This window comes from Phoxinus phoxinus, assembly GCF_949152265.1.
Source record: "Phoxinus phoxinus genome assembly, chromosome: 12".
NCBI lineage: Eukaryota > Metazoa > Chordata > Actinopteri > Cypriniformes > Leuciscidae > Phoxinus > Phoxinus phoxinus.
In genome coordinates this window covers 15,574,891-15,700,356 of record NC_136887.1, presented here as the reverse complement: position 1 = coordinate 15,700,356, position 125,466 = coordinate 15,574,891, and the positions used below count along the sequence as shown (strand labels likewise).

Genomic DNA, 125,466 nt, shown 5'->3' with positions numbered 1-125,466 from the left:
CAAAACATGAGCACCTTAAATTTTCTCTCTAGTCACACAAAACTATCGTATATATGGTACTTTCCAGATGCCTTTGCAACCTTCTTGAAGCTTAATTTATTGTGTTTGCATTAGGGATGTGCGCAACGACTAATTTCATGATCGTTTAAATGGAAATTCTGTATACGCCAGTGATCAATTTGAACATGAACTAATATGGACTTGGACAACCTTAAAAATTTCAGATTCCATTAGTAATCCATTAGTAATCGATTGAATTGTTGCTTCTTAATTATACACTTCATCTTACTTTAAAGCTACACTGTGTAAGAATGACTCCCATCTAGCGGTGAAATTGTATGTTACTTTCTAGCCCCTCCCATTCCGAGGGCGTTTTAACTCCCGCTCGCATTCGTCACGGTGTCACTGAGTGTAAAAACGCGAAAGGCGAAGCTTGAATTTCCAGGTATGTCCCTCTTTGGCTAATGTATTTTCAAGATGGAGGCGCAACATGGCTTCCGCCATTCAAACAGCTCACCCGTATGTATTATAAATGGCAGATTCTACGCTTACGAGAATACTTGATTAGTTGGTAGAAGTAATTCCACATTAATGAGCACATATCATTTTGAAAAAGTGTTTTTTGCTAAGAATCAACTTAAAAAATTACACAGTATAGTGTTAAACAATATTTATGAGCCCCGGCTTCTGCAAACTCCACAGCACGGAAACATCATTAGTTAAGGTCACCAATGACGTGTTAATAGCTTCGGACTCCGGCTCTTTCAATTCTGATCCTTCTTGATCTTAGTACAGCTTTTGACACTGTGGTTCCAGTCTCTCAGACCGTCTCCTTGGGTGAATGCAAGTCCAAAGTTCAGGTCAATTAGGTGTTCCCCAGGGATCAAAAGGTGAAAGGTGGTGATTCTGGGGCCCCCCGTGATTTCATTAACAACCCGCTCTGAGGCCCCGGATCCCCTAGCTTACGGCCCTGGCAGAAGTATCATATAATCGATTAGTCTCACACATCCCTAACGGCTAAAAGAGTGGCTTGCACATTTTTCAAAACGTGTCCATTTGTGTTCCATGGACGAACCTCACCGTTATAAAAAATTCAACTCCCAAGTTTTTTATTGCCAAGTTGTTAATAAAACAAAATGAACACCTCTTTTTCTCAGCTAAGACTGAAAATATTTCTCAAATATTGAAGGAAAAAACATTCTGTCAAAGCCTTCATGTTTCACTGGCTCCGGGCCCCGCGGCGGTTTTCAGTGTCAGCCGTAATGTAATTCCAGTCCCACTGTAAAGCGCAGGGCAGTCAGAGGGGCGGGTGGTCTGGAGATGGGGGGGGGGGGGGGGACTACTCAAGCGAGGGGACAAATTGACTGAGCCTTTGTGCTTCATAATCCACTTGCATAATTTAAAAGCCTGAGCAAGGATGGCCATAAGGCCGAGTATGGATGTATTCAAATGCAGCCATAAAGGGCCTCTGGGAAATTCTTGCAAAGTGTATACTTCCCAGTGCCTGAATCTGCTTAATTGACTTTCCTCTAAAAATTGGTTGGGGTATATAAAGCTCCAAAAAAAAAAAAAAAAAAAAAACACACACCAAATGCTTCAAAATAATATTAAAACAATGTAAATTTTCAATGTGACTTTGACTTTTAAATTTGAAATTTAAAAGTCAAAGTCTTTTAAGGGGGGGGGGGGGGGGGGGGGGGTTTCGTTACGGCTATGAAATGGCTTCCTGCATTTAAGATATGTATCATACTTTGACTTGACAGATTTTTGTCATAGCAGAAACATAACTACTTTACTTACTGCTTATTAGAAATTATAACTAAATAATGTTAATAAAATATAAAAACTTGTAAGGATGTCAGCCCTTTAATAATATTTTTTCTTTTTCTTTATTATGGGCATTCTGTATATATATATATATATATATATATATATATATATATATATATATATATATATATATATATATATACATATATATAAAAAAAGGTAAAATGTAAAAAATAATTGAGGTTCAAAAATGGAATATATGCTCAACTTACAGGTGGAACTCGAAAAATGAAAACCTTTTCACAATATTCTAATTTTGAATTTGGGGTTTTCATAAGCTGTAAGCCATAATCATCAAAATTATAACAAATAAAGGCTTGAAATATCTCACTTTGCATGTAATGAGTCTATAATATATTAGTTTCACCTTTTAAGGTGAATTACTGAAATAAATGAACTTTTATACTATATTCAAATTTTTCGAGTTTCACCTGTAGATGTCAAGACATACAAATGTATATTCTCTCCCCTAACACTAAACCTACCCATCACAGAAAACATTTTTACATTTTCACATCACAGCATTTAAAAAAACAGAATCTAGCATGATTTATAAGCTTTCCCTCATAGCGAAGGATTTCAGATATTGCTGTATTTGCATGGACGAAGAACAAAATGTGTTTAAAATGCACATACACAGTTAATTTGAAAGATAACATCTTCCCTTTTTAATGCTGTTAAACTGAATGTACGAAGCAAACTGTTTGCTTAAAAAACACACAACAACAATGAAATAGGAGTGCACAGTTTATTTGTCAATAATTTGTGCCTGAAAGTTGTGTACCACACACACACACACACACACACACACACACACACACACACACACACACACACACACACACACACACACACACACACACACACACACACACACACACACACACACACACACACACACACACACACCACACACACACACACACACACACACACACACACAAACACACACACACCTCAGCGTAAATGAGTACACCAGCTTTGAAAAGTAACATTTTAAACAAAATCTCAATGAACACAAAAACAATTTTCAAAATGTTGACAAGACTAAGTTTAATATAACATAGTTTTTACTTATAACATGAAAGTACGGTTAATAATATAACTTAGAGAACAAAATGTTCAGTTTTACTCAAATTAGGGTGATGCAAAAATGAGCACATTTGTCTGGAGCAAAGCTAAATTGTATACTACAAATGTCTAATTTAACGACAGAAATTCGACCACATGTGAGTAATTATTCATTACACAGGTGTCCAGCAGACAGTTGACTATAAAAGGGTGTTACTTCCTATGTCATGCTGTCAGCAATGGCACCACATGGAAGAGAAATGGCATGCATGGGTGCCGTCCACGAAGAAGCCTCTCCTAAAGGCCCGGCACAAACAAGCCCGCCTAGAGTTTCCAGGGCCCATGCTGACAAAGATGAAGACTGCTGGGACTCTATACTCTGGAGTGATGAGACCAAGATAAATGTTTTTGGGACTAATGGCGTCGCAAAGGTGAGGCATACAAAGAAAAAAGCATGGTGGTGGCAGTGTCCTTATGAGGGGCTGCTGGGGTCGGGAGCTGCATTTCATTGATGGCATCATGACTTCACAGATGTACTGCTCTATGAAAGAGAAGATGCTACCATCACTCCGTGCCCTTGGTCGCCGTGCACTTTTCCAACAAGACAATGATCCTAAACACACATCTAAGGCCACTGTTGGATTTCTGAAGAAAAACGGGGTGAAAGTGATTCAGTGGCCGAGTATGTCTCCTGATCTGAACCCAATCGAACACCTATGGGGAATTCTGGAGACTCAGTTAAGAATCAGGCTACGTTTACACGTGGACGGCTATTTTCATTAACGGGCATTTCACCCCTCTCCGTTTTCAAAAAAAAAATAACATTGTGCACACCTGTCAGTTTTCAGAAAAGTGTTTGTTTATACAAACCCGTGTATATGCCGTCAAGAGCATGCCAAACCTGTAGGTGGCAGTGTAACGAGAAACTCAAGCCCACGTTAGCCAATCAGAATCCAGAAAATAGTCACACACTGTGACATCGGCTGCCTAAAACTCAGCTTTTCTCAGTTTACATGCAAACGTGCAAACAAAGTTTTCCAAAATCTCCACTCTAGCCGGAGTTTTTAGAAAGAATCGTTATCAGAGGCGAATTCTCTGTTTGCGAGTAAAGGAAAGGCACAAACGAAGGGAAATGTCTCAGTTTTTTTTCCAAAATAACCATGTACGTGTAAACGGGGCCTCACTCTCCATCCAGCATCCAGTCTCTAAAAGAGGTCATTCTTGAAGAATGGAAAAGATAGATGTTGCAAAATGTCACCAACTTGTTCATTCCATGCCTAGAAGAAGAAGTATTTGAAGTCATATTATTAACCTTACATTCATGTTATAAGTAAAAACGATGTTATATTAAACTTAGTCTTGTCAACATTTTGGACATTGAGATATTGTTTAAAATGTTACTTTGCAAAGGGGGTGTAGGCTACTCATTTACGCTGAGCTATATATATATATAAATAATATATAATAATAATAATATAGTATAATATATATATATATATAAAGTGTGTGTATATGCTCATATACACACCCCAGGGTATACCTCACACAAACACAAAGCACACGATTGACCCACAGATCATGGTGATTCTTAGTTTAGCCCACACAAATTTCACAATTGTCACAAACTGTTCAGATGTTTTAGTTCAGAAAACCTTTAATAGAATTAGATTTAGCATTATGACATATTTCAATAAATATTGTGTTATATACAGATATAGCAGAAATGGTACATTCCGTTTTTCTTCAAATTGCTCACATTTCTGTACAAGCCAAAAATATCTGCCATTTAATTCTATTCATGCAAAAAATTCCATGTTTTAGTATTGGAACATAAAAAATAAGAATTTGCTGTTCTTTTCACTGCTTGGAAGTGCACTCGGAGTATGACAAGAAGCAAATGAAGAGATGCACTTTGTGCCAATCCACAATAGAAGCAAATAAACCCCCCAAATTAAGGCCATACCAACTTGTGCAAAAATAAAATTTCACCCACAGTTTTTGCGTACATAAGTTACATATGATGGCCATGCCAATCATCACTCAGAGATCACCACTTCCTGGGCAGTTGCGATCGAATCCAAGGTGGCATTAAATCAAAACAGGACAAATCGATAAATAAATGATAAACACACACAAAAGAAACATGCCTCGAAATAAGATTCAGAAATCATCAGGACATTAAATGGATATTTTCATGATTATTAAGCCAAATAACAAATCGTATTTGCATATAGCACATATTTCACATCACATTGTCCTTGTGTTCCCGAGCCAGTATTATTTGTTATAACTCGTCGTGTATATTGCGTGTGTGAGGGCCCGGGGGGGGGGGGGGGGGGGGGGGGGGGGGGGGTCACTGCTGTCATTTACACACGGGACAGTCCAGCAACATCGTCAATAGCCTTAAGCAGGGTTCATCAAGAAACAAATCGGTCATTAACAGCAACATGAAGCTGAACGTATTTCTACAAATGTTCTCTAAATGTGTTTTTGACTACATATTTGCGTTTCCCATTTCAAGAATGAGCACATCGAGTGTATAAAGCAACTTTATGACTCTCCACGCTGTACACTGTGATGTATATCATACATCGTGTGCCTCCATCGGTTCTCGCACAGGACCCGGCCGGAAGAATGACTCTTTGAAACAACAATGATTTATATCGTTTGTAATGTTACAGATCCAGTCGTGTGAACACTCCTTTCAGCACAATTCATCATGTGTGAACATTCAAATGATGTGTGAAATGTGTTCTTGCTACATTGTGCTGCATGTGGATAGCGTTTCACATTACAATGTTCTCGAGTAGAACTCAGCTTCTGCTTAACGTATCATACAGCGAGGTCTAATATATAGTGTGTTAACCCAGTGTCTTCACCGGTGAGGTATAAACCAGTTTTCAGATCACACATTTGAGCACTTTATCACAAGCCGATTCATTTGAGGGAGAAGATTTGATGTTGAGAATCAAAAATAGCCCTTCAAATTTACCACGATGCCTGGTCATTTAAAGAAATGAAACCAATAAGCTACTCATTAAATAAATGGAATAAAAAAAATAAGAAATTAAAATGTGCCATCAATTACCTATGAACTTATTTAGCTTCACTCTCAACCAAAAATATATACGTACATCAAAACATCATGATACCATTTGGACCTAGATGCAAGTTCGGATTTCTTGGTAATATTTTTCTGTCACAAAATGTCTGACTAGTCGCAGTGTATAAAGATATATGCTTGTAGGTTTTCTTGAAGAAATGTTTGAAAAACTGAATAAATTACAAATGTTACAGATCTTACAAAATTGGTCAATGTCAAACAGGACGAAATGGAGACGACAAAAATTGGTCAAACTTCAGTTTGGAAAACCGGAAAGGCAAATTGACTACAGAGTAACAAAACTGCTCTTTGGTTTTAAACAAACAAACAAACAAAACAATAATAAATATGTCACGCATGGCAAAATCTTGCATATCCTACACAGAGAGCATCTATCACACAGTCTCTATAGACACATGCTCACTTTGTATAATGGTGTTTCTCTTCAGTTCGGCAGTCAAACAAAACATTACAAAAGTGAAAAATGACATCTATATCATCTGCACCACACATAAAAAAAGCCTCGCCATGCATAGACAGCAAATGAGCATGACTGGAAGAGAGAATTGAACACGTACGAAATAGCATCTTTTGGGGCCTTCGGAATAAAACGGCCATATTCAACATGATGAACACTGAAAATAATTGCATATAGGATTATTGCATAGAGAAGCCAGATGAAGATGCATCCTAAATTTCACAAACTTAACCTTTGTGCACTTTTTTTTATTCTGTTGCACAATGCAGTGTTTATACATATAGTTGAAAAAAAGAAAAGAAAAAGAAAATGTGATATACATTTGGTTGGAAATATAGATCTAGTATCATGGCACTGGCTGTACTGCTAAACCAAGCTTATAAAAAATAACACTGTTGAAGTATGAGATATGAAAGATCCCTTTGCTTTTCTTTCTGTCCGTTTCTGACATACTCTGAGATGATGAAAACGATGGCAAAACAAAAGAATGCAAAGAGAGAAAAAAAAATGCTTAAAGGTATATTTTATTTGTCTTACATGTATCTAGATATGTCTAATAAATAATTTGTATTTCCCCCCTCTCAACCCGTAGCAGGGTTGTTTTGGCTTTTAATATATCAAACGGTGAACACATAAATAAATAAATAAATAAATAGTCATTTTTTTGGTCAACCTAAAAGATGACGTTTGGCACATGAACAGAACATAACCTGATGTTTAAAATAAATAAATAATTTAAATGAGCACAGATAGAGGAACACATTGACCACAGCTCGAATAAATATATATATATATTTTTTCACTGGCACTCATCAAGATCCATTAATAATCGACATCAGAATGAAACATCCAGGACACATGTACTGTACCAAAACAAATCTCGGTCTCTGCAACGTTTTCATCGTATAATCATGGAAGCCCCAAACTGCCTCGAGACACCAAAAAAAGTTGAATTTTCAATCGCTTTCTTATGGAAGTATTATCATTTAAATATATGATATATTACAGCAGTAATGTTTCTCCATATTCTCGCAACGCAGTGCGTCTTCAAGTTGCAAAAAAAGTTGTACAAGTTTTCCTCTTGGATTCCCAGTCATCAGTTCAGAAGTTCTTAAGTTGGATATTTACTTTTAGTCATTTTCATTTTTTTTAGTAAATATATTGCCACATTCATATATCATGCATTTTACTGCATTGCTATTGCACAGGTCCGGATTATTCAGGAGGACAGGAGAGAAAGAGACGAAAAAAAAGAGGAATAAATACCTCTGCCGGGGACTCGTCATCACCGAAAGCGAGTGAGAGCACTGCAGTGAGAGAAAGGCGGGCACGGTGGGACGTGGGGAGGGGTGTATTCGGATCTCTTTACTGCATTATTTACTTCATATTGTGAACATCCTCGCTGCGGATGATCTTGTAAATGATCCAGTAGAAAATGTTAAAAATGAGGAAGACCAGCGGAAAGGCCACGCGCGACACTGTGTCGATCCGTTTGGCACGGCTGATGAAGAGCTTGCGCATCTCCTCGACGGTCTTCTCAGGGGGGTTGGTGGAGGTGGGTGCGTTGTTGTTGTTGCCCTTGATGGCCATGCCGTCTTTGCCCTGGAGACACGCCGGACCCATGCCGTAGGCGGAGAAGCTGAACCTCCCGTCTCCCGCCTCGTCCTCCTGCAATACAGCACAGGTGTTGATCGGTCAAGAAACACTATTTACACGCTTCACCTTAAACAATGCACTTTTATTAAACACGTGACATCAGGATGTCGAACACAAACTTTCTTCTTTGTTACAGCGCAATGTGAAAATTTATCTGCATTCATTTAAAGGTAAAATATGTAAGAATGTTGTAATAAAGTATCCAAAAATCACTTGCGCAGTGTGATATATTTTCTGCAGTTGTGTACTTACAATATCCCAAAAGTTCCCAAAGATTTTTAATTTTAGAGATATTCCAATTTTAAATAATGGGCCGTCCCGGAATCCCTGTTCACTTGTCGCCTGTCAATGATGTAATATCCGCGTTATCCCTGGTTTCCGCTCGTAGTAACCATCGCGACAGACGTGAACAACAGCTTTACGTCTAGCGGCACTAATCTAATAAACTGACCAGTGTGAGTATTAATACAGCACTTGCAGGTTGTTCGATAGATTAATGTCCTTATTCCTTTATACCCGTGGGACTCGCGTGTGGCGCTGGTATCTGTCTCTCATTAGCAATCACGCCCTACTTTATCCCACAGTCATGTTAAAAACATCAATGTATTCACTCATCCATAAACATTATTAGATCCTTCGGCATGACGACAAGTTCCATAATTCCGCTGGAATTTTGCGTCATCAACGTACGCCTTTGTTATTGTAAGATGTTAGCGACCCCTAGTGGCGAAAAACATTACATATTGTAGCTTTAAAACCCCTGGTCAAAGAGTCACATGATAACTACGCCATTGCAAAGACACGTCCGTCATCAATATGACACAACCCTTACGGCCTTGGTCCTGCCTTTTGTTCACTTTTGTTGGGACTGATCCCAGCAATAGGGGCTTTTGCACCAGGTAGAACTAGCCACCAGGGTGGTTCCCAGAGAACTAACGGTTCCCTTAGGAACATTTTCCTGGTTGCCTTCGCACCGCCAGTTGGAACTCTGAAGTGACGCAGTCCGTGCTTGTTGTGACTTTTATTTTGACGGTGCGGCAGACATTTATTTTGATGGTGCTGAGAACGCCAGAGCCTGAGCACACAGCGCTCCCATTCTCCATGTTCATTAGTTTACGACCTATTTAACAGTCCTGTCTAATACGTTATTAGATAGAACTGTTGTACAGAGAAAGTAGACAGTATATGAAAAGGTATTAGCATATGCCGTGTGGTTGATGCCCAATGTCGCCAGCTGAACAGAAATACATCATGCTTGGTCCCCTCAAAGACGAATGAAGATTTTTAGTAAAATAATCCATCTCTGAGAGTCCGTAGTGCTTTTAACCCTTGGAGAGGAACGTTTCACACTTGTAATTCATAAGCAGTTTTGTAATTCAAAAGCACTGCATTTGCGGTGTTAATCTCACATTGCAAACTTTTGCAGTGTGAAATGATTTGGTGTTACAATGCTATGCCTAGATGCTAAGAAACAGCCAATCGTGTGCTTCTCAGGCATTTTCAGTCAAATGGTGAGGAAAATCTTGATTGCACAGTCAGCACTGTATAATATGAGTATGCTCAATGCTAGAGAATTGTAAACAGGTCACATTATGCGTGCGTCCAATCAATAACACTGACACCGCAAACCCAGGGTTCAGGAATGTACAGTATGAAATTTATGAATACCCAGGATTAATTGTTAACCGTAAAGCATGAGCAGAGTGAAATGTGAGGGAAGATGGATTCTGTTTAACAAGGTTTACAATGACCCAGCATTAACTAGTTCAAGTGTGAAAAGCCCTCATATAATGCCAGTGGACAGCAACCCAAGAGTTAACGTTTAAAACAAACAAACAAACATGACGGTAATCCATACGACCCTAGTTGATAAATCAATATTTAGTGAAGCAAAACGATAGGTGTAAGAAAAATACTAATATTCAAACATGTTTAAACTATAAACCATCGCTTTCGGACAACTGTCATACGTGGGTTCATGAGAACATTGTGAAGCGCTACATTGTGAAGCGTGACATTCCTTACATCATGCTTCTTAACATGCTCATGTTTACATTGAGCGTGAAGGCATAAACGCACGTATGACAGTAGGAACCGATGGTTTATATTAGAAGTTGCTATAGTTGCTTCGTTCCGCTTCATCCACTGGGGTCGCATGTATTGGTTACCTTCATATTTGTTTTGTCTGGTTTGTGAGGCGTCAACTTTTGGGTTAATGTCCACTTTCATTATGTGGACTCGCATAGATGATTATTATTTTTAAAATATTTGTAGTCATCTGCAGAAAGAAAATATAAATGAGATGTATACATAAATGAGAGAATACATTTTTTTTGGTGGAGTATCCCTTTAAGTCCTGTGAGGTGGATTACACGTTTTTATGAGTATTAACTATTGACGTGTCAGCTAGATTCCACAGGGCGCTGTCAGAGGTCACAATATTTCACGTTTCAGTTAATGGACTGACCTTGCCTTGCTCCCCACCTCCACGCGCTCTTATTTGAGATTCAGCAGATGGACTTGATCTTACACGTTAATGAAAACAGTCCCCAAAATAACCACCCCGGTTAATTACATTTCAGCGCGGGTAGATATTTCACCATGATTGTGCCTGCTTAAAACACAAACCGCAGAAGCGAAATGGGATCATTATGTTCGTAATGCATGTTTTCAATTTGCAGGTGCAAACATCTAGCGGCCGTGAAATATCCCGCTCGCTTTTAGTGAAAGATCAGCCATTTTCTACACAGGACTCCATTTTTAGACACTTTGTCCTCCTTCTGTCCTTGTCGTTCAGCCATCCCATTTATAACTGTTAATGTGTGCAGGGGTAAATGGAAGATCGCACTAGGACGTGAGTGTGTGTGAGGGGGTGATGTTATTCCACTGCCCCTTTGTTTTTGTATACGACGCTGTCTTTGATGCCAGGGTGCTACGACCTTTCCTTGTCCTTCAGTTGCACTGGCTCGCCATTTGTAAGTATTACGGATGCTCGGCTTTATTTCTGCTGCCATATGATTAATGTGGTGGCTCCGAGACGTGACGTGGAGCTGTAAAGAGGAGCCGGGCTGCAGCACCGCTGCGTCCTGCGTCACTTTCCCTCCCGGCCCGGCCCCTGCCAGATTCATTACCCTCCCTTCCTAATTAAACCTCCGCCATTACTGCATTAGGCGTGCCAGCTGCGTTCCCAGTCCAACTGTTAGAGGGGAGGGAAAAAAAACAATAAGCAGAACCCTAGCCTCCGCTTTAAACCTCCAAGTGCAATATTACCACCGAACGTCAGAATGCTGCTCACGGCAGCGTTTGCAAATCAGGGGTGTGGTGTCCGCCACTATATACAGGACCTCTCAGCTCCTTCATCAATCAAAGCCCGTAGATGTGACTGATGATTTGGATGTCTTTTGTTGGGACGTTGTGATAAACGACAGAAACCGAAACGGCTGTAAAGTAGCAGCCTCGTGCTTTTATCGTATACATCTATATACATTTAAAATGTTTTGCATCAGATGTCCGGGATGGGGATGATTTTATATAAAAGCATATATTAAAGTGAAAGTCACCTCTATCACGCACGTCGAGGCCGGGATGACGTCTTACATTTATCTGTGTAGGCCATTACAATGCATTGCATTTACATGCGTCTGTTGTTTTATCACCTATGGGTGACTTGGAATGAATATTTTACGAGCTGCATATGAAACAGATTCAGGCATTATGCTGATGTGCCCAATGCTTATGAGTCTTGAATGAATACATGTTTACAAAAATTTCATTTTTCTCCAATAAACATCTGCGCCCATGTAAATGCTGGGAATTCAAATGAGAAGCCGACAAACAGCATTTGTTTGGTGTATTTCATGCAAGCATATTATGCCTTTCAGGTTTCCCTAATGGCCAAAATAATTTCCAACCCTGTTTTGGGACAGCCACTGACATCAGCTGCATCGGTCCAACCACATCTAAACACCTCTCTATTCCTGTCGTGTGCAGTGACCTCCAGAGTATAATGAGAATGGATGGCTCAACAGCGACATTTCAGGCCAAGCATTGATTCTAAATATGCTTGCTAATTAAACGAAACGCTTGCCTTTTGTACTAAGTCTCTAGCCTTGCGTATTTTATCACAAAGCATTTGGCAAAAAACACTTTTTTTCTGGCAAAAATGCAAACGCTTGCCCTAGTTGCGGCCACAAAAAAAAGGTTTCTGTTGATGCACTATGTACCATAATCATATATATTTGAAAAATTGTAGCTGAGAGTTGAAAACTGTTCAACTTTGGGTAAAACGTCAGTTAACATTGCTCGTTACTGCATTTTTATATTCTGTAATATTCTTCAAAATGAGATCGTAGCGCATTACTGCTGTGGATATTCCAAATCATAGCAACCAAAGCAACTCATCTGGAAAAATGCTGCGCCTCCAAAGCGCTCTTCAGCACCACCAGCTGGTCGTTTTTAGAAGAGCAACATACATTTTTTTCAGCTGGCTTTGGTGGACACGTTAATTGATTATTTATTGTTAGGAATATGGCCGTCTCTTTTGCATTTACGCAATATACTGGAGCCAATCCTGATTCCACAGCATTCCTGGACACGTAATTTACATAGTTGTAATTCACATAGTTGTAATTCACAGGTAGGGATTATGCAAATTGTGAATGAGCGTGTATGAATGATTGGAATTTAAATCTGATATTTGCGAAGCATTTGTGAATCCGGAGGAGTTTTCAGAAAGGTCCGTTATATGTGCAAATTACTCAGAATTTACTCACATATTTATGAAAGTTTCATGATTGAGGCCTAACGTTTTTTTTAAAGTGTTTACGTGTTTTGTAAAAGTAATTAGCTAATTGGCTAAATGGGCCTACAGATGCTGTCAGGGACATGAAGCATTATGTCAAGCAGGGAAACTCATCAACTCACTAGTCTCACCATTCCATCTCAAATGTTCTTACTTGTATATTTTAAATGAAGATTGATTGTCGGAAGCTTAAAGGGTAAGTTCGGTATTTTACACTTAAAGCCCTGTTTACAGATCGTATCTGATTAAACAGAACGGTTAAGATAAAAATTTGGACACATACTCCTGTCCCGAGAATTTTAGGTTTATTTTGCTTTCCCCCCTCACCCCACAATGGTTGTCTATGTGCACTGGAAGATTCCTTCCTAAAACACATTAAACTTTCGTTTACAAAGACGTGAAACTCACCGAGTGGTCAGGGGTGTTCACTGGTATGTGCACTCAAAAATCGCTGAAAAAGATGCATTCCAACAGGTTTTATCTTAGTTTTTGTCCAACTCCATTAAGTTGTATTGGATTCGCTGTGTGCTGTACGGTATTACTCCGCCGCGGGAAACGGAAATGGGGTTGTTTGTATGCTTTTTGTAGTCTTATGCAGTCGCGGACGCGGTATCGCAGGCTAACCTATCTAAACATTTTTACAAGATCGAAGCTATCTGTGTCGACTTAAAAATGGATTCCGAGACATTTATATGGGAGGATGAGTCGGTTTTGAGATCGGCAGTTGACAACGGAGTCCAGTGTTACGCCTGTTGCCGAAGCTGCTGCTGTCTCAAGGCTTACAGGCACTTGGTGGTGTTCCTGTCGAAAGTGTAGACAGATGTCTACAGAAGAGGAGAGTTTGTGCTGCACCGAATGGGACCTACTGGTTACAGAGTGGATGGAGAATCTAAACGTCTCCGTTGACGAAACCGAGGTCTCGCCGACTTGTCACATATCGTGATGTTCGGGATTTGCTCAGGACACCTGTTATCGAGACATTCTTCTACGTCCCGAAAAATAATTGGAAAAAGCGTCCTAGGCCAGAGGGGTTGAATGGCCAGTTATCAGATCGGTAAGTAATCTTAGAGTAATTGGCTACTTCATGATCGGTAAATCTGTTATCGAGAGTAACTTAGCCTAGCCCACTTTTGATGGTAACCTCGTCATACACATTAGAGTGTCTATTATTCAAGCTCTCAACGGAAGAATCACGGGTGTGACGCGTTTGGCAAAATAGGTCCACAAAAGCTAAATAAACCTAAAATTCTCGGGACAGGAGAATGTGTCCAAATTTTTTTCTTAACCGTTCTATTTCATCAGATACGATCTGTAAACAGGGCTTTAAGTGTAAAATACCGAACTTGTCCTTTAATGGTGGTGACGTTTAAGTTGTGCAACCATGGCGTACTTCATTTATAGTCTACCTTCAGTTTTTTGTCTTCAAAATTTTATTAAGATTATCTTGATGAACAAAACGTGTAAACATTTTTGGCTGGTCCTAGAGCTTATTTTCTGCAATAATCCAAATGCCAATGTAAATATCTTATTGGGTTTTTGTTGAGGGAACCAGAGTGATACCAACTTCCAGATTGGCCTACACAAGTATGTCATCATCACTGCAGTTCTCAGCCCAGAAATCTCAGCACGGTTGGCTAACTGTGCTGGTGGAATGTGTGTAGTGACATCGCCACTCAGGATTGGTCACTTGTCTGTTGCCTGGCTACTAGTTTCTCTGTAGCTGATCAGGCACATTATTTCAACAAAGTAAACAAGTTAATAATAAAAATATCTGATCATCTTTCATACCATGGCCGCTATTTATATCTCATATCGTCTGTAAACTCTTGCATTACCAAGGCAACAACTAACGCATTTGTATTACATTCCAAAGAGCAGTGTTATCAACCCCACAGTGGAAAATGAACCCGTATCCATACCGGCTGGGACGGATCGGCATGGAATGGAACAGTTAAGCAATGAGAACTGTTGGGAAAATGGCTTATGTAAATGTCTTCTGAGTGGTTTTTAGCATGTTGCTATAAGGTTCCCAGGGTCTTATGGGTGGTTGCGTACTGACTCAAGTCAAAGGAAATAATCCAAATGTCATATTTTGGTCCTTACATGTGTCTCAGGTCTCTCCTTCAATGTAACTATGGGATTTTTCAGCCCATTTTAGAAATGCAATCCTCTCCTGAACAACTCACATGATTTGAGTTGTCATTCATGTCTGCAGAACAAGCGATACAAGACATGCTACATGCTGAAGTTCAATACTTGTGGTTAGAGGTTTGTTACACCAAGAATCCCTATTATTATATGAACACCACTAATAAACCCTGACAAAGTGATCAGGACCCTGACGCCAGCTTATGTCCTGCTATAGGGGTTTATTTGGTAATATTGACCATTTGGCATTATTCCACTTTTACATGACTTCCTAAAATAAGTCAATCAATATTTAATGTTTATTCATTCATTATTGTATTCGCAGGAGGCTGGATGTGCAGTCAGTTATACAAAGTTGCCCTGGTCAGCGGACATTATTCAAAAATATTTGACTGCTGATTGAAATTGACTGACAAATCAGAATCAAGTATTCAAGAGAGTTGCGTAATAAGCAACAACAAAAGACTGCAGTACTTTGCAGCACACTAACAGTCCAGTGCCAAGTCCACTCAACACCTCTGGCTCTATTAAACACTGCACTATAATTCAGGCTGCACCAAACCAAATAAAATGACACGAATCAGCCTCACTCTGCACCTTTGCCACCCTAACTCTAGATGGCCAGGAAGAGTGTGACAGTGACTTGCTTATCTCCACATGCTTATTTGCATAGACAATCCCCACTCGTATGAACGACATCTGCAGCGTTCAGAGTTCCCTATGAGCGATCCGCCTTGCATCACAATCAGCCCTAACAAGGTGATTACTCTCCATCAATAGGCTACTTACTAATATACACTTGTCATTGTTAGGCAAAGCAAAGACATCTGCAGTCCAGAGGTCGCACTGCTTCACCCGGTTATTAATACAGCACTGTCAGGCCATGCGGTCTGTTGTACTCTGTTATACCGTCGTGTAGCAATAGACTGGACTGGGTCCAGTAAATAATCTAGCTATTAGTCAAAATGCTATAAAAGTACATTGTATTAAAGGAGGATGAGAAACTAAATTGCAGTTTATTTATGCAAATGAACTTGCATCTTCATTTTAATCTAAATAACCTGTATGCAATAATCAATTATATTAACATTTTTAATTTAGTTGTGTCTTTGTTTATTGACTGTCTGATGAATAATGCACACAAAACTGGAACATTGGCGTAATTCTTAGAACAATTCTAGCAATACTACTATTTCTGTCATATCTTTAGTATTTCTATTACGTCACACAAAGTGCTTCTTTTTTATTGAGACGCAATTTACTGGTTGCAATTCTCTGATTGGTGGAAATTTCACTGTGGTATCATTGTGTAATGTACTTTTTCACCAGCAATTCCTCTGTTGAAAACGAGTATTAAAAAAATGTGTTGAAATAATTTGAACATATACCATCAATAACCTTTTAACTCACAGTGTCTTTAATGGTTTATTGTTAAGTGATCGTTAAAATCAATTCCCCAATAGAGAAAATGAATGGGATTTTTACTTCCGGAACCTGACTGGTGCACTCTATAGACACTTTACTATCCCATGAGTCCAAGGAAGAGGATTTGTGAAGGGCAGTGTAGCAAAACAACTGAATGTAGTACTACACCTATTCATATTACACTGCCCGGCCGGCCAAATAAAAGTCGTTGTTTGGATTTAAAAAGGCAAATTCTTAAGAGTCTATGATTGGATCTATGATTGGCGCATACATTTTTGGTCAAAATCTTGTATTAACAATGCAAGAGTCAATCACTCTGTAAAGTCTCCTCCAGCACACCCCAAAGACTTTCACTGAATTTAAGGTCTGGCATCTGAGGTGCCAGTTCATGTGTGAAAATGATTCGTCATGCTCCCTCACAAGCATTCTCTCACAGTTTGATCCTGATGAATCTTGACATTGTCATCCTGGAATATGGCCATGATGTGTCTTCCTACATAGTTGTTTAAGAAATGAAAACAACACACTCCATCAATTAGAGTTAAAAGAACTGTTGCCAAACATATAACATGCTAGCATTTGCCTATTTAAATCCGAAGAGTTTTTTGTTCAAAAGAAGTACCTACTAATGTGATTTTGGATGCAGCCTAAGTTTTATTTTTATTTTTGAGCCACTCAGTAGTTACCTTATGTTAGCTAAGTGAGACTTAAGTCAGATTGTGAGTGATAAGTCAGATTCAGGTTGCCCACTGTGCACTACCCAAAACGTGTCATGATTTATATATCAATAAATATTCAAGCGTTTACAGGACAACAGTCTCTGAAACAAGTTTGCTCTGGTGTCATTTCCACCACTGCTGAGCACATATCTCAGCGCTGTCCAGCAGGGGGAATCCTCTTTCTACACCCGACGCCTCTCAGAGACATATGCAGGAGGAGGAGGAGGTCGATAAGCTCCCATGGTAATGCCGGGGAGTTGTTTTATTGTGTAGTGCAGGGAGGTGACAGCTCCGGGCTGCAGTGCAGAGAGCAGGCACTGACTGATAGCCCCAGTGAGGCAGAATGAAGGGCTGAACCCCAGCCGTGGATCACTGTGGCTGGGGAGTTTCATTAACCAGGGGGTGATAATGATAATGCAGCAAACCTACTGCTGTGCTGCACCTCCTGAAATGAAAAACACTCCATATACACACAAACATTTAATCATACAACCATGGTCACGTGCCATTACATGGAGTCTCATGCTTGGAGAGCTATCGGAGAGCGTTCATGTTAATGGATATTCAAAGCCGTGACGGCCAAAACAGACTGAAAAATATTTTCCATTTCATGCTTTTGAGAACAAAAATGATGACTGGCAAACATACTATACCAATGAAATATTTCGATATACACTGCAGTTCAAATGTTTTTTTGTTTTTTTTGTAAAAAGAAAAGAAAAGAAAAATTAATACTTTTATTCGGCATGCATTAAATTGATCAAAAAAGACAGTTAAGACTTTTACATTGTTGTGTTTTTCAAATAAATGCTCTTCTTTCGAACTTTCTATTCATCAAAAGAAAAGAAAAAGACACTGGAAAAAAATGTATCACGGTTTTCACAAAAAATATTAAGAGGCACAACTGTTTTTAACATTGATAATAATTAAAAAAAATGTTTAAGCAGCAAATCAGCATATTAGAATGATTTCTGAAGGATCATGCGACACTGAAGACTACTGAACGTACACTGGAACGAACACGTCACTATATTTCTCATTTAAATAATTCCTGCCCAAGGCATACCCCCAAAAAATAAGAGAAAAAAGGGGTTTGGCCTGGTTGAGTTGCGTTAGTATTGTGTTTAAAATAGCAGTTATGTTAAAAAGAGTGACATTTCCCAAACACACTTGAAGAGGTTGACCAATCGCAACCCACTGTTCCAGGCGACCAATCAGAGCACATTCTGCTTTTCGGAAGGAGGGGCTTAATAGAGACCAGAACTAAACAAAGCGTTACTGACAGATAAGGAAGAGAAGTGCTGCAACTGTACAATATGTGAATTTTTGGTCCCCTTTAAAATATATTCATACTGAAAAGTTATTCACAATATTACTGTTTTCACTGTAAAATTAATCAAGTATATGCAACATTGCTGAGCATAAGAGACTTCTTTCAAAAACATTAAAAAGTCTAACCAACTTTTGTATGACAGTTTAGTAAAAATGTATTTGTCCAAATAAAGAGCCATTTTTCAATTAAGTTTCCTCCCAGATTGGTGCATTTATCTACCAGCGTTGGCTAACTGGTCCATGCTAACCAGCCAAACCCTTACTGCTTGGGTTGTGAACTTATTAGATGGAAATCTGTAGCATTTATACCAAACAGTTGGATTTGCAGTTTGCATCATTTGCCCTTGGCGCCTGAATGGTGGAAGGACTGCTATCAGCGAGAGCTGTGTAGTCTGTCTCTGTGGATTTACCTGTATAGGGCTAAGGGAACCAGAGACTAATCTCACTGCACCCATTACATGCAGCCCAGAGGCAAACTGAGGATTACAACGGAGGGATTCAGGATTTATTCGGAGCTTTCTGAGCTACTTGAAAGATTTCACCATGCCAACTCACATTACTCTATGAATGGAAGGAGCATTAATGTTTCAACTTCAACTCACATTATGTTGGTTTCAGTCTCAGCATGCTAAAGTCAGGAGAAAATATCAATCCGGCTCCCCCAAATATGACGACCCACTTATTAAAAAGGTGATAATGTTACAAAAGATTTCTATTTCAAATAAATGCTGTTCTTTTGAACTTTCAATTAAAAGGATCTTGAAAAGAATGTATCACGGTTTCCACAAAAATATTAAGCAGGACAACTGCTTTCAGCATTGATAATAATAAGAAATGTTTCTTGAGCAAATCAGCATATTATAATGATTTCTGAAAGATCATGTGACACTGAAGACTGGAGTAATGATGCTGAAAATTCAGCTTGGCATCACAGTAATAAATTAACATTATAAAATGTATTCAAATAGAACAATTACGTTACTGTTTTTTTTACTGTATTTTTGATCAAATAAATGTGCAATATTGCATTGTAGATCGAGTGTGCTTGTACTGTAGGGTTTACCTTAAGATGCCTTCTCCTCCTGTGAAAGCGCAGCAGCTCCTTGTGTTGGCGTGCAATGAAGTTGACGGCCGCATACTCCAGCAGAGCAGAGAACACAAAGAGAAGGCACACTGCCATCCAAATGTCAATGGCTTTCACATACGAGACCTGCAGCAAGACAGAAATCAACAGGATTTGCGACGAGCAACGAAGACCAACTCTGAGTCACCAACGCCTGGCTAAAAGTTCACTCACTGAGTCACTCTTGGCTCAAGTGCTCAGAACTTTCTAGTTGAGAAAGTCGTAAAATATGCCCATTATAGGTAAGAATACCTTTCATCTGAAATCTGGAGAGCTAAAAGGACTGTTCTACCAAGCCTGAGATAGGGGATCAAAGTGTTAATGAATAAAATATGTCAATTTTAAGAATTTAGGCTTAGCAGTGAGTCTTTATGCATTTTTTTCCTTCTTCTCAGAGCATGATGACTGTTAGACAGTGGCCCGGTCTCTATGCATAGAGACGACTGAAGTGCGCTCTGGGAGACGCGCTGAGAGCTGCTTCTTCTTTGGCCTGGAAAAGAGCTGGGCTGCCGGCCCGACCGCTTGGCTGAGACTCACTTTATTTGACAAGCCAGTGACCAAAGTGGTTGTGGAGTTTAGGTGGCATTACAGAGTGCACGGTTCACAAAGCATTGTTGAAATGACGGGAGCGCGCTGGGGTGAGACAGCGCTGATGAAATACTCCGCTCTGATCTTCACCGCTAATCTCATATGGCTTTATTGGAACGGTTCTCTTTCGTTAATTGAAACCTTTACAATTACTTCCATCAGTAACACCTACTACTATCAAAACCGAATAGTATTTGAGCTTAAGCCAAGAGACAAAGCTGTGTTTTTTAGATAAATGCAGCTGGACACAGGGGAGGTACAGCCATCCAAGGACATGGCTTGAGCACTGACATTTAAAAAACATGGCGTCTTTCAACACCTGCATGATCAGTACTGCGGTGAGAAGACTCAAAATCATCTGCCAAAATGTCAAATCTCCCAAAACATTCATATAAAAAAAAAAATTTCATTTCATAAATCCAGCTAGAGGTTTTCATGTCAAGCATGGCAACCTATTTAAACCTGAACGGTATGTGTGCCAAGTCATGGTGCATGTAAATGATGATCAGCATCTCAAACTACAGCAATATCCTGTCTCGTCTTGACGCTACATGTAGGATCTGAAAATCTGTGAAGTACTACAGCAGGCTGAGGAAGTAAAACAGGTGCAGAGAAATGACGGGTACAGTTTCTGTCCTGTTATAAAGTAATTATGTCAACAATCCCCAAAAACCACACACACAGAATAAAGGACAGCAGAATTACACCTGAAATAAGATAGTATTAATAGCAGGCCATTGATGCTATTAATGCAAAGCATTAATGAATAATGAATCACATGTAAAGCTGGCCGTACCAATGCAATAAGCTAAATAGGTATGAGGAACCATCTGAGGACTCTTTATGAATAGCCTGGATGTGTTATTTTGGTATGACTCGGTATGTCTATTTGGGATGTCTCTGACAAACAGCACTTTGGCAATAAACATCTTGTACTAAACATTAATTACAAGAAATTCACTCCTGCAGTTGAAATTTTGCCTTGTAAAAATATTACAAACATATATGTTTATAAATTGTAAAATGAACTTATAAAAAGTGTAGACAAGACATACATGGTTGGGTCTCAAAACCAAGTCAGCCTAGATATAATATTTGGGAATCAAAGAAATGCTCCTGATGTCAAGCTCGTCTCAGACTTTCGTATAGGGCAGCAAGATTTGGGGGAAAAAATCGAATTGTTTTTCTGATAAAAATTGTGATTACACATCTTGATTTTGAGATGATAAACCAATAAGACTACAAAATAAAAATAAAAATAATAATAGGTATTATTATTACAAAAATAAAATTACTATTGTAATATTTCACTGTATTTAACAATAATAATGAAAATACTAATAATAAATGTACTTTGCAAAAGTAAAAATACTAATACTAATAACAATACTAATATTTATGGCTGTTTTTACTAAAAGTAGCCTAACTTAACATATCTTAAAAATGTATCAGAGACATAGTCTCAAGATGCACACCAGTAATGTTTTATTCCAAGGCATGTTTATAAAAGCTACTTAAATATCCTAATTGAACTAAAGCCTAATCCTGGCTCAATCTAAGCCCTGTCTGTGGAACCAGGCCTTTAAATCTTAAAGTGATTTAACATGTTTGTGAACAGAGTATACTCTACACCCTCAGGGCATTATATTGTTGAGATGATTATGCTGGACACCCAACTGACCTTGGGAAGAGAAGCTCTAGATCCTGAGCTCTGGGTGGTCATGGTCAGCACAGTTGTGATGCCCAAGCCTACACGGGCAGGAGCAGCGTCCATGTTGATCCAGAAGGACACCCAAGACAAAATGACAATCAGGAGACTGGGAATGTACATCTGGATCAGATAATAGCCCATCTGTCTCTCCAGGTGGAAACGAGCCTCTATGCAGGTAAACTTCCCTGAAACACAAATAGTATGTGGCTTTCATTGTCTTCTATGTGATTCTCCAGTGTTTTCAGGTTTACGACAGCCCTTTTAAATAGGGTTGCGAAGGAATAACTGGTTCTTATTTAGAAAAATACCAGAACCAAATGATTCAATTAACAGTTTACCAAACTAAAATACAGATACTGAATCAGAACGAAACAGAGAGCATGACCAGTGTAGTTCAATTACAGAATGAATGACTCTTATGAACCTGTTCTTTTTAGCGAATCTGATTCCTGAACAAATGACTCTGACAAGTTGGAATAAAACATATGCAGCTTACAGACTTCAATCCGTGATACTGACTGCTTTTTCCCATGTGAGAAATACACAATATGCGTTTTATCAATAGTATTTTCAAAAAATAAATATATGTTATAACATTTTGGTTTGATTAGTAGTTTGTATAGCCCTAAAATCCAAAATAAAAGATCACATTTTAATTGTAATAGTTATAAATTATTATTATTAAAATGATTAATCATTGAACTTGCATTGCATTTGCATTTCCCCCCAAATATCCTTAAGTATCCGTAACTGCTAAAAGGAATCTGGGAACCAGAATAGTCAAATCCCATTCCTAGTTTATAGCCCCATGACAATTCCACGTGTGTTCCCACACTATAACTAAACAGCAGAGCTGAAAATGTCAGGGTCAAGGTTCATTTAACTTCCACCATTTACTCAGCTGAACTGGAATAGACAAGCTTTTGCAGTTGTTACGGAGTTGATGCAGCACAAACCTCTAGATTATTCCCTTACTCCTGGGAATATTATGTATTGACTACACGGTTGCATTTATGAATATAGATAAAGACATAAAGGGAAAGGCTAGTACTAAAAGCAAACAGAGGTATTGACTCAAACAGAAGCGCAAACAGAGAGAGCAAACACTTTCTTTGTTGATCGTAAACAGCCAAGCGAAAAACAGTAGGGATGCAACTGACCAGCACTAAAATTAAAACTACACAAGTACCCAAGGGACTCGGAGGATGCATTCGGATGAGGAAGACAGGCTGGACTGCAGAGCTTAGGCCTTTTCTGCAAATCAAAATAGATTGGCACTAATAAATCTGAGAAAAACGACACTTTAATTTCCGGTTAATGCTTGACTGAGGAGCAGCAGAGCTCATGTACTGAATGTCCAGGGCTCGCGCTGGAGGAACACGACTATGCAGAGAGAGAGAGAGAGCTTTTTTCCCTGTTTTTCCACACTTGTTCAATATACAATTTGTTCTAATTTGTTCATTTTTTTTTTATTTGTCATGCTCATAGAAATGCTTTGGCAATACAATGTACAATTCGTCGTGCTAATAAAGCTCATTTGAATTTGAGAGAGAGAGAGAGTGAGAGAGATCGAGAACTGAGACGGTGAGTGATGATTAGAGCGTTAGGGCATCTTCAGGGTATTTGATCCGCACAAACACAGAGGTGATAGGTGAAGTGCAAAGTAAGCACACTGAAGAATTATGAGAGAGAGAGAGAGAGAGAGAGAGAGAGAGAGAGAGAGAGAGAGAGAGAGAGAGAGAGAGAAAATATTGAGCAAATATTTAACTTTTTTTAAGTATTTAAATCTAATTGATATTAGTTAGTTCTGGATTACCTCAAATATGCAAACACAGACAAGAGAATTATCTACCGTATATGAATTATACTTAAAGGTGACCTATGCAGGTTTTTTACCTTAACTGAACAGCTTCGGAGTCATTGGAATGGTTATTTAACTTTTTAGGGTTGAATGGTGGTCGTCTCTCACCCCCCTATCGCCTGTGAGCGGAAAAAACACACTTGCAACTTTGAGCCGGCCGGACGCGGCGTCAGGAAGTATCGGTGATATCAGGTCTCGCGATGTAACGAATTGCTTTACGGCAAAAAGAAATCTGATAAAATTCTATAATTATTGCGCTCCCTCACGCTGTTCGAACCCGAATGAAGAAGACGTTGTAAAGAATGTCCCGTCTGCTTTGATGTCGTTGATCTACTAGCCTCTGGTATCTGAGAGTCGCCAACCAGTTTTTCGACAGTGTTTTTAAATATCTATTCCAAAGCTGTAGGGGGAGCTCTATAGAGATATTCCATAGAGAAACCTGCCAGCAAAAAGCGAGAATACAGCGAAGAAATTCCCAAACCTGCATAGCCCAGCTTTAATACAAAATCAATATGATGGGCCTGCATGAGCACAAATGTCTGTGTAACACCGTGTCCTAACTACACGCGCCGCGACACGCGATAAAAGGTATCTTTTCCATGTTAATCAGAGTTTTTGTCCTAACCAGACGCGACGGCGACACGCGAAGTTTCTAATTTACACCGTGTCCTAACTACACGCGACGCGACGCCGCGACACGCGATAAAAGGTATCTTTTCCATGTTAATCAGAGTTTTTGTCCTAACCAGACGCGACGGCGACACGCGAAGTTTCTAATTTAGAAACGGTTCCTATTTCTGCGACGTCGCGGCTGACAGATCCGCCCACACAGAGATCTCATTGAATAAACTGATTGTCATATAAAGAGATCACACTTGTTATGAGTACACATTATTTATTTTTAGTTAAAAATAGGTCACTGTGCCACAAGCGATAATGGATAATTTACCTCAGATTTTGAAAGCATATAATATAGCGTTCAAACTGAATTCTATGCAAACATACAACTGTACTTCATAACAAAATTAGTCAATAAGTATATTTTGTTAATTTTTTGATTTTTAATAATGTTATTTCTTGATTTGATTATGTCCTTACCCATTTCCAATGCGAGTGCGGGCCAGCAGTGCGCTTTCACAGAGAGACTCCGCCCACAAGCTGTTCTGAATGGCTGTGATTTTTTGATTGACGTGTGCCGTCTCACAGTCGCGTCGCGTCTAGTGTGGACAGACACACTTGCTGTCGCTGGAATTTTATCGCGTCGCGTGTAGTTAGGACACGGTGTTAGAAACGGTTCCTATTTCTGCGACGTCGCGGCTGACAGATCCGCCCACACAGAGATCTCATTGAATAAACTGATTGTCATATGAAGAAATTACACTGGTTATGAGTACACATTATTTATTTTTAGTTAAAAATAGGTCACTGTGCCACAAGCGATAATGGATAATTTACCTCAGATTTTGAAAGCATATAATATAGCGTTCAAACTGAATTCTATGCAAACATACAACTGTACTTCATAACAAAATTAGTCAATAAGTATATTTTGTTAATGTTTTGATTTTTAATAATGTTATTTCTTGATTTGATTATGTCCTTACCCAAGGGCGTAGATTTGGTTTGAACATTGGGGGGGTTTTCATGTGATCATGGTATAAATATTGGGGGGGTTGTGGGGGGGTTATAATGCATAGATTTAAATATTGGGGGGGTTATCTCCCCCCTAACCCCCCCACAAATTACGCCCCTGTCCTTACCCATTTCCAATGCGAGTGCGGGCCAGCAGTGCGCTTTTACAGAGAGACTCTGCCCACACGCTGTTCTGAATGGCTGTGATTTTTTGATTGACGTGTGCCGTCTCACAGTCGCGTCGCGTCTAGTGTGGACAGACACACTTGCTGTCGCTGGAATTTTATCGCGTCGTGTGTAGTTAGGACACGGTGTAAACCTTTGTACATAAATTGTTTTTAAATTTCATTTTTAAACTCAATTTTATAGACCCCATTTGAATATTTTCACATAAATGTATACAATACATATACACAACAATGATTTCTTCAATACATAGTTTCAAAGAAACAAAAATCTAAGAGAATATATAGATTAAAAGATCTTTGTATATTTACATATATACTTTTCCCCACCATTTTGAAATCTCTTTCATGACATGAATTTTTTTGCAGAATTGATATCTCTGGCTGTGTAGAGTCTAGAATGGCTTTTTATACACAATGTAAATAAAGTAATTGTCTTGTTCTTTAATAAATAAAATTTAAAGCAATAAATTGTGTTTGAATAGTTTTATAAAATGTTACACTTTACGCTTGTTTTTCATGAATGAGGCTCAATGCTATGAGTATTTGGCCAGTGTTTTATAACAGAACGAGATAATAATGGAAATGTGCTCTGGTTGAAACCAGCATGAGGTGCTCGGAAGCCTCGGAAAACCGTGTAACATTTTTTTTTTTTACATTTCTTTTGAAATAAAATGTAATGTTAATCTAATAACATTTAAAGGGGTCATGAATTGAGAAAACTAAATGTTCCTTGATCTTTTGACATAAGAGGTCATTGTACTATAAAAATATCCTGAAAGTTTCAGAATGCAAGATTTCCGTGTTAATCCAATTTATTGAAGCCAAGCGGCCCAAACGTCCGCTTCTCAGAAGATCAACGCCTACTTCTACATCATTGCCTACTTAACCCCGCCCACCAATCCACACGTTTCAAGTAATAGTGAATGCGAGAGATGCAAACACAGGATTACTGTAGTATTACTGTGCTGTATAAAACCATAGATATGCTCTGAGGATTACAAGTTGTTTTACAGTGCCAAGTTGTGGAAAAACAGTCTTTGCATTGCCATCATTGTGAGCCTAAGATTAAAAAAGCATGGATGAACTTTATTTTTAAGAAGTTCCAGTCAGATCGTGTCAGTAAGACGTTTGTTCGCTTCATTTTACTGTGGATTCGTTTTTACACAAGACACCGTTTGCCGCAAGCTTTTCAGATAAGAAAAAAATAAATAAAAAGGTGATGCAGAGATGACCATATTGATTCCGACCAAGCGTGCCGCATAAGCCCTGAAAAGTGAAGTCAAAGCATCTCGATCGCCCCCTGGTGACTGGTCCTAGTATAGGTCATAAACCCCGCCTCCCCGTGTTATTCAACGGGACGTGAGACCAACTAAACAATTAAATTACACTTCAAATATCTTTGTTACGAATAATCCACTGGAGGCAAGCTGGTTGAGAACCCAAATGCAACTTTACTTCAAAACATAATCAAACATAAAACAAAGGCATGAAACAAGAACATCGAAACATTCAATACTCGACAAAGACACAGGGCAAACATGAGGGCTTAAATACACAAGACTAACGACAAGACAAGGAACACCTGTGAACAATGATCAGACAATTAACAAATGACAAGACACATGGCAGAATCACATGACAAACAGGGAATCACATGACAAGACACAGAAACATGACAAGAACAAGAAACAAAACCCAAACCGTGACAATATTTCTTCCAAAGGTGGTTTCTGTCATTTGCTGTCGTTTTTATCAAGCTGATGTAAGTTCAAGAGTTTTTTTTTTAAATAAGTTTGTTTTAAGTTTTAGTTAGTATAAAAACTGTGGTGTAACGTCATGATTGACAGCTGTGATTGACAGGTTCTCTGAGTGAAGTAGTCACTGAAGCACCAACTGACTTTTTTTCGGGATCTTCATAGGACTGACGAGATAGTATTTACTTTATTTTAACAAGCCTCTTGTCGTACTGCAATCAACAGACATCAAAATTGGAGCAGAACGGAGGAACGGAGCAGACATAGGCCACCTAAAAAAAGTGCAGGGAGAGCTTTACTTCCTGCTCACTACTGCGCAGGTCTGGTCCCGAGATCGCTACTGCGCAGACTCTAGTCTCAAGATCTCAGCGCCATATCGGGACACTGGCGGCTTCAGTTCTCACCAATGGAAGAGAGCGAAGGGGCGTCGTCCATCTTTTTTTACAGTCTATGGTTCCGACAGTAATATTGCAACACAAGTGTGAGTAACAGTGTTTTTACCATTTGTCACTATTGTTGTTCTTTCCTTTGCTTCGGCATTTATGGGGTTAAAGCGCTGGATTATCGGATATAGACGAAAGCACACAGAGAACGCTGCTTTTGTTATTGTTTTGATCATGAACAATGCTAAGTAAAAGCTTCAGTGAGCGACATCTGTTTTGTCATTAGTAAGACATTACAACACGTTTAATTTTGTTTAAAACGCGACAGCAAATGACAATGCATAGCCTACATTTTTCACTTTAGCGAAAATGACGTTTAAGAACGACAGTGTGACAAACGATGATACATTCATTCATAATTATATTACATGAAACACCGTTATCCTGGATGCATTCGGATGATTCATCCACTGTTTCGGTTGTCCAATGTTATCGTTATCCTGTCAACCATAACTGGTAACTTCAAGAACTTAAACTTTATTTTGTATAAACATGATAAAAATGGTTTAGTTCATGACCCCTTTAACGTCACTGTAACAATATATAATAACCTTTTTAATGTTCTCTTAGTCCTCAAACCTATTGTGATACCAGATAAATGTGACCTTTAATAAAACCTAATGCTAAAGAAAAAATAAAGAAATGATATCCAATAAGACTGTTTCGAACAAAACAAAAACACAAACTCTCATTAGCTCAATGATAATAACTCAAGAAAAAGGCAGAAAATCTGCTCTGACTGTCCCTGCTGTTTTGGCTTGCTTCTATTTTCGATCTGAACTAGTCTGGCCTTCAGCAATTTTCCAGTTTATCTGGAGTGTAACAAATCCTGACCGTCAACGTTGACTGAACAGATGGTTTTTAACCCAATCAAAAGTTCATGAAGAAGATTCAAAGCATATATGTGGTCCACAACCTTTCACTGAACCCATTTTGGTGCCAAATGCTTCATAACAACAGATCCAACAATAGTAAGCGATTGTGTCCGGTCACATCTAGACCAGTGCCAGCTCTGAACAAACACTACAGCTTCACATGCAGATGAATATCACACGATGACACTTACCTGTATTATAGTGCTTGGTGCAGTAGCGCAGATCCTTCTCTTCTTTCAGTATAAACTGAGGTAACGTCAGTCCGTCCGCTACCTGCACGGCTCCTTTCTCGTCCCACTCAAATATAAGATCATTCATCGTGTAGCCAACTAGTGGAGGAAAAATGAAACAATAGTGTTGTCCATGACAGCAAAAAAAAAAAAAAAAGAGCTTAATTTGGTCTGAAATTGGATTCGGTACCTATCATCACTATCCACGATACATATTGTTGCATTTTTTAATTGCGGTATATTGTGTGACACGATATATTGTTACACCCCTAGTATATAGCGTCAAAATGTGAAACAAAAAGCACCCACTATAATCAAAAATAGTGCAAATGTCAGCATAGATTTTAACGGGAGAGATTTGTTCAAATGTTACATAACCACCAAACCTGCGTCACCATCCGTCACCCACAAATAATTTGCTCATAATTTTCAAAATGCTTCATTCAAACAAAGTTTCCCCTGTAGAAATGCGCTATAATTTGGCAAATTTGAGAATCAATAGTAAATAACAGAAATCTGTAATGGCAGGAAGGGCCGGAGTTGGCCTGTGCTTGAAGCGTCTCTCTGCTGACTGCTGAATCTACTTGAAGGCGGCCTTAAATCACTACGCTCTTCATCTGCTGGTGCCAGCCAGTACAACATCCATCTCTGCACCACTGAATAAATCCTCTCCATCTGGCTGAAAGGATCAGGGCATACTTACAGCTCTCCAGCTGCATTATACAGGTCTGCACATCCATAGGGAAATTCTTCAGGTCCATGGGGCAGGCCAGAATCAGTGTTATTCTGAGAACAACAACACCCGCGATCAGCAACAAACTCCACAACAGATACAATTAGACAGCTCTTATTTTCTTCCTTTTCCACTGGTCAAATTTAAAGGAACAGTTCACCCACATCAGCATTATTATTTTAATATTATTATATACCTTTATTGCATTTATTAAAGAGGTGGTATAATGCCCTTTTCACAAGATGTAAAATAAGTCTTTGATGTCCCCAGAGTGTGTATGTGAAGTTTTAGCTCAAAATACCCCACAGATGTTTTTATATAGCATGTTAAAATGTTAAAACGCACCGTTTTTGTCTGTCCCTTTAAATGCAAATGAGCTGCTGCTCCCGGGACAGGGGGCGGAGCTTCAACAGTTTGTGTCTTTGTACCTCACACAGACATGCACTGAAAATGTCAACGTTTATGTTCAAACCGGAGTCAGACAATAATGGAGAGACTCAAGAAGAAGTGACAACATGTAGAATGCAACAGGACATTTCTGAATGGTTAGTTGATGAATTTATGTAGTTTATGTGTAGTATCTTCTACACATTGATTAGCATATTCTGTCATGATAATCTATAAATCGCGTTCCCGAGGACGTCGCGTTTTTTATTTTCCGGTTTCATTTGACTTGTTTTAGTATTTTTTTTATTTTTTTTTTTTACTTAATATTTATTTCAGTTTTAGTCATTTTAGTATTTAAACTTAATTCAGTTAGGTCGGTGTCAAGGCAACATTTTTAATTTTCATTTAAAAGGAAAGGCTCCATTGACTTCCATAGTATTTTTATTCTCTCCATACTATGGAAGTCATTGGGGTCTATCAACTGTTTAGTTGCCGGCATTCTTCAAAATATCTTCTTTTGTGTCCAGCAAAAGAAAGAAATGCATACAGGTTTGGAACAACTTTGTGAAGGCGAGCAACATTTTTGGGAGCACTATCCCTTTAAGTTTTTGATTTGTCATCTAACATTTATATTTTATTAGATTTCAGCTTTATTTTAAATGCAAACTAATTTTAAGGGTTTATTTTTAGTTAACAATAACACAGCACCCAATGATTACAATTCTGCCATTATTCGCTCACTGTCATCAGTTGTTTTTCACCAATAATTTCCTACGCCACTGCAGCTCTCAGATGAAATATGTCGCAGTTCGTTTTGGTTTTACGAGACACCTGGTTATGAGACACTGGAGAACCAATAACGCTTGATGTTATTGATGTCCAACCTGAAGCACAGGTGCCAAATTTGATTTGAGAGCTGCATCAGGGGTGACGATTATCAGTGAATAACTTAAATTTCATTCTGTTCCTCACTTCAGAAGACTTAAAATATAGTGCAGGGGTTGTATTACAGACCATTCCGATTGTGCCTTTTAAAGCGTGTGGTCACTTCATAGTGTTATTGTATGGAAATAACAGCATACAGAATAGGAATGACATAAGGATGAGAAACAGAGAGATTTTTCATTTTTAGGTGGCTATCCCTTTAAGAAATGCAACCAAACTCTATTAAATCTATGATTATTAACTCTGCACTGGGCTGCTTCTTTATCTAGCTTTAGGATCATATGAGGCAGAGCTCTGATATGAGGCTGTATTTACGTTATTTACCTGAAATGTTCAATTTAACTGTGCACTGTGGCTGGTGCAATTTAGAGAGAGTTCACAGCTAAGACTGAACTGATCTGAAAGGTTCATTTGATGGTGTCAAGTTAAGAGACGATGCTTCCCAATCCACACAGCTATTCACCACAACCCCAGTCCTCTTTAATGCTACAATGATAAGACATAAAGTGAATTTGGAAATTGGAAATGTGCCAAGAAGGAAATATTTACTTTTTTTGCTTTAAGCTATTTCATTTTTAATAATAAAGTACCACACACAATTAAGCAAACATGCTGTGCAGTATAAACAGTGTATAATTTCATCAAGATACACTACCGTTTCAAAAGTTTGGGGTCGGTGAGTTAAAAAAAGAGAAGGTTTTAAAAAAGTCTCTTTATGCACATCAAATCTGCATTTATTTGATCAAAAACTCAGTAGAAACAGTTAAATTTTGCTATTTTCTATTTTAATATATCTTAAAATGTAATGTATTCCTGTAATGCAAAGCTTAGTTTTCAGCATCATTACTCCAAGTCTTCAGTGTCACATGATCCTTCAGAAATCATTCTAATATGATTATTTGATGCTCAAAAAACATTTCTTATTATTATCAATGTTATAAACAGTTGTGCAGCTTAATGTTTTTTTTTGTGGAAACCATGATACTGATGATTTATTTTAGGATTCTTTGATGAACAGAAAGCATTATTTAAAAAATAGAAATCTTTTGTAGCATAATACTTGTCAATTTGTTGCATTCCTATGTAGTATATGTTTTATAAAACTTACTAACTACAATATGTGTCGGCCAAAAGATATTTGCTGATAATTTTTTGTTACCCGTTACATTTTTCTATATAATGATTTTTTTTCTTACATTTTGCTGAAAATTCTATAAAATGCTGTTTAATCTGGCAGGTCCCATTGCAACAACTTACCCCATATAGTGTGACAACATGGCCCACTACTGAGCCATGTTATCACAAAAGGTCAAAGTGTGTTTAATGAACTGTATGTCTTTTTTTTAAAGGGCGCAAAGAAATCAATCCACCCTGAGAAACACAGTCGGCAATAAACCTGCTTTGACAACTAGCCCCGGTTTAAGGTGAGACACTATAGGTGAATAGGGTAATATTTTTAACTAGCAGATATCACCATTAAAATTTCCCTGTTGATTACCTACATTAAGATTAGAAAAAAATGTATTACAAGTTTTCTGTAATTTAATGTTTAAATATGCAAATTAGGCATTATCTAATTAAATATGTGCTAATTTGCCTATATTTTAAAAAACGAAATCTCAGAATTGGATAAAGCCAGGTTCAAAATTCTTTTTTCATTGTGTTCACATATTAGATGGGAAAAAAATTACAGAGGGATTTATGGATATCTACTTTTGTTATCCTGTAAATCAGAATATACTGTCAATAGCCTTAAAAAATGTATTTTCGCCGTGTTTTTTGGATTAAAATGTTATATATATCAGGCTAGGAATAATATATTTACAAATCCCTCTGTAATTGTCTTCATAATATAACTAGGTACAAGACTGGAAAGTTTGGTGTGTATAGGTACTACTGAAGAGGAGATTTCGGACTTGGATAATGAGAGAACTCATTTTGAGAAAAAGGCATTTAAAGATTTGTAATGTAAAAAATCATACTTTTTTAGTGGAAACAACTATTTACTGACACAATATCTTATCAAATCATTAGCAACAACAATACAAACCACCTAAACCACATAAAAACTTATAAACACAGCATTTATGGCCATCAACTGGATGAACAGAAAAACAGTCAAAAACACACATCTGAATGTCAGAGCGTGTCACGTGATGCATCGGAACGAATCACGTTGTCAGAAATTGACATCAGCCAATGAGATTTCGCTTTTAGGGTTAAATGCCCATTTTACTTTCACGATTGGTTACTGATTAAAAGGAAATGACCATATTTGGATCCGACAGCATTGTACAGAAGAGAGAGAGCTTCACAGACGTGTGCGTGATTAAAGGAAGAACACAGAGATCGCGGAGCAGCGCGTTGATTAAGAACGCCAACTTTTGTTGAATTTCAGAGAAATCTACAGACGCAAATAGACAGTGTAGTAAAATAAAGTCCTAAATGTGTATTTTGGACTTTTTTTCACCACAAGTCTGAAAGAAGACATGTTATTGAAGACAAATAGCCCCAAATCTAAAAATTGACCAGTGAAAAAAAACGATGTTTTTGCCTGCCGTGTCTCGCCTTAAGTGTACAAAGAACACACCGTATAATGCATTATTGACGGCATTAGATTATATATTGCACTCTCACCTTATACTGTACAAAACATTCCCATTTTTGGAGATCCTCAAAAGCTTGTTGTCCGTTGTAACCTCGTGGAAATTAGCTCCCTTTTCATTGGCAAAGAACAGATCAGGTTTCCAAATGGAGTCCAACATGGAGGGATCAAGGTCAAGGGAGTCATCGGGATATTCGCTGTAGGCCAGCCGAGGGTCATTCCACTGCTGTCTCAGGAAAATGTTCACTCTGTAATCCTGTGGCACACAAAGACAGCCATGCCAACAGATCAGAGGTGAGGAATAGACACCAGCACATTTTATAAGCTAACATCAGGCTCAGGAACCAGTGAAGTTTCACAAGGACATGCTGCTTTTTTTTTTTTTTGCTAGTATGTCTAAACTTAGTCCAGGTAAATTTGGCATCGTCTCGCAATAGATTTAGCTCGAGATAATTGTTATTCGTGAAGGCAGACCGCCCGGTGACATGGCCGACGCGTAAAAGCAGACACCGTAAAGCAGTGGCATTTCGCCCCAACACACAGCCATAATTGTCAATTCTTCTCCAAAACGGGCATGCAGTTATATCATTTCAGGGAGACCATTAAACTGTCTGGGCAGTAATGTACCTTGGGATGACTTGGGATGATCCGCATGGCACGAAATAAAGTGGATGACCTTTGCAATGGCAATCAGCTACAACATGCAAGGACATTTCAGGGCAATTATCCTAATGTATGGTGACCGGTTCATCCCAAGGATTTCGAAATATTTTGATGGAGGAGAATCATCTGTCCCAGGTTATTAGATTTGCCTCTCGGAGAGCACAGGAAAAGAACAAGTCCCATCGATTTTACTTTGTCAATATTTCTCCTTTATGATAAACAGCCCGCGGTCATTGTAGACGCAAAATGAACCCAGCGAAAACAACTGAGCGATGCATGGCGGCTTCATTACAAGTAGCATTATCTCCCAATTACTCAGGCGTTATGTAAACACATCTGTTCTCTTCGGCAAACGCCTATTACACACATTTAACGTCACAGAAACCACGCATATATATGGCAAAATTAGTAAAACCTTTTGCTCTTGTCTACTGTGATTTTCAGGCATCCGTTGCTACAACCAAACAGGACGCCTGCAGTCAAACGCTCCCCTTCAAACGTACAGCTAGTTTCCGACAGAATGATTTTGCAAACAAGCGAGCAGTGGGCGCACATTCATCAGCACACACACACCTTTTTTTTCCCCTTTCTGATTTGATTTCTCTAGGCTAAGGAGAGTGATTTATGGCAACAACCCACTCATAATGCGATTCAAGCCCAAGGCCAGATCCTATCCTGACGGTGACATATTAGAAAAAGTTTGCATGACTCTCCCGCGCCCCAACTCTGCTAACAAATGACGGACGTTGAAATTTACACGTTCGCTCTCTCTTGCTTCCTCAAGAAAATGAAAGAGCCGCCGAGATAATTAAATAGCCACTCGCCTCTCCCGTGGGCCCCTTGCCTTATAAAAAGGGTAAACAATTAGGACAGCGGAAGGCCGGGGGGAACGACGGTCTCAGTAGTGGCCGGAGTCGCTCAGATCATTACTGGCTGAAACATTGTTCTTGACTGCCCTATAAGCAATAAAGATTTATCGATATCGCTCGCGTTACCTGCTCCTGCCCCTCCACCTCGCCGCCGCTTGCTCAGTGTGAACACGAGCATGAGCAACTCGGATCAATTCCGCTGGTTATGGAAGAAAGAAAGAGTGGAAAGCACTGCATTTGTTCAGCTTGAGGGGGTTTTGCAAGCTGCTGAAGTTTTTGGACCTGCTCAGCTGGTGCCAAACAGGAAATCTTGGCATTACAAGATATTATTTCAAAAAAAAAAAAAAAAAAGAGTGTAACCTTCACCTGGTCAACAGTTGACAAGGTCTTTCGATTGCATTTGCCTCCATGTATCAATACATTGAAAACACATTAAAAACTATATTGCCCAAGAGGTACTTATTGGCATCTGATCAATAAAACTATATAAATGTGAAAGTCTGGCTTTGGGTGCACATGTTAAATTCACTGTTTTTCATTATCATAAAAAGAGTGACCATTAAGGCCCACTGACCCCAAGAACGATAACTATAGCAATAACTATTTTAGCATTCACACCGATAGCAGTAAAATTCTAAGCTCTTTCAAGCCAGATGGATGCTGATTGACTGTCAGTGTTTTTATCTGAAAAAATTATTCTAAAAAGTGTTTTCTGAAACGTTTTTGTTATAGTTGTGGTGTGGACTTTACTATTTGGTAACACTTTATTTTAATGGTCCACTTAAGATATTCTAAGTAATGACTATAAGTAACTTTGCAATTACATGTACACTACTAGTTATTGGATTATTGGTAGACTTTCTGCTTAATATCTACTAACACTTTATTTTGATGGACCACAACAGACACTCTACTGCCTATAAGTAACAGCCTACTAACAGTCTGTCTACTTAAACCCTAATGACTGGCAGTTGCAAAGTTACTTATGGTTAGTAGAATGTCTAAAGTGGACCATTGAAATAAAAGTGTGACCCACTATTCTTACAGAATTAGAAAGATTATTATTATATACTTTATAGTTATCCTTATCCTCCTTGGTGTGAATGGGCCTTTACAGCGGGGTCCAAAAGTCTTAGACCACATCCAAAACCTTGAAATAAACAGAAAAAAACTAAGCTAAAGAAGCATATTTAAATTTATGTAAAATTTTCAGTTCAGCTTCTCTTTCAATTTTTTTCTATGTTAATCATAAGCACTAACAAAATGTATTAAATTAGAAAAATGCAAAGTTTTGGAGCCCGTTCATCTGAATTTTTTTCTTCTCCAAACCGTTATAGGGTTACATATCATGTGCATCACTTTTATCAATATACTCACCATTGTTGTTTCAGCAATAGATCCAAAACTGTTAATAAAAATGTTGCATGTTACGTTCACAGGTGGACCTGTGGAAAAAAAGAAAAGAGAAAAACAACAAAACAACAACAACAAATAAGTCAAATGATACTGATAAAAAAAACAGGTTATCCTCCACATTTTAATCTTACCAAAATTTAAACCTATTCCTTAAGAATCAACAACAAATACTAAGCAAAACTTACCTGCTAACTGCTAAAATTAGCACATTATAATTGACTTCAATCATGTCATTCTTTTTAAGATACATACATTGCCTTAGCTTACAAAACAAAGATGCTGTTAAAATAAGGAGTGGTATGGTTTATTAGACTAATCGTCCCAAAGTGAAAGGATGTTGAGGTGAGTCTTCTGTGAAGACAAGGGCCAACAGTATTATTATTATTAGGACAGAACAAACCCTCAAAGGGAAGCCATTGTTCCTCTCATTTCTGTTTTAGAAATATTGGAAGTAAATCTCTTATGCGGGTGCATAACTGAAAACCTGCAGTCAAAGAGACAGATGTATACGACTGAACAGAAACCATACTTCTGCTGTTAAAAAAAAACAAGCGATCCATCACATATGGCTCTGTAAACACAGAGAGGGGGATATTTGGAGTGACACGGCGCTCATGGCCTCGTAAAGACCCTGTCAGGCGGCTCCAGACTTCTGATTCGGTTAGATACAGAGCTGCTGAACAGAATGGAGAAACCCTGAACCCAATTTCTCTGCCTGCTGACGAGCCAACACACAGCATCCTAAGGTGCTGAATGAGTAGATTACTGGAAAGAAACATATTGCAATCTGCAAAGTCTTGCACAATTTATTAGGCATTCTAGAAAGCTGCGAAGTGCAAGAAAATGATTACCTGGAAATAAATTGACCTCATGTATGATTTGACAAAATTGTACACACACGATTGTATAGCGTTGCGCCATCAGAAATGTTTTAATTGACGAACAGATCTCAGATAGTCAGGGTAGTGCCATATTTAATTATAGACATGAATGAATGCGGAGCTGTGAGGAATAGAAATACAGTGCGTTTATTGTACTGTTTAACAACAAAAAACTTTCTGTAGACAAAAACTACATAAAACGGTTTTGAAAATGACTGGATCTAGTATCTTTATACAATATGTGCCATTGTAAAGAAGACTAAGTCGCAGCCTCATTTTCCTCCGTTTTAAAAGCAATATGGTGTCAAACCTGACTACGGTCTATTTTAGGGCAGGAACGACACGTCAAGGTAATCGATTATGTTGATTACGCACTGTTTATGCTCATCCCTAATCCCCTGTCACGCTTCACACAAAACTCATTCTAACTAGCCATTAGCATCTGCTCTAGAGTTTTATTTTGTGTGAAACATGACAGGGGATTAGGGATGAACAAACAGTGCGTAATCGACGTAATCGTTACGTCTACACGTTGTTCCAGCCCTAGTCTATCTTAAATGTGCACAACACCTGTGATTCAAAACCTAGTGAGCAGCCTCACTGCCTGCCTACAAAGGCAGAATCCTAACCATAATCAAATGAATTGGTAACATTCCAAACGCAATCCAATAAGCATTCTGCATGAAAGATCAATTGACCCTTTGCAGGGAGCTTGATTGACAGGTGATCTGACCAATCATATTTCGCCATCCGCCATTTTGTCCGACAAAGCAGTCAGGAGAGTTAGTAGATTAACATGGGAGGATTTGAACTTGAAAAACGGAGTGTACTGATGCCTTTCCGCGGTTAAAACAACATTCCTTCTTATGTTCATTCATGTTTATTTGATGCTATAAATGAACTGGAAGGAAGAGATGATCGGTTAACGAGCAGCTTTAACTGAGGCTCTACAGTGATCTGTCAGACACATTAGAGCCACAAAACTGTATTTATTGTTTACATTTCTTTTAAAAAATGACCAAATTTGAAAGGTGAGACTTTGTTTAATATCAAAAGTAACCCAAAAGTAACCTGTTCTGTCCTGTCCGTCGGGGTGTTGTCAGTGTGCTCTCTGCTCCGCGATGTATTTTCACTGCGTGAGAACATGGTGTGGCGTGAGAGCGGCATAGCTTGTCAGACATAGCAACATAAAGTCTTTGCGAATGGTCCAATTCACAATTGATTTCAAAAGAGTTTGACATTAGCATGTTGCTAAGCTAACAGCACAATTCTCTAACAAGCATAAAAATAAGTAGTTGAGCGGAATTAATGATTGTGTGTAACGTAATATTTCATTTGAATCAAAATATAGCATTATGTATTAGTCAACCTAGCTTTGTCCGCCATCTTGGTTTTCACTCGTTGTAGTACATTATCGTTCTCTGTGAAGGCCACGCCATGTTGCCTCGGAATTTGGCTTAAACAAGGTATCTTGGCAGAATTCAGTTGCCTACCTTTTGAACCAAACTTTGCCTTCGTAGGCGGCTCGCTAATTTTGGAACTGGCTCAAATTGTATCATATTATCAGGCAGTTCCTGTTTGAGCCTCTATACAGTGTCAAGCCCCATCGTTGCTCTTGGCGTATTCCTTCCACTGGGTATTATACTGGCTGTAATCATTTGTCTGTTCTTGGCTTTCCTTGCCGTATGTGACGCAGCGCAGAGGAAATCTAATGTCCTCACCCCCACTGCAGTTCATTTGTGAGCCCAGCCTCCAATAAGGAGAGGAGAAAGAGAAAGACAGAGCTCATTAACTGTCAGGAAAGGGTGAGTCATCGCCAAGAATGATTTGCTTTGCCATGTTTTTGCCAAACAATCTGCGCCCTGCTCTCCTTAGAGAAGCTCACTGCAGAGGGAAGCAACCACCAGCGAAGGGACGTTCAGGTTATTTATACATTTTTCACTCAGCTGTCCTTCCCAGCAAATCAGACCTTAATTTCTGAGCCTTGCCTCCACTCTCATCTCGTAGAGGTGACGGTAGTTTAGAAGCCTCACACGTTTCACTGCGCTTCTCTTTATTACACAGACACAAACAGGACGCGCGAGTCGCAAAGATCAGCCTCGTCTTTCCTAGAGATGAGCTCATCAGAGACAGAGAAGGAGAAAGTGAGGCAAGAGCGTTTTCCCGCACTGTATTGACGTTGCACAGTTAAGTATTTACGAAGAAAAATCAAGACATTCAGAGCGTCATTACTGTGATTAATTTCATGCATAAACAGAACAATCATTAATCAAATGTCCCTTGGGTAAGTATAACCTCCTTAGAAAGCCCATAAATTACGTGCTTGCCACCGAACAGAAAAAAAAAAAATCAGTTATCCGAGAGACCAATTACTTCTTCATAAACCAACAACCACTACTCATCTTTACAGTTAGCAGTTTATAGTCATTCATTAACAAGGTTCATGTCTAAACTGATCAATACCAGAGTGAGTCCATCTCTTTACCTAGCAGGAACCGGAGAATGATACAGCCTCAAAAGCCATTAGTCTGTTTTACACCGGTCAGCTGGAGGGAAAATGGCGCACAAGATGTTGTCCCCCAGAGGACACTCTCAATAAGGGAGCAAAACAGATTTATTACAAACAACGGGCACTTAAGATGCCTCCCAGGTAAGTGGACCACCACAAATGAAAGTGTCTGATATAAATAAAGAAAGCTTAATGATATTGCTCATGTTAAAAATCGAGCTGCTCTCAGCAGAAATACAATGGCACAGAGACATTAAATATTTATATGGCTACGGCTATACCGATAAAGTTTTGGCAAGGCAGTTTTCAACTGAAGCGAGATCCACCGGCAACAAAGGGACAGCAAAGTGCCCTACCAGCCTTTCCATGTTAGCACACCTCACTGAATCAACACCGGGGCAAATGTCAAGGGCTTCCTCTTACTCCTCGTACACTGACATATGGGCTGATGCTGAGTAAATCTATTGGCATGGGGCAATTTTCAATTTGCGCTGCTCTAGTTACAGTGATAGGGTAAAAAAAAAAAAAGGTGTTAAGCGCCAGTGAAGGAGCTGAGCTTCTTTATGAAGAGTGAAATGGGAAAAACAAATAAATCATGTAGCTACATAATCCAAAATCCATTTCTGTTGAGATTTTGTTGTTTAATGTGATTTCTTCTGGTGTGAAGAGATTTAGAGTACAACACAATCAAAATAATACAAAACAATATAGTATAGAAAAATAAAGTATAGAATACTATAAAAAATAATATAGTACATATGACAACAAAAATGACAGAATATAATATAGAATACCTCAAAAAGAAGTTTTTTTATATCAAAAATAGAATGCCAAATTACCATATTACAGAATATAGTAGAATTTTTTTTACAAAAAACATACTATACTATGGACCACTACTAATAGAATACTACAAAAAGAACAGTAAAGAACAGTACGAAAAAAAATAATACTATCAATCAATCAATCAATCAATCAATCAATCAATCAATCAATCAATCAATCAATCAAATCACATTTATGTATATTTAAAAAACACATTTAAAAAACAACACACGTTGGCCAAAGTGCTTTACATAAAGCCCAACACATTCAATCTAAGATTATAAAACAAAATATAAAACAATTACTAAAATTATTTTACACTAAAATTATTATATACACTAGAATATTATACAGTGCCTAGAATAAGTGAACACACCGATGCTGAAGTTGACTAAAAAAAGGAATTAAAAAAAATCATCTTTTGGAAATTGATCTTAATGCCTTAAAGGGTTCACTTTAAAATGAAAATTCTGTCATCATATACTCACCCTCAAGTTGTTTCAAACCTGTATGAATTTCGTTCTTCTGCTGAACACAAAGGAAGATATTAAAGAAAAAGTCAGTAACCAAACAGTTAACTGGTCCCATTGACTTCCATAGTATTTGTTTTTCCTACTATGGAAGTCAATAGGACCAGTTAACTGTTTGGTTACTGACATTCTTCAAAATATCTTCCTTTGTGTTCAGCAGAAGAACGAAATTCATACAGGTTTGAAACAACTTGAGGGTGAGTATATGATGACAGAATTCTCATTTTAAAGTGAACTATCCCTTTAATAAAATAAAAAAAGACAAAAACTCCAACCTTTAAGGACACCAATTTTCTTTGTGAATGAATAATATATCATAAATAAATAAATGTTCTTCCTTAAAATACAGGGTGCATAAGTTTGGACACCCCTATGTTAAATTCCCATTGAGGCAGGCACATTTTTATTGTGGGACAGTTATTTCATGGCTCCAGGATACTATGCATCCTGATAAAGTTCCCTTGGCCTTTGGAATTAAAATAGCCCCACATCATCACACACCCTTCACCATACCTGGAGATTGGCATGGTTTTATTTCAGTTAGCCTAATAGCTGGTTTGATTTGCATTGAGAGATGATCTTATGGAAAGTACACCATGCCATGCCACCATGATACATTATTCATTCACAAAGAAAATTGGTGTCCTTAAAGGTTGGATTTTTCCTCATTTTTTTAATTAAGATCAATTGGCAAAAATATTTTTTATTCCTATTTTTAGTCAACTTTAGCATGGGTGTGTTCACTTATTCTAGGCACTGTATAAAAACACAATGCAGAATAGTACAAAAATAGACTACAAAAAGAATATGGTACAGAATAATACACAAACAGAAAACTATATTAGGCTACATAAAAATCGATTTTTTTGTGTACAGTTTTTTAATTCTGTCATCCGGTATCGCAGACTCGCTCTCTCGTTTCATGCAAACGCAACTGCTGCCATTTTGCGGCAAATGTTTTGTATACTGTAATGGATTATTAGATTACAAACAGATACGATTTTAAAACGGTTTCATCTCAGATCAATATCACTTATACCCATAATTATTAATGTGGCGAAATGCTGTGTAATAAGTGGTATGACTGTACCGTATCCCTTAAATGTCCATCTAATTGGAACTTGTCGCTTGCTAGCAACTGCTCTCTCCGTGGAAGCTTTGCATTTAAAGAGCTAATTGAATATTTCGTCTCAGATCAATATTTCATGTCTAATTATTTACTTACGTGGCAAGCCGTGTAATAAGCGGGATAATGTACATCCAGCCGGTTGTTATCGCAGAATAAACCCCTTCAGTGTGATCCTGTCTGGGTTTATTCTGCAATAACCGGCTGGACGTACATGGTCCATAACTTAACGCACAGGTAGTTCCAAGTCAGTTTAATCAGCATTATATATTATTGTGCTGTTTTCATTGAAGCACGCACACGTCACTCGGAGATCACACTGCACACACACAGGAACATTCAGGAGTACGGAAACTTGTTATTAACGCTTTGCCGCGACTTTTATTAATAAAAAAGCTTCGCTTCTGAATCGCTACATTATACATCTCAGCAACGAGGGAGTAACATCGCTGGTTTTGAAGTAATTAAACACAGCTTTGTTGTTAATAAAGAGACGCAGGTCATTCACACACACGTCTCTCTCTCTCTCTCTCTCTCTCTCTCTCTCTCTCTCTCTCTCTCTCTCTCTCTCTCTCTAATGAATAAAAATAAATTCTATAATTCATTCATTCAAATAAATGTAATCGTACGCACTACTTTATCTCAGTGTCTGATTGCTAGATATATCGAGCCGTAAATGACGATAACTTGTTGAAGATAGCTTGAAGTTGTGAATGCTGGCAATGGCAAATGACCATGGTATAACCGTGATAATCCACGGCTAGCTGTGCATTAAACTATTTTAATGCACCTCTGCTTCGCGCCGGGTGGTTATTTGCCTCCACGTCGCGCATTAAAAATCGCTTAATGGACAGCTAGCCGTGGATACAAAAAGACTCTTTTAGAGTATTACAAACACAGAGCATAGTATAGAATAAAAAGAATACATCAACATAATATAGTATAGTACAAAATATAGTATAGTACACAAAAAACAACTAAATATTATACCAGAATAGCATAACAGTACAAAAAATATTTTAGAGTTCCACTAAAAACTGAATATAGAGTGTAAAAAACAATATACTGTACTAGAATACTACTAAAACACAATAGCAAAAAATTGTACAAAAATAAAATATTTGGTCTTTGAATTCTACAAAGAAAAAGAAACAAAGAATTTAGAGTGGTTAAAAAAGAGGACATTATATACTAGATTAGCACAAACAAAAAAAAAATACAATTTAGCACAACATGCCCTGAAATGTCTTGGCAAATGACTACGACAAACCGTTTGACAATTAACAACCTGCTTTATGCACATAAAAAGCAGCTATGTGGATCCCCGACTCAAACATCATTTTGCATTCTATGCATTTTCTACTTGAAACAACCCACTCCAACAAAACCAAATCCAGACTGGGCAGAAGTCACAGCCATCCATCACTCCAGGTTCGGTTCAGCTAGAGGCGACCCTAACCATTAAGGGGATTGTATTAAAATTCATAAGAGACGGACAGCGACGGCTCAGACGGGGAAAGATGCCTGTGCAGTGACAGCTAGTTTCAGAGAGAGTGTCTGAGTTAGCATTGTCACATGCCTATAAGTAATGACACACTGCTAAATTACCAGGATCTCTTCCTGCCCCTGAGGCTAGCATCACTGATAGGGGAAACATGACAGCCTTGGAGGAGGGAGGCTGGAGAGAGACATAAATCAATAGGAGGGCTGTGGCACCGAGTCCGGAATGGAGAATGAGTCGACTACAGTTTGATTACACTGGATTACATGGGTAGCTTCAGCTGCAGAAGTCATGAGATAAAATGGTCAATATTACGGCGGAATTGATTCACACCGAGGTTAACTGATGGTTTTAATGATATGAGAGACTGTGTTTCCGTATACTCTGTGGCTATGCGTATGAAATAATTCGATTAGAGATAAGAAGAAAATTTGATTAATATGATGAATCTCTATTAAACTGGCCGACATCTCGAGACACCCCTCGCTGCAGCCTGTAGCACGATGACGTAGTTGGATGGTCCAATACGTAGTGGATGGAGGTGTGTTTTGGTGACGCATGCGCAGTAACGATCTCTGGGTTATAATCGTACTATCTATGGTTATAATTCGCCTGCGCTGGTAAAGGTGACATGTTTGCTCAATATTGTATTGAGATGATGTTCTAATCTAACCTGTGTAGTAGTAGTAGTACAGTTTAATAGTAAGTAATTTTTGATGAATAAGTAATTACATAAATGGGATGCTAAGTTATCCGAGTTTCTCTCTACAAAATAGTTAATTTTACAACATTTCAATCACATGATTTTAAACATACATTTGATAGATTAATAGCATGTCCTCACTGCAAGTTTTTTTTTTTTTTAATGCGTGTATATAGAACATTTTAAAATAAAGCCTTTTTAATTTTCATTATCAACCCATATAAACCTGTCATAATTAAATGTTGCGGGGATATTGCGGGGTTGTTATTATTAGCCATTTTATTTTATTCAGGTCATATTTGCTGTTGAGTGGAAGGAAAAATTAGTCAATAATCTAATTGTCTCTGTAATTTTAAAGGTACAATACAATAAGGTCTGTAAACATCTTACAATACCAGTACACATCCAAGGGAAAATGCAAAAATAATAACAGCATCAAGAAAATAAATCTTGTCAGATGTCAAAAAAAAAAAGTGCTTAATGATATTTTGCCTGGTAAGAGTTTTTAATGGCTATTCGTTTTTCCAGTGATCTGTACATAAGGTTCTTGCTGTTCAGTGTCTGCAAGACATGTACGGAAGCTTGTTTTCGCCACGGAGTGAGAAATAAAAAAGGTAATTGCGATTTTTATCTCACTATTCTGACTTTTTATCTAAGAATTGCGTGATATAAAGTCGCAATTGTGTGTTATTAAGTCAGAATTGCGTAATATAAAGTCGCAATTGCGTGTTATTAAGTCATAATTATGAGATATAAACTCGCAATTGCGAGCTTGAAATTCAGACTTTTTTTCTCAGAATTGCATGTTTATATCTCGCTATTCTGACTTTATAATAGCCTACGCAATTGGGAGATAGTCAGAATGGCATGATATAAAGTCGCAATTGCGTGTAAGTCAGAATTGTGAGATGTGAGATAGTAAACTAGCCTACTGAGGTAAAAAATAATAATATTTTTGAATAATATTTATTTGACTTTATAACTCGCAATTGCGAGTTTATATACACAATTCTGAGAAAATATGTCAGAATTTGGAGATATAAACTCGCAATTATGTGTTATAAATTCAGAATTGCGAGAAAAAAAGTCAGAATTCTGACTTTATAACACCCAATTCTGACTTTATATCTCGCAATTCTGACTTTATAACACGCAATTGAGACTTTATTTCACGCAATTCTGACTTTATATCTCACAATTCTGAGAAATAAAGTCAGTAGGCCTATGCTAAATGTAAACTCGCAATTGTGAGATAAAAAAGTCTCAATTATTTTTTTTAATGTTTTATTCTGTGGCGGAAAAGAGCTTGCATACTCAAGTGACCATTTATATATTCACTTTTATTCTTCTTTGAAGATCAAAGCACGCGTGATTGTTTCCGTCACCAAAACACACCACCGCGCATGCGCGTAACAGAGTCCACTACGTATTGGACCATCCAGCTACGTCATCGTGCTACAGGCTGCAGCGAGGACCTCTTGGACATCTCGGCTGGAGTAGCGCCGGCACTGAGCTTCTTTACGGTCCAATCCAGATTTCACTCATTATATCGAAATGCTTTCAGTAACATACACAGTGTTGGGTAGTAACTAGGTAAAAGTATTAAGTTAACGCTACTAACTTAAGCATTTTTTTTTTTTTTTAAGTGTGAAAGTAATTCCGTTGCTTTTCCACTTTCCAAGCATTTTTTGATTACATATCACTCCGGTTCGCAGACACAAAATGAACCCCAATTTATCCAGCTAATAAATGCAAGATTGCTGAGGGAACCCGTATGCACTGTTTCTGGGGGTGTTTTAAGATCCAGCAATTCTGGGCAGGCGTTTGTCTAGAAGTGGGTAAAATTATTTCCTGTTCTTTACAATTAGGGCCTAAGATCTGTTTATTGGGACTTATTGAGGAACTCCCTCATGGTTTTAAGGGTGATCATCTCTTGCAAATATTATTACATTGTGCCCGCAAAAGTATTTTGTTACAATGGATAACTGACATAACCCCATCGGTGGCTCAGTGGATAAATGTTGTTAAGGGCTTTGTTCCTAATGAAGCATTTTCCACTGCACTAAGAGATAAACCTTTACATTCTACAGGACCTGGGACCCCTTTCTAAAATACCCAGGGGTAGATGGGGAACATATGCTATCCTTGGGAATTCTAAATTTAGCTTGGAAGGGGTAGAGGTAAAGTTGGGTTGGTTGTAATTTTTTTTATTTGTATCTGTGTTTGTATACTGTACAGGTATATACGACTTCTTTGTCGATTGTTAAGTATTCTGTAATGTACCCTTTTTTTTCCATTTTTTTATTCAGAGTTTGATACGTATATGAACAGACTTCCAAGTCACGGATAACAAATAAGGGATTCAGATGGATGTTTCATTTTTCACTTGTGTGTTTGACTTGTGATATGCTTCCTCTCTTTGTTCTTTTCTATTAATTTGTTTTGAATAATCCCTGTAATGCATAAAATCTAAATAAATTGAACAAAAAGAGCACTTTTTAAACTGTAGTTGACAAAATTCGACATATCTCTTTGTTGAGCAAAACAAATGTAATACCGGTAATCAAACATGCTCTACTAGGATGTATTTTAAATAGAGTTAAAACATTTTAGCGAATCTGTCTGTTTGGACAATTAATTTTAAATTCTGAATAAATTAACTCTTTTCAGATATATGTTACTTATATAATTATATGTAATAAGTTTATTACATATAAGTTAGAGTTGAACTACTTTTGATTAGGTTTAAAATAGCTTTTCCAACACAGAGTTATTAATATTGTAAGGAAACTAAATGTTGGAAAGTCATATTTCCTCGTGTTCCTAATGAACTCGTCCGTCACATTGAGCTGTTTATTGGATGCGTAAAGGACTCTTAGAAATAAAATGTGCAATATAAAAACAAACACACTGAATATTCATCATCTGATCAGAAACACTGCATCCCTGACAAATTAAATATCGTTTTCAAACGCATCTATACCTGCTACTTCAAGTAGAAACCTTACATGGTCATGATTCATTTCGTTTAAGGTACCAAGGCATGAAAAACTCACAAACAACATGACTAATAACTAACTATAACTATAAATAACATACAAAACGAACATTATGGTTCTTAACACACTGCTAATATATGCATATGATGCACATTAAACATACCGCAGACATATTTTAGCGCACACACCAATAGCTAGCCGTAATCTCAGCTGGGATAAATTATGATTAAACGTTGTGTGATAAATGCAGAATAATACTCTAATGTGATTTGTGGATACTCCTCCTATGATCATTCATTTGAAAACACTGGAGCCGTGACAAACATCCAGAAGGCTTCACATTAGTCTACATAAAGGGAGTGAGCTGTGTATATAATGCCCGTAATAAAGCTAAATAACAGGGCTCTAATAAGAATCTACCGGCAGCGTTCGGCCCAAAGGACTAGAGATGCATCTCTGCAGTCACAAAAACAATATTACATGCACCACCGGGACAACCGAACATCAGAATCAAATATATTATTTGAATACAATATCTGAGACCGTGGCTTGTTACCTAAAGCAACAAAATTTGATTAGACGAATAACTGAGCATCAACAGTTTTTTGTTTTTTTTTTGTTCAGTCATATGTAGAAATTCATTTGTTCTCCCAATTTAATTATAATTTAAGCCAAGATCAGAGGGAAAATCAGTGGGGCATGGATTAAAACCGTGCCCGGCTACACAAAGCTTATCTTAGGGATGAACTGGTACTAAATACTGGCAGTCACAAAGTTCCAATGCTAAACCAACTGGAGGCTACACACAGAATTAAATAAATAGTCATTTCCACAGCATGAGTAAAAGGAAGCTAATTAATAAATAAACGTGCGCTATTTTCAAATGTCTTGCCTGAAGCCCGATTACTCTGATCCTCCTACCAGTAAATAAAGGTCAAGAAAAGATATCCAATTATACCAGAAAAGATAAACTAATATCTCCATGTGTCTTTTGGTGTTATCAGTTAGCAAGCCATTTATAAAAAGATCAGACGCCCGTATGATGTCGGCATTGCTGGCCAATGCTTTAGTTGTGTTCCTCTCAGCCATTAACAAAACACACAGATATCTTGAACTCATTATATCATTTAGCTGTTTCTCAGATGAGATATCGCCCGCTCATTGCATGAATCAATAAGCTTGTATAATCCTGGATAAATAAAAAGGAAGTACCTTTTTTGTGAGTACCATCCGCTTTGGAGCCTTGTGGGTCTAATGAAAAAAAGATCAGGATTAATAACATGATATTCTAACAGCAAGATTTTGAGCTTTCTTTTTTTTCTTTGCGGAACCAACAATAGAAAAAAAACAAAAAACATAAGCAGCATGGCTCACGTATTCTACTTTACACTCGCCAACACTTTGAGCGTTGAAGTGTGTGGCAGGGAATATTGGGTGCTAAGGGCACACTAAAGGCAAGAGCGGGTAAGGAGGGATGCACTTATTCGTCCAAAGTTTCAGAGCGGGCAGGACAAGAGGCAAAGCACTGAAATGAAAGAAAGGATGGGGGGGTTGCGATGCATATCTGGTCACGGGAGGCAGAGGTTAGCAAAATGCACGAATAGATGCAATACACTAGGAGGGAAAATGCAAAGACTACATGTCAAACTGGCTTCACTTTGAGTTTTACAACAAACTGTAAAAAAGGATTGTTTTCAAGATTTTGTCTTGACCGGAAGATCGAATTGATTTGCCTGGCATTGGGTTGCAGGGCTGTGCAATACAAAAGGAATGGGAACTTACTTTGGGACCACAAAACAGCTCTCCCCCCCTTTTTTTGTTGTTGTTTTGAACCAATTTGGGGCATTTTCCCTAAATGTTTAACCTAGAAAACATACGTCAGGTCACAGTGCACTATATTCCAGTCAGTTTCCTCAAAACCATACAGAAACTACTACAATAGTGTTTTTCTTGTACAGTTCTGCATGGTAATCACAAGGATAAAGATGCTCCTTATAGAACACTACCATGCACATTTGCGCCACAGCGAATGCGGTTCAATCTATTCCGTTGAGGCAACAGCACCGTGGGTGGTCGTCATTTGTGCGTTACCCTAAACACAAATCACTCGTCCACTGGATCCTAATTAACATACACAAACATGAAATGTAGACGGGTGATTTAAGGACTTCAAAGTCCTTCCTTACTTCTTCAGCCCAACTGCATGTTCACCAATAACGCCGACATAATCCAGGACTTCCCAAGAGGCTTATCCTTTGTGAAAGAGCTACGTTAACCATTCAATTCCCACTCCCCATGACCTATCATTGATTATCCCATCTAAAGCTCTTAGATAAATGATATTAGCGACAAATATTTTAGAGACGCCCACTTCTTTATCGGGTAGAGAACAGCTGATCCCTGTGCATTTCCATCACCTCAGAGAAGACAAAAATATATTAAAAGAAGAAATGTTCTATTCATACTTTTAATTGAAAACAGTTCTGAAACTGAAACCAGCTACAATTATTATTATATATTATCCTACATGAATTTGATGCAAAACAATAGATCTACATAATAACCGCATATGCAGTTGTTAGGGGACATGACATATTAGCCCTAAAGTTAAAACGTGATAATATTTAAACTATGCTGTCAACGTTGAAGCGTTAAAGGATTAGTTCACTTTTAAAATGAAAATTCTGTCATCATATACTCACCCTTAAATTGTTTCAAACCTGTATGAATTTCTTTCCTCTGCTGAACACAAAGGAAGATATTTAGAAGAATGTCAGTAACCAAACAGTTTTTGGTTCCCATTGACTTCCATAGTATATTTTTTTCCTAGTATGGAAGTCAATGGGAACCAAAAACTGTTTGGTTACTGACATTCTTCTAAATATCTTCCTTTGTGTTCAGCAGAAGAAATAAATTCATACAGGTTTGAAACAATTTAAGGGTGAGTATATGATGACAGAATTTTCATTTTAAAAGTGAACTAATCCTTTAACCCATGCGATGAATTTTTTACAGTTTAACGTTGTTGTTTTTAACGCAACAATTCAAGCGCAACAAGAACGCGAAAGACGCGTGTCAGTATCGTGCGCACAGAGAGCGTGCCATAATCGAGATCTCTTTTGCTTTGAATGAACAATACATTTCGTTTTGACTAGTGTTCTCATAAGAGCAGTCTTAAATAAGTTGAGTAAAGCCTTAAATTAACGTAAAGACTTGAGACGCGTGTGAGATCCGCATCATGTGCAGCTAAAGCTGTCTGTCATTAATGTTAATCAAAGAACAAAGGTAACAGTTACTCATTACCAATTGAACAATTATTCAATTAAAATGATGTAAGGATTATGAAATTCAATTTGATGGAATTTTTCTATTAATTAAATTGCATAAATCTTCAAAAATCTTTTTTGGTGTAGGCTCCGCCCACAAGACATGTCATCGCTGTTTGCAAACACCCAAACGGTCTCTTGCAAAGGCCAATCTCAATCTAACCACCTTGCAATGTAAAAAATTGTTTTATTGATATTGAGTATGTTCTACAAGCAAAAGTCTACTTAAAAATTTCAGAATGTCAATGTCACTTGCCGTATCTTTGCAATTATATGTGAAAAGTACTCGCAATTTCTGAGTGAAAAATTGTTTCAAAGTAAACCCTACACCAATTTTTTTCCCTCAGTCTGCAGACAGTGATAAATCGCTCTGGAGTTGCACCCTCAAGTTCAAATGCGAGTAACAGAAGTTTTAAAATTACATTTCCATGGATGATTGTCTCTGCAGCCCTGTGAGAACTGGAACAATTTGTAGGCGATGAGCTAAAACGTGTATGAAAAATTAAAATCACATCTAACCTTGCTCTGTCTCGGTGTCATTTGATTGTTCTGTTGTGATGTTTCTTGAGGCCCGCAGCCCCCCCTCACAGACGCATTGCCTTCTCTCTCTACCCGCGAGATAAAAACGCAATTATCTAGCGCGATCCTGAGACGCTTCGTTACCCCCATGGTGGAAATACAGTTCATAGCATCTCTGAAAGCTTGCTTGATGTTACAAAATCATTTATAGCCCCCTCTTAAAGCAGATACACACATTCTGCTGGGGATGCTGCTGCTCTCAGCAGATAACTTATCCGGTAGCTTCAAACATCACATAAGAAACCGTCTTGATCAGGATTTCAGTCATTTGTCATCATTTAAACCGAGTGAAAAGCATCAGTAGGTTCACCATTGCCGTTTGTATGTGAACGCTGCACCCCGACTCATTAGAGAATTCCCATTAATCCTATTAAAGACCCATTAAGCATGTGCTGATAGCACCAAATTAACATCAAGCTCCACCAGCTATACTAAAGCTTCAGTTCTGCACTTTACATGAATGAGGAGGAGATGCAAAGAGGTAACAGACACATACAGGACATCCAAACAGAAAAAGAAAAAAGCAATCAGTAAATATACCGCAGCAGACTGTATATTTACAAAATGTACACTCGTCTCGTCGAACCCATTCAGAAGCAAAGCGACATAGTAATCAGAAAGTATTGCACTGATCATGACTATAATGCATCGTGGCAGCTGGTTTGAAACGGGACGGGAGGGAGACTGTTGGTGTGCGGCATGGCGCAAGCAGCCGATGATTGTGCTATTTGGGCGGAATCTGTAGCACCTCGTGGCTGCCGGCCTCGTAGCTCCTCGCTGTGACTGATGAGAAGGGACAAGGTTAACGTGGGTACGGGAGGCGCAGCTGCATTCCAAAGCATTCATCACTAGCGGCCGCAGATTACAGCTCAAGCTAGCGGACCAACTGTCCCCGCTCCTCTCAGGTTCACACGTCCCCAATTTGTTTAACGCAGCACTTTGATCTGTCAGCGAGCGCTAAGATATGGTCTATTCCACAAAAACTGAGGCTTAAGGCTAAAGTGTGTAATATCTGTGGTACCAAACGGAATTAATGTTTTTTTTTTTTTATCGTTTTCAAACGGGTTTCTCCCCTGTCCACTGTTGGTCAGCTAGACAGATAGTACCGCCTCAAGGTTGAGTCAATGTTGAGCCGCTGAGCTGAGCTGGTCAGGACGCTCTTTTTGATACACATTTTGGGGAAATGCATAAGAAAATGGCATAGGCAATGGCAAAGAAACACTTACCAATAAGGTAAACTAGTTAACATCAGTTAATACATGATTAGGTATCATGAACTAATTTTTATATATATATAAAAATAGGCCAAACTAATAATTATTCTACAATAACCAACCGTTCAAAAGTTTGGGTTCAGTAAGATGTTTTTCAAAGTAAGTAATGCATAAAAGATTTAGTGACAGTAAAAACATGTATAATGTTACAAGCTTTTGAATGTTCTATTAATCAAAGAATCCTGAAATTGTTTTCATGGTTTCCACCTATTTTTTTTCAATAATAATAATAAGCAGCACAACTGTTTTCAAGATAATAAGAAACGGTTTCTGAAGGATCATGTGACAGTGAAGACTGGAATAATGATGCTGAAAATTCAACTTTTGCCATCGCAGGAATAAATTACATTTTAAAATACATTAACATACTGTAGTAGACAGTTACTTTGAATTGTAGCAAAATACATAAAACATATAAAAACAGTAATATTGTGAAATATGGATAATGCACCCTTGGTGAGCATAAGAGACGTCTTTCAAAAACATAAAAAAAAATGAAACTTTTTGAACAGTAGTGTAAATAGACTCATTCACTGTAAATTCGTATTCAGTCGTAATATGTTAATTTTATGTTAAAAATGCACATGTAAAAATTAACATGACCCTGAATTAATAAATGCATTGATAGTTCATGACATTTAATGCATTAACAATGAACTGAACCTTGTTGGAAAGGGTTACCAAAAAATGAAACACTTCAGCCTTAATAAAATAAAATCTTGCATTATTCATTGACCGAAAAGGAAAATGTGAAAGATTATGATCTGAAAATATATCTATCCTGGTCCTAGCTGCATGGGGTGCCCCAAATGTGCCAGACTATGATCTTTCCATTTCAAATGGTCCCGGCTAAATCAGTTGGAAGGATTTCCCACTGTGAGTCCCAGTCATGATCAGTGTAATTTCTTCTCATGCCAGCACATTCGTTGCTTCAGGCAATTCTTATCTTTTTCACTCCCCTTTTCACTATTGCTGTACGACCAAATTTGCAGGAGAGGCAGTAATAAGAGGAGGTGAACTCCTCCTCCTCCTCACCATGAACTGGAAAAAATGTCTTCTCACATCAGATGCTGTTTACGTAGGAGCCTATGACCCTTGAAACGTTCTCTCTCGGCTTTTCCCTCAGAAATGTATCAAGATATGCCGTCAGGCTGCCTGCTTTGTGAATTTTAGGGATGCGTTCTACAGTGGAGCACAGAAAACTGTCCGAGGACGCGCGAGCTTCCGGCTCAGAGTGCAGTTACACGCTTGACCTGACAGCTGTGACGAACCTTTGTATTTCATAATGTCTGGTCTGGTCATGTGACCAAGGGACCCATGTGCCCTCATAAAATGAAGTGAATGAATTACATAATGAAATCACGAATGAGGGCCAGTGTTTATTCAGACAGCGGATATCAACTGCCATTGTAACTTTTCTTATATGTATAGTTCTATTATTAACATAGATAGATCTATATATCCATGTTAACGTAATAATTAATTAATTGGATTTCTGACAATTAGGGTTTAAGCTTTAAATTACACACTGAAACCATAAAGGCAATGCAGAGTTTGTGATGTTGAGAATATTTGCTTCTTCTGGGTAAATTTAAGTGAGAAAACAATCAACCGATGCCATTCAGGTTGCAGCAAAACTCAGCAAACAGCAAAATTGAAGACGTCAGACTTCATTCACCATATCACAGCACTGACTGTCAACAAACAAAAATAAATAAATAAAAGAGAAATTCGTTGCCACAAGCAAGGTTAAGATGCAAGGCCACTCAAAATCAGACGGCGACCCTCTGCCATTTAAGCGTTCAAGCAGGTTTAACAGTCTGGACAAAGTCCCAGCATACATTACTGTTTTACCTACCTATATTTGCAAAGGAAGAGTGAGATTGCACATATACAGAATGCACACTTTTTGTCCTGATCTTTTACTCTTTAAAATATAATTTAGCATAGAATCTGCATTACATGAAACATATCTTGGTCAAAAGAGAACACTTAATAATATCTTTCATTAATCAATCATTAAACTTAACATAAAGCTTAACGGATAATATTTCAATGTACAATAATGATTTGTTAAGCATTATATCATTTAATAGTTTGCTAAATTTATTATAAAAGTGTTACTGGTCAACACACATGCAAGATATCAAACTGATACATTTGGCTCTATAAATAAAACGGGTCAATATTCAAATTGAATTGAATACAAAATATATATATACACACAAACACAATACATAAGAAGTGAATATATACACTTTTATATACACTACATAATAGTGCAGTAGTCAATATAAATGCAGAAAAAAAATTGTAAGCGAAAGAAATACATAGCTTTTAATCTAGCATTGGTCACAAATATTTCAAATATATTATTTAGTTTGTATTTTGTAATTGATATATGTATTAAAAGACAAGGTATTGCTTTTTTATATATATACATTTCCAAGAATAGCTAAGAAACAGGCAGACTGTAATTTGCAGGGATTGACATTGATATATTGTTGAATATAAGGAAACCTCTGACATGTATCTTGCAGTGGCTATTACTAACATTGCCAGCACACGTCACAGTGTAATATACAGGATACCGAGTCCCACCACAGACATACACTCAAGGATAATGATTCGAGATCATGGAACAGGAACAGCAATGTAGCCAAAAGCTTTCTTAATATAACTACTGTTCAGAAAGTATCCATCCTATATAATCTACCCTAAACAGTATCTGTCATGCACTGAGGTATATAATAGGCTGCTATTCCATTATTATTAAAAAAATCTCAAGAGAATAATTTAAATGTTGGGTATCAGGTTTGGATGCAATATGCTTTGAAATCAGAATTCTTTTGTACAGAAAAACTATGCGTTTTTGTGGAAACATGTTGGATTATTATAACAATACATCCCTTGTTTCCATTTACTGACTAATAATCAATATGCATTTATCGTATATATATATTCTTGCATTAAATTGCCAACCCTTTAAACATTTTAAGGCTACATTCCTGTGATATCCAGCAGTGTCTTGATGGATACACCTACCTTTGAAATTAGGTCTGATTCTTGCATCATAACCGGACACTTTTCCCATAAGCTTGTCCAGGAATTCTGACGGGGGCATGGGGGAGGCAGCTTTCCGAGCCGCTGCTTGTTGGGACGCTGCCAAGCTGTGGAAGGGGAGAAAGACATGTGCGTTAAAGGACAGAGGAGGACAGGCACTGCATTATGATATATATATCTATCTATATATATATATACATTTTTTATCCTTTGGCAAACCAATAGACCTTATCCGGAGCAGCGCCATGACATGAAAGCGAGGCTGTGAGGGATAGACTTGCATAAAACTTGTTTTTTGTCTACTGAAATCTCTTGGAAAGATACGTTTGCAGTGTTTCGTCAGCAGAACAATCCAAAAACACATTGAATATATCAGTACAACCCACTGAGGAGATGCACGTCTATCCCTCACGGCCTCGCTTTCATTCATTCTCGTTACAAAGATGGCACTGCTGTGAGTAAGGTCTATATCTCTGACAGCATATGCTGTCATTTTCAAAAAGTGATATTAAACAATTGACAAGCTTTGGGTTTAAATCTCCAGGGCTGAAGCTAATTTACTTCAGACCAAAAGAGAGCCCATGAAACCGCTAAATGAACATGGAAATGAATCGAGACCTCGTCATACGGGAGTATCTGTGTCTTCATTAGCATTGAAAGCCATTAGAGCTTAATACGTGATAACAGGGTGCATGTCTGTCCCTTTGAAAACTCAGTGTAACCCGCCCACTGAATTCACACTAAAAGTCAGGTCACTAACTGGCCTGCGAGTCACATGATAACTTAGTGCTGATTAGTCACATTTTAACTGCTTCCATAGGGCGCTTTATCTGCCCTACATTTAATTGCCAAGTCTCTATGCTACATGATGGACTTTAATATCTATTGACTTATTCAAGTCCTCCCACATACCTGATTACTGAAAACTCACAGGAACGATGGACTTTTTTCCCCATATGCAGCATCAGTGTGTCTGACAAAAATGGAGGATAATAATCATAAAAGAGCCTGTGGTATATTGATTTCACCTAAGTCCTTGAGACATGGTCCTGTTCTTGCCAATTTCATGGGTCTTTCTTTGAAGGGAATTGCTCTATTTTCTTAACCAGCCACCGAATCCTGTCTAACTGTTTCGGCAGCATATCCATTATTCTTTCATGTCCATTGACTTTCTGCGTCACCACTTATCCTTTTTATTTTCGAAATAAGCAACAGTCAGGCTTTTTCCATTCTGCACATCATTATTCTCTCTGCTCATTAGCATTTACTGGTGTTGGGCAACTATTACATTGGAGAAGTGTATGGCATTTAAATGTGAATACGTCATAGAGAATATTCTGGGAAATGCAGCTCAACATATCTCTTTTATATCTAAACATGTGTGATCAGTCTTAAGAACATCTTAACAAAAGACTGTTAAACACTTTTAATTAAACTCTTTCATTTTAACACACGCTGAATGGTTAAAAATAAACAGCATAAGAAAAAAAGTGTCAGTAAAGATCCAAAAGCTCAACTCTGTAGATACAGGTGTAGAAAATTAATGAATTAATTCAAATAAAAAAATAAAGACTTTTACATTGTTACAAAAGATTTCTATTTTAAATAAGTGCTGTTCTTTTGAACATTCTTTTCTTCAAAAAAAGGTTTAATGGTTTCCAGAAAAACTGTTTTCAACATTGATGAAAATAATAAATGTTTCTGTGAATGAATGAACGTCAAATAATCATATTAGAATGATTTCTGAAGGATCATGTGACACTGAAGAGACTGGTGTAATGATGCTGAAAATTCAACTTTACCATCACAGGAATAAATGATAAAACCAGAAAACAAAATTGTAAGTTGTAACATTTCACAATATTACTGCATTTATGATCAAATAAATAAGTGTGTGTGTGTGTGTGTCCTGGTAAACCCTATGGGACAAAAAATATCCCCACAAAAAAAGGCAATATACAAAATCCTTGTCCTTGTGGAGACATTTTTTGGTCCCCATGGGAAAACAGCTTATCAATCATCTGATTTTTTTTTTTCTCAGTTTTTTGAAAATGTACAAACGCAGAAAGTTTTCTGTGATGGGTAGGTAACGGTTTAGGGTGTAGGGTTAGTGTAAGATACAATTAGTTTGTACAGTATAGAAATCATTATGTCTATGGAAAGTCCCCATAAAACATGAAAACTCAACATGTGTGCGTGTATCAAGGGCACAGAATTTAGTAGGGACGCTAGGGACATGTCCCCATCAATATTCAGCGACACTGAATTGTCCCTAACAATAATGTTGATCCAAAAATTAAAGTAGACCACACATGGCAGCAATGAAATAAGTACATTGTATTTACTTATGTCATTAAATCAAATTGAGAAATAATCATTTTCGGTTACACTTTATTTTAAGGTGTCATTGTTACAGTCACCATATGCAGTGCATATGATTCACATTGCACACATAATTTGGGTGATATGAATGTAAGATGATTGCAGAAGTGACACTGATCTGTGTTTTTGTTTATTCTTTTTAAAGAAATGGCAAATCCAGTGTGGCAGCACTACCTCACCTGTTTTTACTATTTGTTAAAACATGTTTTTTTCATCTTCAATAAATGTTCCTTTTTTAAATTGAGACATGTAACATTTGTTATCATCATTGTGTCCTTTTTATGAAGTAAATTGAGGGAGTAAAAGCAGTATCGGCTCCAAATATCGGCACAAAAAAAATCCACATCGGTCGATCCCTATTACAGTGTAATTATATATATAAGTACTGAGTAATATTAATTAACTACATGTACTTCCTATAGGGTTAGGGCAGGATTAGTTGCATGTAATTATGCATAATTTACTGTTAGTGCTGTGGTAAATACATGTAACATATGTAACAAGGACACTGAAAAATAAAGTGTTACCTAATTTTACATCTTCATTTTATGTGATGGGGTTGAGTTGTTAAGCTTGACAGTACCTCCCTGACTATAATACGCCTCAAAAATATGAATAAAAATGATGAAACTAGCTTACTATCTTCTGCACCACTGTTAACGAGACCTGAATGATGTCATTTCAATGATGAGTCTAAATGACTATGGGTGGAGAATGGTGGGCATGACAGGGTTGAGTTCAGACTGAGGGACATGACTTTATTTATAAAATAGCTTTCTTTTTTCCCCACAAGAAAATAACATAAATACTTACAATATTGCCAAAAAATTATAAACACTATGCACATTTTGTTAAATATGTAGGGAAATATTAGTTAAATAAGTACAAATTCAGTGAAGTCGCTTAGGGACATGACAAACTGCTTAGTGTAAGATAGAAACATTAGACATTATGATAAAAATTATTTAAATGCAATAATTATTTGTAATCATTATAATGGACATTTTTATGGACATTATTGTGAAAAGCTTTTTTTATTTTGGTGAACCACCACATTAAAAAGTCTAAGGGACTGAAATCTGAAATATTAACAGAATCCTAGGAATTAATTATATAAATATATATATAATATATATATATAGTTTGTGTGTGTGTGTGTGTGTGTGTGTGTGTGTGTGTGTGTGTGTGTGTGTGTGTGTGAATCATCCCATTGTGAGAAACACATTCATTTGTGTTTAATGTAAAATTTTGCAATGCAAGCATAATGAGATTAGTCATGGCATGCCAGATTATTGAGTCTCTTCCAGAGCTATTCTCTGTGACTATAGGCTCTTTACATGAACACACCATCGAAACAATCTTGGTGACAGTGTGAAATCTGAGGATACAGTCTCTATTAGTTTTGGTTCCCTGCATATCCATCTCATTGTAACCAGTAGCTGACAAAAGATAGAGAGAAGCTGGACACGTAATGTGGGTAGTCAAAACATTTTTATAAACACTTTTTGTGTTTATAGCAATCAATAATAGAAGTGGTCTAAATATTTTAAAACATGTACCTACATATATCTTCTGTGGACGTCTCAGGACAGAAAAATATTTGTCCAACCATTGCACTCGGTCCGAATGCAATAATCCTACCAGCATATCAGTGTGTTTATTTCCATACCTCCGCACACCCTGCTCACACAAACATCACACGTCACGAGTGTTTCATGAGGCTATGCAGTGTCACCGAGCGCCAAAAACAAACAGCTGTCGCCTTTTACAGTTCCTCCTGAACCAAAACAAAGAGCTTATGCTGCGTTCACGCCATGTCATAACTGTAATTACAAGATGGCAACCCGTGACGTTCTACTCAGAGCGGTTCACGGCCTCAGACTCAAATTTATGCATTTCTCTGTCATCACTATCAACGCTGAAATAAATCTGCAGCAGTGAGGTGGTACAAATAAGAGCTCTGTAAGTTGTTCTCATTGATTATTATTGTAATTTTATGTGCTTTGAGACATGAGGTAATTAAACGCCGTCTCTCATCACGCTTTGCGTACTTTGCTGTTCGTTCGTGCTTTGAAGGAGGCGTGGCTTTGGAGATTTCATGATTTTAAAGCTAGCTTGCTATTGCTAGCCTCTCCGAAAATCCCTACCCTACCTTTAAACTGCATCTTTAGTAATGAATGGTTTCACTGATCAAGGCAGCACTGAACAAATGAACCTTGATCGATGCTGGTCATGGCAGTGGAGAGGGCCTGATCCTTCTGCTGATGCAGCAGGAACCAAACCAGAGCCTCCTGCCAGAAAATATATGCAAACAACCCAGAGACCTGCATACTTTAATGTGAGGATCCAATCATTAGCCCTAAGTGTAGCTCATTATGTTCTTAGGACCACTGATGAACACAATCCTTATTGATCTTGTAACACTCAAGAAATCAAAGGCCTCTCTGGCACCAAGATGGCATTTCTTCAAGCTGCTCTCAATTTGTCAATGCGGTTACTGAAGGACAGAAGAGAACATGTCAGAATAAACCCCAAATTACTTGATCTTCAAATCTTCACTTTAGCACAGACCTCAATAACCTCTCAGATAGAAAGAAAGGTGGTGGATCCAACATCAAAATGAGTATTGCTAGTGATGGGTCAGTGCTATTTGTGGTACAATCCTGTCTTTGATTATTAATGATGCTTTAGGAGTTAGGAATGATCCTTCCTAAAAATAAAGGTTACAATGAATACTATTTATAGCTTTTTTTTTCTTTAGATATTGAACAAGCCGTCCTTCCCCTCATTTCCCTCCACTTTGAGTGGAAAAATTAGAGAAAAGCTCTACAGTAGAGCACAAAATTGAGAGCATATATGTATCCGCTGCAGTCACTACCTGTGCATACAATTACAACAACTAAACTCTGATTCTAATATTTGTTAGTAGATATTAACCATTGAGGCAAGTGCATTTTTTTCATAGTTTTCATAATTGAGCCAAGCAGCAATTAACAGACATAGGGATATGCATTAATATCAAACAGCAATGCAACTACACTTTCAAAGAGGATCTTCATGCAAACCAGCACAGAGATTACATTGTAAAAAAAAGAAAAGAAGATATATATATATATATATATTGGGCTAATGGAACAGAGGGTGATATTGACACAGCACTGCAAAAATAAGTCCTTGCTTTGTTTCATTTTATTTTTATGACTCTTCTTGAACAAATCCTACAAACAAATCGTTTATTTTTAATGTTAATGGGTTTTGATGAGTAACACAAAAAAGTCATGCAAAATTTAACCCAAAACAAAATAGTTTGTCAATTGTTTCATGTTATTTTAGAATATTTTTTATATTTTAATGTCATATTATTAGAATGTTTGTTTCCTCAAATGTCAGATAGTTATGTCACACCGTCCAATATCTTTAATTTTGTAAGATGTTGCTTTTGTTGGGCTAAATTACGGTAATGTTTATTCAGTCGTAATAAATATTGTTTCTGTTCATTTAGATGTTACCATATCTTTTACATTGTAGATACACTACAAGCACACTGGATTGGATTGGCTTAACACAGCATTACCTGCATATTTCATTGTGATGGTGTGATGACATAACATTATAAATGCTTTACACATGTATTTTAATAGCTATGCCTCTGCTTCTCCAGTGACATGCACACAGCAGCCTCTCACGTGACATTCCTTGCTTGGAAAATGTGCAAGCTAATATGGAAATCAATTAGAGAGATGGAATTCATAGAGCAAATTATGTTTGTGTACAATTTGTATTCGTCAGTGGCATTAGCATTGATGGAGTGATCAATGTTTGGTAATAAGTCTGCATGTGAAATGAGGTTGGAGTGTAGGCTGAAACTAGGAGAAAGATATCAATTAACAGCCTCTGCAAAAGTTCAGCAGCAAGAGCTGAGCCTGCAATATCCTGATTCCAGTTCATTAACTAAACACTGCCCATAGAATGCAAAATAATTACTGCAAACCACCAGCCAGATAAGGTGAATACGTTCATGATATTGTAATAGAGGATTCTTACGTTTGAGATAATCAGTGTTATAATAGAATAATGTGGAGCTTTAAAATTGAGATTCAAATAGATTGCATCTGTAAAATTAAATATTCATTTTTTAATTAACAGTAAACTGAATAATTGTACATAAAAATGGAGGCATAAGGGTGGTGTAAGTTTTTTATAGGCCTATACTTTGAGCATAGAACTGCACCGTGGATGGATGGATGGATGGATGGATGGGATTACATTGTCAATCACAACACATTTGCCATGATATATCCCTAATTTGGGACTTGTTAGCTTTAGGGATTATGACCACGCTAATCTATAGCCTATATGCGTGTGTAATACATTAAATATATATATATATATATATATATATATATATATATATATATATATATATATATATATATATATATATATAGGCTACACACAGAAAGTTGTTAAATAAATCTCACACTCACACACTGATTTATTTTAGGTAGTTTGTTGCCTTCATGTGCCTGTTGATAACTTTATATTCATCGAATGGCCACTAGTGTTCGCTATTTAGCCTGGTTTAAAATGAATCCTTGCCATTTCTGACTTGGATGACTGAATGACACGGAATTATGACTTAGTTTATTTTTTTAATTAGCAGACATGATATTACATCATATGAACTAACAGGCCAACGACTCAATCATACGACGATTTTGTATTTTTGTTGTATTTTTATAAATAGGGTAGCTACACAATTCTCAGCAAAAGTAAAGAAACCACCTCGACAGAAAACAAGAAAATAGCCTGTTTGAGTAAAAAGCACTCTCGCATCAAAACAGCGCGATACGTACCTGAAAAATACAATAGTTTCCCACAAATAAATCCCGAGTGCGAACATTGTGTCAGGTTGGAGATGAGTAGATGTAGTTACAGCTCAGAGCACCATACAATTCCTTCTTCTCTCACTTCCGAGGTGCACAATTCGTCCTTTGCTTGTTTCAGATTCCCAGAAAGGCCAAACAAATCTCAAGAGCATACAGACGAGCTGGTCATTTTCCCGACAGCGGCTGTGTAGGTGAAGCGGAGCTCCTGTTTCATACGGGTTGCGGAATTTCAGGTGGAAGCAGCGCTGTGGAAAAAACTCGATGAGATAAATTCAGATGTTCATTCCGGACGATCCATAGCAGCATTAGATGCGTAGTCGCCGAGGATATCTAAAGACGCTCCATCGCAAACATTTAAAACAAACGAAACTACACACTAAATCTCCTCACAGTGCTGGAATGCCACCAAAGTCATTGGGAAAATATACATACGCGTCTGCTCTTTTCCTCCGCGCTTCTTTTTGCATGCATCCCAGTGAAGAAATGTGTCGCTTTCTCGAGCCACACGTTAGTTTTTGCTACCTCTGGCTGAGGTAGTCTGATTTAGTACGTACTTGTTTCCCAGGGGTGAATTGTTAGTGCTGCATGAAGCTACTTCCATTGTCTGGTCCAGTTAAGAGACGCTGCTCATTTCTTTTGTTTCAATGGTTTTCTTGAATCCTCGTCAGAAAAGCCCAAACGCTGATATTTCAGCACACAGGGTCTGTTCCATCGCTCAGAAGCCCCCCAGCCCCACAGTATTTCTTGCTGCAGTCATTTACTAAACTCAAAAAGCACCTCACACACTCTCAACACACGCCCACATGCTGCTGTCATTGGTCTGAATGGCACTCCAGACAAATGCCTCCTCCACGGATTGGAGATGGGCATTTATTGCCATATGTTGGACTTCGAGGGCTACGCTGTTTTGGGCCAATTGTTTTTTTTCTTATGTGTGGCACAGTTTTCAGAAACATGCTACAAAAAGACATTTTATGGCAGAGAGCTGCAGTGCCTATAACTCTGTTCAAGCCACTGGGGGATTTCTGCCCAACCAGCTTTGGTAACTGTGCTTATTAGATTTTTGAGGAGATACAGTATTTTTTTTTTTTTTACACAATTGCTACTTTGTCCTAAAAGGTAACACTTTGCAATAGGTTTTCATTTGTTACCATTGACTAGTTAAAGGGATATAGCTCATCCATAAATGTAATTCTGTCATCTTACTCACCCTCAAGTTGTTCCAAACCTGTAGGGCCGTTTTCTTCTTCTGTTGAACACACAAAAGAAGATATTTTGAACAATATGTAACCAAACAGTTGTGGGGCACCACTAACTTCCATAGTATAAGGGACAAAAAGAATGGTGCCCCACAACTTTTTGGCTACAAACATTCTTCTAAAAATCTTCTTTTGTGTTCAGCATTCATTCAGATTTGGAACAACTTGAGGGTGAGTAAATGATGACAGAATTGTATGAACAATCCCTTTAACAAGAACAAGCAATACTTTTACAGCATTATTAACAACATTATTAATTCCTTAACCATGGTTGCCCATACAAAATATGTAGTTAATTCACCGTGTATGGCATTTAGTCAGACAATATAAGTTGTCACAATGAAACCATCAATTAAATATAGCATATTATAGGTTTTTCAGAAAAAAAAACAAGTTATTAAAAAAAGTTTAATTTAAAATAAGAAATGTGGTAGCCTATGAATACACAAAAATATGACCAAATTGTATTTTAAACACAACTTGCCCTGAATACACTGAACCTTTTGTTCAAATATACCTTTATCGAACCATGTCAACTAACTTTTCATTAGAGTATTAGTAGGCAGACAACAAATTGTTACCGTACTATTGTCTGAATGTATGCTACTTGTGTTTTTACAGTTCACTTGTTAACTTAACAGCTAAAGCTAAAAATCAGTATGATGTTATTATAAGTTTAGTTTAGAAGTCTAATTTAAAATAGTTTCGAACTTGGCAATTGTAAATAAATCACAAACCCTTTGCTAGAGAAAACACACATTGGTGTAATTTGACATATGAGTCAAAACCATATAGTTACTGAGTAATATCCCATGTGACAACTAGCCCCGGCCGCCGCTTCGTCATTCTTGAAACACACATCAGGAGTGAAGTTTACTGCAGTTGGGTTTCATAGGTCTCTCCTGCTCAATGTCACTTCACTGCAGGCATAATAACAAGCAAAATGTTTGCCAGTGCAAAGCCGCAAGTGTAAAAAAAAACAAAAAAGCATGACGTAATCAAAACAAACATATGTTTCGAATAAACACTGTCATAGTGCAATACAGTCAGCATCAATGTAGTTCAAGTCTTTCAACCATTGGATGAGACACGCACATGAGAACGGAATAGCCTCTTGTTTTTATAAAAAGATGAAATAGTAAAGCCATTGTTATATCTCAAATCTATTATATTATTGTATTTATATATTTAAGCGTTCACTTAATCAGTTTGAATCTGTGATCAATTACAGTTGTACCACTTGTATTTGTTTTTACAGAACTGTGACTCAGATGCTCTGTATATCTCTGTCAAACTCTATTACACCTTGACAGCTCTAATATTTCATGATGAATAAAGAGCCTAGAAATTCAGTTCAATTTTGCTATCCGTGACAACACAAACAGAACAGAACAGAAAGAAGTGATTAAAGATATCAACAACTCAGCAGCTGGGACTGGGGGTAGATTCGCCCGTTCTGCATTGTTCCCCTGCACTGCCGTTGTTGTAAGTGGGCCAAAACACTGACAGAATTGAATAATGTCACTTCTGACTGCTTTGAATATAGTATATTAAAACCTTTGAAAAGGAGTTTAAGATTAAAAAGTTATTTACCATTGAAAAAACTGCTAACACAAGCATTACGCTGAACGACGACAGGACTAATCGAAGGAAACACAACTATAAAACATTTATTTCCATTCGCATGTCTGTGTTGTACGTACCGGAGAGCCAGATCACTTTATATATCATAAAATTATAGATTCTTGCACTTTTTTTCCACTTTGACTTTTAGTGAAAAGTGCTTGACCTTTATCTATCCATACAAGACAAATCATATAACACAATCGGATATCAGTGAAGAAGAAATGCTAATGTATTATCTAAAATCTATCTAAGCAACTAAATTAACATCTGATTCTTCTCTAATAAGAAAATGCTCCTGATTTAATCCAGTTGGTTTCAGTGTGACGGATGTCGATTTTCAATGGTGTATGCAACAAAGCACCGTCACTTATTGTGCAGGCACAGAAACATCTCACATCTCCATCAGTGGGAGATGAATGTATTTCCCAATCCATGGGCCTTGGGGTATTCCATCACCGCACATTTATTGTCAATGTCTCTCTTATGTCATGTAACTGGGCAGGCATACAGTATGAAATTATTTTATGTACATTAGAAATGAAATTTCTGTATGCACAGTATCTTCTGATCATTAACCTCTGTTCTCTTTGAAAGTTACAGCATATAATGGTTTTATTGTTAGAAAAAAAAACAAGTTTGTTAAATGTTCTGTCTGAATACTGATTGGCTGGAAGGTTCGCAATAAAACCGTTAAGTCAGTTAAATAACCGTTCTACTGCACCGGGGAAACAAGCGCGCGGTAGAATTTTGTGTTTGAACTTCTGTTTTTGCGGTAACTATATTTCTATGGCACTATGGGAGTAATTAGCTGGTGAAGTGGGTTTACTTATAGAGTTAACGAAATTTATCATGAGCTCTGTAATGTTTGAAGCGGGTGTTTTCATTGAAACACACGCATACGGCACTCTGAGATCGTGCTGCGCACACAAGTTCATGAGGAGCACAGACACTTATCAACGCTACCCTGCGACTTTCATTAATAAAAAAGCTTTGCTACTGAATCGTTACATTATATTTTTCATCAACGAGGGAGTAACATCGCTGGTTTTGAATTAAACTCACAGCTTCGTTGTTAGTAGACAAAGAGACGCTGAACAAACGCATATAATTCACACACGCATCTCTCTCTCTCTCTCTCTCTCTCTCTCTCTCTCTCTCTCTCTCTCTCTCTCTCTCTCTCTCTCTCTCTCTCTCTCTCTCACTTGATAATGAATTCAAATAAATGTTATAATTCAGTTCATTCAAATAAATGTATTCTTTCTTACACACTATATACTATATATATATCTCAGTGTCTATTAGAGTGGACATTTAGAGTGGACAGAATGATCTAACTGACAAAAATAACTGTCATGTTTACCCGTCAAATATTGCTCTGCAAACATCAATAACAGCTTTAAGTTGTCAATGCTGGCAAATGACCATGTTATAAGCACGATAATCCACTGCTAGCTGTGCATTAAACGACCTGAATACCCCTTCACTTCGGGTGTTTTTTTGCCTCCACGTCGTGCATTAAAATCGTTTTATGCACAGCTAGCCGTGAATTATCCATTTCTTATTATTTAGCAAGGATGCAATAAATTGACCAAAAGTGGTCATCATATTCAGGTCCAAATGCTCACATGGGTCCCAGGTTCGAATGTGACCCGCAGTCGTTTCCCGGTCTCACCCTACTCTCCAGTCACTCTCCACTTTCTGAATAAAGGTAAAAGGCTCAAAAATATAGTAACACAATGATTTCACACAGTATATGACACAAAATGACAGCACACTTTATTAGATAACAACAACAAACAGAAGACAAATAGAAGACTTTATACAATAACTACACCACACTATGCTCAAAATAAATACAATATATAATATTTATATTGTAAATATATTAATCAATATACAATATTAAATATATATTTAAAATATATATACAATTGATGTATAAAAAAAGAATGAATAATAAATAAATAAATAACCATAAAAAGTGTACTGTTGAGTAGTTAGAAGTGCATAAGAAGTGCATTAAGTCAGTAAACATTAAACTGATATTAGTCAAATCTCAACAATTCATTGTCATAAAATGTACAGTTTTAGTAGGCTAATAAACTTGTTCTAACATCTTGTTTAGTTAAAAAATCTATTCAAACGGCTCATATCACACCATTATTCATCTTGAATTCATATTATTTGATTTGCGTCTTCTGATTGGTTCTGTGAAATTAGAGGCTTTTGCTGGCAAAGGAAAGCGGCGTTTAGAAGTTTCTGCCAACGAACCGGTATTTGTGAATAGGCTGAGGCTGGGATTTAGCGGGTTTGAAGTGAAAGTATTTGATGAACGTATATGTGCATTCGCTCAATATCGTAATCTCATTTTTGACGGAGGTGGCGTTTAGCTGCCAAGTCTTTATATATTTAAAGGGTTAAACCTAAACTCCACTATTGTTGAACTAGTCAGGATGCGGTGTTGTGATTATTGTTCAGGCATTTCCATAAGCTCCCAGTCCACCCCTCTAAATGAAAAGTGGGCTTTAGTAGCGGCCGGCGTATCACTAACTTAATCAAAATTACCTATGATGGTCCATAGCCTCCACGGCCCAATTTAGTTTTATGAAGCAGACATGGAGGATATTCTTAGTGTAATCAAGGATGTGTTTCCCCTGGAAAGGCCATGAATTGAAAATGTGTTGTATGCTTCATCATAAACGAGGAGCTTTTTCAGTAGGAAACACAAAGGCAGCACAAACTCATAAGTTCAATGTAGCGTGCTCATATTATCTCTCTCTTGATGAAACAGCTTGCTGGTAATCATCTCTATACATGTGGTTCAGCAGCAATAGAAATGCACAATAAAACATCCTCTGCATGCATTTACAGCCGATAAATTAGCTGGTAAATAATGTGGGGCGAGTTACATGACCTTTGGAGGTGCACTATTCTTTACAGCTGGCATCAGGCTGACCTACCTATTTATATCCGTTCAAAAAAAAAAGATCTGGAAAAAGCTACTCATTGGGGAAACGGAGATGTAATTTTTGCTCAAGCGTGACTGAGGTTCCCTCGCTTTCTATCCTGGTCATATTAAAACACAGACCCATTTTAGCAACTGGGAAACACACTCCATCTCTGTATGCAGCAGGATGGCACATAACGTTGATCGTTCATGCTGAATGGGCACACCTGTGCCCGAGATCGTGCATCCAGGAGCAAGGACACACTGGAGAGCCAATGCTAACAGGTCACACATGCCAATTCAGGGAACCGTCAGCGATTTTTCCCCCTGCCCTCTCTGCAGCGTCGTTGCCGATTTCCCCTTTAAAAGGAACACCCTGCAGCCGAGACCGTTTGCTAGTTATGAATCCTCCCTCCATCTGGCTTCAGTTTTAGGGGAAAGATGTGTCTAGCATTTGTTATGGGGATGATAAATCCACCTGTCTCTGGAGTGAAAGAGCACATCCTCTGGTTCTCATCCAGGCTCAAAATGATCAGAGGGAGCGCGTGTCGCTGATGCCGTGTGACAAATCGGCAGAAGCCGATGCGAGATTATTTGTCTGTTCTGACAAATTCGTTTATGTGTTAACCGAGTGGCTTATGAATGACTCCACCAACTTGCCAGAGTAAATTACCACATCTTGTTTTGGACGCGAGAGCGTGCGTCTTGTAATCCGATGCAGCGGTGCCATCATGTCTTCAGAAGTATCTCATGCATATAAAGGGAGGAGAGCTGGCTCATTAATTTTAACAGGTGCTTTTTCAAAGCATCCACATGTACTGTTGTCGCACACTTAAGATGGCTATGAAACCAGTCCCTGACCGCAACCAGCCTTAACCTTGACTGATGGCACAACCGCCTCCGGCAATCACATTAAAAGCCACATTTGTTCATATTCGCACAGGGAACCACATTTTGCAATCTCCTTAATTTAGCCAGACTGATAAATCGCAGGGTTGGTGCTTTACTGCCACAGCGTGTTATGTCCCCAGCATTGACTGCCCTTGAAATGAGCACTGTCCTATTTCAAAAATAATACAAGAGAGACGCGTGTTTTGAGGTTGCAAAGACCTCTGAATATACGGCTGCTTGGGGTGATCACTGGGAATCTAGAAATCTGAGGCAGGGGCCCGCTATCTGTCTATGGGGGCCCATCTGATGTCATCAGGAGCCACTGATATATTTTCCTATATAGGAATAGAGCTACATTAACTGTTTTCCTAGTTATATCATTGTCAAAAGTTTACTGATTAGTACAACGTTTACATCTCCAAACTTTTCAAGGGATCCCCTTCTTAAAAAATAAATAAATAAATATATAAATATATACACCATACCATACCATTCATAAATACAGTATATATACGTATATATCATTATTATTATTATTATTATTAAATACACTACCGTTCAACTACCATTTGTATTATTATTACACCTACCATTTTTCTTTGAAAAATTAATACATTCTTTCAGAAAGGATGCATTAAAATGAGAGTAAAATGGCAGAAAAGACATGTATAATGTTACAAAATAATAAATGCTGTGTTTTTAAGTGTTAATCAAAGATTCCTAAAATAAAATACATGATGGTTTCCACAAAAATGGAATGAGCATTAAATACTTTTTATTCATATTTCAGGTGCACACATTAACCTAAAAATATCTATGTAAAATATTTTTTCTTCTTTCTCAAATTCATCCGTCACGTGGATCCATCTTGCATCGGGTGTGTGCCGGAAGCTTAAATACCAAGGGAAATTCCTTGTGTGCGCAAGCACACTTGGTAATAAAGCTCTTTCTGATTCTGATCTCCATACAGCCCCAGAGTTTGAAATCCCCTGCTCTAAATGATAGATCAGCAAGCCCAGAAAAGAGACGATTCTGTCTTAGGGTTTATTAGAGCCCAAAGGTTTGTAATACACCACTGTCTGTTTGTACTGATAATATCCGTGCCTCCACTACCCAACGTATGAATGTCAATGATCAATTTCATTCTAGAGAAGAGAAATGAGAGTGTCTCTGTTGTTAATTGCACTCTTAAGGTGTTAGGGTGAGCGTGCTGAGTTGAGTTCTCCTCTGCTTCAGCAGAATCAATGAGAAGTGAGAGTTCCTGCAGTGTGTCAAGGTGGAGAGATTATGACAGGTTAGAGAGAGAGAGAGAGAGAGAGAGAGAGAGAGAGAGAGAGAGAGAGAGAGAGAGAGAGAGAGAGAGAGAGAGAGAGAGAGAGAGAGAGAGAGAGAGAGAAACCCTCGAAACATACCTAAACCACATGGTGGTACTTGTAAATACAATGAAAGTTTCATGGTTCTTCTTCCCACCAAGGTAGGAGTTTATTTCCAGTGGGCAAGTGTAATATCACCTCATCCACTGCTAGACGATGACCTCTAATTTGAACTACAGCAAAGGGAATGCAGATGAATAATGCATAAGTCTTGTCTGCTTGTACTGCTGGTCTGAGACGAATGCAATTACACGTCCCTCAGGAACTAAACTATAGTTACTGTATATGGAGGATTCATGTGTGAGGAGTGAAGGGCTCTTAGAGAAAAATAGACTTACTGTAAACTGTTCAGCTGAGATCAAATCATTGTTTTAGTGCATAAATCCAAAGTGACATATATTTCAATTCATGCATTTCCTTGGCATCAAAGCCATGACCTTGGTATATCTAGCGCCTCAGTCTACTGCGCTGGGGTACAAGAACATCATGACAACACAGGAAAACGCTGACTAGCTGATGGCACCGAAGAACGACTATGGTCCAAAACCCTTTACAAGTCACTATCCTGAGCTATGACATCAAAGGCAACAGACAGGGGGAAAATATCAAGTCCATTTCACACTTGGGATTAATATGAATAATTCATTGGAATACAGGGCTACTTTTAAATGGCTGTCAATGGAGAAAGATATTTTGTGCGCTCAGATGATGTAGTTACAGCATCTACCAGCAGGAGCTAACAGGGCCATGCTAAAGCCCAAAGTACACTTTAGTTTTGATGCAAACGCTTAGCGCATGCTTACAGCGAAACGCGTAGCCATTCAAAGTTCACTCCTTTAGATAGCTTGTGTGACAAGTGCACTCTAGAAAGTTTCATATTTGGTCAGTGGTCAAGTTTTGAACAATAAAAATGTTTTGAACTCACTTAAACTGTGTGTTTCTCTGTGTGATAGACTATTAAATGCTTTACTCAAGTGCCCAACGATGGAATTTGATGTAAAGACAACATTAGGACGTTAGAGCTTGACGCCAGACAAACGTCGGGTTTAGACGTCAACGCGAATGTAATTTTCCAGCAAATTGAGACGTCTGCATGTTGGGAGTTTGTGGACAGACAAACGTCTGGTTTAGACGTCAACCCGATTTTCCTTTTCAATCAAAATTTCACGTCTGCACAACATTGGAGCTTGATGTCAAAAAAACATTGGATGTAGACGTCAACCTGATTTTAATTTTCAACCAAAATTTGACGTCTACACAACGTTGGAGTCCAACGTCTTCCTTTTGTCTAAAGGTTTAATAAACTGTTCTTTTTCTGACTATTATTTCATATCAGACTTTACAGGTTTAAAGCCATGACCCATGTTAAAAAAGCCATGAAACCATGAGCCATGAAAAAAATTTGTGAGATAAAGGTTAAAATGAGAAATTGTGTCACATTACTTGCAACTGCAAAATATAATGCTGCATTTGTCAGATATAATTTTTTATCTATTATCAGATATAATTGTTTACTCTTGAGTCAGAAAGGCTTCCATAGAATGATGTACAGCACCACTATATCAAAATGTATACCACTGGTGAGACTTATAAACCAAACTTTGCAACTCTCATTTCTCTGTTAAATAATCCTTCAGTTTGTGATATGTAATCCTAGCTGTGATGGAAACTCAGAAGGTTGGTATTCATCACTTCTATGAGGTATTGGCTGCAGAATTATTACAAGATTACTAGAATTATTACTAATAGTACTAATATTTACCACTGCAAATTAAAAATAAACATAATCTAAAAAGAGGCTATTAAGTCATTGAAGTTTTCTGTTAGAAACTACATGAACAAAGTGAAGGCATATGAAGTTTGCTTTCTGTCAGCGGCTCAGAGCGCAAACTCTTCCAGGTGCAGCTTGGGTCAAGAATATGATTTACGTCATGTGACATTCACCTGAACTGATTTCCTGAAAGGTGAATGTTGGTACAAGCGCTAAGCCTTTTATCACTTGTGCTTTTAATCAGCCAACTGTCAAAGCAAACGGTTGGCAAAGTCTACTGCATAGCTTTTAAAGTCGTCATTTTATGTACCCTGCTACCATTTATTGTCCTTTACACTGCGGCCAAGCAAAATAAGCTTTTTAAAATGATTATCTCCTGAATAACGTCGAGGGAAAGTGAGAGTTTTATAATTGGACTGTCATGCAAATCACTCTCTATTTTTATTTAAGCAGCTTCAAACAAGTCAAACAGAAATGCTGTACTCTCAAACGAAATTCGCCGCTAATCACCTTTTCATATATGCATTTCATTAACGGCTCAAGTGATGAGTCTCGGACTGTGTTTGCACACAGACTCTACATGTATCCTGCCATATGACTCATCAAGTGTTGTGTGATGATTCCGACTTGATTTTTGCGGCGCACGGCTCGGCTTTTGCTCATTTCGACTTCCTGCTTGCTGCATCTGCTTGCAATGCCCTCTGGGAATACAGCTGGGCTGTGGCCTACATGGAACAATACCACGAAGAGCAGCAAGAAAATATTAGAAACGTCTGGCTAGTTGCATTCTTCTTCGTTTTCGGAGCCAATTTTGTGTTTTTATTTCCGTTCTATTTATGCTAATCGCATAAGCATCAATCATGCGCGACGTGTAATCGGTGCGCTTTCATAAACAGCACTTATAGGTAAATGAGGGGCTCTTCGTCTAAGCAATCAGCACTTTCACATGTATTGTTTCTTATGTATGAGACACCCGGGATGTCGAACACAGTCGTGGCTCGTTGGGGAGCTGCAAATTCTTTCTCCACAGGAAGATGTGGACAAGACAGTCGATGATTCAGTGGAGTTGTCTCAGCTCCCCCGGATCCCTTGGCTGGCTGACTCTCCTCTCTCGGTGCAAGTCAGATCTGTTTGATAGCATTTAGCAGGACAAGCAGATGTCAACTGCTGCTGACCTTGCCAATTATTACCCCAACAGAAAGCTAATGACAGCATATCTATTCACTCCTGCTGCGGGAACCTGAAAGCTGCCATTACGTCCCTTGAATCTGTGCAGAAATGCGCATGTATCCTAATGTCCGAAAACCTGATAAAAGGAGGCCGCATTCGTTACACGTGTGACTCGGTTTCAGCCGGGGTTTTCGGACTGACAGCTGGATTATGCAAACTGTCTTTCTTTGAAGCATCTAGGGAGACTGGTTTCAACAGCCTCTTTGGCATTGGTCAGCACAGGGGCGTTTGCTGATCAATGATGTTAATGCAGAAGATGCACAATGCTCGATCTCAGCGGACGGCCAGGTTCATCGATCGGGAGATCGCTCACATGCTCGGTGTCCTGAATCACTGAATCTCTCAGCGTAGAGAGAGCTATTAAGAGACCATGAAATCAAAACGGGACTTTTCAGGCATTTAGTCCATGTCAGCTTTGAGATTATCTGTATGGTCGCTGTGATTTTGCCAAGTATGACGTGTTTCTGGATCAACATCTGTTGTTTTTCCCTACCCCTAAACCTAACCCCACCCGTAACTTATCCCTAAAATCAGAGGGAAATGAATAAGAATGGCATAGTAGAAGCCCGTAACCCATGTTGTAAGCCTGAACTTGACATTAACTGTCAGTGCTACATTTTTCTAAATGTCATAATCATTTGTTAACAAACAAGGATTCCTTACTTCAATGAGCTCATTGTTTCTGCATTAAATTATTACATTGTTTAAATTAATACATTTTTCACTAACTGTGATTTTGTACATTTCTGAAATACATAACAGTTACCTTTTATAACAGACCACTCTAAATTGTAATGTGGACTCACATATTGTCTGTAAAGTTGCTTTAAAATTATGTGTATTGTGAAAAGCGCTATACAAATAAATGTGAATTGAATTAAATGAACTGTAAACCTATCCCTCAAATCTGATTGGATGATTGGAATGTTGTTCCAGGATCAACACTCTTTCTCCCTGTATGCTAGTGCAGGGCTCTAGGCTGTTCGTTCATGAGCCAAATATTATGATAAAACATTTTTGGGGAAACAACAGGGAGAAACAACTGAGCTGTACACACTTAGGATATAATTAAACAGGCTTATCAACTTTTTAAAGAGAGTAGAAAACACTCTTCATCAAATGCTGGGCTTTCAATCAAACTCTGTTGTGCAAATTTCTCTGTCATTTAGAAACAGACAAATGAGGCATATGAAGGACATTTTGCATGACTGCCTTTATCCTCTAAGATTATGAACAAAGCTAAAAACTCAAAAGAAAATACAGCCCAAACTAGATTAAACAGGTGTTCACTTGCCGTAAAGATAAAGGAAAAACAACAAACAACAAACAGACAGACATGAAATGCTTTTCATCCGGTCACAAAACTGCCATTCACCTCAACAGTTTAGATGAAACTGAAGAGAAAATGGCTGACTTCACGTATTTGTTTACTCTAATCACCTGTAGGTGTCTCCATATCGCCTCTTTTTAGATGCACCTAATACACCATATTCAATGAATATTATTTTACAACAACAAACATTTTGGCGCAATTCATAATTCATTTATTTTTCCCGTTACAGAGACACAACAATAGACGGCCGCGTTGACTATAGGGCTGCGTCCGAAAGAACAATTGATTTCGGACAAACTTCTAAGGCAATGTAACGGTTTAATAATCTACAACATAATAGATAGAATAATATTTAAGGAGTACAATAGTAATTTCTCTCTAGAAATGACATAAAAAATGGAAAATGTTGGTCAAAAACGTACATTTACACACAAACTGACCACCAACCGCAACTTTCAGATGCCATCTTGATTTTTTTAGCTCAGCTGTCACGGAATGGAAAGCACAGGATTTCAGGATATCAAAGGCAGAGAAGGATACTGTACATCTAAGATGCCTTCAAAAATGTATCAGTTTAAGGTATCTCAGGAGACATGAAGTGAAGCTAACATTAGATTTGGACATTGATGGCTTCCTACCTTGCATCCTCTAAAATTTTGTGAGGAGTTTAAGCAAATTTCCCCAAACACAGGCAGTGCACCCACTACTCTGACGGAGCAACCAGCCATTCATTCTGGGAATAAAATTCTTTAAACTAAAATTATTTTAACAAAATGTTCACATATGAAAATGCATCACTGATTAATTAGTAAATTAGTATTTAGCATAAAGCAAAACTAAAAAAAAGGAAGGTTAAATGCTGCCTCTCTGTAAATTACACTGACGCTGAGGCAATGGCATGTTCACTGGGGTTTTTAACTCAATTTTATATTTGTAGACAAAACCCTAAATCATACTTAGCGGTATGTTAGTCTTGCGATGTAGCCAAGTGAAACTTAAAGCACTTTAAGCTAGGTGGAAAATGGTGCCAACTCTACAATCGGTAACACTTTCTATGAAGACCATGCTTATAATGAATTATAGCCCCATTTATACTTATTTAAGTATTATATTCTATAAATATATTTATAAGGACTCATTAAGACATACTGCATTATAAGAATAGTTACAGTTACATTATTTTTATAATTACTCATAAGTCATGCATTTGCTTTTTCAATGCACAAGCTCATAATCAATTATACACTGATTTATAAACGATCAAATATAAAATAGTTCCAGAGACACTTGTTTGCTGTATGAATGATCAATTATGCCTTTAATGGCTAATGTTTGCATTAGAGGTCATGAATGGTAATTTTGATTATTTAAAAATCTATATCTCCTCAGCTATACCACATCCTGAAAGAGGCAATTTAGACTCACTAAAAGGACTTTTACTAAAGTAAAAGCTATCAATCAGGTGACAGAAGGCATGTAGATTGTGTACAATGATTTATCAGCAAAGTTTTGATAATGTTGATAATTCAGAAGCTTTAGACATTTGTATATCAAATATGACACGAGGCTTTATAGGGTTAAATATGCCACAAAATACAACCTGTTGAACATATCGTTCTCTTACGTAGAGTTCTCTCGTACTGCGTCGAAAGAACGCTACGGGAAAGATATTTCTTTGTCGAGATTGAAGCCTAAAATTAATCCTTAATTTTGTAATATTGTAAAACGCTTTTCTGAAGCATACAACCTAGGCGGAGCAATACAGCTCACCCATTGGCTGCTCCGCCAGAAAAGCATAGCCTATGCGAGGCCAGAGACGCTGACCAATGAGGACGCTTCGCGCCCTTCTGCGTCACCTCCCGCCCAAACAGGCGTGGCCTAGGCCTATAAATACGAGCATAGCTGTCTAACACGCCGATTTTCTTAAATTCAACGAAGCTGCACGCATCGCTGGATTGATTCGAGCCGCCACAGCCGTTTGGATACAAGCACCTCAGCAGGACGAGCCCTTACCTGAAGCCGCTGGTCATCGCCGCCTTCAGCCGCCGTTCCCTGCTGCGCTTCTCCGGCGTGGATATATCCTTTCAGTTTTGTGTGTGTTTTGTGTGTGTGTTCGCCTACCGCGTCACACACTTTTTCCTCACAAAAGAGCAACGAGTGTCTTTTTAAAGATGTCTCGCTTTTCCTGCGGCTCCTGCCGAGCCGCGCTCATCGACGGGGACCACCACGAACTATGTGTTTCCTGCTTGGGCGAGGAACATGCAGCTATCGCTCTCGGTGATGGCGGCTGCCATCACTGCGACATGATGCCAATCGCGACTCTGCGGACTCGCCTTGCATCTTTCGCCGAAGCTGCTCAACCGCCCCCTGTAGCGCCGCGCCGTAAAAAGCGCCGTGCTCAGCGGGTCCCGGAACCTCCCTCCACGAGGAGCTCGCCGCCGCCGCCGCTAGCTCCTCTCAACGTTTCGCTTGAGTCGCTCACCGACGGACAACAGCCGCAGCACGCCGCTTTGTCCGTTATGGAAGACGACCAGCAAGCTGTATCAGAGGGAGATGATGATTGCTGTTCGCTTCTCGCTTCGGAGAGCGAGGGTTGGGCGAGCTCCGTGGACCTCCCCTCCCCCGCTGTTCGGGAGCGCAGAGGAGGGAAGATCAGCATCGAGGCAGAACTGATGCGTCTGCTCACACAGGCCGTGTCGAGCCTCGGCCTCGATTGGTCGACGCCCGAGCAACCTGCACTCAACCGGCTGGATGGCCGCTTCCTCTCTGGAGACCGCGCTGCGCCCCCCTCCAGACACGCACCGTTTCTTCCTGAGCTTCATGAAGAGGTAGCGAAATCGTGGAAGGCGCCATTTTCAGCCAGAGTACGTACTTCTGCCTCGCCAGCATTCTCCGTAGTGGACGGTGCTCGAGACAGAGGCTACCACGCTCTCCCTCCGGTCGAGGAGGCTGTAGCGACTCACCTTTGCCCACCCTCTGCTGGACGGCGGGCTAAGGGAGTCCTACCATCCAAAGCTTGCCGCACATCGTCAGCTCTGAACGGTCGCGTGTATTCCGCCGCCGGACAAGCTGCATCGGCGCTGCACACCATGGCGGTGCTTCAAATCCACCAGGCCAACCTCCTCTGCAAGCTAGACGAGGAAGGCCCGGGCGCGATCAGTGTTCCGGACTTACGTAGCGCCACAGACCTAGCTCTTCGCGCTACAAAGTCCGCCGCACACGCCATCGGCAGGATTATGGCCACAGCTACTGTTTCCGAGAGACATTTATGGCTGACTCTCTCTGAAATGGCGGAGTCCGAGCGCTCTGCGTTCCTCGACGCCCCCATTTCACCGGCTGGCCTCTTCGGATCCTCCGTGAAGGACTTCGCGGACCGATTCGCCGAGGTACAGAAAACTTCACAGGCCATGAGACATTTCCTGCCAAAGCGCTCCAGTTCCGCAACAGGCCGCCCTAAACAGCCGCCTGCCCGAACTCAGCAGCGCCCCGCGCCCGCCGCACCGGCCCAGCAGCAACAGGCCCGAGAGAGACCACGGTCTCGCTCCGCCGGACGCCGCCCGCCACCGCGTGGTCCTCGGCCCAAGATTTCAATCAAGCCCGAGGCCTCGGCGCCATCCTAGCCCTGCTAGGAAAAAGACGGTGTTCGGGTCCCGCTGCGGCCGGACTTCCACCAAAGATTCCCGCTTGTACAGCCCTAAGTTCCGCGTTTGTACCAGTGTACTCAGCAGCCAACAAACCGGCCGTAAAGCCCGTTTGCCTGCACACAAACGCCGTTTTCACGGCGACCCAGATAAATCTAAAAAAGAGTTTAATTTCTGGTGTTCCGGCCAAGGCCGATGGTGTAATGTGTGTAACTGCAATGCCCACCCAGTGCCCATTCATTCACACAAGCACAGCCCCGTTCAACACAGGGTTTGCACACATAAAATCGGCTCACACCGATTGTGCTTTACGTGTAGTGAGCGTGCCCACTGTCCAGTGCCCACAACCACTACACACTGCACGTTCCGCGGTTTCTGTAAAAACGAAACTAACGAACGGTCAGTCAGTACACAAACACAGTGTCCCCGGTGTTATAAATGTGCCCGCTACCAAGCGCCCACGTTTATTCACAAACATAACGAGCCCCGTAGGGCTCGCCCCGCGTGCTCTCTCTCAACTCAGAGAGTCGAGCGCGCGCGGGACGCATACTGTGTTAAACATGTCCCCCGCCTCAGACGCCACGGCGTCCATGTTACAGCACACGGTTGCTCTCGTGTCGCCGCCATTTCGCGACCAGAGCCCAGATTACATTCAACCCCTAGTCACACGTGCAGATGCATGGGAAGGACTACCCGGGGTCTCAGAATGGGTGCTAGAGACTATAAAAAGAGGCTATTCGCTACAGTTTTATCGACGCCCTCCCCGTTTCACGGGAAAAGTCGAAACCACGGTAAAAACAGAAGTAGCACATCTACTTCGAGCCGAAATAGCGAAGCTATTGAGCAAAGGGGCCATAGAGCCTTTATCTCAAGCTCAGAGCGAAGGGGGCCTGTACAGCAGATATTTCCTGGTACCGAAGAAAGACGGGGGTCTCAGACCCATTTTAGATCTAAGGCGTCTGAACAAAACGCTAACAAAGCGGAAGTTCAGAATGCTCACGACCAGAAGTATCCTCGCGCAAATTCGCCGAGGAGACTGGTTTATGGCAATAGATCTGAAAGACGCGTATTTTCACATACAAATTGCGTCACGTCACAGGCGATTTTTGAGATTCGCCTTCGAGGGCCGGGCATATCAGTACACAGTCCTGCCATTCGGGCTGTCTCTAGCACCTCGTACATTTACAGTGTGCATGGACGCGGCGCTGGCACCCCTGAGACTCCGGGGCGTTCGAATTCTGAACTATTTGGACGATTGGCTAATTCTGGCTCAATCGCCGTCAGAACTCGCTCACCACAAGACACTAATACTCGATCACCTCGAGTGCTTAGGTCTGAGAGTCAATTGGGAGAAAAGTTCACTGTTTCCCAGTCAAAGGATCTCCTTTTTAGGACTGGATCTGAACTCACTGTCTATGACAGCACAGCTGTCATCACAGCGCAGGCGAAATACCCTGCAAATGGCGAAATCCTTCCTCAGCGGCCACATAGTGCCACTCAGGAGATTTCAGAAAATGCTGGGCCTCATGGCCTCAGCCTCAACAGTGCTGCAGTTGGGCCTGCTGCGCATGCGCCCACTACAGTTCTGGTTGAGAGCGCGCGTACCGCGCCGAGCATGGTTACACGGTCGTTATCGCCTCAAGGTCACTCAGGAATGCATTTCAGCCCTGACACCATGGAGAGCGTCAGACTGGTACCGGTCAGGTGTAAGCCTGGGGACTTCCTCGAGCCTGAAGGTGGTGTCCACGGACGCGTCCACCTCAGGCTGGGGAGCACTGCTCGACGGCAGACCGCTCTTTGGCCAGTGGGCAGAGCGAGCCAAACTACCGCACATAAACTGCCTGGAAATGATGGCAGTGGACTTTGCGCTGAGGCGCTTCTGTCCCCGGATAAAAGGACACCACGTCCTGGTCCGCTCGGACAACATGTCGGTAGTAGCCTACATAAACCGCCAGGGTGGCGTGAGATCCCGGAACCTATTCAGGTTAGCGGAACGCATACTGGTGTGGGCCCAGCACAACCTGCGCTCGTTAAGAGCAATGCACGTGCCAGGCCACTTGAACGTAGGCCCGGACAGACTCTCACGGGACAACGTTCCTACGGGAGAGTGGTCCCTACACACACAGACAGTGCGTCTGCTGTGGAAAACGTTCGGCAGAGCGGAAATAGACCTGTTTGCAAACCAGGAAAACGCTCACTGCCCAGAATTCTTTTCGAAGAGCGCGAACGCGCTGGCCAGAGTCTGGCCCCGCCGCCCGCTCTATGCTTTTCCTCCTGTCTCACTCCTGCCTCAAGTGCTGGAGCGTATCAAGGAGAGCGGATGCTCAGTACTGCTAGTTGCTCCATTCTGGACGAATCAGACCTGGTTCCCAGCTTTGATGCGACTGAAAAGTACTGCCCCGTGGCCGATTCCAGTGAGGAGAGACCTCCTCTCACAGGCCAAGGGCTCGATTCTGCATCCTCACCCCGAGCTTTGGTCCCTACACGTATGGGCCATAAACGGGTACCCGCTAACCTCCCAAGAGGAGTGTTAGACACAATCGAACAAGCTAGGGCTCCGTCTACTAGACGGCTCTACGCTTCCAAATGGTCGGTGTTCTCTGGATGGTGTTCAGATCAAGGTCTGTCACCACTTCAGTGTGGAGAACCGGAGATTCTCTCCTTCTTGCAAGAGCTATTGGATAAGGGAAGAACCCCATCCACGCTCAAAGTCTATGTGGCTGCCATATCAGCGTTCGTTAATCCAACGCTTGGCCGTTCACTAGGCAGGAACGACCTGGTGGTCCGCTTCCTGAGAGGCGCCAGGAGGTTAAACCCTCCAAGGCCTCCTTCAGTCCCCGTTTGGGACCTTTCTACAGTGTTGAACGCTATGAAAGGGGCCCCTTTCGAGCCTATTCACTCAGTTGACATGAAACACCTGTCTCTCAAGACCGTGTTTCTTTTGGCTCTCGCTTCAGTGAAGCGTGTGGGAGACTTGCAAGCGCTCTCAGTGAGAGCTTCTTGTATGGAGTTCGGGCCAAACGACTCTATAGTCGTATTGAAACCGAAGCATGGGTACGTGCCTAAGTCCCTCAACACACCGTTCAGGGCTCAGGTCATCTCCCTGTCGGCCCTGCCGGCCTCAGAGGACGGAAATAGCTCCCTTTGCCCGGTCAGGGCATTAAGAGCTTACGTGTCCCGCTCCGCTGTTTTTCGACAGACGGAGCAGCTCTTTGTTTCGTTCAGCGGGCGCTCCAAGGGACGAGCCGCAACGAAACAGAGTCTGTCTCGATGGGTAGTGGACGCCATTGCGCTAGCCTACGCATCTAGAGGCTTGGAATGCCCTTTGGGCATCAGAGCACATTCCACGAGAGGCATGGCCTCTTCATGGGCTTGGTATAGCGGAATCTCGTTACAAGATATCTGTATGGCGGCAGGCTGGGCCTCCCCGTCTACATTTATTAGGTTCTATAACCTAGAGGTTCCTGCGTTGCAGGCTAAACTGCTCTCGGTCTAGAAGACTATGTGTAAGTGTTCCTGCCCCGCGCTGCGGCCCAGGTCACTTCAATGTTTAAAATGTATAAGTGTTCCTGCCCCGCGCTGCGGCCCAGGTCACTTCAATGTTAATATGTATAAGTGTTCCTGCCCCGCGCTGCGGCCCAGGTCACTTCAATGTTTAAGCATCACTCACTGACAATGTGTCCCATGAGCATGCTATTACCCCTCATATATATCTATATTACATATATATGCTATTATGCCTTAAGAGGCACTACTATAAGGGATGATGCTATTTTAGCCGCTCTCCCTATACTTCTTGGGGTAGGCGCTTGTATACCAGGGCGCGCGCGCCCTTAGGTGTCTGTGTCGATCCAAGAACACGCACGGCGGTTTGCATAGGTTTCCCGTAGCGTTCTTTCGACGCAGTACGAGAGAACTCTACGTAAGAGAACGTACTCGGTTACTAACGTAACCTCGGTTCTCTCTAGGAGAGGGAACGAGTACTGCGTCTCATGGCCGTGCGTGTCCACGCTGCGTCGCTTCATTGACGAAAATCTGCGTGTTAGACAGCTATGCTCGTATTTATAGGCCTAGGCCACGCCTGTTTGGGCGGGAGGTGACGCAGAAGGGCGCGAAGCGTCCTCATTGGTCAGCGTCTCTGGCCTCGCATAGGCTGTGCTTTTCTGGCGGAGCAGCCAATGGGTGAGCTGTATTGCTCCGCCTAGGTTGTATGCTTCAGAAAAGCGTTTTACAATATTACAAAATTAAGGATTAATTTTAGGCTTCAATCTCGACAAAGAAATATCTTTCCCGTAGCGTTCTTTCGACGCAGTACTCGTTCCCTCTCCTAGAGAGAACCGAGGTTACGTTAGTAACCGAGTACGTTTTCATTCATATAAAATTACAAATGGCATTTACTCTGACTTAGATCTATTGCTCTGTGTATAAAGAATAATGAAATGAATGAACTTTAGAGGGGGGGGGGGGGGGGGGGAGGGGGGGGACACAGCCTAAGCGGTCAAACAGTACAGATTTCGAAGAAGTTCCCTTGTTGAGATTGTAACACAGCTTGATCAGTTTTCGGCCTGCATTACAACATTACAATAAAGCGAATTGCAGCTCTGTCGTGCTTCAGATTCACTGCACCGTCACTCCTGGTTTCATCAGTGTGATTTCATAGGATGGAGGCAAGGGCCCCGCCGCTAATTACACTGAGTGCTTTGTTGTGCGATCTGCAGTTCTGCCCTGTGTGATGGTCTCTCACTGGTCTTGACGTTCACATCAATAGCAGTTTGAGAATGATAGATTTTCACTGCCTGCAACACAAGCTGCCTCTTGATTAAAAATTCTGCATGTCTTGTGGTCACGAGGTGCATGTGGAAGGTCAGACGTAGGAAGATTAATGAAGGCGATTCTGGGATTCAAAGTCAGTTTGTGACTCTGTGTTACTCATTCAGATGAAATCAACGGCATCCTTCGACATGTCAGAGCTATAATACTCAAAGGCATTTAGTCATGATGACTAATCCTGCATTAGTAAGATGATGTTCTAGTTAGTGTAGTGGAGGATTCCCTTTGAGACATTTCCCATGACTAACTTAGTGGCAATCAAAAAATTTTACTGAGAATTTCACCAAAAAATATGGGGTGAAAGTTGAACAAATATGGGGGTGTTCCGGCGCAAACGTTCCCTGGTGCTATTTTGCAGTTTCCGAAAACAATTCCGCCACAGACCAGGAAAACCTAAGTCAGTGGCGCGTTATTCAGATGCTATTTTAAGGGCGAATGCATGGCCATAATGTAGCATCTGCACAACGCGCATACTTTGCTTGTCTCATCTACACAGACACAGCAGTTCCCATTTTTGCAAACCAGACAAAATTACAATGAAAAAATATAACCACACGAGGGAGATCATTGTGGTGTCCATGAAGATGTGAAAAAATAGGCATACATCTAGCTTACACATTTACTCAAATTATTCAGGCTAATTGTAGTAATGACGGATCAAACCTGTTGACAAACCTGTGGGTTGTCCGTCAAGAACCAGGAAACAAAATTCTGAAGACTGCGAAATCACCTTTACCATCATGTAACCAAGTTGCATGCGACTGGCAAATCCGCAGTTATAATAGCAATCCGCCATGGAACAAGCGCGCCTGCTCTTAAAGGGAATGTGAGATGACGTTCTGATTGGTTTATTGCACGTTACACCCAAACCACACCTATGAGTAATGAAGCTACTTCAGACCAACCCATTTGATTTGCGTCGGCCGCAAGAGTAATTTATCCCGCCGGTATAATAGCAACAGCGCCCGGGATCCGCCCACAAAGTTACTTGCGTTTCGCGTTTGATACTTGCGTTTCAAATCGTTAAAATAGGGCCCAATGTATGCACTATGTAGGCCTACTCAATCGTGTAGTGTATGATTTTATAAGGTTATTTTGCAGTCCAACATTGGTGTCTGATAGCCCCTCCCCCTCCACTATGCAATTAAAGCTGCAACAGTGAGTGCATGAAGTGTCCATCATCCCACGCTTTGTTTCAGTTAATCAAGTGCATCATCTGGTTATTTAAAGTCCACTTTTTCTTTTTTGTAACTTTTGGTGTGAACACACTACTCACACTATTTATAGGTACTACAAAACAGCATAGTGCATAAGTATGCGAGTTGGGATGCAAATAATCAGTTGTCTCCACCTACTGGCGCAACAATGTAACAGGAACTGTGCAACTGGAAAATCTTAATATCAAAATGATCAGTTCATTTAAAAGAAATTCATCAAATGATAGGGAAAAGCGCAGCAACCGGCATACATAGAGATGCAGTGTGTATTCACATGCACATTTGGCATTTCAAACAGCTGATTCAGGTGTCTGGATTGCACTGGTGGAGTGATGTTGTGCAGTCCTAAAGTAAGGGAGATCATTTTAGTCTTCTGCATTCTTCACCTCCTACAGTAGCACTCAGAACAGACCCAAAAGATGGAGAATCACACTGTTCAAATTACATTCAGGACTAATTTTGCGTGTGTGTTTCGCCTGATTTGCATAATTCCTTTTGCGAATTGGGTGTTAAAACAACACACACATACTCAGAAACGCTAGTCGTTTCTAGCCAATTCTCCCATGTATCTTTTATGAAGTTACATTTCTAGATGTATGACCACATCATGAACTCATAAAAACCACGCTGATTAGTCTCGACGTGCTCTATTAAGAACGGAGGGAGAAAGAATGGGGGAGGAAAGAACTCGTTTCCTCACAAGACAGTGCTTCCAGGAAAAAAAAAGGAGGGCGCTTCCTCAACACCAAGGTGTGTATTTTATGACTTCATTTGGTCTAGGACAGGCTTCAGTTGCAAGCCATATCCTGCCTCACGTACATCATGATGAATTGTGGTATACGGCAGGCCAAGATTAATGCAATTCACAGAACAGCTTTTCCGGTGACCCTGTTATCGATACCAAGGACTCACTCCAAATTATTCAACATCTTCGCTCACATTAGTTTTGTGGCCAAGGCTGTCGTAGTGAGAGACTGCAAATTCTCAGCGCTAACTACAGAGATGTTGTAAATAAAGGTCTGAGGACATATTGAAGTGGGCGCTGCCCCCCCCGATCCCATCCCCCGCCCGCCCGCCCCGATCGCTGCACTGCTGCATTCAATCTATGTAGGTCTGTACTGCAGCTAAATTTACATTCTATGTGCTGTGACTGTCACAGGCTCCTGCCTCCATTCAGGTTTATTGCCATCTGATTCTCTGCTGAACATGCTGCTGCACGAATATACTTCATTTGGAAACTTTTTCACTTGATGTCAATCTGTCAGCGTGTTCCCTATTCCCCAAATGCACATTCAGCCTGAGTCGGCCACATTCAGCTCACCCATTCTTCCTACAAGACTGTGGGGTGAATTTCACTATAGTTGTGCTACGTTTGCCCAGGACTAATAAGACTAAGGGGACATGGCCTAACAATGTTTCTGCAACATTGTGAAAATACATATTTATGATGTTAAAATAAACTATAATGTCTTTTGTATTTGGAAACTGTAGGGCAACAACATTATCGCAATATTTTCACAGCATGCTAATTATTTTACAATGTGAAAAATATTTGTAAATGTCTTTACAGATTTAAAACATATTACACATCCTAAAATATTGCAGGTTAGTCTAGTTGTATTTCTGTAGTAAAACATTATATTTTTATATTAATGTTTTGAGTCTACTAAAAGAGAAGGTAACACTTTATTTTGATGGTTCCCTTTGAACATTCTGTTGACTATAAGTAACTTTTAATAACTCTCATTAGATATTAATAGACTGTCTGCTTAATATCTGCTAACTTTATTGTGATGCTCCTCCAACAAGACACTCTACTGACTATAAGAAACTCTGCAACTACATGTAAACTTATTCTAACCCTAACCGTAACCGTCTTCTAATACTCTAATGAGAGTTAGACATGTAGGTGAATCAAACTTGAAATTCTGAAGTAGAAATAATTTTTCCTTGTAAAACACACTCCAATAATGTATTAAAGTAACAACATTAACAAAATGGTAATATCAACATATGTGTGACTAAAATGCATCAAAGTTGTAGTTTAGAACTGCTAATTTGGCCATACTAATTAGGAAACTGCATATCATCATGGTTTGGTTATATTACTTTTTTAATCACAGGATTGGTCTCTTGCACACTTTTAAAACATTGTAGGCTAACTGCAACCAGAATCCGGTGAACGTGATTTCACCAAGTACATGTTCCTGGATTATCCTGTAAAAACATTCTAATCAACAAATTATATTTGAGGAACAAGTTTACAGCATATGTCAAGTCTAGGCTTACAACCAGGTTTAGGTGCTTCTACGTTATTCACAGGCTCAATAGAAAAAAGTATAGGCTACCTGTGGCAACATTGGCCCTGTCCCAAATGGCACCCTAAGCACTAGCAGTCTTCCTACTTCCGTGACGTAACGCCGCTTTGACTGTCGGGAAGAAGTCTGCTGCAGAGCTCGCATCAGTCCAGGCTCGGCAAAAGTGCGCATCAAGGGCACATATCGACCGCAAAAGGGTGACATATCGACGCTCGCGAGTACCCTTCTGAAACCTAAAATGGGAAACGCTACGATCTCATGGACTTAGCGGACACGCGCACGCGGCAGCCATTGTAAGTCCACAAGACCGAAAGTGCATATGAAGTGTGCCATTTGGGACAGTGAAATGTCCGAGTGGCGCTAAAAGCGTGTTATTTTTTTTTCTGGAACAGATGGACGTGAATATAGAGTTTGGCAATGAATATGGCAACGTTTTATTACGTTGGAGTTTGTACATTTCACCGAAGTTCTGAATTGTAGGCCTACACATCAAACCTTAAAACTACCCGATAATGTTAACAAAAGCAAATGTGACATAAAAACGCAAAATGTGACATAAAAACTTGTCTTTGAGCACTTCCTTCGTGACTCGTCTTTCACGGGATTCATACCCGAGCTCTCCGCATCACAAGTAAAATTCTGTACCAGCTGACCTATCGAGCTAACTTTGAACATTAGTAAAAACGAACATATGGAGCTGGTTAAGAGATGCAAACTACAAAATGTATTAATTTACAAATCATGCATTGGTAAAAAGTGTTTTGAGGTCATAACATTATAGTGCATGGAGCCGAGTGAAAACAAGTCTTCATTAATCCATAATCTTCCCCTGTAGCCTAATCATAATTGTGCGTGAAAACGATTAAAAGTGCTTGCTGTTTTACTGCCTCTAGTGTTCATTTCTGTTGAAAACTGCAGTGATATGTACGTATTGCTACATATTTTGCGTTTTGTCAACAAAGTATGTTGATCCAGAAACATGTCTTACTTGGCAAAATCACAGTGTCCCAAAATCCAATGTTAAAATAAAACAAGATTTGAGCTTGCTGGACTGCCAGTAAACTACATTTTATTTCAAAAAGTATTTTGCAGATGTTTAGCTCTAAGAAACAGTTTGCAATCTGGGCAATTGTGGCATTCAAACTGCATTCAACAGATTTTTCTTTTCTTTTTTTTGTGTGGGGCATATTTGCGCTGTTACATTATTTGCATAATTCCTTTAGTGAATCGGGTGCTTAAACAAATAAGTGACAAATCATTTTTAGTTCATCTTGTAAATTATTAAAGCAAAGCAAGCAAGCATTTAGGGCTGTCCTTCTTTTCTACCTGTTTTTGGGAAGAATAGAACAAGCATACAAAGTTCTTAAAAATTGCTTTCACATTTTCTATTTGGATCTTGTTCGGGAACAAAGAACAGCCCCAGGAAAAAGTGAACCTTTCTAAGAGCTGCTTGTTTCTGCTTTGAAACCTGTAGATACCAATGAATATACCTCTTGAATGCTGATCAAGCAAGCCTCTCAGAAACAGGAGACCATGAGCTACGTTTAAAGTATGAAGATTGTTTGCTCAACTCAGGACTGTTTCAAGAATTTGTTTTACACAACATGAGCGTGTACCAGCTTCAGTAGTCTTTGGTCACGCTTTGAACATTACATTGCCAGTTTAAGGCTGTCTGAACATAATACAGCAGATGTTCACGGACAGTCTGTTTGCTGAAGTGAGGGACTGCATGAAAACATATGAAGCCTCAAGACAAACAGACAAAACAGCATTTAGAATGATTTTACTTCAGAGACGGAGTCCATGGATGTTTGCAGATACTGCTTGGCCTTTACTCTCGGCTCGTTTGTTGTTTTTCAAACTTACGCCGGCATCTTACAGTTCCCACAGCTAAAGCTGGGATTTCCAAAATAATAGAGTAGAGCTTACATGGAGCCCTATGGCACATGTGTTCATGGAGAGAAGCCCAATAAAAAAAATTCAGGTAACACTTTATTTTACAGTGTCCTTGTTGCATATGTTACATGTACTTACCGTAGTAATAACAGTAAATTATGCATAATTACATGCAACTAACCAACAACCAAATCCTAATCCTAACCTAACCCTATATTGCTTAATATTACTCAGTACTTAAATATATAATTACATTGTAACAACGACACCTTAAAAAATTGACCAAAATTCACAAAGCATATACAGTACATGTTTAGATTAAAACAAATAGGTGTCAATCAAGTTGTTAACATGTCACTTTGGTTAATAATTCATGTTAATAATTTAATCTAGATTACCTGGCTGTTGTAAATCTGAATTTCACTGGATATACTGTATATTGACTGTCATGTAATACTTTTTTTTTTTTGCTTCAGAATCAAACAAAGATCGTGATTAATCGGAAAAGGGATTGTTTTTCCCAGCCCTATTATATTATGAAGCTGATATATGGAAACATCATGATTGATCAACCAAACTATTCAAAGCAGCCAATCACAAACATGTATTAACTAACATCATATGTCTGCTGTTTCACAGACGATGCCGAGCTGTTTAATTAATGTTAAAAACATCACTGCATTAATAATTTTTAAATGCATACAATACAGCCGATAATGCCATTGGCAAGCTGTTTAGGTCCAAGAAAGCAACAGACAGTCGTCATTTGGACTAGATGCATCTGTTGGCTCCGAACCAGACCACATGCCCTAAAGGTGCCTGATAACTTAATTAGACTGCCACCTGGGAGTGTGTAACTCACTTTGTTTTTCAGTTAGATGTGGCATAATCAAATTCATCATGTGTATTTGTCATAAGAGTGGACCCCGTTCAAGCTAACAGCTCTCTATGTGTAAATAGTGAGTAAATGCACAGCAATTTATTGGCAGTTAGAAACCTGAGGGTGCAAAAATGATCAGCGTTGAGAATTCTCCATCTTTTCCAAAATGTCTGATTAAGGACTTTAATTAGTATGCAAATTAACCAGCTTTAGTGCTGACTTCAGATGGGTGGCTAAAACCTTTTTAAATCAATGAAGTAAATTGGGATTGGGCTGCCATTAGATCTCGGTAATATCTAAATAGGATCGGCATCTGGGTAATGAAAGGTGGAAAACATTTAAATGGCATGGAAAAGTAATAATCAAAATATTCATAATTCAAGCTTCGTTTTTATTTATTTTTTTTAACAGCGAGAGATAAGACTTTTCGATTAATATTGTTCAGGTGTTTATAGTGACTCTCCATTAAATTCTATGAGAATTTTCAATTGTTATTAGTGAGAATACTATTGAGAGAAAATATTGCATATTTGCCAGTTTCTCTCATTTAGTAAAAACAAACAAATATGTAAATATATAAAGCCTATTCTTCTGTGTTTACGCATATACAAATGCACATGCGCGTTGAGTTTTTAGTGTTATTTTCTTGCCCTAGTTTTGTGCCTCAGTCTTTTACTTCACAGTCGAAAAATAAACTGAAGAGGTGTGGAACAACAACAACAACAACAACAACAACAACAACAACAAACTAATGTAAACAGCAACAGATTATCAATGTTGATGAGTCCTTGTGTGAGGGGGTTAAGAGATACCTGCAACTTTGCATGAGTAAAGAGACATTTTTATCACTCATTACTTCTGGAGAGAAATAAACACTGAACAAGGACAAAACTTTCTAGAGTGCATGTGCATTGTTTGTGTACACAAAGTTTACTGAAACAAAAGGTTTTGTATGACCCACTTTATCAGTTAGTGTTTCCGGTAGCTGGAATTTTGTCAGTCAAAAGTAGTCGATCTCCGAATGCAACATAATGAACTGACTCCATATGAGGAAATGTCATGAACGTGTAAATCCAATGAAAAGCATAAGACACTTAGAATTTATATGGAAACAAGCTTTAGGAGCTTTCCATCTTTACTCTCCTCATGTTACATTGCATTTGGAGATCGACAACTTTTGACTGACAAAATTCCAGCCACCGCAAACACTAACTGATAAAGTGAGTCGTACAAAACCTTTCTTTTTAGTAAACGTTGTGTACACAAACAATGTTAATGCTCAAGTTCATGTGTAGAGCCCCTGGTGATACTTCGAGCACAGTTCATGTTGTTTCGAGCCTTCTTAGTGTTTTAAAAATAGCGATTTTGATGCTATCATAGAAGTGCTCCTAGCACTCCCCTTCAAAAGGCAGTGTGAGCTGAAACGAAAATACGGTCAATCTTAAAAGTGGCGTTTCCATTCTAATTATGCTTTTACACGAATGTTTGACTCGGGTAGATGAACAAAAAGAGCCCAGGTTAAATTTTGCCAACAGTAACCCTTTAAATCCCAGTCCTGGTCCTTTCCCGATCCCATTCCCCTCACTCCTTATCTTTCACTGCTTCTACTTTCCTATCATAACAAAGGCATAAGTGCCAAAAAATATAACGTAAAAAATCTTTATTAGGCCTAAATTACAGACTTCATAAAGCAATTCGGCTAATTTTTGTTCCGGATCAACCCAAAGAGTAGTGTCCCCTTCTGGCAAAGCCCTTCAAGGACGTAGAAATAAAATATGTGTAATTTACCCATAAAAACACACAGGTGAAAAAACAAAAAACAAAAAAAAACATCAATCCTGCATGTTGATCCAGCTTTAAAGTCCGCATGGTGGTGTTCCATGTTAGGAGAGCTTTTACACCAGGTCTTTTTCTGAACTCTCTGTGGTCTCATTTAGCACTCTCTTCCCACCACAATCCTCCACAACACAATCATGCTCTGCTCCCTGTACAAACATGCACCTTTGCTCTCTCTCTCTCTCCGTCCATCACTCACACGCCATCATAAACCCCAAACACAGCTACACTCAAAACAGGAAGATGCAGATTTAGCTTCACGATTGAGCCTCTAAATTCACACATTTCCGCCGGATTCAGAAACGCAACTGCTTATTAATCATTCTATCGATGGCAAGATTTTGCAGCACCTTTGCAGGTAATTAATCATCCTGTCAAAAGCCAGGCTTGTTATTCACTGCATGTGCATTTTAAAGGCATATCTACAGCAGGGATTGCTGGCTCAGACACAGCACAGCACTGGCCACGCACAATAGATACTGGCCAGAGCTCAGCGCTGGGTGTAATTATATACATTCAGAGACGTCTCAAGGGGGAAAAGGCTTTGGATTTCATGTGTCATATATGTGCTCCATACTCTGGCAGTGCATGAGAAATTACCCTCTCCACCCAGCATGGCAGCCACAGATTCTGGTAGCGATGGAGGTCATGTCCTCATGCAGCAGTTTTGACAATGCGCCTGGAGTAAGTTGCTAATTCAGTCGCTGTGCTGCCCCATCTCTCTCCCTCCCTCACTGTCCCATCTCTTTTTCTTCCCCTCTCTATTCGTCATTTTTATATATATATATACACGCACTTTAGGTTATGAAACCTTCAGCTGCACAATGCTTCTGCGTAATGCTTGTGTATAGGCTCCAGGAAAAGAGCTAAGCCGGCACACATTTTTAATTTGTCCTGACATAAGTGTGAGGTTTCAGTGGCAGCTTCATTCGGTAGCTGTCATTCCAGTGTATAGGACATGTAGACCACGGTGTTGTCACTTTGTAGGTCGTATTTGACTTGAAGAATGTCCCTCATTATGACTCTGGGCTACTGAGGCAATTCCTCGGGGTGAATTTAACTGAAAACTTTTGAAATTGAAAGAAATCCAATTTTTTACTCCACGTTTCAAGAGCATTTGCCAGATACACACTTATGCAGCATTCTTAAAATTTTCAACACATTTTTTCTTACATAAACAATTGAGAATTATATATGACTTATTTGATTTGTTCTTAGAATAGAGTGATCTTGTACTGTGTTAATAAGTGCGCATAATTATAAGACAAATGATATGATGTGACGGGACCTAATGGCGCCCCTGAATGTAAAATGTGCCTATTTCTGGTCCCAGAGTGTGTGAGGATTAAACATAGGCCTATATATTTTTATTGATAATAACAGTGAGCAACACAATGTGTGGTAAACGATCAAAGTGAATATATCCACAAAAAATATTAAGCAGCACAAAACATTTTCAATATAATGATAAGAAATGTTATTGAGCAGAAAATCAGCATATTCAAATATTTCTGAAGGATCATGTGGCACTGAAGAGTGGAGTAATAATGCTGGAAATTCAGCTTTGATATTACAGGAATAAAAGTACATTTTAAAATATATTCGAATAGAATTTGATTTAAATTATTATTATTTTTTATACAGTATTCTTGTAATCCTACTGTAAATGCAGCCTCTGTAAGTGGGTTAGCCCAAATAAAAGGGGACTTTTACCTAAAAAGAAAGAATCCCTTATATATCTGTTACTGAAAAATTTGATTTAAATACCTTTAATAATAAAGAAAATCATAAACAAGTTTTAGATGACGCAACATTTTAAGTTTAATTAAATGACCTCAAAATTTGATATTGTATTTTTGAAGGCAATGACCCAAATAGACAAAATAATGCACTGCAGTGACAAACAGGTATTTGGGAAAGTAGAAAAAACGCTTTTGCACAGATAGTGGTCAAATTAAGTGAAGGTTAAGTATACTCCCAGGATACATAGGCTGCGTTTCCCAAAAGCATTGTAAGCCTAATGTAGAAACCATTGCCATCAATGGCCACTACGATCAACTTAGCTCACGAACAATGCTTTTGGGAAACGCATCCCAGAACCATTTGCTCTAGTTTCTGGTTTCCATTGCTTTATTTTTCCATCCACTGTAGTAGCACTGCTCGGCTTATCCTGGACTCACTTTCTTTCCTGCAGTCATCGTCCAATCGGCACGCTTCACTGGAACGCTCACAAGTCAAAAGGTCAGTGCAGATCTGACATAAAGAGAAGATCTCTGCTGTAGACACCTTAGTGCAGCTCCATTTACTGGAGTAAGCAGCCTTGTTTAACCTTGCATACTGGCAATCGGGTGAGAAACAACGGGAACAGAGCACAGCTTTAGTCTCCGAGTGCTACAATCAAACAAGCTCAGTACAAGGGGCTAAATGTAGTACCTCTAATCCAGATGAAATTACCGTTTCTCTCTCAAGCTCAGGCCGGGATAACGCATATCAGAATGTGATAGCGGCACAATCCCTCTATCAGAGTTGTACAAAAGTGCTGATTTTTCTGCTCTGTGCCAGAATGGGAATTGCTTGAGATTTGAAGTTCACAGACCTTTGGATTTGTGGGATTTACACCTTGCTTTACATGTGTAAATATGTGGGAATACAATGCCGAATGGGAGATTTAGGCCTCAAATGGAGATAAATAAAGAAAAGGGAAAGTCTCTACAGGCATTCAGTCCAAAAAGAGGCAGCAAAGCGAACTCAGCACACTAGATAAGGAAGAGAACCATCACAGGTACATTCAGTGCCGTGAGAAGGATTACAGGGTGATCTGTGCTTCCATTCATTTGTATACTCAAATCTGAAATTTGGGATCTATTTGAGACAGTTATGGTCTACTTTAAATCTTTCCGTTCCTCGTCTGACTTTACTAACCAGCCTTGATTTGAGGTTGCAAATTAAATATGAAATAGAATTTTTTACTAACAGGTTACAGCACTCCATTATTTTCATTTTACAGTGAACCGTTCAAGCATGACTAATGGTGCCGCTAATGGCTGTGCAGTGATTTGGTACAAAGTAGGTCTCACTTGATAATAGCTAGTGAAGTCTGGTCAAACGGTTGACATTTAACTGACATTTATTAGGGCGAATTTCCCACCATCTCTAGAGATACACCACACATGTCTTAACCAACGGTTCTGCTTGTCTTCTTGACTTAATGCACGAATGAATGTAGGCCTGAGTTTGCTTTTTAATGTTAACAGGGTTTGATTTTTACACTTTTGTAGCTTTCTTTCTTTCTATTTATTGATGTAATGTTTGCAGAAGGAACATCATGAAAAAAGTATTTTATCCTCTCTCTGATTCTTAAAATTAAAGGGATATGACCAAACCGTATTTCACAATAGAAGTTATTTTATTTCATAATAACGATATATCACGTAGGCTGCTGTAACTTTTTGACATCATGTACGAACCCAATATATTGATACACCTTAAATTTCATTTCTACAGTTTACATTAAACGGCATTTTCGACAATTCTTTTTTTGTCTATCATCCGTTCAAGTGCAATAAGTTGCGAAAAAGACCTGAATTCATGATCACATGTTGTCTGAGAGCTTTCTGTGTGTGGTTTGTGTGTGTCTCAGTCAGTGCAAGTTATTTTTCATGGCTTAATGCACTTAACTCTTTGTTGCATGTATGTTTCTTTATTGCGCTAACATGTCAAAAACTTGTCAAGCACTGCACAGATATATTTGCATACCGTAATATACACAATATAGCAAAATCTCTATCGATGCACACTTTATATCATCGCCATGGTGTATATTATCATACCGCCCAGCTTAATGACAAAATGTTACATTTTGGATGAATTTACCCTTTATCAGGTTAATTAAGTACTGTTCATTTAAGGCTATATGTAAATACCTCTCTTTTGATTGGCTAATCCTCACAGATTTTCCACAGTCTGTGCCAATAGTTGACAGATTTGTCAGTTTTGATGTCACATGTTTTTGGTCACTACATTTCTTCTGATATTGCAATGGTTGTGATATGATGTCACGCTCTGCAGCATCTTTAAAAAAAAACATAAATTCAAACATACAAACATAAAAACAGAAACTTTGGACACAGCGAGGAAACATCATTGCATGAGCTTGCGTTTCCGGACTCTAGCATTTGCATGTGTATGAATAGAAGTAAATGGAACCTAAAGTGGAGTTTATTTTACCAATAAGAAAAATAAAACACTAAATATAAAGAATTCAGTAAAACCATATGGCTATTATGTCTACCTTGTTCATGAAGCTTTTGTATCCCAAAGGACCAATAAAAACCCCGTTTTCTTACACACATCTACAACAATATTAAAATAAGAAAAGTAAAGTTGACAAAAGCCTGTCTGGTGTGTTTGGGAGTGTGTCTGGGTTTCCCATGTGCTGGCCCAGAAGCAGATTGCTGTGCTCTCCCCTATGAATGAGCTAATGAAGAAAATGGAGTAAAGAGGAGCTTCCAGATACACCAGGTTTCCCTGATACATTGTTGCTAATCTCCATAGCATTGCTTCTATAGAAGCAAAACAACAACCTCCAAACCACCACGGCACCGGGGTCTCAACTGCGGCAGGCTTCCCTTTCTGTCCTGCTCAATGACAAACCATCTGGCAGCAGCCAAGCATTTTTAATGGCTTCATTATAGGATGGGAATGTTTCAGCTGCAGAAGCTCTAGCGGCAGAGCTGCTTCACTTGCCATAAAACAAACAGGCCGATGCCAGCGATAACTCACATCGTGTCGTTATGCTAATCGTAAAGGCCAGGTAAAACTGGAAAAGACCAATAGCCTATATATATACGACCGATGGATGTGACTTTGTGCATTATAATTCTGAACGGACTGTCATCCCAGCCTTAAAGAGAGAAAGACTGTGTGCTATTCAGGGCTGCACGATATATTTAAATAAAATTCATATCACAATATGGCTTAGTGCAATTGTGAAATGTGCAGACTGTGATTTAATCAACTTTTTCCCGCCATTGACGGAATGTTCTGCTATTAAGCGATCTCCGGATCACAACACAGGCAAAAAAGGAACAGAAAAAAGCGATAAAAGCATTGCTTATGCACATTTTCGTCTTTGACAAAAACTTGCCCACTTTCAAGTGTTGATAAAAAAAGAAAGCATGAAGCTAGAATAAAACATTAAAGAGTTAAATAAAAATATGCCCGCATTCAAAGTGCAGCAGCGTTTTACTCTTTTTTACCGTTTACCGGCAGTGAATACATTATTTTAGCTGGCAGCAACCCGTCAAAATAAAAGCTTAAATGGTTTAAAGTCAGCATTAAAAAAAAAGGGAGTTACGACAGTTTTTTCCTTTCCTATTGTGATGTTAAACAGCTTCTCAAACAATAAGAAAATGCGACGGGACTTGATTTTGTCCATGGGGAATTGATTGGATGGTTGTGGTTATTGCTGTGATGTCATGTGAGTGACAGGTTGTCCCGTCCTCGCGCCAGTAAACATGTCATCAGAGAAGAGAAGAAGGATGGAAAGGTATTTTGATTAAAGATTAGAGTTTAAAAATGTAAAAATAAATAATAATAATGAGGTGCATGGACAAATAATTTAGAAATCATGAAGAAATGAAGACATAAATATTAGAATTGTAATTTTACAGCTAAAAAATAAAATAAATAACTATTAAATTATTATTAATTATTTAAATACTTTGTTTCTCATTTTACAGTACAATATTTACAGTATTACAATATATTTATTTTTAAATATATTATTTCATAATAATAATTTCAATTATTTTTATTAACTGAATTGGTCAGGAATGTGCCAGCTCAAATGGATATATATATATATATATATATATTTTTTAAACTCTGCTGACTTTATGGTTACTGAAAGAGGTCTGCAGTTCTTGTGAAGACTAAACCCAAGACTGAACAAAAAATGCTAAATCACCCCGCCCATTATAGAATGATTCATTATTTCAAATTATATTCAAGTCATCTGGTAAATGTTCCTGTATTTCTTAATATTGCAATATAAAAAATTGTTTTTCTTCTAATCCCTAGTCATAACCCCATTTAGTGAGGGTCTGACGCTGTCCCGTTTCCAGGCTTTACATATCCAATGGAGATTGTGTGTTATGAAGTGCAGTCTACCAAAAGGCAAATGTTTATCCGCCATGTCATGTGTGCAATCTCTGGTGCCAGGCCATGGAAAAAAGCTTCAAGCAAAGACTGAAAATACAAATACGGACGCAAATACGATGCACCATCTGGCCAGGGCACTGATATCCCTGATTCATTTGTTTCAGAGTGACTGGGTATACATTTAGATGCAACAACCCAGTCGTTAACATTGGTGATTTTTACTCCGAATCTGTCGGCGACAGCACAGGAATACATTACTCTTGCTGAAACTCTCCTGGAGGCGAGCTTGGTACAGTGTGACAGCATGCTCACGCTCCCACTCTTAGACACACGGAGATAGAGAGAGAGAGATATAGAGAGAGAGGAGTGTGCAACATAGAGAGGGGATCGAGCGATACAGCTATTCCCAGCATTAAGCCAAGGGCTTTTAATTGGAATGTGCCCTGGAAAGCCCTGAGGGTGAGTGATGAATGAATGAGATGGCTCAGGTCCCCCCCAATATGGGTTGAGTCAGCACTACTTTAGCTGCATGAAAACACTTAATGGCTCATAAACTTGCAGGCCAGCTGAATTTCCCATTGGCTTTGTTCTACGATGCTGAAGACCGATATCTCGTCCTGCCAGCATTCGGCCAAACCTCTTGTTGTGCCGGAACGCCAGGATTGTTTTATTTTATCACTTTCATTTTCTTGTTTTTATATGCTTCTCTCTCTGAGGACAGTTATTTATCATGGGCCCTGCTGAGAGGGAAAAGCACAACAAAGCACAAACTCAGAGATGGGGAATGATTTATCGCCTCCAGCATTGCTCCACTTTTCCTCGCCGGAGCCGAACACAGAAAAATTCACCCCTCTTTTGCTGTCGTGTAAGATTCAGGCCCCCTGAAGGACCCCAAAACGACCTCATTGGCTGAAATAACTCGTTTTGGGCATTCTAATGGTGCCTGATCAGAAAGCTGCCAACATCACTTGATGATTAATGTCCTAACCATGAAGGTACATCAATTAAGGTGTTTTAAATCATAAACAGTATGAGACATGACATGATTTTGATACTGAAGCAACAAATGGTCAAATACTTTTCTTCTTCTTATGTTTTCAGTTAACATGCTATAGCTAACTACCGGTATACATCCGTTATGCAATTGCTAAGGTTAGCATGCTAATCATTTAGCATGCTAAGCTAAAATCCATGTTACTTCATTTAATCACATCAAAAGCACTACATTTTGTGCTATTGTAAAATGGATATGGTAACACCAAGTATTTTTTTCTTCTTCAAAATTCAGTTAAATTGAATAATACATGTTTACACTTTGACACGGACAACATTAGGGTACAACAGGGCATAAAGTGAAAGGAGCACTTGACCATTCTCTTTTAAAGCACTAAATGGTACAAAATTCAGCACTTTTCTTAACAACCGCTTTTGATCATGCTTGTGGAAATTTGGCTGATACTTGACGCGATCACGGACAGCAACGCAAAGTAGATTCTGAGCTGCGCTAATATAATATTTTGATGTTTTAAAATTGTAGATTTATATAGCAAATGAAAATCGATAAAACTATTGTTTATATTTTGAGACAAAGGCCTTCTTAATGATTTTCATCATGTTGACATGACATGATACGATTAAGAGGGTAAATATCATATATCAAGTCGGGTGTCCACCTTAAAGTTAATCACCATATTTATAATGAAACCATCATATTAATAATTTCATATAATAAAATATAATTATTTCTACAGTAAAGCATTTAAAGCATTTATTTACAGTAAATTATTATGGGATCTCATTCAATGCTTTCAGCGTCTTCCCTTTTTTATATATTTTGTTTCTGCATTTGTAAAATTAACATATTTTTAATGACAGTATTTTGACAAAAATGTACTCTTTTATTTATCAAAATAAACCGAAAATATTACAAACTTTGCTAAAGAGATTATTTTAAACATAATACTTAAACTAAATGATAATACTTTGTGCCTTTTGCCCCATGCTGGTGAGCCTTTTACCCATGGAAACCGGAAGTATGATAAAAGTCCATAGACAAAGATAGAGAACATATGACAATAATATAGTCAATTAATTATCCACACAAAATATGTGGTGCAAAATAAATATACTAATCCTGCTACAATAAAAAGCATAAACTAACCCAGTATGCTGGTCTTACGCTGCTTTCACATGCTATCAGAATGATCATTTCCAGTTAAAAATTGGACATGAATGCCTGGGATAATTTCGATACGGTGAGTTGGGCAGGCCAAACTTTAAACATGGCGGATTTGAGAACGATTACTGTTGTGACTGCTATTTAGTAGTGTTTTCCACAACAGCTACATTCCTTGTCTTGTCGTTACAGCAGTGCATATTTACATATATGAATAATAATTTGAAGCATATCGTGAAGCTTATGTTATACACAGCGAAATACTCTGTATTTGACCAAAATTCCAGAATAGCCAGCAAGCTGACTGCGTAGATAATTGATTGTGATTGTTTATACTGTATGGTTGTCAAATGAATGGGACACTAAATATCATTTTGGAAACCAGGTGTCCTCCATGATTCCTGTTTCCCACAACAACACATTTGAATGCAACAAGCTCGTAATCACGACTTCAAATGTGGGAAGTAGGAAATTTCAGATTCCCTTTCGAGGGAACTCGCGATGCGTCGATGACGCTTTGGGAACGCGTACAGCGTGAACGAATCTGAAGCAGCTGTGTCAACTTAGTCCAAAGTAATGAATGAACGAGCGCCACGTGCGGGTGACGTCATGACCAGGATACAAAAGCGCACTCGGTGAAACCGGCACTTCAGCTTTTTTGCCTCAGCAAAACAATCTGTGTGTCTGACTGTCTGTCTATTTACTGTTGTCCGTGATTTATATATATATATTTTGTGGTTATTATGGCGAAACAATTATACAGGCTGTGTGCTTCTCCCTGCCCGCGTTATTTAACGGGTGGGGACACACACGAGCTGTGTGTAATGTGTTTGGGAGTGGAGCATGCGGTGTCAGCCTTCGAGGGGGCTGACTGCCAGCATTGTGAGATGCTTCCGCTTCGCATGCTCCGCTCCCGTCTGTCACTCTTTGAGGAGAGTGGTCAGGCTCGCGATCCTCAGGGTGCAGGACCCGCTGTTGCCGAGGCAACACGGAGAATGCATTCCTGGGGATCGCAAAAGGATCTCTCAGAAGGGTTGGAGACGGGTCCGAGGACCTTATCTCCTTCCTGTCCTGGGAGATCCAGCGCTCTCTCTCCGGTGTCGGAAGCCCGCTCTGCGGCTTCTTCCGCCCGGGTAGAGAGCCCAATGCTTCAGTGCTCTAGCTCCGAGGAGGTAGTTGTATTAAGCATTGGCAGTGACACAATCACTGGAGAAGGGGACTCGCCATCCTCTTCTCCAGCATATGAGGAGCTGGTGGAAGTGATAACTCGTGCTGTGGATAAATTACATATTGAATGGCCAGCCGAGAAAAGGGGCGCTCGTCCGAAAAGCAAATTAGACGAGCGTTTCTTATCTTCTAATATTTCGCTTCCACCACGAGGTCTTCCATTTTTTCCTGATCTTCACAGTGAGCTGTCTAGATCGTGGGATAAACCGTATTCTTCTCGGCTCTTTAGTCCTCAAGTTCATATTTATTCGGGGATTAGAGGGCTGAGAGAGCATGGTTACGAGTCGATGCCTCGGGCTGAACAGACGCTCGCGAGTTATCTGTCACCCGGTTCAGCATCGTCTCTGGAGACCTCGGCTTTGCCCACTAAGCCATTAAAAACGACATCTACATTAGTGGGCAAAGCATATACGGCAGCAGGTCAGGCTGGAGCGTGTCTGCACACTATGGCACTGCTCCAGGCATATCAGGCTGAGCTGCTGGGGGATTTGGACAAAAGTGAGGGAGTTGGTCCCGAGGAGGTTCGAGAACTTCGTCGGGCCACAGATTTATCTCTCAGGGCTACTAAGGAGACCGCCAGAGCAATCGGGCGGTCTATGGCAGCCCTTGTAGCCACTGAGAGACACCTCTGGCTGAATCTGGCAGATCTTAAGGACAAAGATCGTTCTTTTTTGCTGGATTCTCCTGTCGAGCCTTCTGGTCTCTTCGGCGACTCCGTCAATTCGGTCGTCGATAGATTCCAGGAGGCTAAAAAACAGTCAGAGGCTTTTAAAAAATTTCTCCCTCGCCGAGTCCAACCCCCTGGGGCTGCTGTGCGTGAGCAGCCCCAGCCGTCAGGCTCCTCATATAGAGGTCAGCAAAAGGAGAGTGTTGCGTCTCGTGCACCTCCGCAAAAATACTGGAAGCAGACGCAACACTCTCAACCGAAGTCTTCTAAGCCGAAGCCGGATCTGAGGACCGTTCTTCAGGCTAAGAAGGCGCAAAAGAAAAGGTCCTGACGCCAATGGCGTCAGACCAGTGAGGGCAGCCCCACCCGGGGTGCAGCGGGTCACACCTCAGAATACGGTGTCCGTTCCACCTCGGTGTCCTCAGGGGACCATTCTGCCAACCCCGCCACCCTTGGTGCTTCGGGGCGCAGTGGTTCCCAGCGTATGTCTGGCGCAATGTCGATCCGACATTGCGTCGGACATGAACCTTCTGAGGGGGGTTCAAAAACAGTCAGTTCGGGTAGTTCCTGCCGGTATGTTTCAGGTCCCCGAGCTGAGTGTCTCAGTTACACCAGAGACCAGCCCCGAGGGGCTGGTTCCCTTAGTAGATTTTCTGTCAGAGTGGAAGATTCTGCCAAATATTTCTCGATGGGTCCTGCATATTGTAGAGAGAGGATACAGAATCCAGTTCGGTTCTCGTCCTCCTCGCTACAACGGGGTGTTGCTCACGTTAGTGCATCCCGAGCAGGCTCTGGTGATGGAGCAAGAGGTGAAAGCTCTGTTAGCCAAGAAGGCTATAGAGCAGGTGTATCCACCCGACAGGGAATCGGGTTTTTACAGCCGCTATTTCATAGTTCCAAAAAAGGATGGGGGGTTGCGTCCCATTTTAGATCTTCGTCTGTTGAATCGTACAGTACAGAAACTCAAGTTCAAGATGCTGACACTCAAGCAGATTGTGACTCAAATCAGATCCGAGGACTGGTTTGTTACAATAGATTTGAAAGACGCTTACTTCCATATCTCCATCCTCCCTCAGCACAGGAAGTTCCTGAGGTTTTCTTTCGGGGGCAAAGAATACCAGTATCGGGTACTTCCGTTCGGTCTAGCACTATCACCCCGCACGTTCACGAAATGCGTAGATGCAGCTCTGGCCCCGCTCAGGCTGCAGGGCATACGTATTCTGAACTACATAGACGACTGGCTGATTCTAGCGGAATCAGAGCAGTTAGCGGTTCGGCACCGAGGTGTTGTTCTCGCTCATATGCGGAAATTGGGGTTGAGGCTCAACGCCAAGAAGAGTGTGCTGTCTCCATTACAGAGGACCACTTTTCTTGGTGTGGTATGGGATTCAGTCATGATGCGGGCCACTCTATCGCCCGCTCGTGTAGCTGCTATCCTGACAGCCACGAAAGAGCTAAAGCTAGGCCAGTCACGCACTGTAAAACAGTTCGAGAGACTGTTGGGTCTCATGGCAGCGGCGTCCAATGTGATACCCTTTGGCCTGCTGTACATGAGACCTTTGCAGTGGTGGCTCAGGACCAGAGGGTTCTCCCCGAGGGGAAACCCACTTCGGGTAATCAAGATCACGCGGCGGTGTCTCCGCGCCTTGGTTATGTGGAGGAAACATTGGTTCCTGTCCCAGGGTCCGGTGTTGGGAGCTCTTTGTCATCGAGTTGCTATCTCGACAGATGCTTCCCTCACCGGCTGGGGAGCGGTAATGGAAGGCCGCTCAGCTCAGGGTCTGTGGAGGAGTCATCATCTCTCTTGGCACATAAATTGCCTGGAGATGATGGCTGTTTTCAATGCGTTGAGGCACTTCCTCCCAGACCTGAGGGGCCACCATGTGCTTGTCCGGACAGACAACACATCGGTGGTCTCTTATCTGAATCGCCAAGGAGGTCTACGGTCGCGTCCACTGTACAAGTTGGCGCACCAGATCCTCCTATGGTCCCTAGGGAAATTACGCTCTCTGAGGGCAGTGTATATTCCGGGGGTACAGAATATTGGAGCAGACGTCCTGTCGAGGCAGGAGCTGAGGCCAGGGGATTGGAGACTCCACCCCGAGGCGGTGGAGAAGATATGGGAGTTTTATGGCCAGGCTCAAGTGGACCTGTTTGCATCTCAGCACACGACGCACTGTCCACTTTGGTTCTCCCTTACTCACCCAGCCCCCCTGGGGCTGGATGCTATGGTACAGACGTGGCCGAGGCTACGGCTGTACGCCTTTCCCCCTGTTGCTCTGCTCCCAGGAGTTCTGGAGCGAGTCCGCCAATGCGGAGTAAGCCTTTTACTAGTAGCTCCGCGCTGGCCGAGTCGAATCTGGTTTGCGGACCTGATTCATCTCCTAGACGGTCCTCCCTTGGAGATCCCGATCAGGAGAGACCTTCTGTCTCAGGCCGGGGGCACGATATTTCACCCCCGACCAGAGATTTGGAAACTATGGGTTTGGCCTCTGAGGGGGCCCAATTCGTAGAGAGTGGTCTCTCAGCCGAGGTTGTTGAGACCATTCTAAGCTCCAGAGCGCCCGCTACAAGGAAGTTGTACACTTTAAAGTGGAGAGTTTTCACTTCTTGGTGTCACCAGCGACAGTGGGATCCGGTTTCCTGTTCAGTTAACACAGTACTGGAGTTCCTGCAGGACCGCTTTGCGTCAGGTTTATGTCCGTCCACCTTGAAGGTTTATGTGGCGGCTATTGCGGCTTTCCACACCCCGGTGGGTGGTACATCTTTGGGTCGAGACCCCCTGATTACTCGTTTCCTTCGTGGCACCCTGAGGCTAAGGCCTGCAACTCGTACTAGGATGCCGGCTTGGGATTTGGCATTGGTTCTAGAAGGCCTATCTGGGGCTCCGTTTGAGCCCTTAGAGTCGGTCTCAGAAAAATTTCTTACTTTTAAGACTATTTTCCTCCTAGCCATTTCTTCCCTTAAGAGAGTCGGAGATCTTCAGGCCCTTTCGGTATCTCCTACCTGCCTGGAGTTCGCTCCAGGCATGGTTAAGGCATTTTTATACCCTAAGCAAGGTTATGTCCCTAAGGTACCTACCATCACTCCTAGGCCTATTGTGCTGCAGGCTTTCTGTCCTCCTCCGTTCACTTCATCGGACCAGGAAAGGTTGAACCTCTTGTGTCCAGTGCGAGCATTGGACACTTATGTTCATCGGTCTTCTTCTTGGAGGAAGGCCGACCAGCTGTTTGTTTGTTTCGGATCACCCAAGAAAGGTCTACCTGCTTCTAAGCAAACAGTTAGTAAGTGGATAGTTGAGGCTATTACTCTTGCTTATGAGTCCTCTGGCCAGCCTTGCCCTTTGGTGGTCAGGGCTCATTCCACTAGAAGTATGGCGGCCTCTAAAGCCTTAATTTCTGGAGTTTCTCTCCAAGACGTTTGTGATGCGGCGGGCTGGTCCTCTCCGCTTACATTCGTCAGATTTTATAGCCTGGACCTGGATGCTGCCCCAGGGTCCCATGTTTTAAGTGCTTAGTGTTTCTGGATGACAGTAGACACTCAGGCATTTGTAACTATGGCGGTTTGGGTATTCTCGTTCCCAAAGCGTCATCGACGCATCGCGAGTTCCCTCGAAAGGGAACGTCTCAGGTTACGTATGTAACCATAGTTCCCTGAGAAAGGGAACGAGACGATGCGTCGCCCTGCCATACTTCCTGCATTCCTGGGATTGTCTTGCTTCGGCAAGTTTATGCTGAAGTGCCGGTTTCACCGAGTGCGCTTTTGTATCCTGGTCATGACGTCACCCGCACGTGGCGCTCGTTCATTCATTACTTTGGACTAAGTTGACACAGCTGCTTCAGATTCGTTCACGCTGTACGCGTTCCCAAAGCGTCATCGACGCATCGTCTCGTTCCCTTTCTCAGGGAACTATGGTTACATACGTAACCTGAGACGTTTTTCTTGAAGGTAGCAGTCTCCTAGGCTAGTCTACTTTACTGTGTTTAGAGGGGTTTGGAGGTTTGTTAGTTGAGAGACTAGCTAAAGGACCACCTAAACCAACTACACCCTAGTTTGGCCAGTCTGGGAGACCAGCAAATCAAGACATATATTTTATTTTTTATTACCATTTCATATTGTTCAGCAGTTTAATTAATTAACAGTTTTTACATTTATTTATTTCTGATTAGGCATTACAAATAGCTACCCTTTGGGGTTCAAGCGACTTCACATTCTTCAGGAAGACTAAGGCTGCATTTGAAATCACATACTCTCTTGAGTAGGTACTTATTTTGAATAAAAAAGTATGTTCTATATAGTATGAACGACATTCGCTGTTGCCTACCAGCGTCAGTTGCGTCGCTTCACTGCCATTCACAAATCCTCTTCAATGGCCTCATGGGATAGTAAAATGTATATCGTATGCACACTTCAGAATCTCGCCGGAAGTAGTAGGTCATCCGGGTACATTTTGCCTACTCTCTAAAGAGTACTGTGAATTATGACATACTTATTTTGTGACATACTGTTTTTCACCTACTATATAGTAGTGTTGTCAAAAGTACCGACTTCGGTACCAAGTCGGTACTGACATTTAAAAAAAGTGACGATACCAGAATTTCCCTCTAGCATTGAGGGCTGTTGAACACCTCTGATTGGCCATTGTGTTCACGCACTCAACATATATGTCTCTGGTTGGCCATTGTGTTGTTGACACGCTCAACATGTATGTCTTCAAAAACATGTTGGGCCCTATCTTGCACCCAGCGCAATTGACTTTGTACACCGACGCATCTATCATTCCTATTTTGTACCCGCGCACAGCGGACTTTCCCTCCACAGACGCACGTCGGTAAATTAGTGAATGAACTTACGCTCGCGGGGGCGGTTCAGCGAAAAGAGGAGGCGTGATCCGGCGCAAAAGTTCCCTGGTGCTATTTTGCAGTTTCAAAAAGCATTTCCGCCACTGACCAGAAAAAACTTAGTCTAAAGACAGTGGCGTGTTAGTCATATGCTATTTTAAGGGCGCATGCTTGGCCATTATGTAGCGTGTGAACAACGCGCATACACTTTGATTATCTAATCTAAACAGACGCAGCAGTTTTAATTTTTGCAAATCATACATTATTACAAGGAAAAATATTAACACACAAAGGAAATCATTGTTGTGTTCATGAAGATGTGAAAAAATAGGTATAAATCTAGCTTACACATTTACCCAAATTATTATACGCCTGTTTATCCGAAGCTTATTTGGTTGGGTTTCTCCCATCCCCATACATTGTCACTTCTGTCTGTCTTTTACGGCCCTGATGAGAACTTCGGTCTCCTCGGCTGTGAACCGCTCCTGGCGTGCGCCTGGCAAACCCGCCGTTATAATAGCAATCCGCCATGGAACAAGCGTGCCTGCTCTTAAAGGGAATGTGAGAGGACGCTCTGATTGGTTTATTTCACGTTATGCCCAAACCACACCTATGAATAATGAAGCTACTTCAGACCAACCCATTTTAAATTTGCGTCGGGTGCAAGAGTCATTTATCCCGCCGGTAAACTAGCAACAGCGCCAGGGATCCGGCCACAAAGTTACTTGCGTTTCGCGTTTGATACTTGCGTTTCAGATCATTAAAATAGGGCCCGTTGTCTTCACCAAGCTCTTACACAGATACACACGGGAGCGTTTGAAAGCAGGCGTCTATTAGCGGATCCGTCTGTGGATATATTAGGGATCCGTTGATAGATGTCTGCTTTCAAACGCTCCCGTGTATCTGTGCAAGCGCTCGTTGAAGACAACGTGTTTGAAGCGTTGATCATTGTAGCCAATCACAGACATATATGTTGAGCGCGTCAACACAATGGCCAATCAGAGGTGTTTAAGAATCCGTTTAACACTCTCAAAATGCTAGAGGGAAAAGTTGGTATCGTCACATTTAATTTTTTTTAGTACGACTTACTTTTGACAACACTAGTATGCGATTTCAGATGCAGCCTGAATCTTGGGCCCTGTCTCAAATGGAAACCTAATCCCTCACTATCTTCCTCAGCAAAAGTCCACATCGAAGGTGCATATCGACCGCAAAGCACCCTTCTGAAACCTAAAATGACATATGGGGCACACAACAGTCAACTTAAGGACACAATCGTAAGCCCACACGTGCACATGAAGTGTGCCATTTGGGACAGGGCCTTGCACTACACCGGCATTTGCTCCCTTCCTAGTAGCATTACTTGTCGATTCCAGGATTCATTTAATGATAAACAAATGAGCGTGGAGGGGGGCTGTGCATACAGCTGCTGCTGTGCATGTGCCAGGGAGGAGCCCAGCTAATTACTCCACTAATAAACAGGCCACAGATTGTCTTATATGTCGCCTGCCATGGGAGCAGACTGGGTAATTTGTGCCATCTCTTACAGTAATGCATCTGTCAGTTGGCCACCCATGTGACCAGTTGCAGTCTTGCACAACCAGAACTGCCCCATGGAGAACTAGGACTGTCCTAAGGTAAAAAAGAGTCAATTCAGTGTCATCACGGCAGTGGGAAAGAGGTCTGTACGCAGCGGAGATGACTCCAGTAAATGACTAGCTTTGCACCTCATGGCAAAGCAACTGGAAGCCCTCGGCACACTGTACATTCAAAGGATGACATTCTGCGTGATTCAGCTGTTTGCACAATGTTGCCTGTAGATATTGCCATTGCCATTGTGCTCTTTGGATGCTTCAACAGCCACAGAGTGTTAGGAAGAATAAGAAAGGGAAATGGATTCGAAGGCTTGAAGGCTAGATGTCGCTTTTTATCATTTTAAAAACTGTATTCCGGAACTACAGTATTATTATATTTCTATTTATTATTAGTGTTTGGGTGCAGCCGACGTGATAACTATGCGAAGCTGAAACCTCTAAATGAATCCTTTTGATTTAAAAAAAGAAGAAGTAATCCCTTACACATGTCTAAAGTTGGAGTTTAGTGAGTTCTCGCTGTCTACTGCCTACATAGACAGCCGCCTTCAATGGCAGCATCCGGACAGAAATGGAGCCCCATACAGTAAGTGACTGATTTGATGTTCTGCAAAGGCAAGACGATGTGTCAAACAAACAGCGCTTAGCACATAAAGCACACAGGAGACCTGACTCAGGCTACCAAAGAGGAATAACGCAATTCTTCAAGCATAAATATACATTTATATCACACAAATGTGGCTCAAATAGCATGTTTTTAATTAGATTATTAGTATTGAATACTTTCAGTTTTTAATGGAATATTATATCTAATAATATTGATTCATTTAATATACCTTTTTTAACAGTATGGTACTTTAACACAAATACTAACTTAAACTTTTTGTTTTTTAATGAACACCATGCTTCAGATTCTGGAATATTCCTTAAAAAATCATGCAGGTTTTCTAAACAAACAAAAACAAGCTGGCTCTTTTCAACAGGGTACTGAGACTCAAAACAGCTGTGACCACTGTGAAGTTCCACATTACACCAGTTTGCCACTGTGTACATGTCATGTGTGAAATGCAGAGGGTCTGCTGTTATTTTTAATCTTTGTATACAGCACCATGGGGTGGCTGAACCATGCAGCCGCAGATTCCATTGGCTGAGGAATCCTCTTCTGCTCGCAACGATAAAATATCATGATTGTGAAAAGAACTCGTGCCAAACCCGCTCCCCTGCTATTTTATCTCTCAGATTCCCATTTATCTCTCTTCCCTTTTCCGAGAGGCCAACTCTCTCTTAGCTCTTTCCTACCTGTTATTCTGTATAAAATAATGAATTTAGATAATAACCTTCACAACAGAAAGAGAGCATGAAAAATGATTTTGAATGCTAAAATAAATTCAGATCTCCATGTTAACAATATAAATATATTGTGTCCTGTGTAAGTGTTGCATAGAGGGCGCTCATGAGGACAAGAGTTAGTGTGGAAAGAGTAAGAGTGAGTGAACAAGAATGTAGGCTGGTGAGATTAGTCATGCTAATTGAGTTCTGAGAAATTACAAAATAAAGAGAGAGTTACATTCTACATGCCTTGTGATTTTATTTACCTCAACATTTTCACAATAAAGTGTCCCTATTATGCTTTTTCGGATATTGTCTTTCATGTAGTATACTGCAGCTGTTTGTGAATGTAAAAAGTCAGCAAAATTTCATTGATCAAAATGCAGATAAATGGAGTTATTCGCCCCTTTCACACATACAGTCTTTACTGGTAAATTACCAGTACATTATAGATACAAATCAGATAAACAGATAAAATCATGTGTGAACAGGACCTTTTCAAATATGCCGGTAAATTGGTTATGGAAATTTACCATAAGGGAAGTTGTAACATTACCAGTAAATTACCGGTGCTGTTTGAACACGGAATGAAGATTACCAGTATTTTGCACGTAAGAGTTAAGAGCGCACTGACGTAAGAAGTGCTTTGGGCCAATCAGAAGCCGTTGAAAGAGCAACATCTCTGAGCCATTCATAAAATTATGACGCAGATGAAGTGTTTACTCTGCACTGTTTACAAATGTCTTCAAATTGTGATACCGAAACTAAAGCGCTTCTCCTCATCCGGGCGGATGAAGAGATTTGTCAACAACAGTTAGAAATACTGCCAATAACAAGCCTTCTACAGCTTCCGGTTAATGACATGTTGTCGACATGTCGAAAAGACGCTGTTTTCTGTGTTGCGAAAGCAAATTCACTTTGCATGGATGAGGACTCGATCAATTGATACGGTAAAACCAACGTTATTGCTACTGTTTATATCAATATGTATACAATACAAGTGCTGAGGAAGCCTCCAGAGCTGAAATTCAGATATGGTAATAGGCATTTCGTTTTCCGATGCACTGTGATTGGTAGACCAATCACAGACTGGGGCATCTGACCAATCAGGGAAGCATTTCCCAAAAGCAACTATGGTTGCAAGTTCTGTCGTTACCAATAGACTGTTGGCTGACAATGTTTTTGGGAAATGGACCCCAGAGCAGAGTAGGCTCCTTGAAAGGAGAGGTTTAGAGAGACTGAATCCTTTATCGAACCGTTACAGAGACTGTGAGAAATGAGGTGATACTGCAATGTATACAGTATTATAAGAAAAATGAAGTGTTTTTTGACCTTGAGTGCATTCAAACCTATAGTAGGAGACCTCCAAAACAAAATAGGAATTTTAAAAATAGCATAATAGGGGCACTTTAAAATGTAAGGCTTACTGACTTACTACAAACATAACACAATAGTTTCAAGTTCAACAATCCACACTATATTACAAACACAAAAGCTATGCAATACAAAAGTCTTCTTGTGCATTTTTATTTTTATTTGCATTAACATAAAGTCTCCACGGCTGCCCAGTCTGTTGTTTCTCAACATTTAATTCCACTTGTAGGCGACTCACATTTTGCCCTTGAAAAACAGCTCATCATCATTAGTGTAGAGCTGCATTTGCTCAACACACGCTTGCTCATTTGGTTCACTCAGAGCTAATGGTGCCTTTAGTGTCACGCCACTCAATCAAAGTCCTGGTCTCTAGGCCTCTCTTTCAACGTGGCATCACACATTTGTGCGAATGCCACTGAGCTGTAATTCAAATTGATTCTCTGAATGGTCGTTTAGAAGCTCAGCTAAGATCATTGTGACTGTAATATTTCTTAGAGCACATCAAAGCACAGTTTTAATAGAGATGAATTCAATGGAGATCTAAAAAAAAAAAAAAAATCTGCACTGCAGACCTCAAATATAAACTCCCATGGGCACAAACATCTACAGAGCCAGTGTTGGCCTACTACTGAGGAGGCTAATAGGAATAAACCCAACTGACATTTAATGGGTGTTTATTTTGGAGGGAATCTCCGTTCTAAAGGCTGCGAAGCCACTTGTGAAGGTGGCTGGGATGCTTTGTGTATGCGGAATGACGTCTAAGTCTTATGTGGTTGCAGTTAAATCCACTAGAGTTGTCAGAGATGTTTTGTATTCTGCTTCAGAAGTATTAAACCACTAAAACACTGGAACCAAAGCAACCTAAGACCTTTTCCCAGTCACTCTATAATTTGCTGGATCGTCTGACCCCAAACTCTTGTGCACAAACACAAAAAATCTGACCCTCTACCACAAATATTCTCAAATGGTGGTCTGTGAAATTGTCTTTGACTGTAAACTGTAATTCAATTAAAAGCTTTTATGTGTTTTAGCAGGCTACTTAGACTCACTTTGGTGGGCGAAAAGAGCAGGCTACTATAATTTAGGAGGTAGTGGAATGGGATGAGAATTTCTGTGATTCTCCAAATGAAACAAAACAGAAGTGACCGCTCCATGTTAAGAGACTACTGAAAACTAATAAACTGCACTTACGTTTTCTACTGTTTATATTTTAGAGTATCAAGATATTGACTTTCATAGCTTATATATATATAATCAAATTGAGCTTTAACATTTTTAAGAGGGTTTTAAATAAAACCATCAAACTCCAGTCCGGGGTATTATTAATAGATTTTAACATCATCTACAACAGACAGTTTCACTGTGCATGTTGCATAAACATGGTGCATCTGTATACTTAAAATTAAAATTTAAACCAATGTCCTTGGGTCAGAGCATGAAAAGAAAAACACTTTCTTACCATACTGGACAGGACATGCATTTTCAAACACTAATGAATAATACAAGGCTGCTAAATCTAATTTTGCAGGAACATTTGTAAAGAATTTGGTTAAGAAAATAACAATTAGTTATTTGCTCGGCTATCCAGCAAAGGTCGATTCTTTAAGTAATTATGTTTTAACCAATCAAATATTTGCGGTATACATCCAGTCCAGTGGATACGATTCCTCTTTGATCAAAGAACAATTTCAGCCCTGTGTTCAATTCCCTAACTCAATTCCCCATTCAATCAAGAAAAGAAACAAGTCTTTCAAAGTGTTCTGCACTGAAACTTTTTCTTCTTCCTGGATATTAAACTTGAATCACAAAAACTTTTATTGGGCAAAGTGAGTCAGTTTTATGAGGAAGTGCAACATGTGACCTCGAAGCATTTCTTTCCTGAGCAATCTAAATATAACGGAGAGCATTGCAAGAAGACAAAATAAAACATTCCCACTAAAGCTGTCTAGATTTATTCGAGAATTTAAACATTTACCCTTTAGCCAACATAGTCTTTCATGCACATACTTTATATACACAAGCACACTGTCAAGCACACAATGTGTGTTATTAAGTAGGTCCAGAGTATCCATCCACTGGAGAATATGTAGGTCTTCATTTGGTTACACTTTATTTTAAGGTGACGTAGTTAAATTGCACTTACTCAAATAAATACTAAGTAATATTAATTAACTGCATGTATTAGTTACGGTTAGGGTTAGGATTAGGGCTAGTTACTTGTAATTATGCATAGACATGTAGTAACATGTAACTTCGTCACCTTAAAATAAAGTGTTACCCTTCATTTGAACAAATCTTACTGATTCTGGCAGTGAGCATGAGTTATGCAATACTTTTTCTCCTCATATATATATTTTTCATACCTTATGGCTGTTGGCATAAATAAAACATCATGTATTTTACTGTATGCATGTCTGCACATTTTGATATTCTATGCTTTGCGCCATAGACATTTCATTTGACGCCTCTGAATAATTTATTTATGGATTTATTTGCATAATCTGCAAGCATAATATACACTCATATATGTAATCACGGACCCTAAATATTAAATCAATAATTTATTATATTACAGTCATGATTCCCTATCAAGATACATTGTGGATAAATGGGATTACCATTTTCTTTATTTTTTAATACTGTGGGGAAATGAAATAGATTAATGGCTCTGTAGATACTAATTTATCTGGGCAAATGCAATACTATACAATCTCAATGAACAATTACAAGCAATGCTGTTTTGTTGTTTCATTATATTATTATGGATCACACTTAATTATTATGATAATATGCCACACAACAAACAGCAGAGGAACGCAGTCTCTAAATTAAAACTGTTAGATGATATACAAAGTCAAATAACTCATTATGGAGAACTTGATGACTTTAGTTAATGAACAGTTTTGCTTCTAAAACGAAACAAATATTTTATGTATGGTTTAATATTTAGCTTTACCTTTCAATTGTTGGTTTATTTCACATGGACATTTTTATTTCTCCCTTTTCTATATTTTATGTTCACTTTGTTTACAATGGCCTGAAGCCACACATATATATGCCTCAGCTCACTTGGCAACAAAACATTGTTTGTAACCCACCCTGCTTTCATTGTAAAATGGTTTCTATATTGCTTTGAGGATATTTGTAGTTCAGAGGCACAAACTGCTAATGAAGTGGCAGAAGATAAAACCTGCAAACAGCACGGCTCATTGATTATGACACCGTCACGTGATCTCTCCTTCGTGAATGAGAGGCACTGTTCACTCACCAGGAGCGTGACTGATTAACACATGGACATTTATGCTGGAGGCTGACGTTACATCTTTATTTTCACATATTAGAGAAGATGCTGCAGTGCACATCGACGGCGGTGGAGATATAAGCGATGCATAAGCACTCGACTGCCTCCTCAGTATTTTCTAATTAAAGGCAGTGCAGGCTTTAGCAGAATGGAGCAATAAATCACCCGTTCTCAGGTGCATTGCCCGTGAGGTGGCATTTTACTGTCAGTTAAAATGACTGTGCCTCCCCTCAATATTTCTGTGCAGAAATACCTCACCAGAGAGAGAGAGAGAGAGAGAGAGAGAGAGAGAGAGAGAGAGAGAGAGAGAGAGAGAGAGAGATGAGAACAAAGCTCACTTCAAATACACAAATTAAGCTCTAATTGTCTTTTTCATATACAGCCTTTTATCAGTATCAGGGCACAGGACTCCTTCTGACCCCTTCAAGTACAAAACTGTGCCAAACCACACCAAACAGCACCAAAGTTGAAATCATTTTGACTTGGTAACACTTTAAAGTACTGTTCCGTCATCAATGCATAACTAAACAAACGTGTAACACATTATTAAATCTCTAGTAACTATTAACAAGAAACTCTGATTAACGAATTAGTAATTAATTAGTCGAATGTCAGTTCTGTCAGGGCCACGTGAGTGAATATGATTGACCATTAGCATACAGTTTGGATTGGCGGTACGGTATATTGCCTAGCATGGATAAGAGTAGGGAGAGCAGCAATAATCCTCCTTAGGGTAAACAGAACCTAACCAACATGAATGTATTGCAGATATTATTAACCAAGATTTTAAAGTACAACATAATCCGATAATTTATTCTGATTTAAGGGGAATCAGAATGCCAAATCCTGACTGTGGAGAGGAGGAGCTGGGGATGGAGGAGGGTAATTGGCTCCTGAGAAATGCGATAGCTGCTGATAATACTGAAGGAGCTTATATGAATACAGTGATAGGCGTCGTATTAGGTAGACGTGGATCAGCTGAGAGTCATATTTTTTCTATTATTTACTAGTTATCAGAGGATTTTTCATTTCGGGGAACATTTACTACAATAACAGCATCCTTTTACTTACATTTCAGAAAGAAAGAAAAAGAAAACATGTAGTTTCAAGTTACTTCAATGTTAAGAATAGTGACGTATGTTTCGTGAACGAATCATTCTTTTGAGCGATTCTGTTCAATGAATCGTTTCACAAAGATTTATCTTTTTTTTCACGAATCGTAATTGCAGCGGTTCCTGAAAGTTACCGTTGCTGTCTTGTCCCTGGGAAATATCTGGAAGTAATGCCATCAGAGCTCGATTGTGCGGAGAATTTGACTGAATCCAATCAAGAAGTTACAAAAATAGCCGAATGCATGTATCCTACAGTATGCATATGGATTTGTTCATGCTCCACCGTTTGCAGTCGTCTTGGACATAAACCAAACACTGTCTGTTGAGAAATATATATTGTGTGAGTGAAAGTGTCCTACAGTATATAATAGGGGGGTTATATGGAGATAAATTAGTAGTATCTTACTGGTCAGGAGTTTAATTACTTTTGTTGCATCTCAAGTTACTGAGATGATTTTAAACACATAAACTGAAGTCCCTGGCTGTGCAGCATTAGAACAGAAGCATATGCCATTTGGTTCTCCTACATGTTTAAAAGAGAAGTGTGCTGTGCGGCAACAAACACGATTGAAAAATAAAGATTGATGCTTTGGTAACACTTTGCTCATCTACCATTGGTCTGTCAAACAGATAGTCCCGCCCCAAACTCAATGATTCAGCCAATGTTACTGTGTACCACTCAAAGGCAGCAACAGTGTAACAGACTACTGCAAAATTAGCTTACAAATTGCACGTTTATAGTTTTCTCAGCACATTAAGCTGGAAGAGAAGGTGTTCTAATACTAAAAAATCACACACTTCTTCCCCTTTATGCAGGCTTAAAAAGAATAAAGATGCAATCAGGTAGAGTTAAAAATGCAGCATAATGCACCTGAAGAATGAGGTGAAGACAGAACCCTGCAAAACTTAGATTGCAAAGTGGTTTTTACTGTCACATAAATTAACTCTAATGGAAAGTTAATGAGATGCACAAGCAGAATGCATTAATAAAATCAATCTCTTTGTAATATAACAAAGGTCCCAGGTAAGGTGAAGGCATAAAACTGTTGCATCAGCCACACATGGGTTCATGCTGTTGTGCTAAAATCAAGGTTCTTAGATATTGACTTGGAGATCATTAATGACCCACAGCAAAACATTTGGTTGATCTTGAGTCAACAAGATGTACAGTGTTAGCAACATTATTTGGAATCATGTTTTCTCATAACAGTGCCTTGTTGGCATTAACTTCTTCTTTAGTCAATACTTATGAATATGAGTCTAAACGGTTTCTTGTTTTGATGCCTGACACCCACTATTGAAATGGTTGCCCATGTATTTGCTCTCATAAGAATGAAAACTGATGTGGAATGTTCCCCATGTACAAATTTAAATTCAACATAAAACAGCTTTGTTGCTTTATTAATCTGACATATTTCTGAGTGAAACAGCATATTAAATGGGAAAAAAATAGGGTGGGAATTGGACATGTTCTTAATCAGTATTATGTTCTTGTTTTGCATAGAACATGCATAGAACAAGATATATTAGGCTATATATCTTGATTTATAAATTATTAAAGTCCCCCTGTAGTGAAAATCAAGCTTTTAATGTTGTTTATCCATGTGGTGTTTTTAATATGCTTTAAGACAAACCATGTGCAAATTCATAAGTCAACACCATTATTGAGTTGCAGTGAACCAAAGACAGTCTCAAGAACGCGGTTTAAAATCGCTGGTGTTTCTGACGCCACAAACCTTGTAACCAATCACGTCAACGTGTGATCGTCAACGAGTGGATCTCTGAGTTGGTGTGAGTAAGTGGTGGCGGGGCTTATTTGCATATATTTATAGAACCGCGTATAGTAATGAGGCAAGGGTGAAGAGTCATATTCAAGCTTTAAGGCATGAATAATTTTTTTCAAGGAAAAATGTTTTAAATATGTAATTTTGGTGATAAAAGATGAGTTTTAAGGGATCAAATGATTGGCTACAAGGGGACTTAAATTATAATTTTTCATACCTCTAAAATGGAAGCATATATATGTCACTAAATTGTAATGTTACATTTTATTACCGGTAGATTTATGAAAATTCAATGGTGAAAATATGTTGGGTGTGACTTTGTTGTGTCCATTGGGAACTGACTGGATTATGAAAAACAAACTTTTTTCTTTTCTTTTCGGAATTACATGAACATATGAATTGTTCATAAGACCCGTAGCATCCTGTAAGAATGTGTAAAATTAATTTTAATTTAATGTTGACTTTAAGGTCACGAGTTCTTTAAGAAACTGAAATGCCAGTTTATTAATAGTTTGGAGGATGACTGTCATGTAATACAATAGTATCTCAGCAGAATTGAAAAATGACACTTTCTTAAAAATCTAATTTGCTCACAGTCACAGAACATACAATGTAATTTTATTGATAAGCGAGGACGGGGACAGGAGACTCTTCTTTATCTCTATTGTGCCTGGGAATGTTCTTATCTGCTCTGGGCTCTACACAGATGGATATAAGGTGACTGGCATGAATACTAATAACTTACTACTTTTCATAATGCATAATGAGTAGGCTTGAGTGAAGTGTCTAAAGCTGACGTGAATCGGGTTGTTTTGTTCTCGAAGAAGTGCACTTTTTGCCAAGAGGCTTGTATGTTCCATTAGCAGAATGTCAGCTGATCTTCTAATTCTCCTTACTTCTCTCACTGCATCCTCACAGTCTTGACATTTCCCAGGATCGATAGAAGTGCCACACAGAGTGGATCATATTACGCCACTACTCAATTGCAACCAAATGACATATAGAGATTATAGAGTCTTTCTTTTTTATTATATATATATATATATACACCGTCATTTGTAATATGATCAGACTGTATTTTTGTCTTGTTTTCCAGTAAAAATATCTCATCTCAAAATGTACACAACAAGATAAGTGTAACTGAGACACCGTCATCAACACCAGACATCATCACTCCGCCCACTCGTTCTCAATCCCCTGAGTACTAATCACCATCACCTGTCCTCACCACCTGCACGTCATCATCCCGCATCACCAGATCCCTTCATAAACCACACACCTTCACTCTGCCAGTTGTCTGGTCTCGTCGTTGTACTATCGACAAACCTGACTCCATTACTGAGATCGCTAAACACCTACCTGATTCCGAACGGACTACTTACCTTCATCATACTTCGACCTGGGTCTTCTTCCGTCTTCTTCAGTCAGCCACCCGGCTTCTTCTGTCCGCCTTCAGCCATCTGGATCCTTCACCAATCTCCAAACCTGCAGCAGATAAGAGACTGGTTCACTTTCTCTGGCGAGGAGGGGGAGTGCAGCGGGTTTTTGCTTCAATGTGAGTTGTTTATGGAGTTGCAAGCGCCACAGTTCACCTCGGATAGAGCGATAGAGAAAAAATCGCGTTCGTTATCTCACTTCTCGCTGGACGTGCACTTCTCTGGGCCCGGGCTCTTTGGGATGCGAAAGGTACAGTCATTCAGTCATTCTCCCATTTCATCACACATTTCCGGGAGGTTTTCTCTCAAGCTTCTAATGAACTGTCAATCCACGATCAACTATTCCGTCTACGGCAAGGTAAATCTTCTGTAGCTGATTATGCCCTTCAATTCCGCACACTGGCCGCCAGCAGCGGATGGAATGAAACAGCCTTGATCACCGCCTATCGACAGGGTTTGAACCCGGATATCTGCTTACAGCTGGCGATCTACGATGATCATATCGGAGTTGAAGGTCTCATTCAGCATTCCATTCGAGTGGCTCAACGTCGCTCGGCCTGCTTCCTGAATAACCCTGTACTGCCTCCTCCTCCTCCTCGCCCAGCAACCGTGGTTAGTTCAGTCAGTCCTCCAGTACCAGAGCCTATGGAAGTGGATTCTACTCATCTGTCTTCAACTGAACGTCAGCGGCGCATCCTTAATAATTTATGTCTGTATTGTGGAGCGGCGGGTCATCTTCTCATCTCCTGTCCTGTTCGCCCTCCACGACCGGCGGTGAGTTCAGTTCGCCTTCCATCACCCATTTCATCAATGAAGTACACCCCTGTAATACTCACTCATGCCAAACAATCTGTTTCAGCGAAAGCGTTGATCGATTCCGGTGCCGCAGGCAACTTCATCTCCTTAACCACCTTACAGAAATTGCATGCTCGATGCCGGAACAACCCTCAGATTCTTCAAGTACAAACAATCCTGGGAAAACCGCTAGGTTGCGGACAGATTTGTCACTGCAGTCCGGAAATCACTGTTCGTATTGGATGCCTGCACGAAGAGAAACTTTCCTTTCTGGTACTGGAGGGCTCGACCGCTGACATCATCCTGGGACGCCCGTGGCTCGAGTATCATGAACCCACCATCTGCTGGTCCTCCGGTGAGATCTGCTAGTGGGGGGAGAACTGCTTCTCTCACTGCCTGCACTCCGTCAAAAAGATTATTCCATCTTCTGCAGGGTCTTCCAAGATCTCCATTAACTCCACTTCGGTGGAAAGTCCTTCCACTGGTGAACATCTCGAGATTCCCAGCGTCTACCGGGCGTTCCAGGATGTCTTCAGCAAGCAGCTGGCCACCAAACTTCCTCCTCATCGGCCATGGGACTGTGCGATCGACCTGCTGCCTGGGGCTACGGCACCCCGAGGTAAGATCTATCCGTTGTCCATCCCGGAGCAGAAGGCCATGGAGGAGTACATCAAAGAGGCTCTGCAGCAAGGATACATTCAGCCATCTACCTCCCCTGCCGCTTCCAGTTTCTTCTTTGTGGGGAAAAAGGACGGAGGCTTGCGCCCCTGTATTGACTATCGAACCCTCAATAACTCTACTGTCAAGTTCAGATATCCTCTTCCTCTGGTCCCCGCCGCCCTGGAACAACTGCGTGGAGCCAACATCTTCTCGAAACTGGACCTCCGAAGTGCTTACAATCTGATCCGTATTCGAAAAGGTGACGAGTGGAAGACAGCCTTCATTACCCCTGCTGGCCACTATGAGTACCGGGTTATGCCCTTCAGACTGTCCAACGCTCCCGCAGTATTCCAGGGCTTCATGAATGAGATCCTCAGAGACTTCCTTCAACGGTTTGTTGTCGTATACATTGATGACATACTCATATATTCTGCCAACCTGTCCGAACACATTCTTCATGTGAAACAAGTCTTACAACGCCTCCGTGATAACCAGCTTTTCCTCAAACTTGAGAAGAGTGAGTTCCATCTGGACACAGTCCATTTCCTGGGATATGTCATCAATCAACAGGGAATTACTATGGACCAGAGGAAGGTGGAGGCCGTATCCAACTGGCCGTTACCTACCAACATCAAGGAACTTCAACGCTTCCTCGGATTCGCCAACTTTTACCGTAGATTCATCCAGAACTTCAGTAAGATCAGTGCTCCCATTACATCCATGCTCAAGAAAGGGGCCAAGTCTCTGTCCTGGACCGCGGAAGCCACCAATGCCTTCGAGAAGCTTAAAGCGTCCTTCAGTTCCGCTCCTACCCTCCTTCATCCGAACCCAGATCTTCCGTTCCTCGTCGAGGTAGACGCCTCAACCACCGGGGTAGGAGCGGTTCTCTCCCAGCAGCAGGGGAAGCCTCTTAAACTCCTTCCATGTGCCTTCTATTCCAAGAAACTGTCCCCGGCGGAGCAGAACTACGACGTCGGAAACAGAGAACTGCTGGCCATCAAGCTGGCGTTGGAAGAGTGGAGACACTGGCTGGAGGGAGCGAAATATCCATTTGAAGTCATCACGGATCACCGTAACTTAGAGTATCTTCGAGACGCTAAAAGACTCAACTCCCGTCAAGCCCGCTAGTCATTATTCTTCACCCGGTTTAACTTCAAGGTAACCTATCGACCAGGGGACAAGAACGTGAAAGCTGACTCACTCTCTCGTCAGTTCCAACCGGATTCTGTAAACTCCAATCCTGAACCTATCCTCCCTCCAGCCATGCTTGTCAGTCCCATTCAGTGGAAACTGGATGACCTCATCGCCGAAGCCACTCTCACCGAACCTGCTCCGCCGGGAGGTCCTGAGGGTCGGACTTACGTCCCGTCCCGTTTACGTCCGTCCCTCATGGACTCAGTGCACACCTCTCCGGGCTCTGGACACCCAGGCAGCCAGCTGACCCTCTCGCTCCTTCAACAACGCTACTGGTGGCCCAATATGACCCAGGATGTCTCCCGATACGTCAAGGGATGTGCAGTCTGCGCTATGGCTAAGGTCCCTCGTCGCCTCCCAGAGGGTAAACTTGTACGATACCAGGAGGCGCACTACTCCGGTGTACCAACCAGGACAAAAGGTCTGGCTCTCCACCCGGGACATCCGTCTACGACTGCCCTGCCGTAAGCTGAGTCCCCGATACATAGGTCCGTTCGCCATACAGAGGCAGATCAACGATGTCACCTACCGTTTGTCACTACCCTCACACTACCGTATCTCACCTTCATTCCACGTATCTCTGTTAAAGCCATACACTAACCTATCTCTGCAGAATCTGGTGTTGATGACGTACCTCCTCCTCCTCCTGTGGACCCTGCAGAGGACAATATCTATCAAGTTCAAGGCATTCTCGACTCCCGACGTCGGCTGTGGTCCTGAGGAAAGGTGTTGGGTACCTCGTGATGACATCCTAGACCCATCTCTTCTTCAGGACTTCCATGCTGCTCATCCCAACCGTCCAGCACCTCGAGGTCGTGGTCGTCCCCGTCGTCGGTCTTTCCCGCCATCAGGAGCTGGCCGTGGAGGTTACTGTAACGGAGACACCGTCATCAACACCAGACATCATCACTCCGCCCACTCGTTCTCAATCCCCTGAGTACTAATCACCATCACCTGTCCTCACCACCTGCACGTCATCATCCCGCATCACCAGATCCCTTCATAAACCACACACCTTCACTCTGCCAGTTGTCTGGTCTCGTCGTTGTACTATCGACAAACCTGACTCCATTACTGAGATCGCTAAACACCTACCTGATTCCGAACGGACTACTTACCTTCATCATACTTCGACCTGGGTCTTCTTCCGTCTTCTTCAGTCAGCCACCCGGCTTCTTATGTCCGCCTTCAGCCATCTGGATCCTTCACCAATCTCCAAACCTGCAGCAGATAAGAGACTGGTTCACTTTCATCATCTACACTTCAGAAACTGTTTACTTCCGGTTACTCACCTGCTACCTTTACCATTGAGTTTACTGTTGAATAAAACTCTTTTTACGTTACCTGTTCGTCTCCTTCTGCTTTGTGACAATAAGTTTATTTGATAAGCAAAATTTCTTGGTTTCAAGAAACTATTTTTCTCCCCAAAATTTGCAAACACTACTAAATTTTATATGCTAAATTTTGTCCAATTTACGCTTTCAAAAATAAAAAGACTTTTTAGCGGGATAATTCCAAATCATGCATAATGAATAAAGACATATTCTTTGAAAATAAGTCTTATTAATATTAGCTTATGCTTATAGGCCTTTCTATCATTATAAATAGCTATCTCATTTCCATTAGCATCCTTAATCAAATCAAGTGACAACAACAAATGAGCTGTCATCTTAATGTATTTAAGTATATTTATTCTCATTATGATATTTTACATTGTATCTTTTTCTTTTCTATTTATCCAGAAATATTTCCTTATTTTGTTTGAGACGTTGTTGGTATGTTTATTTGTCTTGTACGTTCGTTGAGCCAAAGAAAAAATTGCACCCAGGTGGACAATAAAGAATTATTCTATTCTATTCTATTCTATCATTGATCAAATTATTAAATAAAGAGTTTTCTTATTTTCATTCAATATCTTTTTAAATTATTATCTTTCCATCAATATTTTCCATTTGACCTCGAAAAAGACTGAAGCCTGAAACTGTGAACACCCTTTGAGTAAGCAGTAACTATGACGGACACTAATTTACAGAATTTCACTTAAGGCTAATTGTATGGATGATTCAGTCCTTCCAAAGTGTTGCATTTCACTCAGGAACTAACTCCTCATTAGATCAGGAGAGGGAGGCAGTGGCTTAAAAAAGCCACGACACTTATTAGACAAATGAAAGAGAGAAATACAATTTGATTTATTTAAAGCTGAGATGTGTCTCTCCCTACACTCCCTCTGAACACAAGCACATACTAGGCACACATTTAAATGCAATGTAAATCCTGTACATTAGGCCAGAACGCTCTCATAACCCATTTTGGAGCCATAAGCAAACCTAGATCAAAGCATGAATTTCACTTTCTGCATATTATCAGTGCTCAAAAATGCTGATTACGATCAGAATCGTCATTACACAACTGAAGTTTACTTTAATGTCAGTTATTTGAAAAAAAGATATGGATATTCATAATTAGTAAATATTCGCATGCATCTCTGACTATTTTAGACCAACTCAATATACTCAGCACAAAGACAATCCCAGAGGGAGATTATTATGAATATCACAATCTTTCATAGCACTTTCATAGCAGACTTAACGTAGGTCTCAATTATGTTCAAAGTATTAACTGTGTCTTAGGACAAGCCGACAGAACCGTTTCTCCTTAGGACAAGCAAGAGAGTTGAAAACGTTGACTTAAGGACAATGACCGTGGCTGTTCATGTATTTTAAGTTTTACCCAACATTATAATGTCTGAAAGGCAACAGCAACAACATCAAGCTGACAGAATAAAACACGATTCATTTTGTATGCTGTAAAGCACAGATCTTTTTGACTGCTTTAACATTGCGGGACCAGTGGTCACTTGTTCTCAGTTCCTGAGCCAAAACAGATGTACAGTAATTGGGCAGGAATTGTTTAAATGTCCAGTAATTAAATGTGAAGTGTGTAACCAGCTGGGACATTTGCTGACCTCTGTCGCTTTGACTCGGGCTAGTGTTCACCATCCTGAATGTGCTTTGAATTTAGGATTTGCACCTGCTCGAGTAAGTAATGGAGCAGATAGAAATCCTTTTGTTGAACCCATGGTCAAGTTATACCTAGATCATTATGTAAATTAAAGGCCTTGTGAGTGCATAACTCATAATATATCTCAAATGCAAAGCTTTTTTAACATTTTTTTTTATATCCATGACATGTCAGCTTTATAAAGAGGAAACACATACAGTATTGTGAGGTTAAATGCAGGTAGAAAACACTCAGCAGTGAGTAGTGGGATTCATTTGAGACAACCTATCATCTTTCCCCTTGCCTGTCTAATCTGAAGTGAATATCCTGGAAGGCAAGGAACCAGCATTTTTCCCCTGGGTTGCTGTCATAATCTTACACTATCCAGTGGCCGATGGTCATACAAGCACAAAATTACATCTCCAAGACTGCAGAAAAAGGCTAGAGTACCTTTTTATATAGCAATGGCTTGCTGTAGGGTAAGAGAACTCGATTACAAAGTGGAAGTCTTTGCTGTGAATCTCCACAGTGCATCCAACACTCTTTCTGATGAGATTATTGTGGTAATCTCGATGGGTGGAAGCCAGAAACTACT

At 39.8% G+C, this 125,466-nt stretch overlaps 1 protein-coding gene across 6 annotated transcripts; it reads right to left on the bottom strand.

Annotated features, from left to right (window-relative positions):
* Positions 1-4,531: 4,531 nt before the first annotated feature.
* On the bottom strand, positions 4,532-64,423 carry glra1 (glycine receptor, alpha 1). 6 transcript variants are annotated; one of them, XM_079630012.1, is made up of 11 exons: positions 63,606-63,907; positions 63,141-63,418; positions 55,885-56,009; positions 48,873-48,911; positions 36,548-36,615; positions 33,671-33,894; positions 29,672-29,754; positions 28,930-29,067; positions 21,956-22,170; positions 19,627-19,773; positions 4,532-8,150 (listed from the first exon to the last, which is right to left on the bottom strand). In XM_079630012.1, exons 2-11 carry the CDS (start codon positions 63,185-63,187, stop codon positions 7,860-7,862), a joined length of 1,377 nt encoding a protein of 458 aa, XP_079486138.1. In that variant the 5' UTR covers positions 63,188-63,418; positions 63,606-63,907; the 3' UTR covers positions 4,532-7,859. The 6 variants fall into 6 exon arrangements, with proteins under 6 accessions (XP_079486138.1, XP_079486137.1, XP_079486141.1 ...); XM_079630011.1 differs by having other exon boundaries at positions 4,543-8,150; positions 63,141-63,948; XM_079630015.1 differs by lacking the exons at positions 63,141-63,418; positions 63,606-63,907 and adding an exon at positions 64,384-64,423 and having other exon boundaries at positions 7,634-8,150.
* Positions 64,424-125,466: the final 61,043 nt, after the last annotated feature.

What these genes read in the sequence shown, in the direction of transcription:
- glra1 (XM_079630010.1), bottom strand. Translation starts at nt 56,867, where the DNA reads ATGCTGCATATGGGGAAAAAAGTCCATCGTTCCTGTGAGTTTTCAGTA. An exon ending in GGATGGTACTCACAAAAAAG is followed by an intron (nt 36,616 to 48,872) that starts GTACTTCCTTTT and finishes TTTTTTCCACAG; the next exon opens with GTCCACCTGTGAACGTAACA. An exon ending in AATGTTTTGTACAGTATAAG is followed by an intron (nt 29,755 to 33,670) that starts GTGAGAGTGCAA and finishes TGTTGTTCTCAG; the next exon opens with AATAACACTGATTCTGGCCT.